Source organism: Mastigoproctus giganteus, chromosome 2 (assembly GCF_048544385.1).
Source record: "Mastigoproctus giganteus isolate SK-2022 chromosome 2, ASM4854438v1, whole genome shotgun sequence".
NCBI classification, from domain to species: Eukaryota; Metazoa; Arthropoda; class Arachnida; order Uropygi; family Thelyphonidae; genus Mastigoproctus; species Mastigoproctus giganteus.
The window spans coordinates 231,934,806-232,037,831 of record NC_143576.1 but is presented as its reverse complement, the minus strand read 5'-3'; the positions used below and the strand labels follow the sequence as shown (position 1 = coordinate 232,037,831).

The 103,026-nt window shown below is 37.4% G+C and overlaps 1 protein-coding gene across 2 annotated transcripts; it reads right to left on the bottom strand.

Annotated features, from left to right (window-relative positions):
• Positions 1-28,506: 28,506 nt before the first annotated feature.
• On the bottom strand, positions 28,507-102,476 carry LOC150090240 (ubiquitin-conjugating enzyme E2 L3). Of its 2 annotated transcripts, none has more exons than XM_090369027.1 (4): positions 102,384-102,476; positions 37,486-37,581; positions 30,325-30,514; positions 28,507-28,860 (listed from the first exon to the last, which is right to left on the bottom strand). In XM_090369027.1, the coding sequence occupies exons 1-4, from the start codon at positions 102,408-102,410 to the stop codon at positions 28,706-28,708; spliced, it is 468 nt and encodes a 155-aa protein (XP_090225153.1). In that variant the 5' UTR covers positions 102,411-102,476; the 3' UTR covers positions 28,507-28,705. The 2 variants fall into 2 exon arrangements, with proteins under 2 accessions (XP_090225153.1, XP_090225154.1); XM_090369028.1 differs by having other exon boundaries at positions 28,510-28,860; positions 30,325-30,511.
• Positions 102,477-103,026: the final 550 nt, after the last annotated feature.

Genomic DNA, 103,026 nt, shown 5'->3' with positions numbered 1-103,026 from the left:
TTAGAGTAACATTGAAATGTCTGTTAGTAAAAGATTATAAACTACATATGTTGCTATATCTAACTTCCACAAAATATAAAATTTCGGTCATATTTCCATTTAATTCACTATTTTTTGATTATTTATGAATTCTTTGACATTAAAGTTTAGAAACATAGTAGTTTATTTATTTACATCAGACAGTTTTCAATTTGTTGAAAAGATGCGCATTTCTATTGGTCAGTTGTTTGTTGCCAACATGTCTAAACAGCCATTGAAAAAAAAAAATTCTTTGTAGGAGAGAAAGAGAGAGAAAATGAATTGTATGTGTGTATGTATGAAAGAGAGAGAGAGAGATGTTAATGCAAGGGACAAATATTATTAAAAAAGTCTTGTGATTTTTGTAGTTAAAAGTATTTTTACTTTCATAAATACCACAGACACATACCATGCACACATTCAAATTGCAAGGGAGGTAGATCACACAATAGTGATTGCTTTTCTCAAGCACACTGAGTTTGAGAATTAGTAAAATGATTAAGAAAAGAAAGCTTCAGTAATTATCAACAAAATCACCTTGTTTAAAACTTAATTTAATGTTTTTTTTTTTATCCCTCTCTCTTTTACATCTAAAAGTATTAGCAGTAGAACTGACCAGTGATTGGGTCAGTTAACCAAGATATTTTGCACTCTGAAGTAGTTACTTTACTAAAATTGGGTATTATTATCAGTTTTATGTGCTGTTATCTAGTCAAGATAGGTTAATAATATGGAGCATATGAAGTGATTGTGCATATAGGAGAATCTTTAGATAATGCAGAACCACCTAATTAGCATTTCTTCGTCCATCTGTCTATACACACATAACACCTTTTGGGTTGTGATATCCCCAGTAAAATTTTCTAACCTTATTCAGTTTTAGTGCTCATTAGATAATTTTTTATAAATATACATTTTTATTCACTCAAATTATAAGCATTTCAGTGATGTCGCTACTGTATGTTGTGCATTAGCTTCAACATTATTTGACATTAAAAAGAAACAGAAAGCATGGTTTGAGGAGAGCAGCAAAGTTTAATGTCTGGTATAATTATTGTGGCCCTTTTAATAACTGCAGGATGCATTCTGGTTTTTAAAGAATCTGAATTTTGTACCACTGATTTCAAAGCAGCTAGCTCATTCACAGAATTGTTCATACCTGTTCTGGTAGCTGCTCCAAAACATTCTGGTGATGTTTAATTGGATTAAGATCAATACTCTTTATTGGTCAAGAGAGATATTGACCACACTGCATGATACAGAACATTGTTGTGCTAATAGATACAATACATATAAAGCATTATGGAAATTCTGTGAAGAGATGACCCGAAATGTCATAGGAGACAGTACTGTTTAACTTTCATTACAACAAAAACCAATTGTCCTAATGCAGTTCAAACAGAATAGGTCCAGACCATTACATTATCACTATTGAACTTCACTGTGGATATGGTACAGTCTGCATGAAACCATTAATGAAAAATGCAATCCATTGCATTTTTCATCTAGCAAGCAGACCTTGATTTGTCACCCCAAATCATCCTCTGTTACTGCTTAAGGTCCATTGCTTCTGTTCACTGCGTATAGGTAGTTGTTGGTTGGAATTAATGCAATAATTGAGCATAAGAGCACAAGAAACATTTTTGGGTCTTCCAGATTCTAGAATTTGTCTTTTACAGATCCTTTTCTTCTGGATTTAAATCAAATTTTTGTTGGTGTGTTGTTTTCCAAATAAGGACCTACTGAATTTATCGGCATAAGCTTTGCCGGTAAATAAAATTTGTGCTAAATATGAGCTACCTACCACCATTGTTAGGTAGCTCATATTTAGCACAAAGACGATCACATACTTGTTTTGTTTTTGTCAATTAGACAGCATTTCCATGTTTTGCTATTAATTCATGAATTTTTTTTTAGATGTTTTCGGTTAATTTTATTATTTACTCTTGAAAAAAATATAAAATGGGAATGTGCAGTTTACCTGAGGAATGAAGCATTTTCTGTGAATATTGTTTCTCCAAATGTTTTGCGTGTTGAGACACCTGGAATAAAATTGTTCCATTTGATGTGCAGAAAAAGTGTTATTCATTCAGAATGTTCTTTGTCATATAATGCATGCAAAAGCACTCACTATGTTGTTGGTTTTTTTTTTTTTTTGACATGGTTTTTAATAAAACCATTACTGATGGATTACTTCAAAAACAAACAATGCTAAATGACAGAAGCAAGCAGTGTTATTTTTAAGGATGAAATTCAGATCATCAACATCATATAACGTATTAGAGCCTGTTCCAGTTTTAAAATGAAGAAAACTGGTATATGAACAGACTTTTAGTGCAGATTTCATGAAAAAAAAAAAAAGTGAAGGCTACTACTACTCCAGATGTTTCACATCATTGACATCATGGTAAAGAATCTTATCATACATCACTTATCATACTTTTCATGCATTTTGACAGGTATATTGCAGGATTTCTCGTAATAAAAATTTATCTTTTGATATCCTTTAATTTCAGTGTTTGTTTGTGTAAAATAGCATTTATTAAAAAAGCATTTATCGTTATTTATTTATTAAAGGACACATTTTTACATTATTTTGTACACTGAAAGGACAGAATTTGTAGGATACCTGATTCCTGGGCAGTGTGACGCTGTCGCCCCTCTCGCTAATGGACGAACTCACTGCTTGGCAGGTATATAGGTACACTGCATTCACGTAGACAGTAATTTGATGTCAGTACGGATAAACGTGAATTAACCAACTTTGAAAGAGGGATGATAGTGGCCCAGCGCATGGGTCACTCTATCGAGGTGGTACAGAAATTTCACTATCCCTTTCGACAGTATCAAGAGTATATCGGGAATATGCCATTTCCGGAATAACATCTCATCGCGGAGAGTGCTTTGGGGGGGAGAAAGGTGGTGGATGAACGTGATCGTTGATGTCTGTCTCACATTGTTTCAGCCAACTGGAGAGCGACAGTGGCACAAATCACCGCCGACCCACCAGAGTCCCATTGCTAACACTACTACACAAGAGTTTATGCCTCAACTGGGTGAAAGAACATTGGCACAGAGACAGGTCTCCTGGTCCAATGAGTCCCATTTCCAGTTATTTCAAGCAGACGGAAGGGTGTGTATCTGGTGGAAACCGCACAAAGCTATGCACTTGTCATGTCAACAAGAAACTGTTCAGGCAGGTGGAGGGTTGGTAATAATCTGGGCGTGTTCAACTGGCACATGTCGGGACCTCTGGTACGTCTAGATGCATCTCTGAATGGTCCAAGTTACATGTCCATCATTGAAGACCATCTGCATCCCTTTATGGTCATAGTGCACCGACAGGCATGGTGACAGTGGCAATGGACTCTTTCAACAGGACAGTGTGCCTCCCCGCACTGTCCTGGTAACTAGAACATGATTCGAAAAGCATTGCGCAGATTTTACCACCATTGAATGGCCTCCCTGTTCACCGAACATGAACCCTGTGAAGCATCTTTGGGATGCTGTGGAAAGGTCTGTTCAAGCTTTGGATCCTCTGCCCAGGAATGTAACGGAATTATGGACAGCGATGCAGCAAGTGTGGATGGAAATACAGTATGCCTGTGGAACGCTTTTGTGAACTAGTGGACTCAATGCCTCACCTTACCTGGGCAAAAGGTGGGCTTACCCATTACTATGTAGGTATCTTGTGATTTCTGTCCACTCAATGTATATTAAACAGTACCATTCCCCAACAAAAATGTTCTTATAGAAAGGGGGGAAATAATGATGTACTTCAACATTAAATGCAATTTACTGCATTTCTTAATGGCATGTGCAATTTTTTTGGTCATTGTACAACACTCATTAATTATGTATTATTATTAATTTGGAAAGAAATAGTCTGGAAATGCAATTTTAGCTGTAGTGTGGATCTACATTAAGGTTTTTGTATTCTGATTTCTAAAAGGTACCAGAGATGATTGCAGCTGCACAGCTACCTTATGCAGTGCTCTTCTGGTAGTACTTGGTCTAACAACTATAATTACTGTATATGATATCCATTATCTATAATCTATATATGATATCCATTTCACATTGCAAACTTGGTTATCATTTACAGCTGGAATGCAAAGTCCACTGCTGTTTTGTGACTCACTAGCTCATATATAGCATATATAAAGAGAGTGCAGTATTATTAACTGTTGCATAAGCCCTAATGGATTAGCAAAATTAAGTGAAACTATTCACTAGAACAAATTCCAGTGAAAACTGGCTCTATATAGTTTTCCATTTTATAGGTAGTCTTACACTTTTGCAGAGCTCTTCTCACTGTACATCGTATTGGTAAAGTTAATCATTTTCCACAATGAAGCATGTGAAATCCAAAATAAAAATGCTACATCAGTGAAGCTCCCAATGGTTATGTTAGGCCTAGCATTGAAATATAAGATAAACAATGCTAAATTTCACATAACATTCGCTTCTTATTTGTGAAACTTCAGATGCAAGAACTGTCTACTTGGGATACTGGTTATGTTGTAAGGTGGAATCTTATAAAATCCATTGTTTCATTTATTTATTATGATTGTTTGAAATAATCTAAATAACAAAAAATATTTTCATATAAATAATATAATATTTATTAAAATATAAAAATACCATAGAATGACTCAAAACTGTTTCATCCTCTAACTGCTATAGATTTGTCTTTTTATGTCTTGTTCAGAAAACTTTTCTTCCCCCCTTTGTACTTTTGTTTATTGTGTTTCCATTATATATCAAAAATTGTGTGTAGTAAGGAAATCCTCGTTTAACTAGTGGCACTTAAGGAAAATTCATTTTAATGAAATTAAATGAATCAATTAGGACATTAACAAAATACATCATATTAATAAATATGATGTGTGATATGAAATAAACCCCACCACAAGATTTTTTCATCTGCTACTTTAAGTCCCCCCCCTTCCTTCCCTGGGTATATTTTTGATTCAGATGTCTCAGTTTAGCATTACCACAGGCAGTGATAAATGTATATTGTAGTTTGTCATGGAGCAGTTTTTTATTTTATTTTGTTTCACAGTCATTATTCAAAAAGCAATTTTAAATGAACTAATGGAATGTTCGTTTCATAGTGAAATGATGTCATAATTTATTTGGCATCACTCGCGTTCGCTAATTTTCCTCAAAACATCAACTGCTCTGGGGAAGCGTACTCATCACCACTTTCTAAACTTCATTTCCCAATAATTTTCACTTGCAAGTGGATTTAATTTCTTTTCCACAGCCATTACTAATTCATAAGGGTATGAACAAGCGATATTTCATTATCCATTTCATTATTTCTTTTGTATCTGACTGCCCTTTATTTTCATAAGCAATACTTCCTCATCTTCATCAGACATTTCTTTTATTCTTTCAGGCTTGAACTTTTTTAAAGCAAATCTAAATTCACTTATTGAAGCAATTTTCAAGATGCAGCCATTTTGCTAAATGAGGATTTGCTGTTCTTTACCTGTTGTTTCGAAGGCCTCCGTAGCCGAGTGGGCAATAGCACACACTCTTTGAATAGACCGGGGTTCAAGCCCCTGACTGCTGAATACGGTCGATCTGCCAATCCGCACTGGACCAGCGTGGCAGATTATGGTCCATTTCCCTCAGCATGAATTGTTGAGGAGGCTTCCATCCTGCAGTGGGTTGATAATGGCTGCACTTTACTTTTTTTACTTTACTTACCTGTTGTTTAATTTGGATGATGCGGAGGCAGCAAAATCCAACGCGAAAAAACACTTTCAAAGTAGTAATGTGTATATTATTATAAACATAAATTTTTATAATAATATAAAAATCATTTTAGATGTTCTTCTTCAAGAGGAGTGTTTTCATTTACAATGAGTTTCCTCAGCCTACAAGTTATTTCTTGTTAGGAATTTTTTCCCGCCATAAAGTGCGGTTCAAGGTGTCTTGGTCGGTTAAGCCTCCGGCTGTCATGCACTCCCGTACTCCATCCATCCATGTCCTCCTAGGTCTTCCTCTTCTCCTTCTTCCAGGAGGTATCCATTCCAGGATAGCCTTTGGATATCTGTTTTCTTGCATCCGTTTTACATGTCCATACCATGTTAGACGCTTTTCTTTGATGGTGTTTTAGATGTGAAAATTCAAAAATGTGGGGGGGGGATAAATAATTAAATCACCTGTCTGTGCTTGTTATTTGGTTTTTAGGAGCATTAGCAACTAAAGCCATATTGCTCCGGGATATGCGGTGGTCATTCCTGACCTTTCCGCATCCTCCGTATTTGGTGGTGACGGGCTCGAACCCCGGTCTAATCAAGAAGCGTGTGCTACGCACTGCTGCTCCTTCCCACCTGGCTACGGAGGCGCCCCCTGTCTGTGCTTATCTGCATATGAGCGAAGTGATAAATAGCTGCTGATGGTAAGTACAGACATGGATGATTGATAGTGAAATGTGGAGTATGTATTTGATGGATGCATATTAACCAGGTTGTTCTATGTCTTTGTTTTTCTGAAAATAATGTATTTGTAAAATTATCATGTATTTTGGTGATGGGACTGAAGTTGTGTGTCATACTAGTCGCTTATGCTTTGTGAACAAAAACAAGAAGAAAATGTGAAAGCATAAAATGTATTTTAATAGTAACCTCTGGGCTTAAAATACACAAATCTTATCTAGGGTATCTGACGTTATGAAAGAGAAGAAAATTTAGTTCGGGAAGTTTGGAGTTGAAGCATTGACTTATCTATGCTTTAGGGTTTGAATATTTAAAACCCATAGGAATGACTAAGTATGACTGCCTAAGGATAGTGAGAACAAATGTTTAAAAAAAGGGTTAAAAAATCCTTTTTATTTTGCCATCTTTCATATATATACATATATATGCAGTTCCCGCTTTGCGGGTTTATGTGTGTTTTTTTTTTTTTTTTTTTTTGCTCCCAGATATCAAGTATCAACAAAATCGAAAATATGGAGATTAATTGCAAAAAATGAATGCTAAATATTCACATTTCAAACCATGTGCGTAGCTATACAATACAGTGCACCCCGCTTTACGATATTAATCCGTTCCAGAGACACCATCATATCGTGAAAATATCGTAATGTGAACCCAATAATACATTGTTTTTTAGTTATTTGTTCCAAGACCTCGGAAGTTGAAATTTTTGCTGTATAACTAAGCTATTTCTCTTTCTAAAAGGTCATTTTATAATGTAAATTGTATCAGTTACCAATTCAAATCATTAAAATGCACTACACTTTCATTGTTATCATATGTTCTGTTATAAGAACCAATTTTGAACGGCTTTGTAATCTTTTTCTAAAGCACGTTTTTGGAGGTCGCGACCATAAAAATTTGCACTTTCCGATTTATTGGACTTTTCTGTTAGTGCAAGCAATTATAAACGGGTAGTAAACTCAATGTTATTACATTTGTGATAATACCGATAGCTGAAATTGTGTGGGTTTTTACATTATTAGGGTGAAATGTGTTCCCTTCACTGAAATCTTCAATCATATGAAAAACAAATTTTCAGAATCTCTTTATTTGTTTATTTTTTTTTTTTTTTAGCTTCGTAAACTTGTTACTCCCCGTGAATTGTGTTAGTTGCAATCTCACTTGTGCATATCTTGCTAGTTAGTTGTAATTTGTGCGTGCCATTAAAAAATGCTTGTGCATGCTATCGTGAAATTTATAAAGAAAAGAGAAGAGATTACTTGGAAACAAATGCCTCTTGAAGCATTTCTGAAGAAAACGACTCCTTGTGCAACAAACCAATAATGAGTGCTGACCCAACAATGAGTGATCAACGAGTGTGCATTTAGTCGATGATGAAGAATAAACATTCTTTAACATTTGTAAGTCTTAAATAATTTCTTTAAATTACAATTTACTTGATTTTACAGGCTATGTTTTTATTTCTTTGGATAAATCAATCATTATTTAAACATAAATTAATTAGCTAACTAATTTCATTGTTGAGAATGTAACCACTGTTTTTAGCATTGTCTGTGGGAATAAATTCCCGCTTTACGAGTGCACGCTAGGAACGAATTAACTCGTAAGGTCAGGAAATACCTGTATTTGAAAGATTTAGGGTTGGATGTGAGAATATGGTGGATCTGCCACTTGTCATCCATTTGGAGAGGTCTAGGTTTTGAATACCATTGGAAATTGCAGTTCAGTTGTTGACTAATCTCAAGAAGAGTACGACCTATTATTACAGTTTCTCATCCTACGCAACATGCAAATCAGCCTGTAATTGCACATATTTCTACAGACTATACCTTGAAAGATTAGTGCACAGCAAATTTCCCATTTTTTTCCAGTAAATGTAGCATGAATCTTTCTTAGCAGGCTATAACATTATGAAATTGCTACTTGTGCATTGACAACAATTAGAATCAACACAGCACTAGAGGAAAGGGATAGGAAATTTGTGTTTCAAGCTGCTGTTGTAACATATTAATTTAATCATAATGTTGTCCAGTAGTGTTGCGTTCCTATGTTCCGCCAGTAAGCAAAATAAAATTTGCCACCCTAAATGTTGAATACTGATAAGTGTTAACCAATCAAAAAAATTTCGGTGCCCTCTTGAACTACCGCCCATAAGCGACGTTTACCTAGCCTACCCCCTTGCAGCAGCCCTGATGTCAAAGAATTATTGGTTAACAATATTCTTTGTCAGTAGGCTCCATCTTAATTTAAAACTTGCATTCAGTTTGTATTACACATCTCACGATACCATACCTTGCAAAAATCAGAAAACACTTGGAAAAGTGGCAATTTGTTTTTTCCCTTTGATCACACTATTCAGAAGCAGTCTCATTAGTCATTTCTATGGCTTTAAAAATACCTAAACCTTATTAACATATAACACAGGTAAAATAGGATTTATTATCTCACCCTGTTGTGACAAGGATTTGTGCTACATTGATTAGAAAAATCTAGGAAATTTGTATTGTTTTGTGCCACTGTTGTATCGGAAGTTACTGTTAATGTTATCATGGTGTTATTAAAGAACCATGAGTTATCCACACACTCACAGTGTCAGTGTCCTTCATCTTAAATTAAGATATTTATTTTTATTTAAATATGTTGTTAAAAATACTGCTGTTAGTCTTTTGTATTTGAATAAAAAAAAATAAATTCCAAAGAGAAATAGTCATACATGGGAGTTCTGAATGACCTGCTTAGTCACGTAGGGTATGAAATTTTAAGTAAATCCTGCCATTATGAACGTGAAGTGCATTATTCAAGAGAAATAGTCATAAATGGTCAGGTTATAAGCTGAAGTGTAACACCTTGTGTAACCACTAATTCTAAAAAAGTTCATACTCATATGTAAGCTAATTGGAACAGCAGAAATATAGCGCCATTGCAATGTAAGAGGCTGCTAAAATTTGCCATGTATAGAAAGCACAGGTATCTTGGGGATGAGGATTATTCAAGACCATCATTATGTCATAAGTAGAAAAAGAGAGAATTTATATGCTAAAAAAAAAAATTATGCTTGTATCTGTGCTCTTCAAAGGTATGCTTGTGATATGCATTAAAATAACAAAATATGCTTTAATAACAGTATTTTTTACAAGAAAATTAAATCTTTCAAAGATAATTAAAGTGAAGTAACTTGTTAGATTGGAATAAATTTTTTTTCTAAGTTGTAAGAGAGAATTTGTAAGCAGGGAGAAAGTCTTTCAACATCAACGGATGTGATTGGACATTTGTAGCATCAGTGGAAATGCACTTAACTGAATAATAAAATCCACGGAATACGGTGGTAGATATTCAAATTCATAATACTATCAATAAAACGGTTGACTTCGACTACCAGGAGAAGAATGAATTTCTGATCATGGAAATGAAAGAGAATCACGATAGGAACACATACTCTGTATAATATTTTTTTAGTCACTGACAAAAGAGGGTATGATTCATTCTGTTTATATTAAATTAAAGCAGCTGTGGTTGCTAAACTTTAGCTATAATAATTGCAATACTTTCTTATACTGAAGAAATGAAGACCTTTCTGAGGCATGGAGCTAGTACTAAGAGAAAAATGGATAATTAAATTTCTGGGTTTCATTTCTGTAGAAAGGGAATCATCTGCTTAGTCCATCATGAGAATGATTTTTCAATTTGCTTTTATGTTATGCTACCATGCAGATAATTCAGATCAGCAGATGTATCTTCTTACCCTGCAGTGATTAAATAATCATTTGTAAGACAGTGAAATTGTAACCGTTAATACTAAAGCTTGGGCGCCTCCGTGGGCAGGAGCAGCAGTGAGTAGCACAGGCTTCTTGATTAGACCGGGGTTCGAGCCCATGACCACCAAATACGGAGGATGTGGAAAGGTCAGGGAATGACCATCGCATATCCCTGGAGCAATATGGCCTTAGCTGCTAACGCTCCTAAAAAACCAAATAAACAAACTAAAGCTTGATTAAAGAAAAACATAAGCTGAAATGCATATGTTATAAAGAAACATTCAATAAAATAATTGTGACATTTTATCTGGATTTAATGAGACTGGGGTGGTGGTCTTCAGGATATGTGGTCACTATTGCACATGTTGCGTGTATGTCACCAGGGGCAGCTCGCTGATAGGAACTGCAGCACCCCCAGCTTTTTAATTTTTTTTTTTTTTTTTTTTTTATGAAAACCCCAAACACGAAAGGTATCAAAACCTATAGTACTTAGTACCGTGCATGGGTTGAAGGAGAAGTATTGGGGGGGGGGGGGGAGATGCCGGAAACTTTGCTCTAGAGACTAAACATGGGTTTCACCACTTCAAGCCTCCAATAAGCAAAGTAGTGGTATTTCACGGGTTGATGAAAGTCATCTACCACCTTATATACAGTCAATGGGGTTATATGAAATTTTATGAAGTGCAATGAATATTTTTATTAACAGGTCCTGCATATAGTATACTCATCCTCTATTTTCAGTAATCGTTTCAATAATAAACGAATAAAAACACGAGATAGTTTTCAACTTTGAAGTTTAACTGCATGTGGAACTGTGCGCTATGCAGTTCACATTTTGGCCCCAGTGGTTGAGTCAATACCTAGTTGGCAGGTTGCCAATACTCATTTTTTTACAGGTGATAAAACAAAGTCAAAGGAACTGCAGAGTGAACAGTGCACCAAACTTGAATGAAAAAGTTATTAATCTATTTTCAACAAATAAAAACCGAAGAATGTATCTTATTTTTAAATAAAATTTGGAGATTACCCCCAAGTCTGTTAATGGTATTCGTCCAGTTAATGTTTTGTAGTATTTTTAACTTGATTATTATTATTATTACCATCTATGTCTACATGTCTTATAACCAGGACAATTTAATGTAACTTCGAGAAGCAGCATTCCCATACATCAGAGTCACGAACCGCCGTTGTATGTCACCTCAAATAAAAAGAAATAACTGAGCATTGTTATATCAGCTGTCAAACAGATTTTGTAAACTCAGCTTGTCACTAGGTAGCCAAGTATAATAAATTTATGAAAAAGAAGCCTACTCGAATGTCTTTTGTGCAAGTTTCAGCAAAGTGACAGAAGTAAGTTATTAGAGTAGAAAAATACAGAATGGCAAGTCATTATCACGAATAGAGCCTCAAGATTCATGCTGGGTTTTTGTATTCATTAACAATGCTGATAAAAATGAGAAGGATAGTAATTAATAGTGAGGAAATGGTGAAAAAGCCTGTTTTAAAGAATGCCACACTTGATGTGGTTATTAAAAAAATGTGGGATGTTCCGAATGTTGCACTTCGCTTGATTATAAAGTCTTGCATAACTGATTTTACAGAAACCTTTGATAAACTTATTTCCATTATCAGGTTGTTTTGTCCCCGTTCATAAGAGATGCTTATAGCCATCACATAATTTAGCAAATTTTTCATATATTATTAATTGTATAATCAATCAGTATAAGCAGTGAAAGGAAATCGTAGTGAAAACAGTGCTGGTATATAATATAAAACAAAATTTGGCACCAAACTTTGGAAAGCTCTGGTCTGTTGTATCAGTTTCCTTTGTAGTTAATCATTAGTTTCCCTACTATGTGGGTCATTGTCAGTGCTCCCCCAACTGATTGCTGCCCATTTCCTCACCATGGCTTGGAGTAGATGTGCCTAGAGTATGTACCACATCATCATGTTTTTATTTGTGTTAAACCCTTCCTCTGCAAGTACCTTATGACAGCACTAAATCAATGTAAAATTAGTTTCAATTTGTCAGTGTAAAAAAGAATTTTCAAGGAAAATAATATAGTTGTACCTGTATTTTTGCTTTGTTTATGCAATCAGCTAAAGTGACCAAATAAGATTATTTTCACAATTTTATCATATCCTTATGAACCTATGAACTTTTAATTATCCCCCTCCATAACCATAGTATTATTAGTACATGGCTTTTAAAAATTGAAGTTCAAAAATTTGAATGTTCCTGATTGCTATTTTTTTTTTTTTTTTTTTTTTTAAGTTTCTGAAGATTATTTAAGAAAAATTTAAATAATTTTAAAATGTATCTTAAATATAGACTGGTTAATGTGCAATATAATTTTATAATAAACCAAACAAAACTAGTTTAATGAAAAAAAAAAAAAAATCAAATTTATTGGATTTGATTTCTGCATATTTGCAAATGCTACAAATTTGATTTTTTTTTTTGATTTTTTTTATTTCTTGAATGTTGATACCAGAATGCATTTTAAGGGACGATGGTAAATTTTGCAATTACTAAAAACTAGTTTGCCATCGCTGAATGGAAGTACATACTTCAACAAACCATAGTAAATTGTGTTAAACTGAAATACGGCAGATATACAAAATTGGTAAAAGCCAGAACATTTGAGAGATGGGAGTACAAAAAAAAAATATTTCATTTACTAGATCATTAAATATAATGTAAATGTAATTTAAAAAATTATATTTTGCACTAAAGCAATAAGTTTCACAGTATATATACACTTGATAAAAATATTGTGATTTAATCAGTGAAATTTAACTAATACAGAAACTCCCCGACTGACGGAAATTCGACTTCACGTTTTTGCTGGCCGGTGCAAACTAAAAAAAAAATTTTTTTTTTTTTTTTTTTTTTTTGTAATTCGTTCCAAGTCCTTGGAGGTTGAAAATTTTGCTATATTACTTAGCTTTATCTCTCTAAAAGGTCATATTTATAATGGAAATTGTATTGTCCTTTCATCGTTATCATATGTTCCCGTTATAAGAATCAATTTTGAACGTCTTTGTGATATTTTTTCTAAAGCGCGTTTCTGGGGGTCATTACCAAAAAATAAAAATAACACAATTTGCACTTTCCGGTTTATCAGGCTTTTCTGTTAGTGCATCTAATTATAAACGGGTAGTAAACTCGATGTTATTGCATTTGCGATAATACCGATAACTGCAATTGTGAGTTTTACGCTATTATGGTGAAATGTTCTCCCCTTCACTGAAATATTGTCATATAAAAAACAAATTTTCAGAAACTCCTCTTCATTCCTATTTACGTATTACGATGGGGAAGGGAAAGCGACCAACGAAAAGTGCAAGTGATGGTGGTGCCAGGAAACGAAACAAAACTGATTTAGAAGTGAAGATGAAAATGATTAAGGACAAAGTTTGTCATCTATTGCAAGGGAATTAGGTCTCACTGCTTCAACAGTGAATACTATTTTAAAAGGACAGTGCGCTTATAAAAGAACATGTCAAAGGATCAACACACTTAAGATCAACAGTGATCACAAAACAGGGTTCAGGTGCTATATCGAAGATGGAACAGTTGTTAAATGCAAGGATTTCCAGAATGGTACACAAGCAGTGGTTTATCTGTAATCTCCTGCTGCATTAGCCCCAAGCAAGAGTGTGGCCCATCTTTTGACGCCTTGAAACCTGGCATTGTATTTTCCTCTTTGGCAATGTATGTTCGATCCGTTATCTTTTTTCAATACAGGACAGTCTCGTCAGCATTAAAAATTTGCTGCGTTGATTCATCGATATTTTTTTCCAACACATCACAAAATTTCTCTGCAGTTGCAGAATCGGCACTGGCGATTTCACCGCATACTTTAACGTGGAAACTAGTGCGATGCTTGAACCTATTAAACCACCCGTTGCTTGCCACGAACTTCAGTTGGGGATTGCCGTACTTATCCTTAATATCTTTATAAATACTTGTTGCTTTTGCTTGAATGGTCATTAGACTCAAGGGCACTCGATTCTGAATCTGATTTTCCATCCATATTAAGGGCATCAAAGCCGCCCTATTCGTGCATTTCCGATCGATCCAGAGAGCATGGATAAGATAACAATATCTCTGAGGATTGGTTTAAATGCTTCATTCCCGAGGTTGAAAAATATTGTAAAGACAACATTCCTTTCAAGATTTTGCTTCTATTAGATAATGCCCCTGGACATCCTACCCTCTAGATGATTTCAATTCGAACGTGAGAGTCATGTTTCTACCACCAAACACGACTTCACTCATCCAATTTATGGATCAGGGTATTTAAAAGCATACTACTTATGCACAACATTTGTTCAGGCTTTGTCTGTAGTAGATGATGAGAAATATTTTACGTGGTGGGAAACTTACAATTTTTACCACGCCATCAAACAAGCCAAAAAAAACTTAGCCAATACATTACACAGAAAAATATCAGTTTTAATGGCTGGCAAAGTGTTCATCCATAACCGCATGTTGCAGGACCGATGAAATAGGTCCTGCAACAGGCAATTTCATCCATTAAGGATGAAATAGGCCCCTTGGGTAGGTAATGGTAAACTGCAGCCTTTATCAACCCACTGCAGGATGGAAGCCTCCAACAATTCGCGTTGAGGGATATGAACCATAATCTGCCATGCTGATTGGCAGATCGACCTTTTTAGCAGTCAGGGGCTTGAACCCTGGTCTACTCAAGAGCGTGTGCTACTGCACTACCGCTCCTGAGCACTCGGCTAGGGAAGCCTCCGTAGCCCGGTATATTACACAAATATAAATACTACATAGGTTATATTTATATTATAAATAATTCCTTGATGAAAATGTAAACTAATATGTCGAAAATGTTTTTTTCTACATGAAAAATAAAGTAATAAAAACCTCCCCCCGAGATTGACTAACTACAACCTCGAAGGAAGGACTAGAAATTGCTCCAGTCGTGGATGTGCATTGAACCCAGACCTCCAAACAAATGACATATGGCAATGCATCATGCTAACTATGCTGCCATGGGTGGGCTCAGCTACATAGAAATGCATTGAGTTATATGTTCAAAATGCCCACCACAGGCACATACGTGAACAGCAGTTTGCTAAACATAGCAGATAACACATCACTGTAATTTTCTTGCTTCCTGTTCTACCATCGCACACAAACCTCGAAATTTCAATTTTTGTGTACACGCTATGCGCATGTAAAAAAAAGAGAAGAGCCTTAGGAGAGTTTCAAAGCATCATAGGCACAGACATCAGTGATGCTGTGGTGCAGGATACATCATCCTTTTGAAAATAAACTGCTGCATGAAAGTAATCATTGAATACGGTAACTTTAGCTTCATGTTAAAATCTGATTTGATCAAGAGTGTTATTGGCCAGTAAACATATTCCTGCACATGTTTTTTGGGACTAAAAAGCATGTGCAGGAATCGTATTTAGCGATCACGGCCTTGAACCCTAGGTTCAAAACGAAAAACTTACATTATAGTACCAAATAGTTTAAAAAATAATTAAAAATCAATTTAACACAATTAAAAATAAGAAAATTAAAAGAATTTAACGAAAAAATTGCAAAACGATTTTCCTTCCTGAAGCTGCAACGCCTTTCGACTGTATGTCTTGATCACAGGAATTAAAATTAGCGAATAGGGGTATGAAACTTAAATAGGGGTTTGTCTTCGCGCATGCGCGTAAAACGCAGGAATCGGAGATCAGATATGGCCGATGAATATTAACCTGGTATACATTTCTTGCGGTGATTGCGACTCGTCTTATCAGGGTTCGACTCCCTTTCTTTTGAATATTCGTGTTAATCAACGTGCGGCCTCAGTTCGGGCTTCTCGTTCAGCAGCGTCCGAATTAGCCTTTCATGCCGTTAACGAAAAACAGTTTTTTATTTAACGAGGTCAAAATACCTAAGTGTCCAACGTAATTATATGCGACTATTAATTGCAGAAACCGTAGAAATTAAATTAAACGAAAATTCTGTTAATGTTCGTCTGCCATATCTCATCTCCGATTCGTCGGATTTTACGCGCATGCGCGAAGACAAATAATCCCTATTTGTTTCATCATCGTCAGCCATTTTCAATCCACTGCAGGATTAAGGCCTCTCCAGCAAATTTACAGTTCCTTGTTTTGAGCACTGGCCATCCATTTACTACTCACAAACTCATGAATTTCATCTATCCATCTCCGCCTTTGTCTTCCAGGTTTTCTTCTAGCTCCTCTTGGGTACCATTCTGTTATTTTTTTAGTCCATCTGTCATCATGTCTTCGAGCTATGTGTCCTGCCCAAGACCATTTTAGTTCTTTAGTTTTGATAAGAATGTCCTTTACTTCAGTTTGCAGCCTAATCCCCTTGTTTCTCTTCTTATCTAACAGTCTGATTCCAATATAATTCGTTCCATTCTTTGCTGTGTAGTTCTCAGCTTCTCTTCCATTCTTTTGGTGACTTCCCAAGTTTCACTTCCATAAGTCGTAGTGGGGTGAATACACTGATTTATTATTTTACGTTTCAGACAAACTGGGATATTGCTCTTCAGTATGTGACTATATTTCCTGAATGGTATCCATCCAAAATTTATTCTTCTCTTGACTTCTAGCCATTTATCATTATTACAGCTAATAACTTGTCCCAGATAAGTATATGACTCCACCTTTTCAATTACTGCTCCTTCATTATTTCCCTTTCTGTGGCATACTTGTTCATCATTACTTTTGTTTTAGCCATATTCATCTTTAGTCCAAAATCCTTACTAACTGTGCATAACTGATTTTCCTCTAATTCCTTGGGAATGTGATTTCTGACTACAATGTCATCTGCAAATCGTAAATGGTTTAGGTACTCTCCGTTCTCAAGACTCCTTCCTGCGACCAGTCTAATCTTCTGAAAGCTTCCTCAATGGCAGCAGTAAACAGCTTCGGAGATATTGTCTCCTTGTCGAACTCCTTTCTCGATTTTAAATTTCCTACTGTCTTTGTCTAGTGTCTTTTTTTTTATGAAAACCCCAAACACGAAAGGTATCAAAACCTATAGTACTTAGTACCGTGCATGGGTTGAAGGAAAAGTATCGGGGGGGGGGGGGTGCCAGAAACTTGGCTCTAGAGACTAAACATGGGTTTCACCACTTCAAGCCTACAATAAGCAAAGTGGTGGTATTTCGCCGGTTGATGAAAGTCATCTACCACCTACCTAATGTAGGAGGTAGCACTCTCATAAATTTTCTTCAAAATCATAATATGTGGGGTATCTATGCCTTGTATTTCCAGTGCCCGAAACATTGCCTTATGCTATATGGAGTCAACTGCCTTTTCATAATCCACAAATGTCAGGCATAATGGTGTTTTATGTTCATTTGCTTTCTCCATTAGCTGTGATATTACATGAAAGTGATCCATAGTTGAGAACCCTGTCCTAAAGCCAGCTTGCTCTTTCGGTTGATTCTCATCAAGTATTCTTTCTAATCTGTTAGTAATGACCCTTGCGAACAACTTGTAGATGTGGGATAACAAGCTAATTGGTCTATAATTTCCAATTTCTCTCCTTTCTTATACATCAAAACTATGATTGCATTATTCTACTGCTTAGGCGTCACACCTTTTCTAATGCACTTTGTGAAAAGTGTTATGTCTCTTCCTCCCAATTTTAACAACTGTACAGTAACTTCGTCTTCCCAGGGGGCTTTTTGATTCATTTTCTTCAATACATGTTGAATACCGCGTATGTCGTATGTGCTGCTACTTTGCAATCCATCTTTCCCACTGCTGGCATCATTCCCTCGCTCCTTGTATAATTCTCTATAGTAGTCTGCTATTTGAATTATGCCTTCTCTGCTGTTTATAAGTAAACCATCACTATTCTTGTTTCAGTATCATTTGTCTTTCTGTATCACTGCTCATTTAAATCGTTTTCCTTTAATGCTTGTTCTACTTATCTTCTTATGTCCTCTCTGAGTCTCTTTCTAATGGCTTTACATAACTCAGTATACTCAATTTTTTCCTTGTCAGTGTTTATTTTGTTCTTCATTTTTCGCCTTCCTTTCATCATAAGTGTTTCTTGACTAATTTTTTCTTCTTTGGATTTCTTTTTCCCTATAGGTTTCTTGGGCTTTATCATTTTCAGAAAGTTGTAATATTCCTCGTCGATATCTTGGTCTTGAGCAGTCTGCAGAAGCTCCAACTTGTTCTTAAGTTCCAGTACATACTGCTTTTTCACCTATTCTGTTATCTCAAAGACCTTTGTATTATTTACTCGAGTAAATTTTTCTTTCCTACATCTATATCAAGTGCACATCTTACCATTCTGTGATCACTTCCAACATTTACCTTATTCAGGATGGTATCATCATTCACAACATATCTTCTGTAAGTGAGGATATCGATTTCATTAGTTGTTAATCCATTTGGAATCTTCCATGTCCACTTTCTGTTCACCCTTTTCTTGAAAAGTCTTCATTACTGACAATCCTTGAGATTCTACAAATTCCATGTCTTTCACCAATTCCAAAATTTCCCATAGTTCTCCTTTCTGCGGTTTTGTCTTTTTCCAACCTTAGCATTGAAGTCCCCCATAATAAGTGTAGTGGGTTTTCTGCTCATCTAGAAGACTCAATTTCGGTGTACATTTGTTCAACCTGTTCATCATCATGGCTCGATGTTGGTGCATAAATCATAACTTTAGCTTTTACCTCTTGGAAATCTTGAGTCTTGACACCCTTGGTGATGTACGTTTGAATTCCAAAATGTTTTTTAAATCTTTATGGACCAACTCCACCTTCACTCCTTTCACTGTTTCCATTGTTGTACAGCAGGTTTCCACTTGATAAGCTTATAAGTGATTCATTTCTTCTTCTTGTTTCAGCCAAACCGATGATATTCCAATTCACATTTTCTAATTCCTTTTCCAGCTCTAATATCCTGTCCACCGATGAGTGATCTTATGTTAAAACAGGCGAAGTTCAGTTTCCGTTGCATGGCAGCCTGGTCGTAACCAGTCTTAGCACCCTCTGATTCCATATTGATCCTCTCGCTGCCGTAAGAGGGAGTGGTTTCATACTCACCCCTATTCGGTAATTGTCATTCCTGTGATCACGACATACGGTCGAAAAGTGATGTCAGCTTCAGGAAGGAAAAATTGTTTTGCAATTTTTTCGTTAAACTCTTATTTTTTAAAATATTTGTTATTCCAATGCAAGTTTTTCGATTTTTTTGTTTTAACTTCTGGAGAGTCATACGAAGTGTTCTACGTACTATATTGAAGTAAACTCCTCTTATTTTACAAATATTATCTTCTCTGAATGCTTCCAGTATCGTTTCAGAATGTACTTCCCATCTTGAATTTTCCTTATTTAACAGGGTAACCAATTACTTGGAACATAAATTTATTTTAGCTTTTTAAATTATTCAAGTCGGTCAAGTCTGCACAATGACTAGCGCTTATACATACCTTTGAAACACCTTGAATAGTAATGTTTTTGCATACTTCGGTAAGCCCCAAATATATATGGTTCTAGGCATGCACTTATGGGAAAACAGTAACATTTTTTTACTCCTGTGGTCAGTGTCCCTAGATGAAAAACCAGTTTTGAATGGGGAGTACTACATCCCATTCCCAAAAACAACCAACTTCACTACTGTCAAAGTCCATATATTGCTCCAGGCTTGACAGGATTCGAACTCTGGTCTTTTTCACTGTGGACGGGGAGTGAACGTAACCACTTAAATGCAAGCCATCAAACTTGAATTGTTTAGTGATTAAAAAAAGCAAGTACACGGTCCACCTTTTTCATAAGAAATTAGCATTAGCCATAGAGTTGAATGAAGCCCCAGACAAAATAAAGAATAAACCTATGGTATCCAGCTTGGAATTTCTTCAAACTGTTTCAACACCCAACTTATTAACATGGTGATGGCAATTTTTTTTTTTTTTTTTTTTTGGACAAATGGACATTATTCAGATTCCTTCCAGGTGATTGAAAAATTTTTCTTGCTAGTAACACTTCATGAGCATTTAACCTCTTAATGAATGACAATTTTTCCATTCACAAGGCTTGGATAACAATGCAGGAGACAAAACATGTGGGGTTAATTCTCTTCACAAAGCCTTTGATTACTTGTTTCCTGCATGCATGCATGCACACACACACACACACACACACACACACACACACACACACACACACACACAAAAACTCCTTGTAAGGTTCATCTAATATGCAACATATTAGCAATTCTTGCCTATATTCACTCTCCACACAGTGCTCAACATGGTCTGGTATAGCAGCCCCTATTCAGCAGAATCTACTCTAGAACAGTTAATGCAGCTAGCACATACATGTCATTCTTTGTTATACACTGGTCAAAAAACATGAACCTTTGTATTAATAGACAGAAGAAATGCAAATACAGGTGCAAAGAAAACTGTGATGTGGGGTGCCGTGTGGCTTCATTGGGTATAGACTGCACAGACTATTCGACTGCAACAATCTGATTCCAAAATGTCAGACTTTTTCAAAGTCTGACAGCATACTTTGAAAAAGGTCTTATCATTGGTGATGTTTATTTAAAGAATGAAAGACTATTTTCTCACAGGTTTTTAATAACTGGAAAGCAAGCAGTTCTACATCTCAAAAGAAAAATGTGGCAGACAAAGCCATACAAGAGAGAAGCCATCATAATCTAAGAACTGTACAGACAAATAGGACATCCAGTGTGCAGCAAATATCTGAATTCAACCAAGTCCGGAACTGCCTGCCCTATTCAACTCTTGCCATGAGCAGAGAATTAAATATATTGGGTAGGGGCAGTCGCCTACCCAACAATAAAGTCTTCCTAAAACCAAGAAATCCACTTGCAGTGGTACTGAAAACATCATGATTGGCAGTGAAACAATGCCAAGTGGTCAGACGAATCACGATGCTTTTTATGCACTGATGATAGGCAAAGAGTGTGGCAAGAACTTCATGAAGCAATGGACCCTACTTGTTAAGATAACCCAAGCATCTGGAGGTGGTATCATGGTATGAGGAAAGTTTTGTTGTCACAGACTGTCCACTGATACCAAAGGTCAAATTCCAGCCGAGTACCTGAATTTTGTATCAGATCTACATCCTGCACTGTTACATTTTTATCCAAAAAGGTGATGGCCACTTTATGAATGACAATACAAGTGTATCGTACCAGAATTGTTCAGAGAACATGACATGGATTTCCACATTTCCCTGGCACCCCACATTCATCTCATGTCAATCATATTGAGGTGTGGCATATGCTGGAGGGCTATTTGGCAATAAAGTCTTCCTTTAACTTTGTCACAGCTATGCAATATTTTGCTGTTAAACCAAGGTGGCCTGATTCTGATACTGAATAAAGGTTTGTATTTTTTTGGCCAGTGTAATTCTATAATTTACTCTTTCATTTAGGATTAGCATTCAGTTGCATATGGAGTTTCACTTTTCAACATAGCCCAGCAGAAGAAACAAGGATGTGGCAATTTCATTTGGTGCTTGCTTGAGTATTGCCTTACTCACATGAGGCAAAAACAGTTCACCAACATTTCCCTTGTAGCCTGTATTATTTTTACAACTGCTAATGTTCTTTTTCAGGAAAAAAAAAAAAAATTAGAATATTTATCCAGCCCTATATGGCTTCAGGTCAATATTTTATCAGTTCAGACCTACACAAACATGTTGTTCACATTCCCCCTCTTTAATCTGAGCTTTTTTCCCCTTTATTCTATACAGCTTATTACAAATTCTTGGTTTGTGCATTTTCATTACTCCCTGATCTGAGATTTTTTAATCTGAGATTTTTCAGTAGTAAGCAGTCCATCAGCTGATTTCATAGGATTTCAAAGTTCCACTTATCCTTAATACAGGCCTTTCATTTTTGGGAATCTTCCCCCCGCCACACCCTTCCCGTAATATCAGGAATTTTGTTCTATTAAAAGAGCTAATGACAAGCCGTAATACCCCACTCAAGGGTATTACAGCCTGTCTCAGGACCTCTTCCTTTAGTTCTGTTTTTAACTTGAGTGATTTGGTATCAGTAAAAACAAAAAACCATCCTATCAGGGTTTTTTTTTTTTTTTTTTTTTGAAGGCAGCAGCTGCAAAAATGAGAATGACTCAGGATGTTTATTTTAACAGATCATTGCAAAATAAGTACATTCTTATTCATATTTTCAAAAAATGAATACGGATTGATCAGTCTCTCTGCAGCAGCTATTAGAAAGCATTTTACATATTTATTGCTGTTTTAACTTACTCTGTTTTTGCACTTACTCTAACATTGTAATGCAGTGTTTGTAGATAGGCAAAATGTCTGTCAACAAAGTGAATACAACTGCCAGTAAAACACTTGCATATCACACTGCTGAACAAGTTTTAAGTAGAATTCAATGAAGCTGTTTAACATTTCTAATATGCACAGCCTGCCAACTTTCAAACATGGAATGATTTTCTAATTATTAGGAAAAATCAGGATTTTTGTTCCAGTCTGCAACCTGACCTCAGACAGAAGCAAATCAGCCAGTGAGCCCACTTGTACAGACATAATACAAAACAAAAATCACATGTACTGGTACCTCTGGTCAAAGCACCAAATATTCTCAAACTTTTAGTACTAATTTTTCTGTCTAACTGTTATAACATAATCCTATAAAGAAAGAAAAAAAAGAAGCTTAAAAGTTCCGTTTTCATATGATAAAAAGCAATCATTGTACCAATTACATTAGAGCCTGAAAAGATTCATGGCACAGAAATCTAAGCTATCCATTATTCTTTCTTTTTTAGAAGTTTCACTGATAGAAGAAAAAGGGTACGCTTCATCTGAGTGGTGGGGAGAAAATGCACAATAAGCTTTTTTTTTTATAAACTGCCTGTCAGAGATGGGGAGAACTGGATAAATTTACCCTCCCACCACTAAAACCTGCAACTTTTTTGAGAACAGGGTTTAGATTTGTTTCCCACAGTGCAGTGGATTCTTGGGGACGACTGTATTTTGCACCAAGAGGAGCCACTTGAAGGTGAACTACAGGGATTTCTAATTATTTGCACCAGAGAAAGCACCCATGACTAGCAAGGCAGAATATTTTCTTAGATTTTTGGTAGACAAAACAGTGTATGCTATTTGAAAAATAGTTTTAGAATTATCAGAAGTGTGAAAAATTGTGAATGAGCCCAAAAAGCAGTTATTTTTTCAAAAACAATTACTATAAATACAAACAATAATTATTATTTTTGAAGTGGTTAATACCATTAACAAGCAAGGTAGGAGAAAAAAACAAAAACAAATGGTAGTACTTTAAGTTTCTGTATATGCAAATCAATTTTTCTTAAGGGATATGATTAATTTTTTGACATGCACCACTCAAAATCAGTATATAGATACATAAAACCAAGCAGTGCAATAACAAAACTAACCGATCGCTGACTATTCACACTACACAAAAACCACAAGTTACAGATCACGTGTACAATGCGAATCAAAATTTGTATAAGCCAGAGTGAGAGCTAATTTTTCATTTTGGTAACAGAATGCAATTCCTACAAAACCACATTTGTCGAAACACTATGTCCACATGCAACACAGCAGTTACACTTAAAATAATCTATACTGGTTTGTTTGTGATGAAGCCATTGTAACATATTCTGTCTGAACTAACAATACTTTTGTTCAAAATTGCACATGAATGTCAAAGTCAAATTTCAATATTAATTTAAAAATTATCCAGATTCACCACTACCAATTATCAATTTTGCAATTAGTCATTATACTTGCAATATTTGATAGTAAGTTTCAATATCTGATAATAAATTTTAATTACTGGTATTTGGATTGCATGAATTTTGAATTACCCTGTAGTTATAAACAAAAATATATTTATTCAATGAAGTTAATGGCGTGTTGATCCACCTTTTCTTCAATGAGTTGTGAAGAATTTCTGTTAGAAGGTTCATAGAATCATGAATGACCTACTCCTCACAAAGTATTACGAGTTCCACTAATGAAAATAACTGCCCTGCTCTAATTCCATATCCCAAATATGTTCATAAGTGGGTTGCAATCAGCACTTTGTGCTAGCCACTGCAACGACATTGTTATTCTCTTGAAATCACATGTTCACAATCCCTGTTTTATGACTAGGAATACTGTTGTTTTGGAAGGTGTAAGATTGCTGTGCAGACTGGGATCACAAAGTGGCATCTTCAGGGTTCAATAGAGAGTTCCTTATTGTTTCAGATATTTGTTAATGACATCGATGAAGACTGATGTCAAAGTTTGCTGATGATGCAATATAAGGATACTGGCTAACAACAGTAAGTCTGACTTCCTTGCATCACTTTGGAAAGGAAAGTTGATGGCTCTGAATGTGCAGAATAATGGAATCTATTTCAACCCATTTCTTCAAATAAGTTTGATCAACCATCTTGAAACCAACTTGTTTCAAGGCGGTTGATCAAAATAGAAATACTTCCCCACTCCAGGGAATACTAAGATCGTCACACATTTGTTTGTTATTTGGTTTTTAGGAGCATTAGCAACTAAAGCCATATTGCTCCAGGGATATGCGGTGGTCATTCTCTGACCTTTCCGCATCCTCTGTATTTGGTGGTCATGGGCTCGAACCCAGGTCTAATCAAGAAGCATGTGCTACACACTGCTTCTCCTGCCCACCAGGCGTCGTCACATGTGAACTCAGCAATGTAACTTTCAAGGTCAGCCACACTACCTTTTTAAATAACAATATGGTTAAAAGTATAAGTTGTAGCTGACAGCAATTACACACTTATTCAATATGTTATTTGTGTTAACATTTTTATTTTTTTGTGCAATCCTACAAACAACGTAACACAGTGTAATACAGAAATATCATTAGCGTTATCTAATCAGAAAGATATTATAATGTAACTTTCTGGTTAATAACAAAATGCATACTGATCCAAGTTACTACTCAGACTATCAAAATAGCTTTTCTTATCCACCAACTTATCACATAACAATGCAATTAAAACATTGCCAATATAAAATTCGTTGCTAGTAATGAGTTGTAGAAAACTGACTGCAAATAGTTGAAAACAAAAAGAACATGCCAAAAACAACTGACATGATAGCCATTTCAGTAAGAGGAAGACAATGGAGTTCTGTAGCACTGAGCACATGTAGTTTGGGTGGGCTCGATAAAGAATGTAGCAAGAAACTATGGATTCCTCTTTATTTCAATGGGCAGTATATTAAACCTCCAATGAAACAAATTTTGATATCTGGTGATTGGGAGGGACAGGTGTGTTACACACCAAACTAACTACGAGGCATCAGAACATTGTGTTTGTAACTGAGCGTATCCTTTGGTCAGTTTTCTGGATGAAAAAATCATGCAGCCCTTAACTGAGACCAACTAACTCAGTCAAATTGTGAAAAAAGCCCATAAAAATTCCTCACACACTGAGAGGATTCAAACTTGGGCCCACTCCATATGGGAGGATGGCAATTAAAACAACCATGCTACCAATAAGGGCACAGCTGGCCAAAATAATGTACTATACTGTCAAATTTATGGATAAGATATTTAAGTTTTCTTAAAAACTTTTATAACCACTGTTACTTACCTTCACTGAAAAACTATGCATAAAATATCAAAATTCTAGTTGAATCTGCTCTGCTGATAGCAGTTACACAAAATTTCAGAAACCGAATATGTGTTTACACAATACATGCTTTTAAATCAGCAAGGGAAACACTAAGATACAGTTCAGTAGAACCTGAGACAAGAGAAGCAGAAATAAGATTTAAGTGTGAATTCCATAATTTCCATTCTTCCTATTTTGATTTGTGTCCACGAACAATATATTAATTGTGAATTATGAAGTGGGTATCCATTGAGTGCAGTTTTCTCAAGAATGCAACAAGTCACAGTTTAAACTATTTTATTGTACCAGATCATAACATCTCAAAAACTTCCTTTAATAGACACATACAAGAGAGGATGCCAACAGCTGTAGAAAGTTACAACAGAAAGAAGCAAATACTGACCTGGTGTAGAGTATATATAGAGCAGAATATAGGAAGTAGTGCAAACTTCTTGAGTTAGTCCCCAACATAGCATTCAAATGCAAAAATGAACATTTTAAGCCTGATCCTCATGAAATACACGGTAGGCTACTATTCCTTATTTTAGTTTCCCCCTTCTCATTTCCCCCCCTAAAAAATCCTTCTATTAGTATTTACAAGCTGTAAAACTTATGGAATACAACTAGCATCTTTGGTTAACTACAAAAATTAAATAATCCAAAAAATCAGCAATAGGTTAAAAAAAACAAAAAACTTTTAAATGGCAACGGTAGAAAGTGTGGATCTTCAATATGAGTTAAGTTAAACCTGGAAAAATAAACTGAGTATATCTGTATTTAACATTCAAACACCACCATATTTGGTAATGTAGTAAAAAATTCTTTCTGTACAATTAGTATGATCCGAAACTGTTAATGGAATTAAGTAAAATGAGTATCAAAGTACACGTTTATGGTAAAATAAGTTAACAATATTTGCTATGAAAAGTTTGTACTTAATTTGGGTAGCTTCATGCTTTCCACCAATAGTTGAGAAATAATTTAAGTTATTTATTACCTTCAACAAATTAAGGATTTTAGTTTAATTAAAGTCATTGAGTGTACGCGTAATCTAAATTCCCTATTTTATATATATATATATATATATATATATATATATATATAAAATTCCCTATATATATATATATATATATATATAAGTACAAGTACTATGCATGAATTTTTCAGTATTTTTAATAACTTCACAGGACTACAATGATTGTTAACTATTATCATTATTATTTTATTTTTGCTTAATTGCCTAATAATGGATATGTATTTAAATTTACGATACCTAAGTTTAAGTTTTCCAATTTGCTTTTCTCTACATGAAGTTTTAAGTCAGTTAACTGTACTGTTATAAACTAAACAGGAATGAATATTCATGTTGTGCTGGTTGCATGTTACAAAATTAGTCTTCTCTGTCAAAAAAGTGAACTAAAAATAATAAAAAGAAAGGCTTGCTCATGATTAAATAAAATTCATTATTTCAAAATTATCTGCTATAAGCAAACAACTCAAGCAGAAATTATGATACACTGCAAAATATTACTGGTTTCTTTTGTGTGTTAGGGTGGGGGAGGGGGGAATGGAGGGGAAAGGGAGGAAGTACAAGGATTTGCATGCCCAAAATTACACACTTAACTAGTACCTTACTATAAACATGAGTTTAAATGAAAACTAACAAAATATAGTAATTCATGTGGTTGAAATATTCTCTCAGACATTTTACTTTCTGTAATACTTTTGCTAATATTAATGGCTTCTTGGCTACAGGAGCAGTGATATGTTTTTCTACCTGTCATGTCAATGAACAGCTATTAGTCCTGTTATATCCTACTAAATTTTGCAATTAATAATATGTTCATAAATACATTCTAATAACAGCTCATGGAGTTTGCACCTAAATGGCAAATTTTTTATTGCTTACTTTCAATGAAACTTTTAACTTTATTCAGTAATCTACTTTAATATTCCTGTGAGTGACTTAATATCAAGAAAAATAAGCAAATGAATCATGGTTTTCAAAATTTTGTAATTGCTAATTAAGCCTGCTTTATACAGTATCTATGGTAAAAATACTGCATCTGAAGTTCATTCCAAACCTAGAGTTACTGTGAAGGGAAAAGTAAAAAAAATAATAAACCCATCATATAATTTTTATACATGCAATAAGCTAAAATATTTCTATAACTGAAACACATCTATGCAAATTCATTTAACTATTAATTATCAATGTACATTCTCACTAAAAATTAGCAAATGAAATAAAGGAATCAATTTTCAGTGACAATATTCAACATATGCATATCTGAGTGGTTAAATGATTAAATCTAAAAATGGCAATTTCTTAACACTTAATTTCTAGCATACTTACACAACCATGTAGTAGAAACATTCTTCTGAAGTTCAAACTGATTTATTTAAAAATTAGCTTGCTGCCATTTTATACCCTGTGACATTAACTATTATATATTTACAATTCCATAGGAGAGGCAAGCCGATAGTAAGATAATTAATTACTATTTAACTATTGTCGAAATGGGTGGTTCTATGAATTTTCTAATAAAAATAAGTTACTCAGTCTTAAAAAAAAAAAAAAAAAAAAGAAAGAAAGAAAAAAAAAGAAAGAAATTAGACAGTTAAGAGAAAAGCAGAGCCATAAGTTTATTTTTCTGCCGTTTCCCTAAAACATTTGTATTTAATGAATTGTGTAAAATAAAAGTTAGCTAAATTCAAGATTCCACCCCTCCCCCTCCCTCTCAAATCTCGATTCAGTGCAAGTGTCTTTAACACAATTCAGAAGGTGGGGATTGGTTCTTCTACTTGAAGGAATCAGAAACTTTTAAATTTTAATCAGGAGGCCGCTTCTCAGAAAATTTTTTGGTGAACTCCTCGGCATTTTTCAGGAATTTTTTTCTATCCTTTGAGTATTCTTCAGCTAGATCAGCTCTGAGAGGATGTTCAGGCTCAGGATCATTTACTAATGCCACTAATGCTTGAATTACTGAAATAACAGAAATTATAGTTATTCATCTGTATGGCTTTATGTTAATGACAAATAATAGGAAAAAAAAGTCTAACAAAGTGCATATTACAATAGTAATAATGGTTGTTTGCAGTGATTCACTGCCACCTTGATTATTCCATTTTGCTTTCCTTAAAGATACCAAATGATAATTTGTGAACTGATAAGAATTTACATACTTGATATATTTCCTGCTTGTAAAAAATACATGGTTCAATATAGAATGATACAATTTGACTCACTTCTGGTATTACCAGAAGTGAGAAGTGAATGATTTTTAGACATTACACAATGAACATATATGCAACAGAAATTATGCACGTCATAAAATGCAATAAAGCTTATTTTAAAATTTCATTATTTAGTACCGGCTATCTTTTTTTTTTTTTTTTTTGCTTTTGATACCTTCTTTCATTAGGAAACAGTACAATTACAAATGGCAGAAATTAATGCCGCTTACACACACACACACACACACACACACACACACACACACACACACACACACACACAAAAAAAAAAAAAAAAAAATTTTTTTCTGAATTTTAAAACTGAAACAGGCTGTTTTACATGACACAGATGATATGAATTCCACTCATTGTCATTCTTGAAAATTATACTTTGTCACGTGGTACTGTTTGTACTTGAAGTAATTCAATGGTAACTCCACAAAAATCATATAATGAACAAAGATGCTAAAAATAACTTTCTCCACATCCAGAGTACCTGACAAACATGATGCATGTAATGAAAATGCTCTCAGAAAATAACTCTGTCCTTGGGTAATGCACATGTACACAATATTTTTTAAATGAAATAACAAGTAAAATTAGCTTAAAACAAAAATCCAAAAACCACAGAATATCTGAACACGATTTTAATAGTTCATATATGCTGTTGTCTGAGATAAATGAGCAGTCAAAGTTGCCTAATTAGCCTACATTGATAAATTGGGTAGGAAGTAGTGTGTATTTGAAAAACAAACAAACTGCAAATGACACACAATTTCTAGAAATATTCCAGTGAAAACTAAAGAAGCTGGCATGTATGTATCATTTGTTTCAATATAATTTTCAGGGTAAACAAATTCCACAGAGGCAGGATTTTATTGTACTTGAAAGCTTATCCATTATACATTGGCTGGCTTTAATTTTTCTTTAGAAAACATCTGGTTTTTCATTCATTGTACTTTCAACTGTTTCTGACAACCCACTGCCTTTACCAGGGCTGATTAAAATTTCGATCTTTGTAACCATAATACATTGAATTTTTTTTTGTTAATATCATAGTAAAAACAGTTTAATCTCATCATTGTACACAGCGTTATATCAACAAAAATCCATAATTATAATACTCTCATTAAAATAAAATTTGGAAAAGAGAAAAACAAAAAAATTATAGTTACATTTATAGATTACTAGAACAAACTGCTTTTATACTAACCTTGATCTGTTTTAGTTGCTGGTTTCCAATTTTCTGCGCTTATAATTGGCAAACACACTTGACCCTTTTCATCAATGTTAGGGTGGTAAATTTTGGTCCTGAATGTAATTTTGGGAGGCTTGAAAGGATATTCTGCAGGAAAGTTTATCTCTATCCTAAAAGCTCCCTTGTTGTATGGGGCATTATCCTGCTTAAACAAAAATTCAAAATTACCACTTTCAATTCTGAAAAGTGATTAAGAATTTAAATCATATGCAATTTTGTAATAATATTATAAGAAGGGTGTGATTGAAAAGGCAGTATTTTTTGTGATAAAATTAGATCCAATAATTTTATACAATACTTCAAGATATAACAAATCACTGAGGAGCAAACCATTCATTTGCAGTATCACCTGTGGCTTTTACTTCTGGTAGAGGCAGACCTTTTATCATTTTAAGCTGAGGTGACACCTCAACAAGGTTTAAGTTTAGATGGCTTCTAATTCATGGAATGAGACCAAGTCCAATATCAATCACCAATGCAAAATTCCATTCGGAGTGGTGTCATTCCTGACATTCATGGACTCTAAGAATGGTGGTAGAAGGTTCTAGTGGAGTGCAGTCTCAACCATAAAGTTTGGTGGAGGCAGTCTGATGGCATGAGGCTGGTTCACTCTTGGTACACTGGTGGTACTGTCTGAAACCAAAGTCCATGACTTAACTGGACAATTATGGTGGTAGTACACTATTTACACTGGTAGTACTACAGAAACAGGCCTTATCGGTACAATAATACTCCATATCATACAGGAGTATTTTTGTGGACAATGGTATCAAAAAGTTAGAATGGCTTGTTCAGAGCTTATATCTCAACCTCACTGAACACCTGGGAAGAACTGCAGTACTGGATTAGGCTGCTGCCCAAACTGCTTCAAAACCAGCACTGGAGCTGCTTTGCAGGAAGAATGGAAGAAAATTCAGGCCCTGTTTTTTTTTTTTTTTTTTTTTTTAAACCAAATAAGGTATAATTAATATATTAAAGGAACCTATAATACTTCAGTACCGACTACAAGTGGAAGGTGGAGAACACAGAAGACAATGGACTTTTGGATGGGACCCTTGCATAATGGGTATGGAAAGTGTCAGTGCTACTTCTCTACAATGTGGAAAATGAATGTTTACTGAAATGTACTGTAAGAAACTGTCTTGACAAACACTGTGAAAGTAAATAACTACTAGTTATACCAGCTACATTGCAAATAAGTCGCAAGCACTTACTTCCACGCAAAAACATACACAATTGTCCTTTCCTTCCCTTGTAATAAAATTAAAACTGTTAGAGCATATCGTTGGCACTATGCCAACACGAATGTACAAATTTGGCACTTTTTACCTAAATGCATTCATGTATTTACCACTAGTTAAGCTCTTATCAAGAACAACAGATGGAGCTAAAGCAATAACGGGGCATCTTAATGAATTCATCGCATTGTGCCTAAAGGATAATGAATTCCCATATTTTTTGAGTTACCACTGTATCATCTACCAACTAGTGCTAGCCAGCAAACGATTAAATACTGGAAGTGTTATGGACATAGCTTTCGAAATCATGAATTCCACCAGAGGACAATCTCTTCAAAGGAGACTTTTCAAAATGCAACTCTATGAAAAAGAACCAGATCTGATATTACGCACATGAGGTGGCTGAGTCAGAGTAAGTTTCTACAGAGATTTCGAAATTTTCTGAATGAAATTAAATTTGTTGATCAAAGGTGAGTTGTTTATCAGCAGCTACAAGATATGGAGTAGTTGTGTGATCTGGCTTTTTTTTGGCAGATTTTACCAGCAAATTAAGTGATGTGAATTGGGAATTACAAGGGGGGAAAAAAATGTGAGCGACATGATTCATAGTATTTCTGCACATAAATATCAATTTTTTGCAATGGCTAAGGATCTTAAAGAAAAAGAAAGATTATTTTGCAAATATGCAACATCATTTGCAAAAACATCCTGTTTTTAAATTTAAAAAAAAAGTTGTGGATTTCTGAAACCAAATTCAGTGATTTTAATACAATTGAAGACATTGGTCAATATATTTCTTATCCATTTAATGTCTACTTAGATACGAAACAAACTGCAGGAAAAAAATCACAGAGATTTTTCGCACGGAGAAAGTATTACTTTAAAATGAAATTATTACATTTCGAAACGATATCTTCCTAAAAGTGAGATCATCAAAAAAAAGACTTTGGAAATGTTTGCCGAGAAAATTACCCAAATGTAACAAAATGCAGCAAACTTTTAAATTCCTGTTTTGGTTCCACACATCTATGTAAATTGGTCTTTTCGTATTTGAAACAAACAAAGACGAAGAATTACTCTACTCTTACGGACTTGTATACAAAAGATTCTTTATGGTTGGCCTTATCACAGTATATCTCCGATTTTGAAAGCTTGGCAGATGACATGAACACACAAACTTTACATAAATTAAAATTATAAATATGTACGAATTTAAAATAAGAATTTTGAATTGTATTTAATTTTAAAATTTATAAACAGTATTTTCAATATGTATTGTTGAACTTTTTTTAACCATGTGCAATGAAATTCTTGAGATGGTAGATCGCGGTACATTTTGTAGAAAAAAGTAGATTGCATCACAAATTAAGTTGGCCACCACTGTTATACAGCATCAGGCAGGGGAAAAAAAAAAAAACCCACCTATCCGTCCTCTCCAATAAATTTGTCTAGTTCTTCCTTTAATCTAATCAAACTATTCACTTCCACAACAACAGATGCATTAACAACCTGCTGGTTGAAGCCAAACTTTTGCACATAATCTGCAATCATCCTTCCTCAATTTGAATTTATGTCCCCTCACGTGCATAGTTTGAGAGAGGAAGAATCTCATTAAGCATTGAATTTTCTCAGTGCCATTCGAAACCTTAAACACTTCAATTAGATCACCTCTCAGACACCTAGTCTCCAGACACTGCAATTTGCAAAACTAAAGCCTTTCTTGGTAAGGCACTCCTTTGTTCCTGCACCAATCTCATTGCCTTTCTCTGTACCCATTTCAGCAACTTTACATTGTTCTTAAAATGAGACCCCCCACACCTGTATACTGTAATCAAAATGCAGCCTGACTACTGCCTTATAAAATGGGATAATCACCTCCCTATTAAAGTGAGGTCAACATGAATTTTACTTTTCCTTCGTTACTGGTTTGTTTTTTTGGTATGTATCATTAATTATTTTGTTAACAAAGAAGTCTGGCCATAAAAAAATTAGTTTTTTTAAAGCTCTGTTAAGCCTCTTCTTGAATATAATTATCAAGTGCTCTAAAAGATTAAAAGCCTTTTCACTGTCCAATCATCAAGAAGCTGTCTCCACATTTGACCATAGCAACTCACAATGCTGAGGACTTGCTTGGGTCAGATGTTGGTTAGATTTATTGCCCTTATCCAACCATTGAAGTACATAGATTTTTCAATTCTTGTTTATTTCAAGTTTTGTTCACTAACATCGAAGGAAATGCTCACATGTGGGCATTAACAAATGAGTTACAAACAAGTCTAAAGAGGATTTTAAGCACAATGGGTGGGGATAAAAAAGGTAAAGGTAAACTGCAGCCTCCTCAACAATTCATGCTGAGGGTAATGGACCATAATTTGCCACGCTGGTACAGTGCAGGTTGGCAGATCAACCACATTTAGCAGCCATGGGCTTGAACCCTACTCAAAGAGCGTGTGCTACCGCACTCTTGCTCCCGACCACTCAGTTACGGAGGCCGTTGGGTGGGGTATTCAATATAAACAACTGATTTTTTTTAAAGTTGCGTTCACAATAGGTTGAAAATGAAGTTGGCTTCAAAAAGGGAAAACGATTTAAAATTATTTATGCCTTTGTTACATGCATAATAATGCATGGAAAAAATACCTGTTGATGTTATATTTTACACCTGGTAGAGGGTTAACTGCCTTGTATACATTTATATATATTTTTACTTGTCTTTACCTCACTTTCTTGTAACTTGATTTGTAACACACACAGCTCACCTATATCCCATTAATTATTTGCAGTCATTAACAACATCAGTTGGTCCCAGGGAAAATAATTTAAAAAACTGTCTAAGAACATTGTAGTCACCTTCGCAAAAGAAAAATCACTTCTCTTTACCTTCGACATAGTTATATCTTAAATTCCACATCAATATAGTATGACCACGGGGTCACTGTTAATAATCAGATAAAAAGTATTGCTTTCTCTTGCTGCATTTATAACACTACCTCTTCAAGTTTCACCCACCCAAGCTACTTGATTTTACCATATACAGTGTTAGCGACAATAAAACATTGGAAATACTTGCAACTAGTCAAAGAAAGATTTTAGTTACAATGCAGCATTCAAATTTAGGAGTTGCAGCATTTAAATTTAGGTAGTAGAAAGCTGACTAATTTTATTGGGTTGAAAGAGTTCAGAGCAAATCGTTCAAAAGCAAGGCCGAGCTGGACAGGCATTTGGAACGAATGGAGGGGTGAGATGGGAGGTTTTTTTTTTTTTTTTTTTTGGCTGATGCTGCATAAGCTTGCTTTCTTGCACCATATGCCTCTAATGCTAATTCTCAGAATATCCCACAATGCAGAGAAAATCCCTCCTATGATGAAGACCACCTCTTGGCTGGGATGCAGCATATTTGCTAGCACTAACATACTTTCAACAACACTAAAGTGTGTTTCATCTTCTGTAATTAATGACGTGATTCCAAAATGGCACTTTAAAGTTATAAGAATACAGTGAAACAAATTTTTTCCTATCTCTAACAAACATGTGAGATACTTTCCAAGTTTTGATACTTTTTCCAGCCATTGTAATGATGAAATGTGTTAAATGAGTTTCTGGTCAAGTTCTTTCAAAAAATTATAGTAGGATCTTCAAGTATGACTGTTATCAGGTCAAGCAAAAAAAGATTGGCTAGAATATGCTTCATAAACTAAGTTGTATCCACCAGACTTTAAAACCAACACAGACTGATGACATGTTTAAACAAATTAACATATAAACATTACATATGCATAGATACACAATAAAACATATGCATAGATACACAATACACACATCAATATGAAAGAACATTATTTATGGGATGACAAAATGACAAATACAAAAGACAGCAATAAAAGAGCAATACAAATAAAAAGTAAAACAAAATGCCATTAAAAGTGAATGCTACTTTGTGTGGTTTTTCAAAAGTCAAAAAGGTAATTATATATAACATTACTCAATTTTAACATTATTACACAATGTACACAAATAATATATATAAGACAAGAAAAAAATAACAATAAAATTTAAGCCAGCAGTATGGCAAACCAGTTGAGTGAAAAGTAGATTAAAACTAAACGTAAAATCAAACGGGGGGGGGGGGGGGTAACAAAACCGAAAGTATTGCAGAAGCAATGCTCCAAAAAAATTTAGAATAAAGAATATCGAATTAGACAAGATTTAGCAGCACCTCCTGTAGCACCAAAAACAGTGCGAAATATCACTATTAACAGAAACTAACTACAATACAAAATTAAATTAACAAAAAATAGACTGACCATTATGCTCCATCTTGTCGGAGGACCACGAGGCCAATAATGGTCAGGGAATCACAGCATTTCGAACACTAGACAAATTGCCACAGGGGCAAGTCGATCAAGAGATCAGTCCCACTTCCGATCAGTAGATCGAACCGCCAGTGCAAAGGACTTGAACAGTGGTGGTCCTTGTGCTGTGAAAAATATAAAATAGGATAGATACTAGCCCTCATGGAAAAAAAAAAAAAAAAACCACACTACTGACAAAGTGAACATTAAGTCAGATTTAAATAGTCGAAAATTAAGCTTAAGTATAGCTTAATTTTCAACTATTAAGCTATTCGAAAATTAAGCTTACGTATAGCTTAATTTTCGACTATTTAAATCTGACTTAATGTTCACTTTGTCAGTAGTGTGGTTTTTTTTTTTCCATGAGGGCTAGTATCTATCCTATTTTATATTTTTCACAGCACAAGGACCACCACTGTTCAAGTCCTTTGCACTGGCGGTTCGATCTACTGATCGGAAGTGGGACTGATCTCTTGATCGACTTGCCCCTGTGGCAATTTGTCTAGTGTTCGAAATGCTGTGATTCCCTGACCATTATTGGCCTCGTGGTCCTCCGACAAGATGGAGCATAATGGTCAGTCTACTTTTGTTTATTTAATTTAATTTAATTTTGTATTGTAGCTAGTTTCTGTCTCTGTTAATAGTGATATTTCACACTATTTGGACCTGGTGCTACAGGAGGGTGCCGCTAAATTCTGTCTAATTCGATTTTCTTTATTCTAAGTTTCTTGGAGTGTTGCTTGTACAATACTTTCAGTCCTGTTACCTTTTTCCCTACTGTTTGATTTTATATTTAGTTTTAATCTATTTTTCGCTCAACTGATTTTGCCATACTATTATTTTTTCTTGTCTTATACAAGAAGCAGCATGCAGAGGATTATGCTATTATGCTGCCTCTGATGAATATATATATATTAGAATAAGGATTAAAATAAAAATAAAATAATGCCAGCAGTATGGCATGACAAGAGCGAAAAGGCAAAATTAAACCTAAATTCAAATCAAGCAGGGAGGGAAGAGAGGGGTAACAAGAGTAAAAATATTGCAGCAGAAACTCTAAATTAATTTAGAAAATCTAAGTGTACGAATAATAATTCTTTCAAATTTAAAAGCCAATTAAATAGAAATTTAACGATGCCCCTCTGACGGGCACCAGGTCCAAATTTATGTGAAATATCACCCAACAGAGATTTAAACCACTACAATAAAACAAAACAAAAATAGACTGACCATTATGCCCCATCTCGACAGAGGACCACAAGGCCAATAATGGTCAGGGAATTGCTGCATTTCGAACGCTAAACAAATCACTGCACAGAAGAATCGATCGTAAGATCAGTCCGCCACACCGATCCCCAGATCGAACCGCCAATGCAGGGAATTGAACAGCGGTGGTCCTGATGCAGCGAAAATCAAAAATAGAGCAGACATGAGCACTACAGTGCAAAGTATATATATATATATATTTTCCATACCAACCAAAATACCATTATTATACAAATTCAAAAGTAATGTTTTAAACTTACTGGAACAATGAGGCCCTGCCAGGTCAGAATATTAGTCTCGTCTACATGAATGTCCCTAAATGATCTCATTCCAGATTTTCGAATATCCTGCAATTCCTGCAAGAGGAAAAATACAAATCTAGCATTGGCATTTAAGTATTCAAATACTAGATAAAAAAAATAAATAAAAATATACACCAATGTCTTTTCAAGGTTATTGAAAATCTTGAAAAACTTTTATGATCTGTGGGCCAGTAAATTTGTCTTTCTGATTTTTTATTTATTTATTTTTTAATTCTTGGGATTTTTTTGTTCCTCAAAAAAAAAAAAAAAAATCCTTCATTAATCTCAATTTGATGTGGCAAGAAAACTTTTTTTCTGAATTTATGAGGGACTAATTTTCTGGACACTTCATCAAACAGAAATCCTGCCCAAAGTTGCTGTTATTGTTGTTGTTGGGTTTTAGGCTCATCAATGACTTAGATCATCATATAGCACAACCTCCCAAAGATTCCATTCTTTAACAACGTAAATAACAACATCAAATACATCTCATTCTTGAGTAGTTAATTTTAGATTGCCATTGATACCTGTGACATATCTTAGTCAATGTTTTTAAAGGGCAACTACATATGCTTATTACAATTCCTTCATATTAGTAGCATATGTGAAGGAACAGATGGATAAATATTACCATTATATAGTAACACTGCCTTTAAACATAGCAGTAATGAATCAAACAGCTGCCATTTGTCGAGATTATATGGTTCATTGTATTCAAAAACAGCATTTCCACTTTTCCCATTGGAATAAATAAATGTGCATGAAATATTACAAAATTATAAAATTACAAAAAGAGAGGGCTGTGATAACATCAGCAAGTTTTACCTTTCGAGCATCACTGCCAGAACTGATTACTTTTCCTGGTAAATTAAGAAAAAAATAATTAATTTTTAATTAATAATTAAGAAATTAATTTTTATTTATTCTTTTTTTTTTTTTTTTTTGCAAAAATTGCTATACCCATATGTGGTATTAAATTTAGATTAAACGTGAATAAGTTTTTACCCTATGAACATTTTTCCAATATTTAACAGGGAGATCCATGGCAACTTGAAAAAGGTATTGGTGGGTAAAGTAAAAAAAAAAGTAAAGTGCAGCCATTAATCAACCCACTGCAGGATGGAAGCCTCCTCAACAATTCATGCTGAGGGAAAATGGACCATAATCTGCCACGCTGGTCAAGTGCGGGTTGGCAGAGCAACCGTATTCAGCAGTCAGGGGCTTGAACCCCGGTCTACTCAAAGAGCGTGTGCTACTGCACTCCCGCTCCTGCCCACTCGGCTACGGAGGCCATTTGTATTGTGGTGGGTATTTGACCATAAAAACCACTGCCCTAATTGTGGTACAGTATTTGGTAAATACAGCCACTCTGACTTATGTAAGGGGTTGCATTCCACGGAACTCTACATAAGTCGGAATTTCCCTAAATGCTTATGCAGCACTCGCAAATTTGATTGAAGCAAAAAAAGAAATGTTTGACGAACATGTAAACAGGCTTATTTATTCAATTTTTTTTTTTTTATCTCATGCGCATGAAATATTACAAAATTATAAAATTACAAAAAGAGAGGGCTGTGATAACATCAAGTTTTACCTTTCGAGCATCATTACCAGAATTAACTCTCCAGCTGATAAGCAGGCAGCTGCAGAAGTTGAGGGCTGTGGAGATTTAGAAGAGGTTTTTCCAACATATCACAAAATTTCTCTGCAGCTGCAGAATCGGCACTGGCAACTTCAATGTTTTGGAAACCAGCACGATGCTTGAACCTATTAAACCAACTGTTGCTTGCCATAAACTTGGCTTGGAGTTTGCCGTACTTATCGTCATTTCATAAATACTTCTTGCTTGAATGGCCATTAGATTCAGGGGCACTTGCTTCTGATTTGATTTTCCATCCATATTATTAATACCTTTTCCATCTTCAATATAGCACCTGAATGCTCTTTTGTGGTCACTATTGAGGCATACTGGCCCCAATGTGAATTACGCTGATCCTTGAACATATTCTTTTATATGTGCGCTGTCCCTTAAAATAGTATTCACTGTTGAAGCAGTGAGACCTAATTCTGTGTAATAGGTGACAAACTTTGTCCTGCTTCGTACTACTTTAATTAATCATCTTCATACAAAGGGTACTAGGAAAGTTTTGCAATACAACTTTGTTTATTTAATTTTTTCAAAGTAATTTCCTCTACATTCAATACACCTCTCCATCCTCCGAAACCAATCTTTAAACCAGTTCTTCCAAGTTTCACTAGGGAGTAAAGCACACTCGTTGTCCCAAGCCCGTAGAAGGTCCTCATCACTGGAAAACCGCCTCCCTTTTAGCTTCATTTTCACATGCGGGAACAGTGCAAAGTTGCAGGGAGCAAGGTCTGGACTGTAGGGAGGATGCTCGAGAAGTTTCAGTCCTGTCGTGGTCAAATATTCGGTGCAGGCTTTGGCGCAGTGAGCTGGAGCATTATCGTCATGGAGGTACCAGGTGTCCATTCTTGACTTTGGCAGGCATTGTTCAAGTATACCACTTAGCTGTGATTGTCTTCTGCGTGTCCAAAACGACACGTTCCACAATTCCACTCGATTTTTGAAAAATACAGCTATCATTTTCTTCTTTACAGATCGGGATTTTCTGACAATTACGGGTGTGTCGTCATCATCAAAGACCCAAACTTTGTTTTGAGCCTTGGTCGGCAGATCGTAATAGTACAGCCAAGTCTCGTCACCTGTCACGACGTTGTTCACATACCGAGATTGTCCCGGCACCAAGTCACACGTCGTGTCATCTGCTCTTCAGTCAGTTGATGCGGCACCCAGAGAGAACAAAGTTTCTTCACGTGCAAATGATCTTGCCGAATCGAACGAATTGCTGGCGCATTTAGGCCCAAAGTATCCTCTATCTGTTGGTAGGTCACTCGCCTGTTTGCGTCAAGCATTTTCCTCACAGCAGTAACGTTTTCCTCCGTAACTGACGTTCGTGGCCTTCCCGGCCTCTCAGAATCCTCCAGAGTGAAATTTCCCCTTTGGAATTCTCTATACCACCTGAATATCGTTGTACGATGTGGACAATCATCATCTAGTGCAAGAGTCATTTCTTCTAAGCACTGGTCTATGGTTAAACCACGCACAAAATTATACCACAAAACTGTCCTTATCTCATTTCGTGACCACGATGCCATCGCAAGCACTTTACACTCTCACTACTAATGAATAACTGAGCCCATCGACTTGGCGCGGCGGCTACTACGCACGTATGAACATGTCTCAATATGCAGCAACAAGCAGCTTCCTGTGATTCATTGTTGCATCATATTGCAAAACTTTCCTAGTACCCTTTGTATGATGCAAGAAAGCAAGCTTATGCAGCATCAGCCAAAAGAAAGAAACAAAAAAAAAAAAAAAAATTTCCACTTCACCCCTCCGTTCATTTGAAATACCTGTCCAGCCGAACCTTAAATTTATTTAGGCTACCAACTTCCACAACAAGGGATGGAGGTCTGTTCCACCAACCAACTACCCCGCTGGCTAAAGGCAAATTTCTACACATCTATCCTACGTCTGTCTTTCTTCAATCTGAATTTATGCCCTCTCAGGTGATTATTCTGAGCAAGAGGAAGAATCCCATCGGCATTGAGCATGCTCAAACCATTCAAGGCTTTATACACCTCTATCAGATCATCTCGCCAGTGCCTAGTCTTCAGACACTGTAATTTGCAGAACTTAAGCCTTTCTTCGTAAGAGCAACCCTTTGTTCCATTCACTAAGCTTGTTGCCCTTCTCTGTACTCGTTCCAGCAGCTCTACATCCTTCTTGAAATGAGGCCTCCAGACCTGTATACAGTACTCAAGGTGTGGCTTGACCATTGCCTTATACAAGGGAATAATCACCTCCTTATCCCTGCTAGAAAAATTCCTGTACATCATTGACAAGACACCATAGGCTACTCTTGCAGCTTGTCTGCACTGCTCAGAGAACTTCATATCTGCCTGCACAATTACCCCCAGGTTTTTTCATTCTCTACCACTGTCAGTGTAGTACCACAGAGTTGATACGTTGCCCTGGGGTTGCTGTTTCCCCACATGTAGTACTTTACATTTGTCAATGTTAAACTTCATTTGCCACGTCTCAGCCCATCTGCTCAACCTTTCCAGATCCTGTTGCAGCAGCATAGCGTCAGTAGTGTCCTTAACAACCCTGCCAACCTTTGTATCGTCTGCAAACGTGGACATTAAGCTTGATATACCATTATCAATATTATTTATAAATACAGAAAACAATAATGGACCCAACACTGAACCCTGAGGGACATCACTAATAACATTAGTCCACGATGGGCAGTGTCCACTGATATGGAACAGGACCAGGATATGTCTGCCAGGGGCAAAGGTTGATGACGTTGTAGAGCGGATATCATCTTTTAAGGTCACAAAAGGTGATATAGTTGTACACGTTGGCACTAATGATATTAAGAGTAGGAGACCGGCGGAATTACTTAACAAGTACAGGTCACTGTTGAAAAAAAGCCGTGAATTAGGGTTCAATTTGAAAGTGTCTGCAATTCTGCCAGACACGATAGGAGGGAGTATATGATGAGAGCCCTGTCGATCAATTCGGCCCTGGAAAGATTGTACAAGGCTCAAGGGGTCGAATTTTTTTTTCAGCCTGGTCTGTACTTGTTAACAGGAGAGACTGCTTCTACAGGGATGGGATACACTTAAATAGAAAAGTTGCAAGAATGTTTGCTGATGCTATCGAGGCAGTGTTAGGTGGGTCGGAAAACTGCAAGATTGGGGGGATTCAAGGGCTAATAGATTAACAGTAGCCACTGGCAGAGGCGTAAGTGATTCTTGCACTGCTTCTATTGGAATGAGCAGCAGCCTGGAAAATAAGATGCAGGATATTTCAGAAACTGCTAGGAATCATTGGGGTACAAGTAAACATATGGGTTGTGTTAGGGTAGCTAAGAAAAAGAACAGGTGCATGTATACTTGCATGTACACCAATGCTAGGAGTTTAGTAAATAAATTTGATGAATTTGAGGTATTGCTAAAAACATCAAAGGCAGATATTGTTGGGATATCAGAGACATGGTGTCACACAGATATAAGGGATGCAGAACTGCAATTTGGGGAGTACAACGTCTACAGAAAAGATAGACAGGATAGGAAGGGGGGAGGGGTTATGCTATTAGTTAAGAAACACATAAAAACCAAGGAAGTGAAGCCAGTCGACATCGCTGGACAGTGCAGTGTCGAGTCAGTTTGGTGTGACATAAGCATTGGGAGATCAAAATTGAGAGTAGGAGTGTGCTATAGGCCTAATGACTCTGATGAGTATAATAAGGAACTGTACAGGGAAATAGAGTGGGCCAGTAGATCAGAGAGTCTTATAATGGGGGATTTTAATTTCCCAGATATTGACTGGAATTTGGGGGCTGGTCACTGACACACAAGCAAGGCTTTTGTGGATTTATTGGATGATTGTTTTCTACATCAACATGTTCGGGAGGCAACTAGAGAGAGTAATACTCTTGATTTGGTTATCAGTAGTGATTCTTCATGCATTAAGAATCTGCAGATAAAGGAACCACTAGGTGGCAGTGATCACAGTGTGCTGAAGTGGGATTTACTCAAAGAGGTAACTACCATTAGGGGTAAAGGGAAGGGTTATTGCTTTCGTAAAGGCGACTACGATGGACTGATACAGTATTTAATTTTCTATACAGTAGGAACAACTGATGATGTTACCAACAGCAAATTCAAAGAACTTACCTTGGAAGCTACTAGGCTTTACATACCAACTAAGAAATATTGTTCAAGGTTTAGGCCTAAATAGATGTCAGATGAACTAATGAGACATATGGCAGAGAAGAAAAATGCATGGGATACATACAAATTAACACGTGACACAGAAGCCTATGATAGATACAAGTTGATCTGTAACCAAGTTACAAAGGAGGTTAGGCAGGCGAAGGCAGATTACGAGATATCTTTGGCAAGGGATGCAAAGAAAAACAGCAAAGAGTTCTTTACTTATGTGAACTCTAGAAGGAAGGGGATGAATCAGATTGGTCCACTTGATATCGATGGGTCAACTGTTGATTGATTGATTTGGTAGTTGTTGGCGCATCGGCTTCTGTGGCCATATTGCACCTCCCAAGGTTTTTGCAGTACTTTGATCCAAGCCCGAGGCGGGAATCGAACCCGCGACCTTTGGTTTGCCAGGCAGGTACTTTACCCACTCGGCTAGCCCGGTCGGCCGGTCAACTGTTGATGATCCTGCTCAGGTAACTAACAAACTAAATGAATATTTTGCATCGACATTCACACATTAGGAGTTATTCAGCAAGGGGAATGCCAGAGGTGTATTCAACTCTGGCAGTAAGCTAGAGAATCTTGTAATAACTGAGAGTAAAGTGGAGAAGAAATTGTGGAAGATAAATACAAGAAAGGTACATGGGGTGGATGGGATCTATCCAGTTATATTAAAGGAGGCAGCAAAGGAAGTAAGCAAACCCCTAGCCATAATTATGAGAGCTTCCTTGGACTCAGGGGAGGTACCCATAGACTGGAAATATGCAAATGTGACCCCAATTCACAAAAGAGGATCAAAGGCTGACACAAGTAATTATAGACTTGTGAGTTTAACTTCTGTTCCCGGAAAATTAATGGAGGCACTGGTTAAAGAAGCACTGCAGGATCATCTAGACAAGACATCAGTTATAGCTCGGACACAGCATGGTTTTGTTAAGGGTTAATTGCCTGACCAATTTGATTGGATACTATGATGGAGTCACAAAAGAACTGGATGCAGGGAATAACTTTGATATTATATACTTGGATCTTAGAAAGGCTTTTGATACTGTTGCACACGGAAGACTGCTGCACAAATTGGAGCAGTGTGGCATTGGAGGAAATTGCTGCTATGGATAAAGGGGTGGTTGAGGGGAAGAAGACAGAGAGTGGTAATCAATGGATACTGCTCATCGTGGACTAATGTTATTAGTGGAGTCCCTCAGGGTTCAGTATTGGGTCCATGATTGTTTTCTGTATTTATAAATGATATTAATGATGGTATATCAAGCTTAATGTCCAAGTTTGCAGACGATACGAAGGTTGGCAGGGTTGTCAAGGACACTACTGACACTATGCTGCTGCAACAGGATCTGGAAAGGTTGAGCAGATGGGCTGAGAGGTGGCGAATGAAGTTTAACATTGACAAACGTAAAGTACTACATATGGGAAACAGCAACCCCAGAGCAATGTATCAACTCTGTGGTACTACACTGACAGTGGTAGAGAATGAAAGGGACCTGGGGGTAGATGTGCAGGCAGATATGAAGTTCCCTGAGCAGTGCAGATGGGCTGCAAGTGTAGCTCATGGTGTATTGTCAATGATATATAGGAATTTTTCTAGCAGGGATAAGGAGGTGATTATTCCCTTGTATAAAGCAGTGGTGAGGCCACACCTAGAGTCCTGTATACAGGCCTGGAGGCCTCATTTCAAGAAGGATGTAGAGCTGCTGGAACGAGTACAGAGAAGGGCAACAAGATTAGTGAATGGAACAAAGGGGTGCTCTTATGAAAAAAGGCTTAAGTTTTGCAAATTACAGTGTCTGGAGACTAGGCACCAGCAAGATGATCTGATAGAGGTGTATAAAGCCTTGAATGGTTTGAGCATGCTTAATGCTGATGGGATTCTTCCTCTTGCTCAGAATAATCACCTGAGAGGGCATAAATTCAAATTGAGGAAAGACAGATGTAGTTGATAGCCTAAATAAGTTTAAGGCTCAGCTGGACAGGTATTTCGAATGTGAAGGGTGAAGTGGTTATTTTGTTTTATTTTTTTATTTTTGGCTGATTCTGCATAAGCTTGCTTTCTTGCATCAAATGCCTCTACTAACGCTAATATCATAAAGTCCTTTGTTTTCGGCTAGGCACGACTGCAGACAAAAATTAAAGCTTTCCCTAGTTAATGACATTTTTTGGCATGGTCTCATACTTTTTAATTAGGTACTCAGTTCTTTTACATTTAACATCATTAGAACCCATGTGTTCACCCTAATATTGAAAACTGTGATCCTTTTCAGTAAATTTTCTAAAGTGAGCATTTAAAAGCAAAAGTAAGGTATTTAAAAAAAAAAAACCAAAACTAAAGTATTTTTTAAAAAACAAAAAAGTAAAGTTCTTTAGTCCCCCTGAGAACTAGCAACTGATCAGTTATACTGTCAATATTAGTACCAGGCAGACAGCCCGATTTTCATTCTAACCTATCTTTATTACAAAATAAATATGATCCCTGTTTCCAACAGAGTTGAGTCCCCTAATATAACTACCTCTTGATGAACTAAAACAATCTATTCTTGATGATTCATATCTGGAGTCAAACTGGGAATGGATCTTCTGGAACATCAACTGATATTCTAGCTGCTGTTCAGTCACTAGTTTTAAGTTCAAATTGTCACATTCTCTAAATCTAGAACACGGCAATGATGCATCAGTTGTACTATAATCACCAGCAAAAGCTATCATCAATTACATAGCACAGCATGAACAAGCAACAAGGCTAATTCCTTTATTATTATTAGCCTTATGGTGCAAGCAAGCCTGAGGCTTCTGCTGCACCAGCCAAAAAAAATTTGAATTACCCTGAGAGAGAGAGAGAGAGAGAGAGAGAGAGAGAACACGAGTCAGAAGTAGAAGGGAATCACCAAGAAAGAGAAGAATGATGATATCCAGCTCAGGACCCTGGGTGTGCAATTAGCTGTGGCATTACCAGTCTTACCATGGCCAAGTTTTATATCATGATATGTGGATGTTGTTGTATCAACAGTAGTTTTAGTTATGAAATATTCAAAGAAATTTTAAGAAAAAGTTACAAAAATCAAATTAAAAAAAATTCCATATATTAAAGTGTTATGGATGCTCTTGTATTAACAAACAGTTTTAGTTATGAAATATTCAAATTAATATTAACAAAATACGGTTGTGCCCCCGGTATCCGCTGATTCAGTTACCCGTGGTTAACCACGGGAAAAAAAAACTTAACACTTACTACTCATGTGTCCAATACGATGCTTTCCTTTATTTTTTACTTTGTTGATTTTAAATCAAATAGCTTCCCTTTATTTTTTACAATGTCGCATATGGTTTGGTCACCAACATTATAATGGTTCTTTAGAAATTTAGCAGATGCACCGTTTTCAAACTTTTGAATAATTTGAAAGCACAACTCTTGCGTTTGCCCATCATTTTCATGATTTCTGAAAAAAAAAAAAAAAAAAAAACCCACATCCCTGACAAATAAATAACGAAACAAAATTTGTCCTTTTGTGGTGCGATGGAACATAATCAATGCAACACACTAAATCAAACTAAACATTTGGTCAAATTTTCTTTTCTCTCTCTCTCTCTTTTTTTTTGAGTGGTAGGTGTGAAGACAGCAGGGGTTGCAAGATAATGGGTACACTAATCTCCCAAATGACAACTTATAACGCTGGTTCTTGTTGCCTTGCAAAATCTCTTTATACCTATTCTAGCTATTACTTGATTTTATAATTTCTGGTTGATTTTTTTAATTTGGAATCTAAGTGTCCCAGTTAATCCAATGCCAGTAAATAGAGTCTACTGTATTTTATTATTACCGTATTTAAATGTTGGTAATGTCTTGCTGTGTGTTTAATTTATCAATTAAACTTTATTATACGTATGTTTGTACAAGAAAATCATGTTATATATGGAGTCAGCAGGTGTTCGCTTGTATCCGCAGTTTCAGCCACCCACTGTAGGTCTTGGAATGTATCCCTTGTGAATACGGTGGTCTTACCGTATTACAGAAATCAAATAGAAAATATTACTTCTCAAATTACTACTTAAAAATGACTTGATATTATCACATATGTTCTTGTTTACACTCTGGCTTATTTTAAATACTTATTAATCAATTATTTTGACAATGAATACAATCACGGTTAATGATATGCCGTTTGTGGATCTTTCTGGAATGGTTGTTGTTGTTGTTATTTGGTTTTTTTAGGAGCATTAGCAACTAAGGCCATATTGCTCCGGGACATGCGGTGGTCATTCCCTGACCTTTCTGCATCCTCCGTATTTGGTGGTGACGGGCTCGAACCCCAGTCTAATCAAGAAGCGTGTGCTACGCACTGCTGCTCCTTCCCACCTGGCTACGGAGGCGCCCTTCTGGATTGTGTGTGTGTGTGTTCAGTGCAGAGTGTGTGAAAAAATTAGGCACAAACTTAGCGTTCTGATAGGTACTGGAGAATTCGGAGGAATTAAAATGGGACCCATCACATTCTCAGCTGTCCAACTCAATGGCAGAGCTCAAACTTCTGCATCAGGTAACAGTGGCAATCCCCAAAGAATATGCTGGTCCAACAGGAGGTAGTTATACCATAGTTTACCCATAAATTTGAGCTACGTGTAGTATAAAAGGCATCGTTTTAACTGTATCTCACTGTGGATGCCTTCACTACGAGATAGCTGGTATTGCACTACTTCAAATAAATAACATTTCTCTAGTAGAGAAGACTACTGTTATTTATTTTCAGTGGATACCACCACTCAGACGATCATTTCGAAGTTAGTTGGCTTCGTCATCAGTGAGTGGACAGGTACCCTGGTAATGCCACATGCCATTACAGTTGTGAAGTTATTGTATCTCATATTGTGGGTGCCTTCACAACAAGAATTAAAATGATGCCTTTTATACTACATACGTAGCTCAAATTTATGGGTAACCTATGGTGTATCTATACCGATATCATACAGTTAATTACCTAAAAACCCACAAGAAATTATGCTATGTGCATTTAGTCTTCTAATGCATTATTATTTATACACCATTTGACATCTCTTATATTGTGGGAATAACTTCACAACTGTGATGGCATGTTGCATTACCAGGGTACCTGCCCACTCACTGATGGTGAAGACAACTAGCTTCGAAACGATCATCTGGTTGGTGGTATCCACTGAAAATAAATAACAGTAGTCTTCTCTACTAGAGAAGCATTATTTATTTGAAGTAGTGCAATACCAGAGATTGCCTTTACAGGGATGGGATGCACTTCAATAGAAGGGAGTGCAAGAATATTTGCTGATGCTATCGAAGGAACGACAGATGGGTCAGAAAACTGCTAGCTTGGAGAGGTAAACAGACTAATAGATTAACTAGAGCTGTAGGCAGGGGTGAAAGTGATCCTTGCAATGTTTCTATTGGAACATCCAGCAGCCTGGGAAGCAAGATGAGGATTTCAAGTGCTGCTGTGGGTTGTCATGGAACTGTATTAGGGTAATTAAGAGTAAGAACAGGTGCACGTATACTTGCTGGAACACTGTAAATAAATTTATTGAATTTGAAGTACTTATTAAGTCGTCATATGATGACTCTGAAGGGATATTGGAGACATGGTGTCATTCAGAAATAAGTGATGTTGAATTTGAATTCTCTCTCTCTCTCTCGTGAAAACCAAAAATGCAAAAGTACTTGAACCTATAGTCAGTGGTGAGCTATAGTGGGCTCACGAGAGCCCATTATTTTTTTTTTTGAAAATTTGCGAGCCCATTGTTGAGATGATCATTTATTTTACAAATGAAATCCTAAATGCAATTATTGAGTATCCAGAGACGAAACTACGGCGGGACGAGCGAGCCACCCTCCCCAGCATTCGATCAGTTATGTATTTTAAAATTGCTTCATTTTTTATTTAATTACAGTCGGACATCTGTTTAACCAACTTCTTTATAGTGAATTTTTTTGTATTCCTCTTGGTAATTACATTTAAAAGTTTCCGCTGAACGAAGAAAATTTCCATGTAACAAACAAATTACGAGACAACTTTGTATGCATTGTTCTTACCTCTGGCCTTTAGGCTGTTGTTTTTGTTATTTGGTTTTTAGGACCATTAGCAACTAAGGCCATGCTCCGGGGATATGTGGTGGTCATTCCCTGACCTTTCAGCATCCTCTGTATTTGGTGGTCACAGGCTCAAACCCCAGTCTAATCAAGGACGTGCTAAGCACTGCTGCTCCTGCCCACCTGGCTACGGAGACGCTGGCCTCTAGGCAATTTAGGTAATTAGAAAGCGTGAAAGGGATTACCATTTCACAATGTTAGTGGTGTCCCTAAAACCTGCAGACATATACCGAGAAGTCGCGCTCGTCAATCTGCTTTCCATAGCCAATCAGAGGATTAAAATGATTCCCGACACGAATAATAGCCTCTGGTCAACCCATGTTGTGGTTCCCCGTTACTCTGACAAATGGACATGTTTTTCAGAAAAGTGAGTGATCCACACCTTCCAGTAAGTTTCTCCTGTCTGTGTTTACATGGTTACAGTAGCTGAATATCCGAGTGATTCCAACATTTTGCACAATATTCAAAGAACTAGTGACAGTACCAAGTAGTACAAGTGACAATACAACCCAAGCACGAGAGGCATTAGAACCTAAGGTACTAAGTACTATAGGTTCTAATGCCTATCGTGTTTGGGGTTTATATATATATAAAAAAAAAAAGTAGCAACATGGGAGGGGGGGGGGAAATTGCGGTAAGTAAGATGTTATATGAACTTTATGAAGATGAAATGTTGGCAGATTTTGAAATTTCGTAGAGGCTTTCACTGTTTAGAAAATGATCTAAAATATAATGGCACACAGGCAATAATTAAAAAAAAAAAAAACTGTATGCATTATATCACCAAACTCCAAAAAACCAGGGCAAATTAAGGATTATTGCTAAAGAACTTGATATGGAAACTATAAAAATTGGTCGTGTGTTTGGGCCATGATGAGCAGCGTGTAGCTTGTGGACGGCAATTGCGGGTTGAAGGAATTATCCTGCTTTGTGCAAACATTTTGAATCAGAAGTTAAATATTCAGGATTATTAAACTGACTTTTCAATGTGGAATTTCTTAACGATTTAACACTAACGATCGACATCCTGCAGGAGCTCTTACCTTTCAGAAGCTTTACAGAATCACTATGGTAAAAGCAGATAAATTAATTATTTGAACTATAAATGCTATTGCTAATTTGAAAAATTTCGAAGGAATCAAATTCGAAAGTAAGAACACATTTAAAAAATTACCTTGTGACAAGTTATTAAATGCAATAGAGCAATTTTAAACATATGCTAGCAGAAATTGTGGAATATGAAAGGACTTTTTGTCTTGGTGGCCAGGCGGTGAAAATCGAATAAGAAATTTAAGTTTTCTGATAAAATATGAAATAAAAATTAATGATTTTAGAGATTTTGTCAAAGACAGTTTATTTTTAAAATAAAGTGAAATTCCCTTTTCAATTAAGAAAGCCAGAAATATCTTTGAAACCATTGCAATTAGCAGTGCTGAAGCTGAGCAAGCTTTCAGCGTAATGAATAATACTGAGTGAATGAATAAATAGTGTTGACTATTTATTCACGTTGCAGATTATTATGATCTAAATGGAAAACCACTGCTTCAAATTGATCTAGATCGTTACATCAAATCATTCCTCTGTAATCATCGCTCAGCTATTGAGCAAAGCAGAAGATCGACAACAAATATTAATAAAGAAGTAAATTGCATGCGGCAATTTTTAGAATAAATTTTTCTTGAATATTAAAAAAAAAAGACGGAGAAAGCAAGTTGTGTGTGTGCCGAGCACGCGCGGTAGATGGTTTATGTGAAACATCCTTCGCATTTATTTTAGGTATTTTGATTACGAAATAAAACAGCTTTTGTATTGTAAATATTTTACAATTAATATATTCTATTCGCAATATATCTATTCGCAAATTTTCTTAATTTCTGGAAGACAAGATACAATGGATTTATGATAACTAAAGTAAGAGATGTATACTTGCGATTGCAAGTATACATCTAAATGTCTCTAGAAAACAGCATCGATTGAAGTACCTATCTTGTAGTTGAAATGACCGATCTTGTAGTTGAAACGACGTACGCAGCTGTTAGGGGCACCTAACAATGAAATGTAACAAAAATGCAAGACAAAAAAGAAATTGTTGACAAATATTTGTATTGCTAGTCATATGACAAATACTTGTATTGTTGCAATCATACTTACTGCAGTAGTAACTTCAGGAAGCATGATTGTGATGTTATACTATTCAAAAATTCTAAAAAGAACTTCAGACACTATCGTATCTGGGTATCATCATTAGGGGACCACCAGGTTTTTATGGTTTTTTTTTTTTTTTAGATAGACCTTATACACACACTTATACGCATGGTTAAGGGGGTAACAAGTCCCATCTGTCCTCCCCCCCTGAATCCGCTCCTGACTCGAGATATCATACTGGTCAGTCACAAAAAATGCATCATGTGCACTAATCACCCCACTAGCAGTGCGAGCGTGGGAAGCACCTCTGGTGGAAACCTCGGATTACATCACTTCCGTGATCGATCAAATTAGGAGATAGAAAGTCAGAAAAACTGAGAGCCCATTGTTAAAATATTCACATCTCACCACTGTCCACAGTACTTAGTAACTCTGCATGGGTTAAAAGTTAAGATGATGAGAGAAGATAATTATTGATATTAGACTTAAATTCCTGTATATTGCAATTTTCAGGAAATTGTATGAAGGGAAGTGGTTCCAGAAAATGGGTTGAAGAAATAAATGAGAAAGAAAAAAAAAGTTGGTTCTGTGAGTTTGAAGTTGGACAGTACAGGATGCTGACTGGTTGTGGAATGTGTTTGGAAGAGAGAAGTGGAATTGTGGATTGCACCAGTAATAATGGAAGTATCTAAAGAAAAGGCATGTAGCAGAGACAGAGTAGGGATGCTTTGTAAGAGATGAGTCATTAATTAACATCACAGCCCTCCTCTGAATGGAGTCTACAGGCCTAAGACAGGTTATGGTACAGCTGATTTGGGATTTGTAAAGACTAGCAATTTGGAAGAAAGGTAACACCGGGAGCAAAAGAGAAAATTCAAGTTTTTAGATAACACAGGAAGCAATATTTGTGATATGCTTATGCCAAGAGAGATTAGAAGTAAGGGTAACCCCTAATAGAGATACTTGTTGTCAAGATTTCTGAATATTGCCAAAGATAAGTATAGGAACAGAAATCTTTTTGTGAGATATAAGACATGACTGAGTTTTGGACAGATTGAAAGTACCTAAGTTATTTTTGCCCACTGTAAAATTATCTGGAGATCAGCATTTAAGGAATTGGTAGTGGATATTTGAGAAGTTGAAACTGTTTGTGCAGGGCAAATTTTCTCAAACTAGAAGGCTGAATGAAATGTGCTATCATCAGCAAAAGCATGGATAAGATTTCCAGTCAATGGAAAGTCATTAAAAAGTAAGAAAACAGTGAGAGAAAGAACTGAACTTTGGAAAACACCAGCACTAGTAATAGCAAATGATGAAAGAAAGTAAGCTTTGTAGTGAAGTTTTTTTTTTATTATTATTTTATTATTAGCCATATGGGTCAAGGAAGCCTGAGACTTATGCTGCACAAGCCAAAAAAAAAAAAAAAAACTGATTTTTTTTTTTTTTTGATTTGGTAGTTGTTGGCGCATCGGCTTCTGTGGCCATATTGCACCTCCCAAGGTTTTTGCAGTACTTTGATCCAAGCCCGAGGCGGGAATCGAACCCGCGACCTTTGGGTTGCCGGGCAGGTACTTTACCCACTCGGCTAGCCCGGTCGGCAAAAAAAAAAAAAAAAAAAAAAAAAAAACTGAATTACCCTGAGAGAGAGAGAGAGAGAGAGAGAGAGAGAGAGAGAGAGAGAGAGAGAGAGAGAGAGAGAGACAGAAGTAGAAGGAAATCTTGGAAATTAAACCTGATATACCTTCATCAATATCATTGATAAATACTGAAAACAACAATGGGACTAACACCAAACCCTGGGGAAATCCACTAATAACATTTGTCCACAAAGAGCAGTGTCCATTGATTACCACTCTCTGTCGTCTCCCACTCAGCCATCCCTTTATCCATTGTAGCAATATACCCTTAATGCCATATCTCTCCAATTTGTATAGCAGTCTTCCATGTACAACAGTATCAAAAGCTTTCCTGAAATCCAAGTATATGAAAATTATCAAAATTATTTTTGGCATTCAGTTCCTTTGTGACCACTAGGGCTTGCATAAAACCGAGAAATTTCAAAACCGAGTTTAACCAAAGTTTACTTTTAAAACCAATTTTCTCAGACTTAGGGAAAATAATTAAAAGCTTATATAACACAGGTATTTATTTTATCTTGGGTCGATTGTACAAAATTATAAAATTGTATTCAAATCCTTTGAATAAAAACTATCTTCTCGTATAGTAAACAAAAAATAATAATAATAATAAATAAATAAAAATAATGTGAAAAAAAAAACAGCTTGGGGAAATTACTATTTATTGCTCAGCTTTTTTCTGAAAATGATCCTTTAAAAAAACACAGTATATTAAGCATTTTTCCTGATAGACTTGACCTTATTTTTGTGTTAAAGAGACCAGTGATCGAAAATACTCTCAGATTGGACATTTGTTGGTTTAATAGTCAGCAGTGCTCTATAAACTTTCTCCAGCTTTTCACTTCTACTGCTAGTTGCCTCCAAAATTTTAAATTCTTTGCTGATTTCCAATTCACTCAGATATTTTGAAGGCTCTTCAGTTAATCTCTTTATTACACTATCATACTCTCGCACGAGTATCTCCAAACATTGTAACTAGACTAGTCTGTTTTCTTCTAAAAGAACAGTTCTTTCATTTTCAGTTTCTTAATTCAATACTAAGGATATCCTGAAAAAAGGCCTCTGAGGTTGGGCAAATTCATATTTTAGCAATAAATCAGCTCATACACCAACCACAAGAATAAGTATTTTTCTGTGACTAAAATATTTACGAATTAAAATAAAATAAATATTTACAATAACGCAGCACGTCCAAATATAACAGGCTCACGGTACTTATACACGTGGTGCAATCGGCACATGGTCTGAACTGGAAGCGGAAACAGCTCGGGAATGTGTCAAAACCTTTCATCCGTACTTAGGATGATAGTTTCAAACAGAGGATGCATACGCATACTCTATCCCTATTCATAATATTGCGGTCGGATGAACAGATTTGTAGGCTCTCGAGCCATTTACGGTTCCAGAACCCATGCGCTCGATCCACAATAACCGCATCCTCTGGGGAGATTTGATGCTGCTTCTCCCAAAAATGTTCGGCCACAGCAGACTTATTGTAATCAGTGGTTTTTATAGCATATGCATGCTCCCCCAGACGATCCTTGAGCCGTCGTTACTGGTCTCTAGGATAGGCCCTAGGCTTAAAACTTCAGTGTTTAAAAAAACCTATGTGCAGAGGCCAGTACACCCATTATAGTTCAGCACAAGCTGGGCAGCATAAGAATAGTGTAGTGAAAGCTGTATTAGATAGAGCAGGGTCACACTGCACTACCTCTGAGGACAAAGAATGTGAAATTAGACGAGTCACAGCAGACCTTAGAAAATGCGGATACCCCCAGAGGATCATAGACAGGTTTAGTTGACGAATAGAGTCCAGCCATCAGGAACTGTTTGTTCCTATGGCTACCGCATACATTCCTTACTATCCGGGCCTTACTGAGCATCTTGCTAGAGTTTTGCGGGGTTATAAAACACGCTGTGTGCAGCTTCCAGGGCGGAGGTTGCACACAGTGTTGTCTCAGGTAAAAGACCCAACAGCAAAGGACCCGAGTAGTGGAGTAGTATACAGGATAAAATGCCCGGATTGTGGGGAATGTTATGTGGGCGAGACAAAACGACGGCTCAAGGATCGTCTGGGGGAGCATGCAAATGCTATAAAAACCGCTGATTACAATAAGTCTGCTGTGGCCGAACATTTTTGGGAGAAGCAGCATCAAATCTCCCCAGAGGATGCGGTTATTGTGGATTGAGCGCATGGGTTCTGGAACCATGAATGGCTCAAGAGCCTATGAATCTGTTCATCCGACCACAATATTATGAATAGGGACAGAGGTATGCGTATGCATCCTCTGTTTGAAACTATCATCATAAGTACAGATGAACGGTTTTGTTTGACACGTTCCCAAGCTGTTTCCGCTTCCAGTTCAGACAATACGCCGACTGCACCACGTGTATAAGTACCGTGAGCCTGTTATATATGGACGTGCTGCAGGAAGTTTTGTTACTGCTGAGGAAGGAAGCCAATGCTTCCGAAAGCTCCAGAGATTTTATCATTTTTATCGCTTTTAATCCGGTTTATTTTAGTGCATTTTATCACAAGGATTTTATCACAGTTTTAATGTTTTTTACATGTACATAATTTAATTTAATAGCAGTTTTTGTAAATATTTATTTTATTTTATTTTAATTTGTAAATATTTTAGTCACAGTAAAATACTTATTCTTATGGTTGGTGTATGAGCTGATTTATTGCTAAAATATTCAATGCTAAGACTCCTTCGGAATGTTTTGCAAATAATCTCTGATAAATCTCTTCAGCATGCTTTTTGAAAACTTGCTTACTTGGATAATCAAAAGTTCTTGAACCTGAATCTTCTTTCCTAAACTTTTTGGGGTTGTGTAGATAGCTCAGCAAAGCCACAGTTTGGCAATTTTGTCTTGCATTGTAACACTGCAAAAGGCTTTGGTAAAACTTTAAGGCAAATGGGTTTTCTGCTGTATCAATCTTGGCAAGCAGAAATTCTATTGAAGACTGCTTTAAGTAAGTCTGTATCTTCTGAGGTTATAGCCTTCAGAATCATTTCAACTGGTTGCAAAGTTACACATAGCAATTCAAGTGTTTTCCAGTCATCGTCAGACACAGCTTCAGTTGACAGTACTGCACATAAAGCATTTGGAATGCAATTTTTCAATTTCAAAAATCTCTCAATCATATAGAATGTGTTATCCCATCTAGTCTTGCAATCTAATATAAGTTTATATTCTTTCCCATTAAATTTTGCTTTAGCAAAATTTTGTAATATGTCATTTTTGGTAGGCGATTTTCAAAAAAGCTTGCAAATTTTTCTGACTTTGTTAATAGTTTGTGCAATATTGGCCATTGGATTGAAGAAATAAATGAGCTCATCGGTAAAGTCGGTTTGATAAAGCATGCTTTGCTGTCTTTCTTCAACTTCTTCATCATCACTACTTTCTTCATTGTCTTTGGGAGACTCAGAGACTGTGGCACCATAAATGGTTTGCTTTTTCATAAACTACATCTATAACTAACTGACAGATGTATACAATGGGCTATACATTGTTGATGATCAAGCGTAATTTGCTCGCCAAACTTAATCGTCGTTGCTGCTCCATCGGTGATACAGGCAACAATATCCTCATTCAAGTTCAAACCAAATTCCTTCAAGTGTCCATTCACAATTTGCTCAGTTCTTCTGCTATCAAGTGAACCATTAATCTCAATAAGACCTAATGACTAATGATTGTCTTTTGAATGCACATTTATATTCATATACCTTTTATTTTGTATAGACATATTCGTCTAGAGTCAATGCATACCGTGCACCCAAAACCAATGAATTTTTGAAATGCTGAATGAGTTCTTCTTTCTTAGTTTTATAATAATTCAGACCCATATTTTTAATTCCATTCACTGAGGCTGGTGGTAATTTATCATATTTATTTCTCTGAAGGTGAAGGCTTGATTGTATAAACTCACTTTTGGCAATTGAATTAAAAGAAAATCCATCTAAAGCAGCTAATTTTGAAATCTCTTCTTCCATAGATTTATTAACGATAAAGTTTTCTAATGTTCTTACCATTTTTTACGGGAGGTTCACTGTTATCTTGTTTAATGTCAATCTGATGCATTTTCTTTAAATGCAACATCAAAGATGATGTAGATCCTCCAGATGACTTCATTATCTTCTGACATTTCAAACATTGTGCTTTATCTTTGCTTTTTTGAACAAAAAAATTCCATACATTTGATTTCATGTTAGACATATTAAGAGTAATAAATATTAATTAGTAGGAATTTATATCACCGACAATTTTAAATAAAAATATTGAAGATAACAAAGGCACAATACTATGCATCACTCCTGCAAGCACTGAATGAAGAGTCTAAACGAGGCAAGTTTCAAAATTTTCACGAAAGAATTTTATTTATATACTTGCAATTTTTTTCCCCCCAATTAAATCTATTGTATTTTCAAAATTACATAAAAGCTAAATTTGGATAAGTTGCTTTTTGGAGACCATTTGATCGCAAATTTAATAGGAATAAAGAAGCAAAAAACTTTCTACGTTTGAAATTTGATGCAATATTCACAGAATCTGTTTCTAGTGGGTAACCACCAATAAGACGCATTCCATAACTTGCCTGGCGAACAAGATAGATGGAACGGAGAAATGTTGAGCATTTTCTTTTACGTTAACCCTCCGACTCACTCAGTCGTAAATGAGTACACCTGCATTGTGCCATGATACAGGTGGGAAGATAAAAAAGTACCCCCTTCCTAGATTTGGGCCACTTGCCCATGAGATTCATCATCATCATCATCAGCCATTTTCAATCCACTGCAGGATGAAGGCCTCTCCAGCAACTTTCCAGTTCCTTCTGTTTTGACCACTGGCCATCCATTTACTACCCACAAACTCATGAATTTCATCTATCCATCTCTGCCTTTGTCTTCCAGGTTTTCTTCTAGTTCCTCTTGGATACCATTCTGTTATTTTCTTAGTCCATCTGTCATCATGTCTTCGAGCTATGTGTCCTGGCCAAGACCATTTTAGTTCTTTAGTTTTGATAAGAATGTCCTTTACTTCAGTTTGCTGCCTAATCCATGTGTTTCTCTTCTTATCTAACAGTCTGATTCCCAATATAATTCATTCCATTCTTCGCTGTGTAGTTCTCAGCTTCTCTTCCATTCTTTTGGTGAGTGCCCAAGTTCACTTCCATAAGTCATGGTGGGGAGTATACATTGGTTCATTATTTTACGTTTCAGTCAAACTGGGATATTGCTCTTCAGTATGTGACTATATTTCCTGAATGCTATCCATCCAAAATTTATTCTTCTCTTGACTTCTAGCCATTTATCATTATTACAGCTAATAACTTGTCCCAGATAAGTATATGACTCCACCTTTTCAATTACTGCTCCTTCAATCATTATTTCCCTTTCTGTGGCATACTTGTTCATCATTACTTTTGTTTTAGCCATATTCATCTTTAGTCCAAAATCCTTACTAACTGTGCATAACTGATTAAGATTTTCCTCTAATTCTTTGGGATCGTGGCTTATGACCACAATGTCATCTGCAAATCATAAATGGTTTAGGTACTCTCCGTTCACATTGACTCCTTTCTGCGACAGTCTACTCTTCTGAAAGCTTCCTCAAGGGCAGCAGTAAACAGCTTTGGAGATATTGTATCTCCTTGTTGAACTCCTTTCTCGATTTTAAATTTGCTACTGTCTTTGTCTAGTCTAATAAAGGAGGTAGCACTCTCATATATTTTCTTCAAAATCATAATACATGGGGTATCTATGCCTTGTCTTTCCAGCACCCTAAACATTGCCTTATGCTGTATGGAATCAAATGCCATTTCATAATCCACAAATGCCAGGCATAATGGTGTTTTATATTCATTTGCTTTCTCCATTAGCTGTGATATTACGTGAAGGTGATCCATAGTTGAGAATCCTGTCCTAAAGCCAGATTGCTCTTTCGGTTGATTCTCATCAAGTATTCTTTCTAATCTGTTAGTAATGACCCTTGTGAACAACTTGTAGATGTGGGATAACAAGTTAATTGGTCTATAATTTCCAATTTCTGATTTATCTCCTTTCTTATGCAGCAATGAGATTCATACCTAAACATAAAATAAAATAAAAAAACATGTTTAAAACATAAAGCAGTTGAACGATCCAGACAAACGAACAAACAAAAGAAAATGTGCGTAACAAAAAACTATATTTGAGGGCTAACTAAGAAAATATTCGAATCCGGTTTTAGAAGCTCAGTTTCGGTTTTAACAACTCAATATGAAACCCGTTTTAACTGGTTTGCAAGCCCTAGTGACCACATCATAGTATCCAATCAAATTGGTCAAACCCATGCTGTGTCTTAACTATTACTGCAGTTTTGTCAAGATGATCCTGCAATGCTTCTTTAACTAGTGATTCCATTATTTTCCTGGAACACAAGTTAAACTAACAAGTCTGTAGTTACTTGTGTCACCTTTTGAACCCCCTTTGTGAACTGGTAATATATTTGCACACTTCCAGTCCATGGGGACCTCTCCTGAGTCCAAGGAACCTCTCATAATTATGGCTAAGGGTTTGCTTACTTCCTTTGCTGCGTCCTTTAATATAACCGGATAGATGCCGTCCACCCCAGGTGCCTTCCTTATGTTTAACTTCAACAATTTCTCCTCCACTTTGCTGTCAGTTATTACAAAATCGTTTAGCTACCTGTTGGCATTTGATAAACTTCTGGCACTCCGTTAATTGAATAACTTCTCGTTTGAATGTAGATGCAAAATACTCATTCAGTTTATCAGCTACCCGAACATGATCATCAATAGTCAACCCATCTATGTTAAGTAGTCCAATGTGATTCATCCATTTTCTTCTAGAGTTTACATAAGTAAAGAACTCTTTGCTGTTTTTCTTTGCATCCTTTGCCAAAGATTTCTCGTAATCTTCCTTCGCCAGCCTAACCTCCTTTGTGGCTTGATTACAGACTAGTTTATACTTGCCATAGGCTTCTGTGTCACCTGATACTTTATATATGTATACTAATATGTATCCCATACATTCTTCTTCTCTGCCACGAGCCTCATTAATTCATCTGACATCCATTTAGGCCTAAACCCCGAACAGTATTTCTTAGTTGGAATGAAAAGCCTAGTAGCCTCCAAAATTAAGTCTCTGAAGGCTTCCCAATTTAGAATTCAACGTTGGTAACATCATCAGTTCATCCCACTGTACACATTTAAAATTTGTCTGAGACCTCTGTAGTCATCTTTATGAAAGCAAAAAAGCCTTTCCCTTTAGCCTTGATGGTAGTTACATTTTTAAGTAATTCTCACATTATTATTACTACTAGCCATATAGTGCAAGGAAGCCTGAGGCTTATGCTGCACCAGCCAAAAAAAAAAAAAAAAAAAAAATTTTCCCGAGTTACCCTGAGTGAGAGAGAGAGAGAGAAGTAGAAGGAAATCACAAAGAAAGAGAAGAATGATGATATCCAGCTCAGGACCCTGGGTGTGCCAAGCCCATACTCACTAGATGTGAGCCCCTGGGGGTACATTGTGATCACTGTCACCCAACATTTCCTTTATATGCAAATTCTTAATGCATGAATAATCACTGCTGATAATCAGATCAAGAGTATTACTCCCTCTGGTTGCTTCTTGAACATGTTTCTGTAGAAAACAGTCATCCAATAAATCCACAACTCTTGCTAGTGTGTGAGTGACCAACTCAAGTTCCAGTCAATATCTGGAAAGTTAAAATCCCCCACAAGACATTCTGATTTACCGGCCCACACTATTTCTCTGCACAATTGCTCATTATACTCATGAGATTCATTAGGCCTATGATAAAACCTACTCTCATTTTTTCTTTCCCAGTGCTTATTTCACACCAAACAGACTCAACACTGCATTGTTCACCAACATCAATTGGATGCACTTCGTTAGATTTTGTTTCTTAACTAACAGCATAACCACTCTTCACTTGCTGTACACATTGTACTCCCCAAATTCCAATTCTGCACTGCTTATGTCTGTGTGACACCATATCTCATATCCAAACAATATCTGCCTTTGATGTATCGACTAGCACTTCAAGTTCATCAAATTTATTAACTATACTCCTAGCATGTGTGTACATGCAAGTATACATGCACCTGTTCCTACTCTTAGTTACCCTAACACAGTCCATGTATTTACTTATTCCACTATGACTCCTAGAAGTCCTGGAAATCTCCATTACCTTGCTTTCCAGGGTGCTGCTTATTCTAATAGAAGCAGTGCAAGAATCACTTTTGCCTCTGCCTGGTTGCCACTGTTAACCTTTTAGTCTGTGTTCCTCCCCCCCCCCCCAAGATAGCAGTTTTCCGACCCACCTAACACTTCCTTGACAGCATTAGCAAATATTCTTGCACTATTTCTATTTAAGTGTACCCCATCCCTGTAGAAGTGGTCTCTCCTGTCAAACAGACCAGGCTGAAAAAAATTCTACTCCTTGAGCCTCGCACAATCTCCCTAGGGCTGAATTGATCGACAAGGCGTCGATCAATTCAGCATTGTGAATGTCGATCAAATTGATCGACATTCACAAAGGAGGATCAAAAGCTGACACAAGCAATTATAGACCTGTGAGTTTAACTTCTGTTCCAGGAAAATTAATGGAGGCACTAGTTAAAGAAGCACTGCAGGATCATTTAGACAAGACTTCAGTTATAGCTCGGACACAGCATGGTTTTGTTAAGGGAAAGTCTTGCCTGACCAATTTGATTGGATACTATGATGCAGTCACAAAGGAACTGGATGCAAGGAATAACTTTGATATTATATACTTGGATCTTAGAAAGGCTTTTGATACTGTTGCACATGGAAGACTGCTGCACAAATTGGAGCAGTGTAACATTGGAGGCAAATTGCTGCTGTGGGTAAAGGGGTGGCTAAGGGGGAGAAGACAGAGAGTGGTAATCAATGGACACTGCTCATCGTGGACTAATGTTATTAGTGGAGTCCCTCAGGGCTCAGTGTTGGGTCCATTATTGTTTTCTGTATTCATAAATGATATTGATGATGGTATATCAAGCTTAATGTCGAAGTTAGCAGACGATACAAAGGTAGGCAGGGTTGTCAAGGACACTACTGACACTATGCTGCTGCAACAGGATCTGGAAAGGTTGAGCAGATGGGCTGAGAGGTGGCAAATGAAGTTTAACATTGACAAATGTAAAGTACTACACATGGGAAACAGCAACCCCAGAGCAACGTATCAACTCTGTGGTATTACACTGACAGTGGTAGAGAATGAAAGGGACCTGGGGGTGGTTGTGCAGGCAGATATGAAGTTCTCTGAGCAGTGCAGATGGGCTGCAAGAGTAGCTCATGGTGTATTGTCAATGATATATAGGAATTTTTCTAGCAGGGATAAGGAGGTGATTATTCCCTTGTATAAGGCAATGGTCAGGCCATACCTAGAGTACTGTATACAGGCCTGGAGGCCTCATTTCAAGAAGGATGTAGAGCTGCTGGAACGAGTACAGAGAAGGGTAACAAGATTAGTGAATGGAACAAAGGGGTGCTCTTACGAAGAAAGGCTTAAGATTTGCAAATTACAGTGTCTGGAGACTAGGCACCAGCGAGGTGATCTGATAGAGGTGTATAAAGCATTGAATGGTTTGAGCATGCTCAATGCTGATGGGATCCTTCCTCTCGCTCAGAATAATCACCTGAGAGGGCATAAATTCAAATTGAGGAATGACAGATGTAGGATAGATGTGCGGAAATTTGCCTTTAGCCAGCGAGTGGTTGGTTGGTGGAACAGACTTCCATCCCTTGTCGTGGAAGTTGATAGCCTAAATAAGTTTAAGGCTCAGCTGGACAGGTATTTTGAACGAACAGAGACGTGAAGTGGGAGTGGTTTTTTTTTTCTTTTTTTTTTTTTTTTGGCTGATGCTGCATAAGCTTGCTTTCTTGCATCAAATGCCTCTACTAATGCTAATGCTAAAGGCTCTCATCATATACTTCCTCCTATTGTGTCTGGACAGAATTGCAGATGCTTTCACATTCAACCCTAACTCGTGACTTTTTTTCAACATTGACCTGTACTTGTTGAGTAAATCTGCAGATCTCTTACTTTTAATGTCATTAGTTCCAACGTGTACTTCTTTTGTGCCTTTCTTTTGCTTGATGCACAGGAGTGAGCTCTGTCGTTGAGCTGGGCAGCTGAGAACTTGATGGGGGCCCTCATTAATTTTTTTCGACGGCATTTACCCTACACCTCAAGCTCTCATAGACACCCACCAGACAGCTGAGTGGTGCCTAATTTCTCAACACTCTAGACACCTAGCACGCACAAAGGCATCCTCCTGTCTAGAAACCTTCCGTTTGATCTGTGATCCAATATACATTCTGTCTGTGTCAATCCACTGGAAATATACTGACTCATATTACCCATCTGTGGACAAATTAAATGGAAAAGAGAAACTCAAGCAGTTGCTCTTGACATATAAAAGGTCTTTGATCATGTTTGGCATAAAGGTCTTCTAAATAAGCTTCCTTACTTATAGTTTGCCAGCTTTTATTTTAAATCGGGTATCCAGTTTTCTCTCTGACCACTTATTGTGGGTGACGGTTTGTTTGTTTGTTATTGGTTTTTAGGAGCATTAGCAACTAAGGCCATATTGCTCCAGGATATGTGGTGATCATTCCCCGACCTTTCCGCATCCTGCGTATTTGGTGGTAATGGGCTCGAACCCCGGTCTAATCAAGAAGCGTGTGCTACGCACGGCTGCTCCTTCCCGCCTGGCTACGGAGGCACCGCCAGTGATGGTAGATGGCTCTGTTGTCTTCTAGCTTCCGGGGGCTCACATTGTTGATTTCGTTCTACTTCTGCCTCTCTCTCTCTCTCTCTCTCTCTCTCTCTCTTTCTCTCTCTCTCTCTCACACACACACAGGTAATTCAGTTTGTTTTTTTTTATGTTTGTTGTTGTTAATGACAGTATGCTACTCCAACTGGATTAGGAGTAGCACACTGTCGTTAAAGTGGAAAAATGGGCTGAGAAGTGGTAACTGAAGTTTAACATTGACAAATGCAAAGTACTGCATATGGGTAGCAATAATCAAAGAGAAACGTACCAACTGTGTGGTACTACACTCAGGGAAGTGGAAAAAGACCTGGGGGTAACTGTGGAGTCAAATACGAAGTTTGCTGAGCAGTGCAGACTGGCTGCCAGGGCAGGTCATGGAGTCTTGTCAATGATATATAGGAATTTTGCTAGCAGGGACAGGGAGGTGATTATCCTGTTATACAAGGCAATTGTCAGGCCACACCTAGAGTACTGTGTACAGGTCCGCAGGCCTTATTTTAGGAAGGATGTAGAGTTGCTCGAACGAGTAGAAAGAAGGGCAACAAGATTGGTGAGGGGTGCTCTTACCAAGAAAGGCTTAAAGTTCTGCAAATTGCAGTGCCTGGAGAGTAGGCACCTGCAGTGTGATCTGATTGAGGTTTATAAGGCTTTGAATGGGTTGAGCAAGCTGCATGCTGATAGGGATTCTTCCTCTTGCTCAGACTAAGAACCTGAGGGGGATCTGTTTCAAATTGAGGAAAGAAAGTTGTAGAATAGATGTGCGGAAATTTGCCTTTAGCCAGCGGGTAGCTGATTGGTGGAACAGGGTTCCATCTTTTGTTGTGGAAGCTAATTAGACTAAATAAATTTAAGGCTGAGCTAGACAGGCATTTAGATCTAATGGAGGAGTGAAAGGGAGGGTTTTTTTTTTTTTTTTGTTTGGCTGATGCTGTATAAACTTGCTTTCTTGCATCGTATGCCTCTACTAATGCTAATAATTTCTAGGAGTTGGCAGTTAATGGATTTCTACATTATATTAGAAAGAGTAGAAGAAAGTGGAATGGGATGATAACTGGATGGGAAGGATTTGTCACTCTTTTTAGGGACTGAATGAATATAAGCAAATTGTGGTGGCTATGTGGTTAGGATTGTCAGGTGCCGTACTGTGCGGTCACGTGTGTTGCTCTCAGTAATCATTAAATTTTCAAGCAAAAGGAAAAACACCAGTGGTATAGGAAAGTGTAAATAGGTGACCAAGAACAGAAACAAGCTCAATAGCACAGGTTTTGAGAACAAGTGGAGAAATACATCACGACCTGGCACTTTCTTGGCATCAAGATTTCAAAATTCTTCTGACATCTGTTTGATTTAGATCACACAAAACACTGAATGGAGTGTACTGGGAATGACAAGAGGTGGTTTACCAAGATTATCGATACTAGAGTTAGAAGAAAAGTAAGATGCTAGCAGGTCAGCGTTATCTTTAACTGAGGTGGTAAAAAGAACCACTGTGTTTTAACAGAGTAAAAGTAGACATGGAGAAAAGTTGCTGCCAAGCATTCTGGTCTCTCAGCAAGAGAGACCAGAATGCTTGACTACCATTTGCACAAGGAGTTTTCTACTCAGTCTGTTCAAAATATACCTTTGGTGTAGGCAGAAAAGGATGCAAGCCAATTGCAATACTATCTTGAACAGGCTTTGCACATTTATTGGAGGTTGTTGTTTGGGTTTTAATGGTGCATCAGCAACTAGGGCTATAATGCACCAAACAGTTATTGGAAAACAATGATTTAGATAAAGGATGGGATTTTAAGGTGGAGTGTGAAATAAACCACTTCATTCCTAGAAAAATAATTTTACTCAACACGATATGAGCAAACATTAACATCATATTTTAAAACAGTAATCCAACCAAAGAAAAGAATATAAATTTCATAGGTCATCCTGTTTAGCATTCACGAGGTTAAGAACAGCGAAAAGAGAATGGCTCCACTGGAGAAGAGACGATTACCAAGTTATGATCTGAGGATTCCAGAGGACCACTCACTTCAACCAGGTGCTTGGAAGGGTTACTGCTGAGAAAAAGATCAAAAGTGGTGGCTATGTGGTTAGGACTGTCAGGTGCCGGACTGTGCGGTCACGTGTGTTGCTCTCAATAATCATTAAAAATAATATAGTTATGCCTAAGTTTATAAGGTGATTTTAGTATCATTATACTCCTCAAATGACTCTGAAGAAGACACCAACTTCAAGGTGACCAAGGCACCCAGGTATTTATTATTTGCAGTTCTTTTTCATATTGCAGAATCTCATAATGGACATGATCAAGCTGTATTAACGCGCTGACAATTCTGACAAACGGTAAGTGGTGACCAGCACCACTTACCACTGCCAGCTACAGGTCAAGGTCAGGCTGCACCGCTGTAGGCTAGTACTTGCAGTCAGTTGCCCTGGTGATACGCATCAATTACTAATTCCTGGAAATTCACCCCCACCCCAGGAAAGAGATTAACTGCATTCCTAAAGTCTGTGACAAGCTTTCTGAACTAAATACCATGAATTTAGCCTGTTAAACCTTCAAACACGAGCATTTTTCCATCAAACATCACCGAGTTAAATGAAGTCTTCACCGCAGCTGAATGTAAATTAAACACTGATCCATGCATTATCTGTGTTACATGCTACACTACGTTTTGTGGATCATGCCTAAAAATTGATTTAAAAAAGATGAACAAGCAACGGATGCAATTTGTCTTTCATGCAAGGAAATACCTGATAGTGAGTCCCTCAACAGTGGATCAAAGGCACCTCCCCAACATAATGAGATACCCTGCACATCAACTGAAACTGCATCATCTGCACAGAAAAATAAAGCCATCCTACCACACCCCAGTGGAAGTACCACACCGGTAACTTACAATCAGCAGGTACAAATCGCCGATGGCAATTTGCACAGCAGTTCCACACAGCCCTGAAGGAGTCATATATGACGTAGCTACCTCGGCCACAAAGTGCTGCTAAACAGAAACAACTCTGGTGCACAGGGAAAACTGCCTGCAGATAAGTGATGATTATAAAAACTCAGTTGAATATGCTTATTAATGAGATTAAGCAAATTAAAGCCCAAAACTCAAGCCTACGTGAAGAAATACAACAACTCAAGACAAGTACAGTGGATTCTGGTTAATCGGGGCAACCGTTTATTTGGGGAAATTCTTAAAAAACAGAACCCAATTGAGAAAATAGCCAGGGTTTACTTCACTTAATTGGGACAAAATGCCCTTTAATCGGGACAGGAGACCGCATCACTGAAGATTACCCTACGATTGTCTCCGACTGTACCACATAGTTCAGTCAGATTTCTGGAGGTCACAACCATAAAACAATACAAACAATTAGCAGTCACCTGTTTATTGGGCTTTTGTGTTAGTGAAATCTCATAAACTGATAGTAAACTCGATCTTATTGAATTTGCAATAATATTGACAGCTAGAATTCTGTGGGTTATTATGGTAAAAATGTGTTTACACTTCTATGGAATCTTTAATCATATAAAAAAAATAATTTTCAGAATATTCTCTTCATTCCTATTTTTAAAGCTTCATAATTTGTCACTCCGTTCTCACTTGCGCGTATCGTGTTACTTGCAATTTGTGTGCTGTGTTCTTTGTTATTGATTGCTTATCTTTTTACTTTTTTAAATTTTAACCCCCACCCACAAATGACAGTGAACAGAAATATCAACTAGTTTAGTTAGTATGTACATATTACAGTACGTATTAATTCTTTCGATTATCACGTATATTCTTCCGAATTTCACGTATCATTTAATATTTTAATTGGCAAGGTAATAAAGGGTAAATTTGTACTTAATATATCTTTACTTTTATAGCCTGTAGATAACATTCCTCCTATTTTCGCTAATTAGAATCGCTGTTTAATAGAATTAAAATTCAATATTGGGGCAGCCGCTTAATCGGGCCAAAATGCACTAGTCCCGATGTGTCCCAAATAACCGGAATTGACTGTAATTACAAATAAATTCACTGTAGTGAACCAGCCTTCTACTATAGAACCCAACATTCAAAATGGCAAAGGAGTTACACCAAAAGAATACAAGGTACCAGCATATTGTGATGGTCAATAAAGTACAAAACAATCCACTAATCAGCTCAACAGCAAAGATTCAGATTTCGGTGAAGTAACTCTCCCAAACCTGCATCTAACATCACTGGAGATAGCCACTCAAAGACCTCTCAGGTGGCCCTCTCTACAGTATCAACCCTAAATAATACCAAACCTAAAATGTTAGAGCAGACAATCCATACTGGAAAGGGTCCATCAATACCCATATTTGCAGAAGTAGTCACCAGCTAAAAAGATGTTCATAATATCCAAAAGATCCCACCAGCAAGTTTCACAAACTGCATCCACTCCCTGCAAAAGGTCTCATCTCGCTGATCAACAGGTTCTGGCAGTAGTGGCACTCATTTTCTTTTTTAACATTTGGAAAAGAAACCGGGATGATATATTCAACCTATCAAAAAATGTAATGTGGAAGACAAATGGGAAAAACAGGTGGCACACAACACTCCACTAAGGGAAATCACTCACGGTCATACAATATCACAGCTGCCCAGACTCGGGAGCAAATCTTTGTTTCCCGACTGGAACCAACTACTAAACCAGGAAGCATTAAGGCCATGTTTGCAGAACTTCACGGAATAAATATTGATGCAAGACAGAGAAGAACTAGGTACCCAACTTATGCATATTTCATCCTTACATGCCACCCAGAGATGATGAGCTTCGTGCTGGATCCAAGACTACGGCCCCCCTGGAACTCTCGTCAAACCCATTCTAGATCAAATGCCAGGAACCACAATAAACCATCATCATCAAATGCAATAGCAGCTACCAAGCTAAATAAATCTACTGAGAACAAACCTACTATAGGAAACAAAATGTCCACATATCAATCAATCCAACTACCAGACATTTATGATGTCAATCCCCAAGGCTGCAAACCTGTCATCTCGAATATCGCTGTACACATTGCAATGTACAATAGACCAACGTGGACCCAAAAAAGAGACTTGCCACCTATACGAACTCAGATTACTATGGCTACCACCATTCAAATTGTCTTTCAAAATGCAAGAAGTATTTGTAACAAGCTAGACACTGTTGAACAGCTTCTGCTCTCGAAAACCCTAGATATTCTCCGTATTGCTGAAATGTGGCTTGGGAATGGGTGCGACTCCCTTGCCTGTGCTCCTCAGGCTGGTTACCACATGCTCCTCAAGAGTGGATCATAGAGAGGGGAGTCAATATTCTACAATACCACCCTCTTTTCATTGGTACATTTTGTGGTAACCCAATCCCTTGCATTTGAAGCTGCAATGGTGTTCCTCAAGCTCAACACCTACCCGATAGACATAGCAACAGTATATATTCCACCAGCTAGTAAATCACCTCCACAACTCTGCTACGCACATTGTTTGTGGAGATTTCAATCTTCCACCTACTCTAGCACATCTTAGTGGGACACTCGTTAGCAGCATGGATTCATCACCAGCCATTTTCAATCCACTGCAGGATGAAGGCCTCTCCAGAAACTTACCAGTTCCTTCTGTTTTGTGTAATGGCCATCCATTTACTACCCACAAACTCATGAATTTCATCTATCCATCTCCGCCATTGTCTTCCAGGTTTTCTTCTAGCTCCTCTTGGGTATCATTCTGTTATTTTCTTAGTCCACCTGTCATCATGTCTTCAAGCTTTGTGTCTTGCCCAAGATCATTTTGGTTCTTTAGTTTTGACAAGAATGTTCTTTACCTGAATTTGCTGCCTAATCCATATCCATGTGCCTAATCCTCTTCTTATCTAACAGTCTCATTCCCAATATAATTCGTTCCATTCTTCGCTGTGTAGTTCTGAACTTCTCTCCCATTCTTTTGGTGAGTGCCCAAGTTTCACTTCCATAAATCATGGTGGGGAGTTGTTGTTATGGGGGTTTGATGGCGGATAAGCTACTTTGGCTATAATGCACCTGAGGGTGGGAAGTATACACTGGTTCATTATTTTTTTCGTTTCAGACAAACCAGGAAGGATATTGCTCCTCAGTATGTGACTATTTCCTGAATGCTATCCATCCAAAATTTATTCTTTTCTTGACTTCCAGCCATTTATCATTATTATAGCTAATAACTTGTCCCAGATAAGTATGACTTCACCTTTTCAATTACTGCTCCTTCAATCATTATTTCCCTTTCTGTGGCATACTTGTTCATCATTACTTTTGTTTTAGCCATATTCATCTTTAGTCCAAAATCCTTACTAACTGTGCATAACTGATTAAGATTTTCCTCTAATTCTTTGGGATCGTGGCTTATGACCACAATGTCATCTGCAAATCGTAAATGGTTTAGGTACTCTCCATTCACACTGATTCATTTCTGCAACCAGTCTAATCTTCTGAAAGCTTCCTCAAGGGCTGCAGTACACAACTTCGGAGATGTCTTCTTGTCGAACTCCTTTCTCAATTTTAAATTAGCTACTGTCTTTGTCTAGTCTAATAAAGGAGGTAATATCTCATATATTTTCTTCAAAATTATAATATATGGGGTATCTATGCCTTGTCTTTCCAGTGCTCGAAACATTGCCTTATGCTGTATGGAGACAAATTCCTTTTCATAATCCAAAAATACCAGGCATAATGGTGTTTTATATTAATTTGCTTTCTCCATTAGTTGTGATATTACGAGAAGGTGATCCATAGTTGAGAATCCAGTGCTAAAGCCAGCTTGCTCTTTCGGTTGATTCTCATCAAGTATTCTTTCTAATCTGTTAGTAATGACCCTTGTGAACAACTTGCAGATGTGGGATAACAATCTAATTGGTCTATAATTTCCAATTTCTGATTTATCTCCTTTCTTATTTCCATTATTCCACTCCTTAGGTGTCATCTTTTCTAATGCACTTTGTGAAGAGTCTTGCCGGTTTTTGTCATGTCTCTTCCTCCTAATTTTAACTCTACAGTAACTTCATCTTCCCCCAGAGCTTTCTGATTCTTCATTTTCTTCAATGCATGTTCTAACTCATCAGGAAGAATATCGGGTATGTCGTATGTGTTACTAATTTGCGATCCATCTTCTCCACTGCTGGCATCATTCCCTCGCTCCTTGTATAATTCTCTATAGTAGTCTTCTGCTATTTGAATTATGCCATCTCTGCTTTTATAAGTACACCATTGCTATTCTTCAGTTTCAGTATCACTTGTCTTTCTGTATTAATGCTCATGGCTGCTGATTTAAGTCCTTTTTCTCTTAATGCTCGTTCTACTTTTCATGTGTTAAACCTTATGTCCTCTCTGAGTCTCTTTCTAATGGCTTTGCATAACTCAGTATACTCAATTTTCTCCTTGTCAGTGTTTATCTTGCTCTTCATTTGTCGCCTTTGTTCATCATGACAATGTTAGCATTAGCATTAGTAGAGGCATTTGATGCAAGAAAGCAAGCTTATGCAGCATCAGCCAAAAAATAAAAAAATAAATAAAAAATAACCACTTCCACTTCACCCCTCTGTTCGTTCGAAATACCTGTCCAACTGAGCCTTAAACTTATTTAGGCTATCAACTTCCACGACAAGGGATGGAAGTCTGTTCCACCAACCAACCACCCGTTGGCTAAAGGCAAATTTCCGCACATCTATCCTACACCTGTCTTTCCTCAATTTGAATTTATGCCCTCTCAGGTGATTATTCTGAGCAAGAGGAAGAATCCCATCAGCACCGAGCATGCTCAAACCATTCAAGGCTTTGTACACCTCTATCAGATCACCTCGCTGGTGCCTAGTCTCCAGACACTGTAATTCGCAAAACTTAAGCCTTTCTTCGTAAGAGCACCCCTTTGTTCCATTCACTAATCTTGTTGCCCTTCTCTGTACTCAATCCAGGAGCTCTACATCCTTCTTGAAATCAGGCCTCCAGGCCTGTATACAGTACTCTAGGTGTGGCCTGACCATTGCCTTATACAAGGGAATAATCACTTCCTTATCCCTGCTAGAAAAATTCCTATATATCATTGACAATACACCATGAGCTACTCTTGCAGCCCGTCTGCACTGTCCAGAGAACTTCATATCTGCCTGCACAACTACCCCCACGTCTCTTTCATTCTCTACCACTGTCAGTCTAGTACCACAGAGTTGATACGTTGCTCTGGGGTTGCTGTTTCCCCATATGTAGTACAGTAAACCCCCGCTATTCGCGGTATCTGTATTTGCGGTTTCGCGTATTCGCGATCGCCGATTTAATATAAAATGAAACCTAAAAATTTGTGAATTTTAAAGCGCCGTGAATATTTTCCGCCATAAAAAAACATGGGCGTGGCTAAAATTATCTTTACCGGTCAAAACAGCGCTCAGTGGGTGGGGGGAGAGGGGTGACAAAATCGCGAGCGTGGATGTTTCTCGCTAATCCTTGTTCAGTATGCGTTATGCGTTTGTCATGGAAGGTTTCGTCGTTTGCTTTTAATTTATATGCTTATAAATTGAATAAATTTATCAATTTATAAATTGATAAGCTTACAAAAATGATGAATCTACCGTTTTTCAGTGTAAAACAGACTTTTTCGAGTGTGTTAACGGAAGAAAGTGACTATTGTGGACAAGTTCTTTCTAACCCCTACAAAAATATGGCTACGAATAAAAAGAGAAATGTGAAAATATCAAAGAAGGTGATGACATTAGCGAATAAAATTGAGTTATTAGACAAAATTTCTAATGATGAAAGTGTCTCCTCAGTGGCAAAACATTATAAAATCAATGAGTCAACCGTACGTTCAATCAAGAAATCGGAAGAAAAAATCCGCCGTAGTGTCCGTGAAAAACGCACTAATTGTTTCAAAAATTTGCTCTGTAACTCGTGATGTTAAATTAGAAAAAATGGAAAAGGCCTTAAATCTGTGGATAGAAGACCGAACTCAAAATAAAATTCCGTTAAGTTCACTTATCATTCGTGAAAAGGCAAAACTCCTTTATCAACACTTTAGCGAAACTGGTGAAATTTAACACTTTAGCGAAACTGGTGATAGCACTGGCGGGATGTTTTTTTTGCTAGCAAGCAAAGGCGCTGGTTTGAAAGATTTGTTTGAAATTTCTAATAAATATTACATTTAATATTAAATTGTTTCTTATTTTCATTTCGATGCCATATGCTTGCATTTCACTATGTAGTGTTTATGTACATAGTCATATTATGAAGGTACATAGACAAAATTTTAGACTAGTTTTTCTTATATATTTCATACTTTGGAACGGAACCCCTTTATTACTATGGGAGCCATAGCTCAGTATTCGCGTTTTCGGTATTCGCGACATTTCTCAGGAACGTAACCCCCGCGAATAGCGGGGGTTTACTGTACTTTACATTTGTCAATGTTAAACTTCATTTGCCACCTCTCAGCCCATCTGCTCAACCTTTCCAGATCCTGTTGCAGCAGCATAGTGTCAGTAGTGTCCTTGACAACCCTGCCAACCTTTGTATCGTCTGCAAACTTGGACATTAAGCTTGATATACCATCATCAATATCATTTATAAATACAGAAAACAATAAAGGACCCAATACTGAACCCTGAGGGACTCCACTAATAACATTAGTCCACGATGAGCAGTGTCCATTGATTACCACTCTCTGTCTTCTCCCCCTCAACCACCCCTTTATCCATAGCAGCAATTTGCCTCCAATGCCACACTGCTCCAATTTATGCAGCAGTCTTCCATGTGCAACAGTATCAAAAGTTTTCTAAGATCCAAGTATATAATATCAAAGTTATTCCCTGCATGTGTTTCTTGACTTTTTTTTTTTCTTTGGATTTCTTTTTACTTATAGGTTTCTTAGGCTTTATCACTTTCAGAAAGTTGTAATATTCCTCGTCGATATCTTGGTCCTGAGTAGTCTGCTCAAACTTGTTCTTACGTTCCAGTACATATTGCTTTTTTTCCTTCTTCTATTATCTCAAAGATCTTCATATTATTTACTTAAGTCAGTTTTTTCCTTTCTGTTATCTATATCAAGTGTGCATCTTACCATTCTGTGATCACTTGTTCAGGATGGTAACATCGTTTACAATATATCTTCTATTAGTGAGGATGAAGTCAATTTCAATAGTTGTTAATCCATTTGGGCTTTTCCACGTCCACTTTCTGTTCACCCTTTTCTTGAAAAAAGAGTTCATTACTGACATTACTCAAGATTCTGCAAGTTCCACAAATCTTTCACCTCTTTCACCAATTCCAAAATTTCCTATAGCTTACCTTTCTGTGCTGTTTTGTCTCTTTCCAAACATTGAAGTCCCCCATAACAATGGTGTAGTGAATTTTCTGTTCATCAAGGTCTCTCAATTTCAGTGTACATTCAAATTCAAAAATTGTAATTCAAACTAAAGGTTATAATGATATATGCACCAACATCGAGATAACCTTTAGTTTGAATTACAATTTTTGAAGTTGAATTCAAGTACAAAGTAATTCAAGTACATTTGAATTACAAAATATTGTTTTTTTATATCTTTATGGACCAAAAAGCCAACTCTACCTTCACTTGTTTCCATTGATTTCCACTCGATAAGCTGAAGTGATTCATTTCTTCTTCTTGTTTCAGCCAAGCTGATGATATTCCAATTCACATTTTCTAATTCCTTTTCCAGCTCCAATATCCTCTCTTCACCGATGAGCAATTTAAGATTGCTCATCGGTGAAGTGACGTAACAGGGCTTACCAATGAGAAGGTGTGCACGAGTGGATTTTAGGGATGCAGGCCAACCGGACTTCTCCTAAATCTTTTAAAATAGAAAGACTTTGGATCTATCGGTGATTGAGTGTCTGATAACACAATGCCTGTTCCTCTCTAAGCCCCTATCCAAGTATTCATCCAAATCTATCCTATCCAAATTCAAGTATATGATATCAAAATTAGTTTTTGCATCCAGTTCCTTTGTGACCACATTACAGTATCATTCAAATTGGTCAGACAAAACTTACCCTTAACAAACCCATACTATGTCTGAATTATTACTGCAGCCTTGTCTATATGATCCTATATCACCTCTTGATCCAGTGACTCCATTCCCCCCCCCAGGAACAGAAGTTAAATTAATTGGTCTGCAATTGGTCTCGTGATATGAGAACGAGGGTAGCCTGCGCGGACATAGCTTTTTGCCGCTCCTGGAACAGAGAAGTTTTTTCTGATTTATTTTCTGTTTTATTAGCTTAAATTGGCATATTAACTTATTTTCTAGATATATTTTATTTTCTTTATATTCCTATTTACGATATTTAGTTTAAAGTAACTTAGATAGAGATTTTGTAGGTATTATTTAGTGTCAGTAAGGGTATCAAATCCACGTGTTTACCGTTCGTAAATTGCCGCCATTGTTACGCGATACAAAATATTGCCAATTAATCAGTAAAATCTATTATTCTTGTTGAACTTCATTGTCAATTAAATTGTACTTTTAACTATACATATAACGACTTAGGTTATGTAACATAAATAATTAATACTTAACTTGATACGGAAGTTATATAAAGGGATTTCGTAGATAACACTCGATACTGAAACATAAATTAGCGTTATAACTGTGTTGGGATACAAGTTTAGGGTTTTAATTTTGTACTGAAATTGAAATTTTATTGAAATTAAATCGAAATCATGACTCAAACCACAGCAGCAAAGCAAAAGGCTCAAGCTAATGGGAGTGCTGTGGCTCAGGGGAGAACTGAGGGAGGGCTCTTGCCCTCAATTGCAGCCTTTTAAAATGCACTACTTGCTTGATGTTTGTTGAGCAGTCGGGTACGGGACATGATACTGCCATGGGGGATGTCTTTGTGTGTGCGCGATGCAAGGAGTGTAAGGAAATCAGGCGAAAACTCAGCATTGTTATGGACCTATATGAGAGCTTGAAGGACAGGGTGGATGCCCTCGAAGGATTAAAAGTGAAGGCCCATCAAGCTCTCAGCTGCCCACACCAATGCCAGAGCTTGCAATTAGTCATCACGCAACACAGCGGTAGCCCCAAGGCAGAATGCGCTGTTCCCAAAGGAACAAGTAGTTGTTGGTGACTATTGTCAGGGAAATGGGAAACGTGCTTTATATAAAGGATAGGTGGAACAGGACCAGGGTATGTCTGCCAGGGGCAAAGGTTGATGAAGTTGTAGAGTGGATATCATCTTTTAAGGGCACAAAAGGTAATATAGTTGTACACGTTGGCACTAATGATATTAAGAGTAGGAGACTGGCGGAATTACTTAACAAGTACAGGTCACTGTTGAAAAAAAGCCGTGAATTAGGGTTGAATTTGAAAGTGTCTGCAATTCTGCTTGATTGATTTTGGTTTTATTGGCGCAAAAACAACTAAGGTTATACTGCGCCAGGAAATGATTAAAATATCATCAAAGATAATTCTGGTAACCTTTAAAAAGGTTACCTCGTCAAATTGTTATTTATATACGTGTGAATATATTAATTGCTCGTAAAAACTTAAACTGCTGACACATGGTCGTTGTCTGATAAAATCTGACTGAGTGTATAAGGCTCAGTCGGATGAGTAAAAGCGGTAAAATGTATATTGCGAACATGGGTAAAATGAATGCAATCTATTAAAATATGCTTTAAAGTTAAAACGGTGTCGCAAGACTCGCACATTGGAGGGTCATCCGCCCTCAGCAGAAAAGAATGTGTCAGATGACTGTGTCCTATGCGGAGTTGAGCAAGAACAACTTCCTCGCTCCGATTTCTGCACAGACTAGACTGCCATGTTTCTATTACAGGCTTTATTTGGTATAATTTATTTGTTCTCTCTCTATGTCATAGTTCTTGCCATTGGGAATACATCTTGTTGCGTATTATTTGCCTGTAGTCCGTATAGGGGACTGACAGGCAACGATTATTAGTGGGTGTTGCTGATTTGGCTGCAGTGTCAGCCAAATCATTTCCCTTTATCCCAATGTGGCTAGGAATCCAGCAGAAGCGGATATCGAACTGGTATTCATGAAGAGAATGTATCTTCTGCTGAATCCGACAAAGACCAATAGATTGACAGTAGCCACTGGCAGAGGTGAAAGAGATTCTTGCACTGCTTCTATTAGAATGAGCAGAAGCCTGAAAAACAAGATGCATGGTATTTCAGAGACTGCTGGGAGCCATTGCGGTACAAATAAACACATGGGTTGTGTTAGGGTAGCTAAGAATAGAAACAGGTGCAGGTATACTTGCATGTACACCAATGCTAGGAGTTTAGTAAATAAATTTGATGAATTTGAGGTATTGCTCAAAACATCAAAGGCAGATATTGTTGGGATATCAGAGACGTGGTGTCACACAGATATAAGGGATGCAGAACTGCAATTTGGGGAGTACAACGTCTACAGAAAGGATAGACAGGATAGGAAGGGGGGGGAGGGGTTGTGCTATTAGTTAAGAAACACATAAAAACCAAGGAAGTGAAGCCAGTCGACATCGCTGGACAGTGCAGTGTTGAGTCAGTTTGGTGTGACATAAGCATTGAGAGATCAAAATTGAGAGAAGGAGTGTGCTATAGGCCTAATGACTCTGATGAGTATAATAAGGAACTGTACAGGGAAATAGAGTGGGCTAGTAAATCAGAGAGTCTTATAATGGGAGATTTTAATTTCCCAGATATTGACTGGAATTTGGGGCCTGGTTACTCACACACTAGCAGGGCTTTTGTGGATTTATTGGATGATTGTTTTCTACATCAGCATGTTCAGGAGGCAACTAGAGGGAGTAATACTCTTGATTTGATTATCAGCAGTGATTCTTCATGCATTAAGAATCTGCAGATAAATGAACCACTAGGAGGCAGTGATCACAGTGTGCTGAAGTGGGATTTACTGAAAGAGGTAACTACCATTAGGGGTAAAGGGAAGGGTTATTGCTTCCGTAAAGGCGACTACGATGGACTGAGACAGTATTTAAATTCTATACAGTGGGACCAACTGATGATGTTACCAACAGCAAATTCAAAATGGGAAGCATTCAAAGAACGTATCTTGGAAGCTACTAGGCTTTACATACCAACTAAGAAATATTGTTCAAGGTTTAGGCCAAAATGGATGTCAGATGAACTAATGAGGCATATGGCAGAGAAGAAAAATGCATGGGATACTTACAAATTAACACATGACACAGAAGCCTATGATAGATACAAGTTGATATGCAACCAAGTTACAAAGGAGGTTAGGCAGGCGAAGGCAGATTACGAGAAATCCTTGGCAAGGGATGCAAAGAAAAACAGCAAAGAGTTCTTTACTTATGTAAACTCTAGAAGGAAGGGGATGAATCAGATTGGTCCACTTGATATTGATGGGTCAACTGTTGATGATCCTGCTCAGGTAGCTAACAAACTAAATGAATATTTTGCATCGACATTCACACATGAGGAGTTATTCAGCAAGGGGAATGCCAGAGGTGTATTCAACTCTAGCAGTAAGCTACAGAATCTTGAAATAACTGGGAGTAAAGTGGAGGAGAAACTGTTGAAGATACACACAAGAAAGGCACCCGGGGTGGATGGGATCTATCCAGTTATATTAAAGGAGGCAGCAAAGGAAGTAAGCAAACCCTTAGCCATAATTATGAGAGCTTCCTTGGACTCAGGGGAGGTACCCATAGACTGGAAATGTACAAATGTGACCCCAATTCACAAAGGAGGATCAAAGGCTGACACAAGTAACTATAGACCTGTGAGCTTAACTTCTGTTCCAGGAAAATTAATGGAGGCACTGGTTAAAGAAGCACTGCAGGATCATTTAGACAAGACTTCAGTTATAGCTCAGACACAGCATGGTTTTGTTAAGGGGAAGTCTTGCCTGACCAACTTGATTGGATACTATGATGCAGTCACAAAAGAACTGGATGCAGGGAATAACTTTGATATTATATACTTGGATCTTAGAAAGGCTTTTGATACTGTTGCACATGGAAGACTGCTACACAAATTGGAGCAGTGTGACATTGGAGGCAAATTGCTGCAATGGATAAAGGGGTGGTTGAGTGGGAGAAGACAGAGAGTGGTAATCAATGGACACTGCTCATCGTGGATTAATGTTATTAGTGGAGTCCCTCAGGGCTCAGTGTTGGGTCCATTATTGTTTTCTGTATTTATAAATGATATTGATGATGGTATATCAAGCTTAATGTCCAAGTTTGCAGATGATACAAAGGTTGGCAGTGTTGTCAAGGACACTACTGACACTACACTGCTGCAACAGGATCTGGAAAGGTTGAGCAGATGGGCTGAGAGGTGGCAAATGAAGTTTAACATTGACAAATGTAAAGTACTACACATGGGAAACAGCAACCCCAGAGCAACGTATCAACTCTGTGGTACTACACTGACAGTGGTAGAGAATGAAAGGGACTTGGGGGTGATTGTGCAGGCAGATATGAAGTTCTCTGAGCAGTGCAGACGGGCTGCAAGAGTAGCTCATGGAGTATTGTCAATGATATACAGGAATTTTTCCAGCAGGGATAAGGAGGTGATTATTCCATTGTACAAGGCAATGGTCAGACCACACCTAGAGTACTGTATACAGTTCTGGAGGCCTCATTTCAAGAAGGATGTAGAGCTGCTGGAACGAGTACAGAGAAGGGCAACAAGATTAGTGAATGGAACAAAGGGGTGCTCTTACGAAGAAAGGCTTAAGTTTTGCAAATTACAGTGTCTGGAGACTAGGCACCAGCGAGGTGATCTGATAGAGGTGTATAAAGCCTTGAATGGTTTAAGCATGTTCAATGCTGATGGGATTCTTCCTCTAGCTCAGAAAAATCACCTGAGAGGGCATAAATTCAAATTGAGGAAAGACAGATGTAGGATAGACATGCAGAAATTTGCCTTAAGCCAGCGGGTGGTTGGTTGGTGGAACAGACTGCCATCCCTTGTGGTGGAGGTTGATAGCCTAAATAAGTTTAAGGCTCAGCTGGACAGGTATTTTGAACGAACAGAGGGGTGAAGTGGAAGTGGGTTTTTTTTTTTTTTTTTTTGGCTGAAGCTGCATAAGCTTGCTTTCTTGCATCAAATGCCTCTACTAATGCTAATGAGAGTTGTGTCTCAGAGATAATAAAGCCTGTAATACACTCAAAGAGTCAGAATATATTATTGAACTTTGGCATTGATAAGTTCGAATGTGATCCACGGCTAGCTGTATAGCATACAGCTCTGCAGTGTATATGCTGGGTTCAGGAAGAATCTGCTGAGATATTATAGTGTCCGGAAACAACAGCAGATCCTACGCACGATACAGACTTCGAGCCGTCTGTGTAAACGGGCAGGAAGTCTGAGTACTCAGCTCGGCGTGCAGAATAGAGCTGCTGGTAGACAGATGATGAGGTCTCAGAGTTTACCCATTTTTTAAGGGAAAAGTCGCACGATGGGGTATGAGCATGCCAGGGTGGAAGAGTTTCTTTTGGTGTTTGTGCAACCTTGTCTACCGTGATGTTAAACTTTCTGATTAGCTCTTGGACACGAATACCAAAAGGTCGGTTGGCAGTCTGACGGGTATTGTACAAGTTTTCCAAACGTGGCTCAAAAACGGATGTCCACGTAGGATGGTCTGGCAGAGATTAACTTTAAAGCATAGTTTAAAGACAACTGCTTACGTCGAAGGGATAACGATGGATCGTTTGCTTCGACGTATAAGCTCTGGCCAGGAGATGTTCGAAAAGCTCCAGTAGCGATACGGATAGCCTGATGGTGGACAGGATCCAACCATCGAAGGACACTATCTCTAGCTGAGGAGTATACCCGGGACCCGTAGTCTAATTTGGATCGTACAAGTGCACGGTAAATACGTAATAGGGTGCACCTGTCTGCTCCCCAACGCGTGGAGGAGAGAGAGCGAAGAATATTTAGTCCCCTCGTGCATTTTGTAAGAAGTTGACGAATATGTTCGAGAAAGGTCAACTTTTTATCAAACACGAGTCCCAAGAATTTTATGCCTGAATTTTATGCACTACTGGAATAGCATTTTGTCCGAGCCTTAATTCAGGTTCAGGATGAAGATTACGCTTACGACAAAAGTGTACGCAAACGGTCTTCTCCGGCGAGAACCTGAAGCCATTTGCAAGTGCCCAGAAATTAAGGTGATTGATGGCTTGTTGCAGTTGTCTTTCAATAACCCTCATGTTGCATGACTGACAAAATATGCTAAAGTCATCAACATAGAGGGCACTGTTTACAGTTGGAGGAAGTTGTTCAGTGATGGAATTTATTTTGATGGCAAAAAGTGTGACACTTAAAACTGATCCTTGTGGTACTCCCTCCTCTTGGCGGAAGGGACGAGAGAGTGAGGATCCCACACTAACTTGGAAAAATCGATTGGCTAAAAAGTTTTTTATAAAAATGGGGAGTTGCCCTCTAAGACCAAGGCTATGCAAATCTTTTAAAATGCCAAATCTCCAAGTTTGTCATACGCCTTCTCCATGTCAAAGAACACTGACACCAAGTGTTCGCGTTTTAGGAAAGCATCCCGGATGGATGTTTCCAGTCTAATTAAATGATCAAGAGTTGATCTGTTTTTTCGGAAGCCGCACTGGATGCTGGAGAGAAGATCATTCGATTCTAAATACCACATTAATCGAAAATTAACCATTCTCTCCAGGATTTTGCACAGGCAGCTAGTCAGAGCTATAGGATGGTAATTAGTAGGGAGTTTAGGATCCTTTCCTGACTTCGCAAATGCAAGCACAAATGCAATGCGCCAGGAATCCGGAAATTGCTGTTTTATATAAATTCTGTTATACAGAACAAGCAGGCGATCCATAGATACAGGTGACAGATGTTTAAGCATTTCATAATGGATGCCATCTGGTCCAACAGCACTTGCCTTGGAATGATAGAGAGCTCCCTTAAGTTCCTGCAGAGTGAAAGGCAGGTTGTAGGGAAAAAAGCCTTTCTGTGTGAAGTTTAGTGCCTCTTTTTCTCTTTTATGTTTCAGGACCAGAAACTCTGGGGAATAGGATGATATCCCAGAGATGTTTGAAAATGTTTCCCCAAGAGCATTGGCTATTGCAGTGGGCTCTACAATAGTGCATCCATTATAGTCTAGGATCGATGAAGGGTGGAATGTATATTTTCCCTTCATTTTTCGGATTTTATCCCAGACTACCTTAGAGTTGGTAGACTGGTTAATAGATGATGTAAAACGGATCCATGAATCCCTTTGATTCTGACGGCGAATGTAGCGTGCTTTGGCTCGTGCACGCTTGAAGGCTATTAGATTAACAGTGGTAGGATATCGGCGGAATATCCCCCACGCTTTGTTTTGAGCCTTTTTTGCTGCTGTGCATTGTGGATTCCACCATGGCTCGGGAAAGGGTGGAAACCGAGCAGATGTTTGCGGTATGGTATTAGCAGCTGCATCATTGATAGGCTCCTGACTGACGGTACTGAAGTCAAAACTTGCCTGATGTTGGAAGGCAGTCCAGTCAGCCTGATCAGTCTTCCACCGTGGTAACCTGAAAGGAAGACATGGTCTCCCACTGTGTAACGAGGTTATCACAAGGAAGTGATCACTTCCGTATGGATTCTCCTCCACTTCCCAAGTGAGTGAAGGGAGTAGAGAAGGGGAGCAGATAGAGAGATCAATGGCAGAAAAAGTACGGGTAGGCATGTGGAAAAAAGTGTTTGTTCCAATATTTAGAAGGGAAATGTCATTGTCATTTAGCATTCGCTCTGACTCGTCCCCTTCTATTGATGTTAGCAATACCCCACAGGGTGTTATGTCCATTAAAATCCCCGAGAAGTAAGAAAGGGGGAGGCAACTGCGTTATAAGATCATCAAGGTCTTCGTGGGAGATGTCAGTCCCAGGTGGCAAATAAATTGAACAAACAGTTAACAGAAATCCCACTGTAAGGCGAATTGCAACAGCCTCTATGCTAGTTGTAATTAGCAAGGGCTGAACTGGGGTCTGGTTCCCCACAAGGATAGCCACTCCTCCATGAGCAGGACCATCCGCAATTCTGTCCTTACGAAAAAGTGTTATATTATGCATGGTTGGGTTATCATTTGCCTTTAGATAAGTCTCCTGCAAGCAAAAGCAAACTGGCTCGTGCTTTTGCAGGAGGGCCTTGATGTCATCAGTATTTTGCCGGAATCCACGACAATTCCATTGTAGGAATTTAGCCATTATTTTGGCTTGGTGGGTCCGTCAGGCGGCTTCTGAGGTGCTGAGGGCTTATTTTTGTCAGTCTTGGATTTATCTTTTTTGGGGAAAAATGGACGCTGTCCCGTGTCCATTTCTTCCTCCGCAAAGAGTTCCAAGACTGATTCATCCGTACCTCCTTAGTCTCTACATCCATTGTTTCTGGTGTTACGGGTGGCTCTTCCGAACTTTTTAGCTTTTCTTTACCACTTTGTTTTGGTAGTGGTGGAGCACTAGGAGGTACGGATATAGGAGTAGCAGCTGACTGCGTTTTTTTGGTGAGCTTTTGTGAACTTAATAAATAGCGTGCAATCGGCGTGAATGACGCTCTTGGTGGTACAGTCATCTCTGTTTGTGTACCGATAGTGCACTTCGCAGAAACCTTCTGAGCATATGAAGGCTTCCCGCTATTTATTGGTTGTATGCGTTTTCTAGCCTCTGGGTAGGAGATGTTAAGCTCCATTTTTAACTTTTGTATCTCCTTTTCGTCCTTCCACCGCTGGCATGCTCGAGAGTATGCAGGGTGCTCTCCTTGGCAGTTAATACAGTTAGGCTTAGGAGCTATACATTCCTTGCTCTCGTGATCTTTAGCACCACATCGAGCACAGGCAGGGTTACCACGACAAGCTGTTTGTGAATGGCCGTACTTTTGACATTTAAAACACCTCAGTGGGTTTGGAACGTAAATCCTCACTGGGCAGTTTAAGTACCCTGCCTTGATGGAATTTGGAGGCCTTGGAGTGTTGAATGTTAGGATGAGAACTCGGGTAGGGACGAGATTCCCATCCTTACGCATGGATATTCGCTTGACAGCTGTTACTCCTTGTTCTTTTAATTCAGAGCAGATCTCTTCTTCAGAAACGTGAAGAAGATCCCACTCTGATATGACACCTCGTGAAGAGTTCAAAGTTTTGTGAGGGGTTACGATAATGGGTATTCCCCCTATAGATGTGGCTTTCAAAATTTTTTCTGCTTGATTTGTGTTCGATGCTTCAATTAGAATATCTCCTGAACGCAGCCGTTTTACGGATTTGGGTGAACCTGCCATCCCTTCTAATCCTTTCTGGATAAAGAAAGGTGACATTTTCCCTATTGACTGCTCTCCGGTGGAATGGAGAATGAGGAACAGCGGTGTCACAGATGGTATTTTTTCCTCAGTTCTGGCTCTTTTAGCAGAATTGCTCTCACTTTCTTCTGATGATCGATTAGGTAGGGGCCTTGTTGGGGCCCCAGAAAAAGAGGGATTTAAATTACTCATGAGAGTAAAGAGAAAGTGTCTGATGCCAAAGTACCTCACCCACCACGGAGCCCTACGAGGGGGCGCCCACTCGTGAACTAGCAGGTACTGCGTACACGAATGGGACGCCGAGTTCGCTTAGAACACCATACCCATGTTACCAATAAGTCTTTATCCCGTCCCAGGACCAAAGGGAGGGAGACTACTTGGAACGCAGTTGACCCTAGCAGTATAAAACCACCCGCCGATTGATCCCAGTCGAGCCGGTCCGGGACCACCAGTCTCGTCGAAGCAGGGGCCAAAGTGGTGTATTAAGGCTGGGCCCCAAAACCACCAGGATCCCCCTTTCCGCTTCCACGGGTCGCGGCTGCACACGCCGGAATCCAAAGATGTAACCCTGGAACCAAGGTATGGGCGTTAGATCCCAGTGATGCTAGTCTGGAAGTCCAGCAGCGTCATTGGGAGGTCCCCTCACCACGTACAAGTGCCCACGTCGAGGGGCTGCAATTCTGCCCAGACACGACAGGAGGGAGTATATGATGAGAGCCCTGTCGATCAATTCGGCCCTGGAAAGATTGTGCAAGACTCAAGGGGTAGAATTTTTTTCAGCCTAGTCTGTACTTGTTAACAGGAGAGACTGCTTCTACAGGGATGGGATACACTTAAATAGAAAGGGTGCAAGAATGTTTGCTGATGCTATCGAGGCAGTGTTAGGTGGGTCGGAAAACTGCTAGATTGGGGGGATACAAGGACTAATAGATTAACTGTAGCCACTGGCAGAGGTGAAAGTGATTCTTGCACTGCTTCTATTGAAATGAGCAGCAGCCTGGAAAGTAAGCTGCAGGATATTTCAGACACTGCTGGGAATCATTGGGATACAAGTAAACACATGGGTTGTGTTAGGGTAGCTAAGAAAAAGAACAGGTGCATGTATACTTGCGTGTACACCAATGCTAGGTGTTTAGTAAATAAATTTGATGAATTTGAGGTATTTCTCAAAATATCAAAGGCAGATATTGTTGGGATTTCAGAGACGTGGTGTCACACAGATATAAGGAATACAGAACTGGAATTTGGGGAGTACAATGTCTACAGAAAGGATAGAAAGGGAAGAGGGGTTATGCTATTAGTTAAGAAACACATAAAATCCAAGGAGGTGAAGGCAGTCGACATCGCTGGACAGTGCAGTGTCGAGTCAGTTTGGTGTGACATAAGCATTGGGAGATCAAAATTGAGAGTAGGAGTGTGCTTTAGGCCTAATGACTCTGATGAGTATAATAAGAAACTGTACAGGGAAATAGAGTGGGCCAGTAAATCAGAGAGTCTTATAATGGGGGATTTTAATTTCCCAGATATTGACTGGAATTTGGGGGCTGATTACTCACACACTAGAAACCTTTTGTGGATTTACTGGATGATTGTTTTCTACATCAGCATGTTCGGAAGGCAACTAGAGGGAGTAATACTCGTGATTTGATTATCAGTAGTGATTCTTCATGCATTAAGAATCTGCAGATAAAGGAACCACTAGGTGGCAGTGATCAGTGTGCTGAAGTGGGATTTACTCAAAGAGGTAACTACCATCAGGGGTAAAGGGAAGGGTTATTGCTTTCGTAAAGGCGACTACGATGAACTGAGACAGTATTTAAATTCTATACAGTGGGACTAACTGATGATGTTACCAACAGCAAATTCAAAATGGGAAGCATTCAAAGAACTTATCTTGTAAGCTACTAGGCTTTACATACCAACTAAGAAATACTGTTCAAGGTTTAGGCCTAAATGGATGTCAGATGAACTAATGACACATATGGTAGAGAAGAAAAATGCATGGGATACATACAAATTAACACGTGACACAGAAGCCTACGATAGATACAAGTTGATCTGTAACCAAGTTACAAAGGAGGTTAGGCAGGCGAAGGCAGATTACGGGATATCTTTGGCAAGGGATGCAAAGAAAAACAGTAGAGTTCTTTACTTATGAAACTCTAGAAGGAAGGGGATGAATCAGATTGATCCACTTGATATCAATGGGTCAACTGTTGATGATCCTGCTCAGGTAGCTAACAAACTAAATGAATATTTTGCATCGACATTCACACATCAGGAGTTATTCAGCAAGGGGAATGCCAGAGGTGTATTCAACTCTGGCAGTAAGCTAGAGAATCTTGTAATAACTGAGAGTAAAGTGGAGGAGAAATTGTTGAAGATAAACACAAGAAAGGCACCTGGGGGTGAATGGGATCTATCCAGTTATATTAAGGGAGGCAGCAAAGGAAGTAAGCAAACCCTTAGCCATAATTATGAGAGCTTCCTTGGACTCAGGGGAGGTACCCATGGACTGGAGAAGTGCAAATGTGACCCCAATTCACAAAGGAGGATCAAAGGCTGACACAAGTAATTATAAACCTGTGAGTTTAACTTCTGTTCCCAGAAAATTAATGGAGGCACTCGTTAAAGAAGCACTGCAGGATCATCTAGACAAGACTTCAGTTATAGCTTGGACACAGCATGGTTTTGTTAAGGGGAAGTCTTGCCTGACCAATTTGATTGGATACTATGATGCAGTCACAAAAGAACTGGATGCAGGGAATAACTTTGATATTATATACTTGGATCTTAGAAAAGCTTTTGATACTGTTGCACATGGAAGACTGCTGCACAAATTGGAGCAGCGTGGCATTAGAGGCAAATTGCTGCTATCGATAAAGGGGTGGTTAAGGGGGAGAAGACAGAGAGTGGTAATCAATGGACACTGCTCATCGTGGACTAATGTTATTAGTGGAGTCCCTCAGGGTTCAGTATTGGGTCCATTATTGTTTTCTGTATTTATAAATGATATTGATGATGGTATAATCAAGCTTAATGTCCAAGTTTGCAGACGATACAAAGGTTGGCAGGGTTGTCACGGAAACTACTGACACTATGCTGCTGCAACAGGATCTAGAAAAGTTGAGCAGATGGGCTGAGACGTGGCAAATGAAATTTTAACATTGACAAATGTAAAGTACTACATATGGGAAACAGCAACCCCAGAGCAACGTATCAACTCTGTGGTACTACATGACAGTGGTAGAGAATGAAAGGGACGTGGGGGTGGTTGTGCAGGCAGATATGAAGTTCTCTGAGCAGTGCAGACGGGCTGCAAGAGATTATTCATGGTGTATTGTCAATGATATATAGGAATTTTTCTAGCAGGGATAAGGAGGTGATTATTCCCTTGTATAAGGCAATGGTCAGACCACACCTAGAGTACTGTATACAGGCCTGGAGGCCTCATTTCAAGAAGGATGTAGAGCTGCTGGAACGAGTACTTAGAAGGGCAACAAGATTAGTGAATGGAACAAAGGGGTGCTCTTACGAAGAAAGGCTTAAGTTTTGCAAATTACAGTGTCTGGAGACTAGGCACCAACAGGGTGATCTGATAGAGGTGTATAAAGCCTTGAATGGTTTGAGCATGCTCAATGCTGATGGGATTCTTCCTCTTGCTCAGAATAATCACCTGAGAGGACATAAATTCAAATTGAGGAAAGACAGATGTAGGAGAGACGTGCAGAAATTTGCCTTTAGCCAGCAGGTAGTTGGTTGGTGGAACAGACTTCCATCCCTTGTCGTGGAAGTTGATAGCCTAAATAAGTTTAAGGCTCAGCTGGACAGGTATTTCGAACGAACAGAGGGGTGAAGTGGAAGTGGTTATTTTTTATTTATTTATTATTATTTTTTTTGTTTTGGCTGATGCTGCATAAGCTTGCTTTCTTGCATCAAATGACTCTACTAATGCTAATTACTTGTCACCCTTTGATCCCCTTTGTGAATTGGAAATACATTTGCACATCTCCAGTTCGTAGGGATCTCAGCTGAACCAAAGGATGCTCTCATAATTATGGCTAAGGGTTTGCTTACTTCCTTTGCCACCCCCTTTAATATAACTGTATAGATCCCATCCACTCCCGATGCCTTCCTTATGTTTAACTTCAACAATTTCTCCTCCACTCTGTTCTCAATTATAACAAAATCATTTAGCTTCCTGTTATGGTTTGGTAAGCTTCTGGCCTCCACTTCCCTAGAGAATTCCTTGTGTGAATGTAGTGCAAAATAAGTTACTTGAGCTTTTGTGAAAATTCATGATACAAATATGCATAACTGGAATATCTGTAAATATTAAATATTATTATATAATTCAGTGCACATCTCAGTTTTATATTACTGTTGTCCTAAAAGTGGTTGGCAGTAACACACATGCTATATCAGTTCTACTTCATGAGTTCTGCTGAGAAGCACATCCAGGGGCAGATCTAGGTTTTGTGGGGCCCGAAGCTTATACAAATTTTTGAGCCCCTCTAAGAAAAATACAAATTTATGTGTGAAAGTAATTATTTATTTAGAGTGAGAAAAGAAATCAGAACAAATTACAAATTTAAAACAGCTGACAAATACCACAATTATCACAAAATCAAGAAAAATAACTTAAAATAACATAACAATTAACTGCCTAACACACCTCCATAATACTTTTTTTCCTACATTTTTTGGCTGCATACTCTTTGATCATCTCTTCATATGACGATTTTGTAATATTTTCTATAGAGAGAATAGAAAGATAATTCAGTCTTTCCTGTAGCATGGCTGATCAAAAGTTGTTTTTGTTATTCATAGTTTAGAAAATTTTCTTTCAGCTTCAAAACTCATTATTGTTAATGTCATGTAAATGTTTAGGATTGTTGTCAAATTTGAGGAAACCTCTATCAAGTTTCTTTCTATATGAGCTGTAAGATTTCAGGGCATTTCAAGTTTTCTTGTGTAGTGACTAATCTTAAATACTCTTTGAATTGATGACACTCAACCAGTTCGTCACATCAATGTCCTTGTTGTAATGGCGAAGTCAGTATTTTGTGTCAAATCAGCAAGAAATTTAAATCTTTTTCCAATGTGTTCATATGATTCACTACTCTTCATTAATTGGATTACCAAACAAAACAAAGGCCCATTCATTACTTCTATTCAAAATTTATCTCTTCCTCTTCATGAATTACTGCTTTTAGTATGATTTGAAAATTTGTTACCATTCACTTCTCGATGTCAGAATAATTTCTGTTGATTTCATCGCTCATCTTTATTGCTTTTGTTTCATATTCCATTAATTTTTTATTTCAACTTTCTCTTTCCTTTAATAAATAAATTTAATGACAAAAGAAGGTATCCTTCATAACGTCCAAATCAGGAGTCTGTAATTACTCACTTGTTTTATTGAAATGTTCCAAAACTGAGAGCAACGTGAAGGAGAAATTGCTGAAGTTAAACGTAAGAAAGGCAACTGGGGTGAATGGGATCTATCCACTTAAATTAAATGAAGTACACCGAGTGGGCAGAAATCATGGGATACCTATCTAGTAACAGGTAGGGCCTCCTTTCGCCCGGATAAGGGCAGTCAGATGGCAAGTGAGAATTCCCGTTATGTTTTTTTTTTTTTTTTTTTTTTTTTTGTTTTGGCTGATGCTGTATGAGCTTGCTTCCTTGCAGCATTCTGCTGCAATTAACACTAACAGTATAGGAATGTAATAGTATATTTAAAAAATTTTTTAAATAATTGTGTGTGTGTGTGTGTGTGTGTGTGTGTGTGTGTGTGTGTGTGTGTGTGTGTGTGTGTGTGTGTGATGGCGGTTTAATGGTGCACAAGCTGCTGGGGCTATAGTGTGCCTATTCATAGGAAAATTAATAAAAATCAAATTTCAGATATAATCAATTTATGTTTTATTACAGTGATGTTTTAGAATTTATGATACATTCCAATTTTTTCAAAAAAGAGAAGAATTCATTAATGTTTGCATCATCACCAATAATGTTTTAATGTCTTCGGTTCTCGAAGATTTCTTAGGGAAAGCAGGATGGATATTCTGTCCTGATCGTAGTGAGGGCAGTCAACGAGAATGTGTCTGACTGTTAAGTGTGAGGAACAGTGTGGACATTGAGGACAATCCTCTCCTGTAAGTAGATGAAGGTGAGTCAGATATGTAGGTCCTATCCGTGCACGTGCAAGAACTACTACTTCTCTTTGTACTGTTTTGGTGCTAGAGCGCCAAAGCTGTGGATCCTGTTTCAACTGATACAGTTTACAATATAATAGCGTAGCTTAATTTAATTTATTATGGTACTCACCTTTTTCATAATCTGCATTGATGTTGGAATAAATTGGATGATAATTTTAAATTTAAGTTAGCATGAATAAGTTAGGATTTAAAAACAGAATTAAAATGTGCGCAAGGAAGTAGAAGTGCACATCTTCGTCCTTGGTTGTCAATGTTGAAATTTGAAACGATTTTAGTTATACAGTTGGAAACAGAAGGCCAATAGCCATAACAAGTGGCTTTTGTTTTACACGTCTTCAGTTGGCAATGGTAGAATGAGAGTAAATGCGTGTATTTAAGAAGACTAGGTTCCCGTGATGCTCCTGGATACACGTGGGAATCTCAGGTGCATGAGATTCCAGACTGGTGCTATGTTATAGGGTAGTTTGGAATTTAATACTTGAAGAGTGGAATGGCAGCGAAACCATTCTAAAACTAGTGCTTCATATTGGTAAATTTTAAAACTGGATTTTAATTTGATAATAGGAATGGCTGAATCTACTGAGGGGGTGTGTGGTTGTGGGATTGAACATGTGTTGCTAATTCGGTATTGGACTGTCTTGTCCTAAAGCTAATGTAGTGGTAGTAAGCACGTGTGTTTGATGTTTTGGTAGAACCGTATTTTGTGGTGGTGCTACCAATGTAGCAAGCGTTACAGTTATCTTGACATTTTATTAAGTAGATGATATTATTCATGTCACCAATGTGGTAATTTTGTGTATCTTTATATGAGTTGAATAATGAACCTAGTTTATTGTAAGGTGAGAATGTAAGGGTGATATCAGTACTTTTGAATAAACGGCAGAATTGGTTGGCAAAATTACTGTGGTAAGGGAGGATAATACGTGGATTATTATTGGACATGCGTTTGGATGGGTTGCTGATATTATTTTGGACTGTGATAATAGTTTGTTTGATTAATTGAATAGGATATTTCCTAGATATGAATTTACTTGTAAGATATTGTAGTTCATTATTAAGGTCATAATGTGTGGAACTGTATTTTATAGCATTGTAAATTTGATTATAGAGGACTGCTTTTTTTGTGTTGAGGGAGTGATGTGATTCAAAATGTAAGTATTGCCCGTGTGAGTATTTTTTCTGAAAATTCTTGTTCCTAGTTTTGTATCGCCTCTGTATATAGTGAGGTTTAGGAAATTAATTTGTCCCTTTTCTTTCAATTCCAGGGTATTATTTTAATCTATTATGCATGGAATTAAATTTAATGAAAAGATCATTTATTGTGGATTTGTGTCCTATTAAGAGGACATCGTCAGCGTATCGTATAAATAATTTAATATCGGGGGGGGGGGGGGGGGGGGTTATGGTTGTAATATATGATTTTCTATGGAGGCTAGGTAAATTTCAGATAGGAGGGCTGAGATTCCTAATCCCATAGGTAGGCCGTAGGCTTGCTGGTAAATCTGATTAAGAAATCGGAAGTATCTGGCATCTAATAGAAAGGTTGTAAGCTCTAGTATGCTATTAATTGAAAGGGAAGTGCGATTCAATAAGGTTTTGTCGTCTGTTAAGAAATTACGTAAGTTTTGTAATGTGGACGGCAAATGTACATTAGTGTACAATGAGACTACATCAAAAGATGCTAGGATGTCATCATTGGTTATTGTGACAAAATTTATTTTTTCAAAGGTTCGGGAGGTATTGTTTACTTTAAATTTCGAAAATCTGGTGAGGGGAGAGATCCACATTACAAATCTTACGTAATTTCTTAACAGACGACAAAACCTTATCAAATCTCACTTCCCTTTCAATTAATAGCATACTAGAGCTTACAACCTTTCTATTAGATGCCAGATACTTCCGATTTCTTAATCAGATTTACCAGCAAACCTACAGCCTACCTATGGGATTAGGAATCTCAGCCCCCCCCATCTGAAATTTACCTAGCCTCCGTAGAAAATCATATATTACAACCATACCCCCCTGATGTTGTTATTTGGTTTTTTTTTTTTTTAGGCGCATTAGCAACTAGGGCCATATTGCTCCAGGATATGCGGTGGTCATTCCCTGACCTTTCCGCATCCTCCGTATTTGGTGGTGACGGGCTCGAACCATGGTCTAATCAAGAAGCGTGTGCTATGCACTGCTGCTCCTTCCCACCTGGCTACAGAGGTGACTCCCCCCCCCCCCCCCGATATTAAATTATTTATACGATACGCTGACGATATCCTCTTAATAGGGCACAAATCCACAATAAATGATCTTTTCATTAAATTTAATTCCATGCATAATAGATTAAAATAATACCCTGGAATTGGAAGAAAAGGGACAAATTAATTTCCTAAACCTCACTATATACAGAGGCGATACAAAACTAGGAACAAGAATTTTCAGAAAAAATACATGGGCAATACTTACATTTTGAATCACATCACCCCCTCAACACAAAAAAAGCAGTCCTCTATAATCAAATTTACAATGCTATAAAATACAGTTCCACACATTATGACCTTAATAATGAACTACAATATCTTACAAGTAAATTAATATCTAGGAAATATCCTATTCAATTAATCAAACAAACTATTATCACAGTCCAAAATAATATCAGCAACCCATCCAAACGCATGTCCAATAATAATCCACGTATTATCCTCCCTTACCACAGTAATTTTGCCAACCAATTCCGCCGTTTATTCAAAAGTACTGATATCACCCTTACATTCTCACCTTACAATAAACTAGGTTCATTATTCAACTCATATAAAGATACACAAAATTACCACATTAGTGACATGAATAATATCATCTACTTAATAAAATGTCAAGATAACTGTAACGCTTGCTACATTGGTAGCACCACCACAAAATACGGTTCTACCAAAACATCAAACACACGTGCTTACTACCACTACAATGGCTATAGCTTTAGGATGGGACAGTCTAATACCGAATTAGCAACACATGTTCAATCCCACAACCACACCCCCTTAGTAGATTCAGCCATTCCTATTATCAAATTAAAATCCAGTTTTAAAATTTTCCAATATGAAGCCCTAGTTATAGAATGGTTTCGCGCCATTGCACTCTTCAAGTATTGTTTGTTTGTTTGTTTGTTTGTTATTTGGTTTTTAGGAGCATTAGCAACTAAGGCCATATTGCTCCGGGATATGCGGTGGTCATTCCCTGGCCTTTCCGCATCCTCCATATTTGGTGGTGACCTTCAAGTATTAAATTCCAAACTACCCTATAACATAGCACCACTCTGGAATCTCATGCACCTGAGATTCCCACGTGTATCCAGGAGCATCACAGGAACCAGTCTAGTCTTCTTAAATACATGTTTTCTCTCATTCTACCATTGCCATAACAAGTGGCCAATAGCCATAACAAGTGGTTTTTGTTTTACACATGTAAAAACAAAAGCCACTTGTTATGGCTACTGGCCTTCTGTTTCCAACCGTATAACTAAAATAGTTTCAAATTTCAACATTGACAACCAAGGACGAAGACGTGCACTTCTACTTCCTTGCGCACATTTTAATTCTGTTTTTAAATCCTAACTTATTCATGCTAACTTAAATTTAAAATTATCATCCAATTTATTCCAACATCAATGCAGATTATAAAAAGGTGAGTATCATAATAAATTAAATTAAGCTACGCTATTATATTGTGTCAGTTATAAATGGTACTTTAAGAGATCTACAATTCTTTCATTTTCAAACTGATAAAGTTTATTATTGGTTTGGGTGTGCCATAGCTCTTTCCACAGTGCAAGACATATGATGTTTGTACGATATGATTATAGTCATAGATTGGAAGAGGAGCAAGCGTTAAATCATAAGTTGATGGATTTTTGGCAGTTTTGTCAGCCAGTTCATTCCCTTTTATTCCCGAATGGGCTGAGATCCAGCAAAGGTCACTGATTGATGACGTTCCTCAATTTTTAATAAGAGGCTTCTGATTTGGTTTAAAATAGGATGAACCTTGTTAGAAAGGTTTTGTATTGCTATAATTGAACTTAGAGGGTCAGTGTATACAATATATTTTAGAGATGGGTAGAGATTCAGGTTTTCTAAAGCTAATTTTATTGCATGAAGTTCTGCAGAGAAGCTGGTATACTCTGGTGGAAGGGAAGCAGAAATGATTGTAGAGGGAAATACTGCTGCTGCTCAAACGGCTGAATGCGATTTGGAGCCATCAGTATATATTGGCAATAAACTAGCATATTTCTGAATACGGCTTGCATGGAGTTGTTTCACGTTGAGTGACGGTAGAAAATTCTTTCCCAATTTTTGAAGATAAGTATCACAAGTTACTTGTGGAGGAGGTGTCCAAGGTGGGTCAGAGCATTTCACTACATCTAGCCTGTTGACATTAGGAATATTCCAACTCTGTGTTATTTCAATTAGGCATAAGCCTGCTGGTCTTATTTTACTCGGTTTATTTCTATAAAGGTTTTGCAGTGGTGGATTAAAGGGATATGGCCCAATAGGATGCTGACAGCAACTTTGTATTTGGGCTGCATACTTCAGAAGTAGTGTTTTCCTGCGGAGACAAAGAGGGGGCTCATGTGCTTCAATGCTTCAATATATAAACTATGGATAGGAGATGTCCTGAATGCACCAAGGGCAACCCGCAATGCACTATGCTGTATAGGGTCCAACCAGCATAGTGTACTCTTTTGGGCAGAATCGTAGATTGGAGCACCATAATCCAAACGGGATCTGATCAATGCTCTATATAACAGAAGCAAAGATGTACGGTCTGCTCCCCAAGACATTGCAGATAAAGCTCTGAGTATGTTCAGTTTTTTTGAGGCAGCAAGTACGCAGCGATTTAATGTGCTCAAAGAAATTTAATTTTCTGTCAAGGATTAATCCCAGGAATCTGATATTGTTGGTCACTGGAATGGTAAAATTTGACATCTGAAGTTCAGGATCTGTATGCATTTTTCGTTGATTACAAAAGTGGATTGCAACAGTTTTCTGCTGAGATAGATGATAGCCATTGAGTCCCGCTCACCTTTGGACTTTATTCAAGGATAACTGCAGTTGCCGTTCAATGGATCTCATATTCTGAGAATGGCAAGAAATGGAGAGATCATCCGCATAAAGATAGGTCTCAACTGTATTTGGAAGTTCTTTTGTGACAGAATCAATTTTAAGGGCAAAGAGGGTTGCACTCAATACAGAACCTTGTGGCACTTCTTCCTGTAAAAATGTCACAGAAAGCGAGTTGTGGTATTGAACTTGGAACGAACGAGTCTGGAGAAAGTTCCTGATGAATATAGGAAGGTTGCCTCGTAGACCAAGGGCATGGAGGTCGCTGAGAATGCCATGATGCCAGGTAATGTCAAATGCCTTCTCTATGTCTATGGAAACCAAAACGAGATGTTCATTTTTTACGAAGGCATTGCGAATTGCAGATTCTGCCTTGATCATCAGATCTAAGGAGGACCTGTTCTTAAGAAAGCCATGCTGATTATTACTCATTAGATGTTGTGTTTCGATGGTCCAAGCAAGTCGATTATGAATAATTTTCTCAAGTAATTTACCGAGGCAACTGGAGAGGAAAATTGGTCGGTAATTGTATGGCTTTGTAGGGTCTTTTCCGGGTTTCAAAAAAGGCAAGAACTGTGGCATGATGCCAAGCGCTGGGATAAATATTTTCCATAAATATTCTGTTATAGTAGACCAGTAGTATTTGTAAATTTTTGTCACCAAGGTTTTGTAACATGATATAAGATATTCCATCTGGCTCAGCGGCACCATTGTGTGTTGTTTTCACGGCATGTAGAAGTTCGTGATATTGAAGAGGCTGGTTATACAAAAGGAAAATGGAGGTTCGAAAGTTGATGGCTCATTCTTCAGTCTTGGTCTTTATTTTCTGAAAATCCGCAGAATAAGATGAGGCCGCTGAAACTTCAGCAAAGGTTTTGCCCAAAGCATTTGCTATGTACTCAGAAGCAGAGAGTTCCTGCCCATTCCATGAAAGAATTGGTGAAGGGGTTGTAGGGAATTTTCCAGAAATCTGTCTGATTTTCTTCCATATTAGCCTGGAGTTAGTGTTTCTGTTTATGGTAGATGCAAAACGAATCCAAGAATTCTTCTTGGCCTGCCTTTGAATGAGACGTGCTTTCGCTCTTAGCTTCTTGTAATTGATAAGATTAGCTGTGGTTGGTGATCTACGAAATAAATTCCATGCTTTATTTTTTAACTTCTTTGCTTTTGTGCAGTCTTCATTCCACCAATAGTTAAGATGTCGTCGGGACTGAGGATTCAACAATGGAATTTAATACTTCACTGCAGATAGTAGCTGTGAAGTGATATAATCTGTGGCTTCATCTATCGACTGTGTACGTATATATTGCTCATCCAGGGTGACAAAAGATTGAAATCTGACCCAGTTGGCTTGAGAGAACTTCCATTTCATGCAGGGTTTGACTAATGGTGGTTGTGCAGTGAGCAGATCACAAATAATCGGAAAATGATCACTGCCCAAGGGGTCATCTAAAACAGACCATTCTGTGATTGGAAACAGAATTGGGGAACATATTGATAGATCAATTGCAAAAGTTTGTCCACCTGGTAATTGTATGTGCGTGGGTGCACCAGTATTAAGAACAGTAAGGTTTTGCTTGTCTAGAAAAGTTTCCATTAGGCAGCCATGTGTATCTACTTTTGTTGATCCCCATAAGGGATGGTGGCTATTGAAATCACCCAACAGACAGACAGACAGGGGGTGGTAATTGCATTAGCAGGTTTTCAAGATCTTGGAAAGAGAAGGTATGACTTGGTGGGAGACAGACTGATGCTAGTGTTAACACTATCTGGGTTATCAAATGTACGGCAACAACTTCAATATCAGTTTGCAAAACAATTTGTTTGGTCGGGATCTTTGAGCTGATGAAGATGGCCACGCCTCCATGGGCAGCATTTGAAGTATTACGATCTTGTTGATAGATGGCATAGTTCTTTATGTTGGTGGAAATTTGTGGAGTTAGATAGGTTTCCTGTAGACAGAAACCGACTGGAGAGTAGCGGTTAATTAAGACTAGAATATCATTAAGGTTGCTACGAAATCCTCTGCAATTCCGTTGTAGAATATAAGGCATTACTGGTGTTTAGTAGAAGAAGCTGTATCTGACTGTTTTTTTTTTAATGTGGCTGTCCTGTGACGTTCAGGCTTTGGTTTGTCTTTTTTGGAGAAGAATGGTCAACCGGTGTCCATTTCTTCTTCCGCATGTATTTCTAAGATAGGTTCTTCTTGTCTAGATGAGTCGAATGTATCCATAGATGTTTCTTGGATATTCTTTTTTAAATGTGAGCTCCGATTATTCGATGTAGAAGCAATCAATGGGGGAGGAGAAGGAGATGTTGCTGGTACTGTAAGTGCAGTATTATTTGCCTGGTTCAACTGATTAGGGGTATTGGACTGTTGCTGGGAGAGAACAGCCCGAGCCCAGTCAGAGATTGAAGTGTTTGAAGGTACTGTAACATCGGTTTGGGTGCCCACAGATTGATACTTTTGCGCAATACTTGCGTATGTACGCTTAGTCATACTGGGAGCAATTACTTTCCTTGCTTCTTGAAAACTTACTTTATTTTCAATCTTATATTTCACAATATTCTTTTCAGTTTTCCATTTGTCGCATGACCTGGAATAAGCAGGGTGGTTGCCTTTACAGTTTGGGCAGGCCATTTCTTTTGCTGAGCAATTACTTTGAGTGTGGTCAGAGGACCCATAATTGGGGCAAACTTTATTTCCTCTGCATGCCGTTTGAGAGTGGCCATACTCTTGGCACTTAAAACATCTCAATGGATTAGGAATGTAGGGCCTAATGCGACAAAGTAGTAGCCTGCTTTTATCAATGTTGGTAGATTTGGCGTACTGAAAGTGAGAATGATGTTCCTTGTAGGTGTAAGTGTATTGTCTGTTTTAGTCATAATCCTTTTGACTGCAATGACATTTTGGCCTTGAAGTTCTTGCATTATCTCCTCCTCTGTGACATTCAAAAGATCCCAGCTGGATATAATAACCCCTTTGGATGTATTTAGGGTTGCATTGGGGGGGGGGACCTTTACTGGAATTCTAGCAAAGTTGGCAAGGTTTAGTAGTTTCTGCAAATGCCCACAATTTATTGTCTCCACCAGTAGGTCCCCTGATTGCAGTCTCTTGACTGTCTTAGGAGATCCTGCCAGACTTTCCAGATGTTTTTGGATAACAAACGGAGAGAGCTTACTGAGAGGCTGATCTGAAAGAGAGTGCATTATTAGAAATGCAGGACAATTTGTCGCTGCGGAAGTGGTTTTCAACCTCTTGGGTTGCGACGTGTTATGCTCATTGTCTAACTTTGGCCGAGAGCTTGTCGGCTCGAGAGGCGGAAAGGCATGTTGATCCATGTTTGCTCCTTTTAGCCCTTGGCAGATTAGCTTTTCTGCCAAGATTTCCGGCCCCACCACGGGGAGGCAGGAGCAGTGCCCAGTGTGACCAAGCGTAGAGTAGTAAGTGTTAGTAAAGGAAATATGAAAAATAAAGAAAGGTAGCTTATCTTTCTTGCTCTGTACAAGTACTTTTTGTGACAGTAGCTGATATTAAAAAAATAAATTTCTTAAGGACAGGAACTTAATATAACTTTAAAATCGCTTTTAGATAATCACTCTTTAGGCACAGAGAAAACGCTCGATCATTATCACTTGGCACCCAGGGCCTAAAATAATAGTGAACAAAATTGTTGATTAGGGTTATCAGATGGCTGCAGAATCCTAGGGTATGAAGATCCGTAAGAATGTTACTGACATGTGGTGTCAGGCGTTTTCTATGTCTAGACTTACCGTGACTAAAAAATGTTCATTCCTAACAAACACATTACAAATAATCTATGAAAGTATGTTTTGTTAAAAACCATACTGATTCATTAGTATTTCACATTCAAGAATCCACACTAGTTAACCATTTTTCAAATATCTTGCATAGGCAACTGCTAAGAGAAATAGGCTGGCAGATATCTGGAGCTGATTGATCCTTTGCCTCATTTCAAGAAAGATGTAGAGTTGCTGGAACGAGTACAGAGAAGGGCAACAAGATTAGTAAATGGAACAAAGGGTTGCTCTTATGAAGAAAGGCTTAAGTTCTGCAAATTACAGTGTCTGGAGACTAGGCACCGGCGAGGTGATTTGATAGAGGTGTATAAAGCCTTGAATGGTTTGAGCATGCTCAATGCTGATGGGATTCTCCCTCTTGCTCAGAATAATCACCTGAGAGGGCATAAATTCAAATTGAGGAAAGACAGATGTAGGATAGATGTGCGGAAATTTGCCTTTAGCCAGCGGGTAGTTGGTTGGTGGAACAGACTTCCATCCCTTGTTGTGGAAGTTGATAGCCTAAATAAATTTAAGGCTCAGCTGGACAGGTATTTTGAACGAACGGAGGGGTGAAGTGGAAGCTTTTTTTTTTTTTTTCCTTTTGGCTGATGCTGCATAACTTGCTTTCTTGCATCATATGCCTCTACTAATGCTAATGCAGGCATAGCTAGAATGTTGCCAGGAAGGTGAATAATAATTCACTGAATATTTGACTGTAAAACTGTAGGATGTTAATAAAGAGGGCAGAGCTATTTCATTTAGCTGTTATTATATGAGACAACATATCCTATCTGAACTAGCAGTACTGCTGGATGCCCTACTTAGGAATTCCTTTAATTCATATGTCATTAAGAGTTGATTAGAAGGAAGAAAATGACTGGTGACAAAATTTAAGTTTGAATTTTCTTTCAAATCAATCTGGTATTCTTTTCATAATGAGAGAAACTGCGTCGAGGAGTCCTTTTTGCCTTTCATCTAATTTATTAAGCTTAAAACAATTTTAAGTTTCTTTTTACACTGACGAAACTTATGCAGGTAGAACATCTTCCAAACAATAAATTTGAAAATTTCCAAGTTATTCAGGGTTCTGATTATGATGAGATTGGTGTTTGCACATGATCCAAAAAAAAAAAAAAAAAAGACTTGAGCACTGTACACTCTATACTTTGATGTAAAGCAAAAGAACAGATTAGAGAGATCTGTTTGGAGTAGTTCTTGGGGGAAAATGTATGCAGGAATGAGAACCAGAATTTAACAAGGTAAGTTTGTGTTTATCTAACAAAGATTCAGTTATGTGTTCTTTATCCATGTAGTAAGATGCCCGTTAAAATCTCCTAATAACCACAAAGGAACCAGTAAACATGAAATAAGTGCATCAAGCTCTTAAGTACGGTCTTAAAGAGCTTGATGCACTTATTGAGACAAAAGCTATTGCAAATGAAAGGCAATTTATGCTGTTACAGCTTCTAGGTCTGCAAGGTGATATGTCTAGAGGGAACTATAATCAATCAGAATGCCTGCACTTCCATCAGCAGAGCATGCAGTATTTCTAGCCATAGATTCCTCCATTGCAAGATGTTATAAAAAGTTTTAAAGGCATTTGATATGGTCATAGTTGCTTGAAAAAATTTGAGAAAGGATGCAAGTCATTATTTAACAATATCATTACTTTGCATTTAAAATTACTTTTGAATGATCTTACTTATTTTACAAAATGACTGGCAAAACAATTCTGAAAAAGTTCATAATTGTATCATTAAGTTCTGGTTTAGGAAAAACCATAAATAACACACACATAAAAATGACAGTTGAATTAGTGAAGTTTATTGTATTAAATAAACTTGCATAAGTCTGACCTAACATAAAAGTGCTATTTTACATTTTAACTGCAGAAAGCTAGCCCTTGACAATTGGATGAATGGAAAGAGGCAATATTTGAAGTGGGGAGGAAAATCATGAAACATTTTTCAGAACAGAAATTATTATTTGTGTAGTCTATTTCCATAACAATTTTTAGTTTCAAATACAGTTACATAAATAATAAGTTAAAACATTTTTATTTTCCTTACCTTCTTTTAAAACAAAAAAAAAAGTTATAAAAAGAAAATGAAAGAATAGTTGTCTTGACAATCAATTTAAATATCCTTTTATTTTATTTTGTTTTACACTTAGGTTGCACATTGACCTGAATCACTTTCATTGAACACTAAAAATGCCAAAGTTTCATACTTTATGACAGATGGGATAACAAAATGATGTGCGCTATATTTTCCCCACTACTGTACCTAACCTAACTTATTGCATGATTTCTAAAATACTGTCATGCCAACTATCACACATATTAAACCAATATTTTTGGGACTTATTTACAATAAAGCCAATATTTTTTTTATTTTTTCCCCATGAATTTTCAATTATTTGATGTACTTCTCTTTCCTCGGTTTATCATATAATTTCCTATCCAACCTTATCAATTTTTATTACCTTCAGATATACGTACGAACTTTATCACAATCAACGCCTAAAACATGTCATTCGCATCAATTCTTCAAAAGTAGGAATAACAAGTTCACATCGAGCCATGTATACCTTATCTGTCAATAAATTCTGCCTAAAAAGTTATTCAAAACTATTATTAAAACAAATACAAATCTAAATTCCGATAAAACCAAAACCTGTTATAAACCAAATTGACTGCTCAAAACTTAAACCATATACCGTCTCTGGCATATAAATGTAATTAGACACACCAACTGCCAAATTACGTATACCCCAAACAGTACATGAAATCGCAACAATACCACAGACAACTAAAATCGCAATGCAAATATCTCAATGTTTGCTATCAAACAGTCACTTAACAAAGTTTCAAACCAGAAGAAATAACTTATTCAGAATTACTTACTTTCTGTAACCTCCTCGTGGCTGCCATGTTGAATATTTCTAGACGTGACGTCAGAGCATGGTTCTATGTATTGAAATACCTCTATAAATAAAGAAGAGAGAGGAAAATTACTTATTTATAAAAGTACATTCATATTTAAACTCTATAAAGAAATGCTCTAACAAATAGCCTGGTGAGAGGTTGCTCATTATATATATTTTTGAATAATTTTTTCAGGAAACCAAAGTAGTTCATAAAGTTTCGTAATCAGTGTAAATTCATCACCTTTAAAAATGTAACAGAACATACCAGTATTGCACTATAAATAATTAGATTACATGAGTTTCAGAAACTCCGAAGGTTTCAGATATCTTCCCAGCAATTTCTCAAAGTGAAAGTAACAGAGATTTCTCGGGGTTTCATTCAATTTCTGACAGAAATAAAAATCAAATAAAATTTGTATTTCATTGAATTTCAAGGAGAGAATCAAATGAAAACGAGAATATATTTAAAAAAAAAATTATTTTGTACTTTATTATTATTTTATTAAATCTCAAGACAGCTCTGTTCATTCCATCAATGCATATTACCATTAGCATTAGTGGAGGCATATGATGCAAGAAAGCAAGCTTATGCAGCAACAGAAAAAAAAAAAAAAAAAAAA

What these genes read in the sequence shown, in the direction of transcription:
- LOC150090240 (XM_090369027.1), bottom strand. Translation starts at nt 102,410, where the DNA reads ATGGCAGCCACGAGGAGGTTACAGAAA. An exon ending in GGCAGGGCCTCATTGTTCCA is followed by an intron (nt 30,515 to 37,485) that starts GTAAGTTTAAAA and finishes TTTTTGTTTAAG; the next exon opens with CAGGATAATGCCCCATACAA. An exon ending in AGCAACTAAAACAGATCAAG is followed by an intron (nt 28,861 to 30,324) that starts GTTAGTATAAAA and finishes CTGTTATTTCAG; the next exon opens with TAATTCAAGCATTAGTGGCA.